This window comes from Equus quagga, chromosome 10 (assembly GCF_021613505.1).
Source record: "Equus quagga isolate Etosha38 chromosome 10, UCLA_HA_Equagga_1.0, whole genome shotgun sequence".
Taxonomy (NCBI): Eukaryota; Metazoa; Chordata; class Mammalia; order Perissodactyla; family Equidae; genus Equus; species Equus quagga.
The window spans coordinates 66,391,120-66,535,298 of NC_060276.1; the positions used below are offsets into that span (position 1 = coordinate 66,391,120).

At 38.2% G+C, this 144,179-nt stretch overlaps 1 protein-coding gene and 2 long non-coding RNA genes across 20 annotated transcripts in view; 1 reads left to right on the forward strand and 2 right to left on the reverse strand.

Annotated features, from left to right (window-relative positions):
- Nucleotides 1-21,266: 21,266 nt before the first annotated feature.
- On the reverse strand, nt 21,267-21,779 carry ZCCHC13 (zinc finger CCHC-type containing 13). The gene has a single exon (XM_046673512.1). It carries the CDS (start codon nt 21,777-21,779, stop codon nt 21,267-21,269), a length of 513 nt encoding a protein of 170 aa, XP_046529468.1.
- Nucleotides 21,780-29,844: 8,065 nt separating this feature from the next.
- On the forward strand, nt 29,845-106,017 carry LOC124245782 (uncharacterized). 18 transcript variants are annotated; one of them, XR_006890333.1, is made up of 12 exons: nt 29,845-30,014; nt 32,269-32,525; nt 39,991-40,131; nt 40,587-40,740; nt 41,165-41,267; nt 81,158-81,271; nt 83,702-83,775; nt 83,868-84,058; nt 95,196-95,327; nt 97,618-97,781; nt 99,430-102,362; nt 103,751-106,017. It is a non-coding gene; the product is annotated as an uncharacterized LOC124245782 (long non-coding RNA). The 18 variants fall into 18 exon arrangements; XR_006890339.1 differs by lacking the exon at nt 32,269-32,525 and having other exon boundaries at nt 103,751-104,058; nt 104,145-106,017; XR_006890341.1 differs by lacking the exon at nt 32,269-32,525 and having other exon boundaries at nt 103,751-104,001; nt 104,145-106,017.
- A 33,753-nt stretch (nt 106,018-139,770) lies between these two features.
- Nucleotides 139,771-144,179, reverse strand: part of LOC124245786 (uncharacterized) — a 101,025-nt gene continuing 96,616 nt past the window's right edge. Inside the window, exon 3 of the long non-coding RNA XR_006890346.1 lies at nt 139,771-144,126. This is a non-coding gene — a long non-coding RNA (uncharacterized LOC124245786). The remainder of the gene's footprint in view (nt 144,127-144,179) is intronic.

Below are 144,179 nucleotides of genomic sequence, written 5' to 3' on the forward strand. Positions count from 1 at the left end.
TTTTTTAATTTAATTTTATTTTTTTTGAGGAAGATTAGCCCTGAGCTAACATATGCTGCCAATCCTCCTCTTTGCTGAGGAAGACTGGCCCTGAGCTAACATCCGTGCCCATCTTCCTCTACTTTATATGTGGGATGCCTACCACAGCATGGCTTTTGCCAAGCGGTGTCATGTCCACACCTGGGATCTGAACCGGCGAAGCCCGGGCCGCCAATAAGCGGAAAGTGCAAACTTAACCTCTGCACCACCGGGCTGGCTCATATTTTTTGTTTCGATCTTTTTTCATTTTTCTAATTTCTGCAGCTTTGTTTTCTAGTTCTTTTTAAATCTTCCTGAATTATAATGTAACAAAACATTTGGCTACTAAATACTATTTTTGGCCAGAGTCCACAAGTTTTGTTTTCATCTTCTAAGCTCTTGGCAATTTTAATTATAATTATCTTTTTCAAACTACAGCTATTTAGTAAGCGATTTATAAATTTTAAAATAGTTTTAAAATGTTTACTTATTTATTTTTGGCTTCTGCTCTTGTTTAAGAAGCTACAATGTGCCCAGAGCTTTTATGATAGGAAGAATTATCTATCACAGTATGCTATACTGCATGTAATACTGCATTTTGTAGCATGATCACTTCATTTTGTAGTATGACCACTTCTTTATGTCAGTAGACATTCTGCTATACCATGATTTTTAGTGCCAGCAATGTATTTCATCTTATACATGAGTCATATTTTAAATTTCCTACCATCTGACAATAAATTTTTTTATTTATCACTGTAATAAATAATGCTGGGGTGATCATTATTTTAAACATACGTTTTGAGTATATATTCATGATCATTTTCGTAGGATAAATTTCTGGAAGTATAATTACTATTTCAAAGGATAAGCACTTTTTAAAGGTCTTTGATCTATAACACCAAATTACCTTCCAGAAATGTTATACCAATTTCTACTTCCAGTGGCAGTGTATGTGAGTTCTCATTTCTCTATACCCTGACCAATAAGATATAATTATATTGAACCTTTGTTAACATATAATGTTCATCTTTGTCTCTTGTAAACTTTTTTGATTTAAAGTCTATTTTGGCTGATGTTAGTATAGCTTTCCTGCTCTCTTTTGGTTATAATTTGCATGGACTATCTTTTTTCATCCTTTCACTTTCAATGTATTTGTGTCTTTTGATCTAAATTAAATCTCTTGTAGAGAGTATAAAGTTGAATCATGTGTTTTTAGCAATTCTTTCAATCTCTGTCTTTTGATTGGAGAGTTTAATACATTTACGTTTAAAATAATTACTGGTAAGGAGGGACCTTCTGTCCTTTTGCAATCTGTTTTCTATATGCGTTATACCTTTTTTGTCCCTCATTTCCTGCATTACTGTCTTCTTTTGTGTTGAGTTGATTTTTTGTAGTGAGATGTTTAAAGTCTTTCCCCATTTCTTTTTATGTATGCTCTCTAGCTATTTTCTCTGTGGTTACCATGGTGTACAGAGTTCATTGACCTCCCCGCCTTCCAAGGACACTGGGCCTGGGCCCTACACGAAGGAATGCGTCTGGGCTTGGGGGCAAAGATGGCCACTTCGGCCCCGACTCTAAGGCACAAGTTACAAAGAGTATGTCCTGCATCATGTTCCTCATCTGGGCTGGCCACGCTGATGGGCACCTGACTGGACTTTAGAAACATCCCATCTGTGGGAACAAAAAAGACAGAAGCACCCCATCCATGGGAACAAGAAGAAATAACTCAAAGTATCCAAATGTCTGAAAACCTGAGTGAGAACCCAGAGAAATCTTAGGATAAAAGGGAGTCTTGCTGAGGTAAGGATGCTTTGCCTCAGACCCGGACAATCGGCACTTCCACCCGCCATACAAACTTTTGGGACTTCCCTGGCTGATTGTGGTGTGGATGTTGTAAGTACCGATTTGTTGTTCCCCTTTATCCCTGCTCCTCACTCTTTTTCCCTTTATCAATAAACTTTGATTGCTTAAATAACCAAGCAATCAAGCAACCTGGTACCTGTCATTCCTTGCCCTTTGCGGCTGCGGGCAACACATGGGGATTACATTTAACATCCTAAAGTTATAACACTCTAATTTCGATTTATAGCAGTTTAACTTCAATTAAAAACTCTGCTCCTTTACAACTCTGTCTCCACCCCTTTCTGTTGTTGGTATCACAAAATTACATCTTTACACATTGTGTGTTCCAAAACGTAAACTAATAATTCTCTTAAATGCATGAGTCTCTTAAATTATGTAGAAAACAAAATTTGGGGTTACAACCAAAGTTACAATAATACTAGCTTTTAGACTAATAATTATTTTTTTAAAAAATCTATTAGTCTCTTGAATCATGTAGAAAACAAAGTAGAGTTACAAACAGTTATTACAATAATACAAACTTTTATAGATGCCTATTTACTTTTATTGAGATCTTTATTTCTCCATATGGCCTCAAGTTACTATCTAGTGTCTAGAGGACCCTTGAGCATCTCTTACAGGGCATCTAGTGGTGAGAACTCCCTCAGCTTTTGTTTTTCTGGGAATGTCTTAATTTCTCCCTCACTTTTGAAGGACAGTTTTGCTGGACACAGGATTATTGGTTCACGGGGGTTTTTTTAGCACTTTCAATATATCAGCCCACTGCCTTTGACCTCCAAAGTTTCTGATGAGAAATGTACTAACAATCTTATTGAGGATCCCTTGTATGTGATGAGCTGCTTCTCTCTTGCTGCTTTCAAGATTCCCTTTTCTTTGGCATTTGAAAGTTTGATTATTTGTCTCACTGTAAGTCCCTTTGAGTTCATCTTTTTTGGAGTTCATTGAGCTTCTTGCATCTTTATATTCATGTGTTTCATCAAATTTGGGACGTTTTCAGCCATTACTTCTTCAAATATTCTCTCTTCCCTTTTCCTCTATCTTCTACATCTGGGACTCCCACATTCTGTGTGTTTGTCCTCTTGATGGTGTCCCACAGGTCCCTTAGGCTTTGTTCACTTTTCGTCAATCATTTTTCTTTCTGTTCCTCAGACTCAGTAACTTCCATAGTCATAGCATAATGTTCACTGATTCTTTTTTTTGCCACACAACACATTTTATAGTTTATATGTTTTTTATTGCAGGAACATTGGTTTATAAAATTATATAAATTTCAGGTGTATATTATTATATTTTGATTTGTGTTTAGATTACATCATGCTCACCACCCAAAGACTAATTACAATATATCACTACACACGTGCATAATCACCCCTTTTGCCTTCTTCTGTCCACCCATCCCCTCTGGTAACCACCAATCCAATCTCTCCTTCTATGTGATTGTTTGTTGTTGTTTTTATCTTCTATTTATGAGCAAGATCATACAGTATTTGGCATTCTCACTCTGACTTATTCTGCTTAGCATAATACCCTCAAGGTCCATCCATGTTATCACAAATGGCCAGATTTTATCATTTCTTATGGCTGAGTAGTATTCCATTGTGTATATATACCACATCTTCTTTATCCATTAGTCCCTGGGTGGGTACCTAGGTTGCTTACAGATCTTGGCTATCATGAATAATGCCACAATGAACATGGGGGTGCATGTATCTTTATGCACTCATGTTTCCATGTTCTTTGGATAAATACCCAGCAGTGGAATAGCTGGATCATTTGGTAGTTCTATTCTTAATTTTTTGAGGAATTTCCATACTGTTTTCCATAGTGGCTGCACCAGTTTGCATTCCCACCAGTAGTGTATGAGAGTTCTTTTTTCTCCACATCCTCTCCAACATTTATTTCTTATCTTGTTAATTATAGCCATTCTGATGGGCGTGAGGTGATATCTCATCGTAGTTTTGATTTGCGTTTTCCTGATAATTAGTGATGTTGAACATCTCTTCATGTGCCTGTTGGACATATGTATATCTTCTTTGGAGAAATGTCCATTCAGATCTTTTGCCCATTTTTTAATTGGGTTGTTAGTTTTCTTGTTGTTGAGATGTATAAGTACTTTGTATATTTTGGATATTAACCCCTTATCAGATATATGGTTTGCAAATATCTTCTCCCAATTGTTAGGTTGTCTTTTCATTTTGTTGATGGTTTCCTTTGCTGTGCAGAATTTTTAGAGTGATGCAGTCCCATTTCTTTATTTTCTCTTTTGTTTCTCTTACCTTGTCACACATGGTGCTTGAAAATATGCTGCTAAGACTGATGTTGAGGAGCGTACTGCCTATGTTTTCATCTAGAAGTTTCACATTTTCAGGTCCTATACTCAAGTCTTTAATCCATTTTGAGTTAATTTTTGTGTATGATGTAAGATAATGGTCTACTTTCATTCTTGCATGTGGCTGCCCAATTTTCCCAACACTGGTTACTGAAGAAACTTTCCTTTCTCCATTGTATGTTCTTGGCTCACTTATTGAAGATTACCTGTCCAAAGATGGGTAGTTTTATTTCTGGGCTTTCAATTCTGTTCCATTGATCTGTGTGTCTGTTTTTGTGCCAATAGCATGCTGTTTCAATTACTATAACTTTGTAGTATATTTTGAAATCAGGGAGTGTAATACCTCCAGCTTTGTTCTTTTTTCTCAGGATTGCTTTGGCTATTCAGGGTCTTTTGTTCCATATAAATTTTAGGATTCTTTGTTCTATTTCTGTGAAAAATGTCATTGAAACTTTCATAGGTATTGCACTCAATCTGTAGATTGCTTTAGGAAGTATAGACATTTTAACAATGGTAATTCTTCCAGTCCAATAGCATGGAATATATTTCCATTTCTTTGTGTCTTCTTCAATTTCTTTAAACCATGTTTTATAGTTTTCAGTGTACAAGTCTTTTACTTCTTGGATTAAGTTTATTCCTAGGTATTTCATTCTTTTTTTGCAATTGAAAATGAGATTGTATTCTTTAATTTCTCTTTCTGCTCCTTTGTTGTTAGTGTATAGAAATGCAACTGGTTTTTCTATGTTGATTTTGTATCCTGCAATTTGACTGTACTCATTTGTTATTTATAAAAGTCATTTGGTGCATTCTTTATGGTTTTCTATATATAAAATCATGTCATCTATAAATAATGACAGTTTCACTTCTTCCTTTCCAGTTTGGATTCCTTTTATTTCTTTTTCTTGCCTGACTTCTCTTGCTAGAACTTCCACTACTATGTTAAATAAGAGTGGCGAAAGTGGACATCCTCGTCTGATTCCTGTTCTTAGCAGGATAGCTTTCAGTTTTTCTCCATTGAGTATGCTATTAGCTGTGGGTTTGTCATATATGGCATTTATTATGTTGAGGTACTTTCCTTCTATACTCATTTGATTCAGAGTTTTTGTCAAAAATGAATACTGTATCTTGTCCAATGCTTTCTCTGCATCTATAGAGATGATCATGTGATTATTATTCTTCATGTTGTTAATGTGGTGTATCACAGTGATTGAATTGCAGATGTTGAACCATTCCTGCATACCTGGAATAAATCCCACTTGATCATGATATATGAGCTTTTTAATGTATTGTTGTATTCGATTTGCTAGTATTTTGTTGAGGATTTTTGCATTGACGTTCATCAGAGATATTAGCCCGTAATTTTCTTTTTTTGTGTTGTCCTTGTCTGGTTTTGGTGTCAGGGTAATGTTGGCTTCCCAATGAGTTAGGAAGCTTCCCTTACTCTTCAATTTTTTGGAAGAGTTTGACAAGGATAGGTATTAGGTCTTTTTTGAATATTTGGTAGAATTCACCAGAGAAGCCATCTGGTCCTGGACTTTTATTTTGGGGGAGATTTTTGATTACTTTTTTGATCTCCTTGCTGGTGGTTTGTCTATTCAAATTCTCTATTTCTTCTTGATACAGTTTTGGAAGGTTTTATGATTCTAAGAATTTATCCATTTATTCTAGATTATCCAATTTGTTTGCATATAGCTTTTTGTAGTATTCTCCTATATTCTTTTGTATTTCTGAGCAGTCCTTTGTCATTTCTCCTCTTTCATTTCTTATTTTATTGATTTGAGCCTTCTCTCTTTTTTCTTGGTGAGTCTAGCTAAAGGTTTGTCTAATTTGTTCATGTTTTCAAAGAACCAGGTCTTAGTTTCAATTTTTTTTCTATTTTTGTTTTAGTCTCTATTTCACTTATTTCTGCTGTGATTTTTATTATTTCCTTCCTTCTACTGGTTTGGGGCTTTGTTTGTTCTCCTTTTTCCAGTTCCTTTAGGTGCACTGTTAGATTGTTTATTTGAGATTTTTCTTGTTTGTTGAGCTAGGCCTGCATTGCTATAAACTTCCCTCTTAGAACTGCTTTTGCTTATCCCATTAATTTTGTCATGTCATATTTTCATTTTCAATTGTCTCCAGGTATTTTTTGATATCTCCTTTGATTTTTTCATCGACTCAGTCATTGTTCAGGAGCATTTTTTGTAGTCTCCACATATTTGTGGCTTTTCCAATTTTCTTCCTGTAGTTGATTTCTAGTTTCATACCATGTGGTCAGAAAAGATGCTTGGTATTATTTCAATCTTCTTAAATTTATTGAGACTTGTTTTGTGGCCTAACATGTGATCTCTCCTGGAGAATGCTCCATATGCATTTGAAAAGAATGTGTATTCTGCAGTTTTTGAATGGAATTTCTCTATATATCTACTAAGTCACTCTGGCCTAATGTTTCGTTTAAGGCCAATGTTTCTTTATTGATCTTCTGTTTGGATGATCTATCCATTGATGTAATAGGAGGTTCAAAATCCCCTACTATTATTGTGTTACTATTTCTCCTTTTATGCTTGTTAATAATTGCTTTGTACATTTAGGTGTTCCTATGTTGGGTACATAGATATTTTCAAGTGTTATATACTCTTGTTGGATTGTACCCTTTATCATTATGTAGTGCACTTCTTTGTCTCTTGTTACAGTTTTTGTTTTAAAGTCTGTTTTGTCCAATATAGGTGTTGCTAACTCAGCTTTCTTTTCTTGGCCATTTGCATGGAGTATCCTTTTCTATCCCTTCACTTTCAGTTTGTGAGTGTCTTTAGGTCTGAAGTGTGTCTCTTGTATGCAGCATATATACGGGTCTTTTTTTTTTATCCAATTGGCCATCTTATGCCCTTTAATTGTAGCATTTAGCCTATTGACATTTAAAGTAGCTATTGATTAAAATTTACTTATTACCATTTTGTTACCTTTTCTAGGTGTTTTAGTACTTTTTCTCTGTTCCTTTCTTCTTCTCTTGCTCTCTTCCCTTGTGGTTTGATGGTTTTCATTAGTATTATGTTTGGGTTCCTTTCTCTTAATTATTTGTGTATTCATTATAGGTTTCTGGTTTGTGATTACCATGAGGTTCATAGATAATAACCTGCTTATATAGCAATCTATATTAAGTTGATGGTCTCTTAAGTTTGACCCCTTGCTAAAAGCTCTACTCTTTTACTCCTCTCCTCCCACATTTTATGTTTTTGATATCATATCTGACCTCTTTTTTTGTGTATGTGTATCCATTACCCTCTTCTCATGGAACTAGATCATTTTAGTACATTTGCCTTTTTTTTATTGGTGAGGAAGATTGGCTCTGAGCTAACATCTGTTGCCAATCTTCCTCTTTTGGCTTGAGGAAGATTGTCACTGAGCTAACATCTGCGGCAATCTTCCTCTATTTTGTATGTGGGATGCTGCCACAACATGGCTTGATGAGTGGTGTGTAGGTTCACACTCAGGATCCGAACCAGCAAACCCACAGGCCACTGAAGCAGGGCATGTGATCTTAAGCACTATTCCACCAGGCCAGCCCCAGTCCTTTTGTCTTTTGACCTTCATGTTAGCTTCATAGCTGGTTGATCTACTACCTTTACTGTATATTTGCCTTTACCAGTGATTTTATTGTTTGGGGGGTTTTTTGATAATTTTCTTATTCCTATTTGTAGTCTTCTCTTTTCCACTTAAATAAGTTTGTTTAGCATTTTTGTAAGACTGGTTTCTTGGTGATCAACTCCTTTAGTTTTTGCTTGTCTGGGAAACTCTTTATCTCTCCTTCCATTCTGAATAATAACCTTGCCTGGTAGAGTATTCTTGGCTGTAGGTTTTTTCCTTTCAGCAGTTTTAATATATTGTGCCACTCCCTTCTAGCCTGTAAGGTTTCTGCTGAGAAGTCAGGTAGCAGCCTTATGGAGTTTCCTTCGTATTTAACTTGTCGCCTTTCTCTTGCAACTTTTAGGATTCTCTCTTTCTCTTTAATTCTTGGCATTTTAATTATAACGTGTCTTGGTGTGAGCCTCTTTGGGTTTATCTTGTTTGGTACTCTCTGTGCTTCCTATACTTGGATGTCTGTTTCCTTCCTTGGGTTAGGAAAGTTTTCAGCTATTATTTCTTCAAATAGATTCTCTGCTGCTTTGTCTCCCTCTTCTCCTTCTGGGACACCTATAATACAAATGCTGGTGCACTTGATGTTGTCCCAGCTATCCCTTAGACTATTCTGGTTCTTTTTAGTTCTTTTTTCTTTTATCTGTTCAGCTTGGGTGATTTCCTCTAGTCTTTCGTCCAGCTTGCTGATCCCTTCTTCTGCATCAACTACTCTGCTGAGTCCCTCTAGTGAATTTTTCATTTCCAGTATTGTATTCTTCTTTTCTGCTTGGTTCTTTTTTATATTTTCCAATTCTTTACTGACATTCTCACTGACTTCATCCACTCTTCTCCCAAGATGAGTGAGCATCCTTATGACTGTTTTTTTAAAGATTGGCACCTGAGCTAACACCTGTTGCCAATCTTCTTTTTCTTCTTCTTCTTCTTCTCCCCAAAGCCCCCCAGTACATAGTTGCATATTCTAGTTGTGAGTGCCTCTGGTTGTGCTATGTGGGACACCACCTCAGCATGGCCTGATGAGTGGTGCCATGTCCATGCCTAGGATCCAAACCAGTGAAACCCTGGGTCGCCAAAGTGGAATGTGCAAACTTAATCACTCAGCCACAGGGCCAGCCCCCTTATGACTCTCAATTTGTACTCTTTGTCAGGTAACTGTTTATCTCTGTTTCATTTAGTTCTTTTTCTGGGATTTTGTCCTGTTCCCTTACTTGGAACATATTGCTTGTCTCCCCATTTTGCCTCTGTCTCTGTGCTTATATCTGTGTGTTATGTAAGTCAGCTATGTCTCCTGATCTTGAGAGGTGGCCTTATGTAAGAGATGCCTTACAACACCCCGCAGTGTGCTTCCTCTTGTCACCAGTTCCAAATGTTCCAGTAGTGTCCCTTGTTTGGGCTACATGTGTCCTTCTGTTGTGGGATGGTTGCTTTTGCTGTAGGTGCCTGGGGAGGCTAGACTGTCCACCTGGCTAGCTGGTTGTAACGTTCAGCTTCATGTGGTTGCCATGTCCCTTCAGTCACTTTATCAGGTTTGTGGAGCCCCAACACAGATGGCTGCAAGGTCTAATAGCACATTCTTGTTACAGTTTTTCTGTTGAGTAGGTCCCCAGCATGGCTGGTTGCTAGGCTCAGGGGTTTAAAATTGCTGTAGGCCTCTGGCCTGCAAGGCTGTCATCAGCTATGTCAGGATTATAGCTGAGTGGGACTGGCCCCAGGGATGGGAGCACCCCATTTTTTCAGTCTTTGGAAGATGGGGCTGATCTCCTATGTGACTGTTTGAGAGGCATACATCTGCTGCAGTTGACTAGCCCCACCACCTACATTGCCACACACCCCACCAACATAGTCCTGCCCAGTGTGCATTCCCCAACCCCCTGAAGCTGACTCAGTTGCCCCACTGCAGAAGCCCCACACACTACACCAATGCAGGCCCACCCCTCATGCAAGCCCTGCCCCATAGAGGTGGACCTTCTTGCCCAGCTGCAGAGGTTCCAGGTACCCCACCTATGCAGGCCCACAAGTTCCCCAAGGGCTTGCTGTTGGGTTGAGCCAGTCCCCAGGGCAGGCTGCTTGCTGTGGCTGAGTGGATTAAATTGGTGCTTTAGTGGGTGGGGCAGACCCCTGTGCTAACAGGCTAGGAGAAGAACTCTGATGGCGTCTGCCAGCATCTGTGTTAGCATGCCTGAACTAGGTCACAATAATGGCTGCTGCCAATGTCTCAGTCCCTGGGGAGGTGGTCTGCTGGGGGGTGTCTCACCTCTCACTGAGATGCACCCAGAGCCTATCAAGTGAGTCTCTTTTCACCAAAGGACTGTGCACCTGTCTTTATGGTGATTTTAGGTTCCTTTCCAAAATGGGTGAATTTGTGTGTGGGCCCTTTAAGAGCAGGCTTTTCTTTCCCTCATGTCTGATAGATTTTCTGAGGGTATTTCGCATTGTCATTAATAGCCAGCAAAGCCAAATATTATGACACTTGTCTCAGTTGTGCTGAGTCCAAAAGCTGCTTACAGTGGTAACACTACCCCAGTCAGATCCCCCACTCCTCCAGGGAAGACTGCATACCTTAGGATAGTTCCAGGCCAGCCGTGAAGCACCACAGCTACGAGGTGGCTTTTTTTCTCTTTTCTGCCTCTTCCACTTCAATCAGCACTGTCCCTTGTTGTGGGGGTTCTTTTTATCCAGTTTTCAGTTCTCTCTCAGGAGTAATTGTTCCAAGAGTAGTTGTAAATTTGTTGTGTCTGTGGGAGGAGGTGAGTTCAGAGTCCACCTACACTGCTATTTTGACACTGTCTCTCACTTATTCTTTCTTATGCCTGCTTAAATCTTCTTTTGAACCTTTCTAGTGAAGTTTTCATTTTAGTTATTTAATTTCAGCTCCAGAATTTCTTCTTGGATTCTTTTTAGATTTTCTATCTCTTTATTGATATTTCCATTTTGTCCATACATTGTTTTCTTGAATGTATCCACATATTCCTGTAGTTAATTGAACATCTTTAAAACAGTTGTTTAAATATTTGTCTAGTAGGTCTGCCATTAATTCTTTTTCAGGGACTGTATATATTGATTTATTTATTTTTCCTTTGAATAGGCCATAACTCCTGTTTCTTTGTGTACCTTGTGATTTTTTTTGAGAATTGGACATTTGAATCTAATAATCTGGTAACTCTGGACATCATATTTTCCTCCTTCCTCAGGGTTGGCTGTTTTTTGTTTTCTTGATTGCTGTAGGCTGTCTCTATGCTGAGAATCAGCCTTTGGTATATACTTAAGATCTTTTCAGGTCTTCTCTGAGACTTTCTCTGGGCATGTGTAGTCACTTTCTAATTTTCCCCATCTATGCAGTTGTTTTTGAATGTCCTAATCTCTAGTGTCTGGCTCTCAAAAGGGGAAAAAGAGGGAAATCTTGGTGGGGGGGGGGGGCGGTGAGGGAGATAAAGGGCATCAGCCCTTTAAATCCCCTGGAAGTCACTTTAGCTGAAGTGGGGGAAGTTTGCAACAATGTGAGGAGGTACAACAACAATGACCACTGCCTCTTTGCCTGCACCTCTTTGATCAAAAGCAGTAATCAGTGATCAGAAGACAAATCCCTGATACTTGGAGGATAGGATTCTTTTTGCCCTCTCTGGCTCCTGCAGCTGTATGTAAGCTGCTCCAGGAACACATGTACAGCTGCCTGCCACGTGGCTGGGGATGGGGGATGGGGGATGGGTAGTTGCTACTGTGCTAAGAGATGAAATTGACCAAAATTAACTACAATTTACCTTCCAAGCCTTCCCCTGAAAGTTTCAATCTTTAATACACTCCAGAGTTCCAAAATGCTTAAGACAGTTTCTGCCAGTGCAATTGTCTTAGGTGGGGAGACAGATTCCTGATGCCTCCTACTCCACCATCTTCCCAGAATCCTTTCACCCAATAGCCCTAATTTTTGTTACACTTTATTTCTTAGGACAGTTTTAGATTTACAGAAAAATTGATAAGATAGTATGGGGAGTTACCATATACTTGCACCCAGTTTCCCCTATTATTAACAGTTTACATCACTATGGTACATTTGTTAACTTAATGAACCAATATTGATACATAATTATTAACAAATGTCCATAGTTCCCTCAGATTTCCTAGGTTTAAACTAGTGTCTTTTTTCTGTTCTAGGATTTCATCCAGAATGGTATATTACATTTAGTTGTCATGTCTCCTTAGGCTCCTCTTGGTGGTGACAGTTTTGACACTTCCCTTATTTTTTATGACCTTGACAGTTTTGGGAGTACTGGTCAGGTATCTCGTAGGATTCTTCTCTCACAGAATTTGTCTAGTGTTTTTCTCATCATTAGACTAGGGTTACAGATTTGGGGGAGAATAATCAAAGGTAAAGTGTCATTTTAATCCCATTGTATCAAGAGTACATGCTATTGTTAGCGGATCAGAACTGGCCACTCCAAAATGTGTCTCTTTGTCTTGATTATTTTTAAGAACAAAAGACTCTGAAGGAAACTTTGACTTTCTCCATAACTGCCTAAAAGAATTTAAAATAGAAGGGCTTATTCCAAGAAGGAGTTAATACCACAACTGTAATGTAATATACAATGTGTCTCTCAGATCACATTGTCTATAGTTGGTCCACTTGCATTTCCATCTCCGTGTAAATTTCCTTCTTCCCCCTTGAAGTCCCAAACCACTACCCCCAACATCCTCCTTTGCCTTTAGCTGAAAATTGTATAATAGTGGTGGCCTTGGTCATTCTGCGAGTTACTCAACTTTCCTAGGTTTCTCCCATGTATACATGTTCTAGAGCTTTGTTTGATTTTCTCCTGTTATTCTGTCTCATGTCAATTTAATTCTTAGACTAGCCAGAAGGACCTAGAGGGTAGAGGAATTGTCTTCCTCCCCTACATTATCACATTATTTGTGACTATTGATGTTGACCTTGATCACCTGTCTTAGGCAATGTTTGTCAGGTTTCTCCACTGTAAAGCCCTATTTTTTAATGAAATTTTTTATTTTGAGACAATCATAGCTTTACATACAATTGTAAGAAGTAATACATAAATATCACATGTGCCAGTTTTCCCCAATGGTAACATCTTGTAATACAATAGTACAATACCACAACCAAGAAAGTGACATTGATATAGTCAAGACGCAGACATTTCCATCACCATTAGCATCCCTCATGTTAGTCTTCTATAGCCAGACTCACTTCCCTGTCACTCTCACTCACTCTTTCACCCCTGATGATCACTAATCTGTTCTCCATTTCTGTAATTTTATTATTTCAAGAATGTTGTATAAATGGCATCATACAGTATGTGACCTTTGGGGATTGGCATTTTTCACTCAACATAATTCTCTGGAGATTCACCTTCATTTTTGTATGAACTGATAATTCATTATTTTTTATTGTTGAGTAATATTCCATTGTATGGATATACCACAGTCAAACCATTCACCCATTAAAGGACGCCTGCATTGTTTCCAGTTTTTGGCAAATAAAGCTGCTATAAAAATTTGTTTAAAACCTTTTGTGTGAATATAAGTATTCATTATTCTGAGTACACACCCAAGAGTGCAATTTCTGGGTTGTATAGTGGTTGCGTGTTTACTTTTTAATGAAACTGCCAAACTGTTTTCAAGAGTGGCTGTACCATTTTATGTTCTTACCAGCCATGTGCAAATAATCCAATTTCTCTGCATTCTTACCAAGTTTGGTGTTATCATTATTTTTTATTTTAGCAATTCTGATGTGTGTCTGATATCTTACTGTATTTTAATTTGCATTTCCCTGGTGGGTAATGCTGTTGAACATCTTGCTTTTTGTTCATTTGACAGCTGTATATCTTCTTCAGTGAAATGTCTTTTTGTGTGTTTTGCCCATTTTCTCAGTGAGTTGTTTGAATTTGTAACCATTGAGTTTTGAAAGTTTTTTTAAAATATATTCTAGATACTAGCCCTCGCTGGATGTGTGGTTTATGCATATTTTCTCCCATTCTGCATCTTATCTCTTCATCCTATTATTTGGGTATTTCAGAGCAAAAGTTTTGAAATTTGATGAGGTCCAATTTATCAATTTTTCCTTTTGTGGATCATGTTTTTGTTGTCATATCTAAGAACTCACTACCTGCCCATGGATCCCAAAGGTTTTCTCCAATTTTTTTCCTAAAAGTTTTATAATTTACATCTTATAATTAAGTATGTGATTGATTTTGAGTTAATTTTTTTGTAAGATGTGAGACTTAGATTGAGGTTCATTTTTGTTTTGCTTATTGAAGTCCAATTGCTCCAGTATCATTTGTCAAAAAACCTTTCTTACCTCTATTGAATTGATTTCACATCTTTATCACAATTAAGTTGGGCATTTTCTCTGGGTTTACTTCTGTGTTCTCTATTCTTTACATTAATCTACATGTCTATATCTCTGCCTATACCACTCAGTCTTGATTACTATGGCTAATTAATGTCTTGAAATTGGATAGACTGATTCCTCCCACTTTATTCTTGTTTTTCAAAATTGCTTTAGCTATTCTACTTCCTTTGTCTTTGCCTATAGATTGTCGAATAATATATATATATACAAAAATATCTTGCTGAGATTTTGATGGGAATTGCGTTAAACTTACGTATCAATTTGGGAATAATTGACATCACTTCTATGTTCAGTATTCTAATCTATGTACATGATGTCTCTCCATGTATTTAGATCTTTGATTTCTTTCATCAGCATTTTGTACCTTTCAGCATACAATTGCTGTACCTGTTTCACTAAATTTATAGGTAGGTATTTCTTTTTTTTTGAGTGATTATAACTGGTATTGCATTTTTAACTTCAGTGTTAATGTATTCATTGCTAGAATATGGAAATACAATAGATTTCTGTGTGTTTCTCTTGTGTCCTGCAACCTTGTTGAAATCACTTCCTAGTTCTAGGAGGTTTTTTGGTGATTATTTGGGATTTTCAGACTTAAATCTTTCTTTCTTTATTTTTTCTCCCCAAAGCCCCAGTACATAGTTGTATATCCTAGTTGTAGGTCCTTCTAGTTCTTCTATGTGGGATGCCACCACAGCATGGCTTGATGAGCAGTGTGTAGGTCACACCTGGGATCCAAACTGGTGAACCCCAGGCCACTGAAGCAAGCACACGAAGTTAACTGCTATGCTACCAGGTGGGCCCCTACTTGGGATTTTCTATGTAGACAATCATGTCACCGGCAAATAGGAGCAGTTTTATTTCTTCCTCTCCAATCTATATGCCTTTCATTTCCATTTCCCATTTTACCTTATTGCACTAACTTGAATTTCCCTCACTATATGAACAAGAATGATGAGAGCTGACATCATTGCCTTTTTCTTGATCTTCAGAGAAAAGTATTCTGTCTTTCACTGTTAAATAGAATGTTAACTGTAGGTTTTTTGTAGATGTTCTTTACCATGTTGAGGAAGTTCCCCTTTTCTTCCTATTTTTCTGAGAGTTTTTATCATGAATATGTGCTGGATTTTGTCATACGCTTTTTCTGCATCAACTTACATGACCATATGATTTTTCTTTTTTAGTATGTTAATATATTAGCTTACACTTACTGGTTTTTGAATATCAAACCATCTTTGCATCCTTGAAAAAAATCTCATTTGGTTATGATGTTTAATTCTTTTATGTTGCTGAATTTTCCTTGCTAATAGTTTGCCAAGGATTTTTTCATCTATATTCATAAGGGATATTAGTCTGTAGTTTTCTTATGTACTGTCTTTGTCTAATTTTGCTATCGAGGTAATTCTAGCTTCATAAAATGTATTGAGAAATGGTCCTTCTCTTCTATTTTTTGGAAGAGAGTGCATAGAATTGGCATGAATTCTTCCTTAAAAGTTTGGTAGAATTTTCCAGGGAAACCATATGAACCTGGAGATTTTTTGAGGAGGAATATTTAATTACTAATTCAATTTCCTTAATATAGAGCTATTCACATTGTTCATTTTATATTGGGTAAGTTATGGTAGTTTGCTTTTTTCAAAGAATTGGTCCATTTCATTTAAGTTGTCCAATTTATGTGTGTAGAGTTCTTCATTGTAATCCTTTATTATTCCTTTGATGTCTGCAAGGTCTGTAGAGGTATCCTTTATTTTATTCCTGATATTGGTAATTTATCTCTCCTCTATTTTTTTGAGGAAGATTAGCCCTGAGCTAACGTCTGTGCCCATCTTCCGCTATTTTATATGTGGGATGCCCACTGCAGCATGGCTTGCTAAGTGGTGCACAGGTCTGCGCCCAAGATCTGAACCGGCAATCCCTGGGCGGCTGAAGTGGAGTGTGTGAACTTAACTGCTACACCAACTGGCTGGCCCCCCCCCTCCTCTTTTTTTCCCTTTGTTAGTCTTGCTGGAAATTTGTCGATTTTTAAAATCTTTTCAGGAAGCCACTTTGTTACTGCTGGGCCTTCTTTGGATAGTACTCCAACTGGGCTGCTGGAGCACCTTGTTGCAGCTTTATGAGAGTTTAAGTTCAGCTTCCTCACTAAGCATTTGCTGCTGGGGATGGGGCTATAGTTTTACTTGTGATGTTTGGCTGAAGTAGAGTGGCTACTGTCTAAAAGTTTTCTATGTTTCTAGGCTGCCTCTCTCCTGGCCCTTTGGCTAGTGAGAGCAGGCTTTTGTTAGGGCTTTTTATGTCTATGCCTATTGAAATTTCTGGGTTGCTGGCTTCTTCAGCTTCAAGTCTGGGATATTGTTACCGAAATCAAAGTGGGTTCCCTCCTGGTGAGTTAAATCGGACTCTCCGCCAGAAGTAGCTGTCTCACAAAGTATATTTCCAGCAAATAGGAGACCATGAGGAATCACTTCCAAAGTCATGGCATCCCCAAACAAAGGGAAGCAAGAACCTTTTATTTTGGATGGGGAATGAATATTCAAAAGGGAGAGATGGGTATTTGCTTGCACAGGCTCAGCTGGAAAACATGCTTCCACATACACTGTAGGTTATGGTAATAAGGCCTAAGAGCCTCCTGGAGAGATCTTAGCATTCAAAATAAAGCAAAGGTCATAGGTATAGCTTTTGTGGTGAGGCTTGGTCTGGTTCAGGGTGGTTGGCAATTGCATCTCCTTAACATAACAAAAGAAAAAATAATTTGGAACAACAGTTAAATGCTTCCAAACTCACCCTTGAGTTTCTTGGGGCAACTGGTGAGTGACAATATGACAAGGGATTTTTACACACTGAGGTATATGGGGTAACTGTTCACATTCAAAACTGATTTGGCTTAAAATAAAAAGTCTGACTTACAGCCTATCAAACATACATTGTACATCTGCTTTAACTATTAAAATAAAGAATGCACTTTCTTAAGATAAGAATGCATATTTCCCCTCTTATGCCCTACTGGTAACACCCTACTGGTAATGCCCCTATTAGTACTCCTAAAATAAGTTCCCTTTCCCAACATCAGGGTCATGTTGACCTGCTAATTTGAAACTAAACATCTCTTTGAAACTTTGATGAAAATATATCCTGGGTATGTTTAATGTATGTTCTTTGTAATAAAAAGATATGAGACTGTACTGAAAATCATGCTTCTCCAGAACACTTTCTTCCTTTCTGGAAAAGGCCTTCCTGGGTTATGATCCTCACTGTGGCTTAAGTAAAACTCATCTTACTTCTCTTATCTATAGAATAGTTATTAGTTACGTAACTGTGGGCCCTCCAGAACCCACGGTTGACCCAGTTGACCCAGTTCAACTGACCTCATCTTATCAACAGAGTAATTAAGAGTAGCTTTTCCAGGAACTGAGACCACTTGTCCGGTTCAGGCCGGCTGAGACCACCAACTCATCAACTGGGCCTGCACAAATGCTCGACAAGAGACTTTTTTGATGTCAAGGAACTAAAAACTCCACCCTCAGATAATGGTAATGCTGCCATTTTATGAACATGTATCCTATGAAAAGGTATGAAGCTTAACTATGCTTGTGCAGATTATCAATTATCTCACTTCTCCTGACCTCCAATCATCTATTCCCACACTTCAGACCACCCTGCCCCCTCCCCCTTAAATATCCCTGACTCCCCATTTTCAGGGAGGTAGATCTGAGATTGATTCTCCTGCCTCCTCACTTGGCTGCCTTGTGATTAAATCCTTTCTCTTTGAAAACTCATTGTCTTGGTGATTGGCATAATCATGTGGTGGGCAAAACGAACCTGGTTTGGCAACAGTTATTTTTTAGTCCACAGATATATGAGGCAAAAAGAAAACCCAAGGAACTCACTATCATGTAGTTCCTTTGATCCAGGAGCCCTTTGCCCATCTATCTTTTTCTGTCCACCTTTTGGAGTCTTTATATGCTTGTTTTATATATAATGTTTAGGGTTTTTAGTTGCACTGAATGGAAAGAATAGGTAAACACATATCTATGCCATCTTCTTGGAAGGAGAAGCCCCATTAGCTGGATTTTCAGTTATTTTCTAAGAGATGTTTTGTTATTTTGTTTTTAAATCAGGAAGAAGCTTGAATTTTATAAAATGCCTTTTTAGCCTCTCTTGATATAATGTGCTTTCCTGTTTGTATCTATTAATATGAGGATTATAGAATCAATTTTAACTAAAATTGTGTGGTGAATGTTATATAGTTATGTACCCCTGTCCCCAAGCATATAGCAGAGGTTATAGACTCAAGTAGCTAGAGGGGCCTGGTAGGTAAAGTAAGAGAAATTCTGGCTGGGACTTTTGCAAGACTATGAGGAATAGTGGGTGCTGGGGTCAAAGCGGGGACTTGTGACTTGTCTGTAGGGAGAAAGTACTACTCACCTCCAGCTGAAAGTATCCACATAGAAATGGGTGCCTAGTGCTTCCCTATCTTTGTTTTTGTTACAGAGAGACTGAAAATAAGAATTTCTATGGGAAATGTTCCAATGACATCTAATTGATGAATATTGTTAAACAATGTGTGGGTCAAACTAAATGTATTGTGGACCTGATTCAGTAAGAAGGCTACCATTGATACTGGCTCAACACAAGGTTGACATAAGGGAAGCCATATTGTAGAAAAAAACTGATATTGTAATTTTGAATGACCTCTGATTAACTAACCCAGCTAGATACGCACCCTCCAGGAGAAATATATGCTCTGTAGATTTTATGGCCTCTCCCAGCTGCAATAAGTTGATAATTTTGATAACTTTGTTCTTTTGAGTTCATTAGGAATGTGATGACCCCCAGGCAGAGAGTCTATGCTGATAGCCATCATCAATGACAACTGAAAGATCTGGGTACAGGGTGTTGCTCTTGTCTCTGATGTACATTCAGTAAAACAAAAGACTATCAGGAACTAAGACCAGATGTCTGGCCCCACCCAGAGATCAGATGGCTGCTTCTACTTGGAGACCAGATACCTCCCCCACCCAAAGACCAGCCCCCTATATAACTGGCCTGTAGGAGTAATCACCCACATGTGTATGGTGATGGAGTGTAATTAGTCTTTGGGTGGTGAACTTGATGTAATCTACACAGAAATCAAAATATAATGATGTACACCCAAAATTTATATAATGTTATAAACCAATGCTACTGCAATAATAATAATAAAAAAAAACTGGCCTGTAGTCTTTGTTCTGGAAGATGTTTCTTTCGGACATTAGTCAGCCATCTTCCCCCTTGCTGGCAAGCTGTAATAAAATTCTCTGCTACCAACTTGCCTCTCCACTATTGGCATGTCTTGCCGTGAGCAGACGACTCCCACCTTGGGCAGCAACACCATTTTGTAACTTCTGGCACAGGAATACTGATGAATCAAAATAAGACTTCGCTTTGTCTGAGACTAGAAAAGGTTGCCTAGAGGGAATGTAAGGAGAACTTAAATGCTAGGTGTCTCCTTAATACAGAGATGTAGCCTCATTTCCCCCTCCAATTCTGGGCCAAATTCTTGAGGGCATGGGAAACGAAACTCCAGATGGTTTGGGAGGATTCAAAAGCAGAGTCCTGTGTTTGTCCTTTCCTAAATAGAGTTCAGCACTCTGACAAGACTCGAGAATTTGTTTAGGGGCTGGGAGTGTCTTGTTGACACAGCACAGCAAGTAACCAAATCAATTTCTAGGAGCCCAAGAGGGTCACAGATGTTGAAACTCAGCTAAATTGAAAGGATCGTTCAGATGGGAATGAAGGATTACACGTCAATTCTTATGGAAGTTCATAAAAGAATGTGGCTTCAGTTATAAGATCAGTTACATTTCTTTGACCATTTGAGTTTATGGACCAAAAATTGTACCCTCTACACTATCCTTTCTGTTATAAATTCTATCACATCCTAGGTTTGATGTGTAGTATTGTCATTTTCTAAATCATTTTTCATTACAACTTCAAATTTTGCTTGCCACAATAGCTACCTCCCCATACCAAGTTTTAGAGTTTAAAAGTGCCTTTTCTATTTTATAGAACTTCACTTGTTTTCCAGATCTGATTTTTTAAAATGCCAGCATATAAAACTGAACATTTTTATATCTGTGAAAATACATTTTTCAGAAACTCCTAAATATAAATATGATTTTTGTATCTGTGAAAATGTGTATTATTGAAATTACCAAAGCCCCAATCTATGTTTAATCTTAGTGGTTATACCTGTTTTCTTAGATTGTTAAAAATATGTAAGTCCAAACTTTGTCGCTGATATCTTTATGTCCACAGTTTGCTCCTAAGGTTTTTTGTTTGGTCAATTTTTCCTCATTGCTCTCTCTCTCAAAGCTACTTCCACACATTATACATATTTTTCTGGTTTATTTTCATTAAACTATACACTTTATGTAGGGCCAGATAGTGATGTCTTTTGGTGTTATTTAAAAGCTGATGTGGTCAGATAATTCAAAGCAATCGACATATAATAAAATTAAAGTCACTTTGGCAAGGTCATAGACATTTCTAGAATCAGCTTTATTTGGGTGATGAGTCTCTGAGGAAATGCCGTCTCCTCAGGGTGCCTTTTGTATCTAAGACAGAACCATTTGTCCCCTCCGTACACACTCACTATGCTTTTCCCTGGTGTTCTTTTTCTCCATAGCAATTTATCTTCATCTGACACGCTGTTTTACTTGTTAATAGATTCTAGGCCTGTGTTCTCAAACTTGGTCTGATTTGTTCACTGACGTAGTCCCAAATCCTCCAATAGTGGCTGGAACACAGTAGCTGTTAAATGTTAAATCAAAAGACGTCCAAAGACCTAGAAGCTGCCTAATGTTCAGAATGACTGTTCAATAACCAGATTCTCCAGTGGCACAGAAACACATTAATTATAAGACATCTAAAAGTGAATAACTTTTTTTGAGATTTTTTTCCAGCTGTTTTCTCCTTTAACACGGTAATTAATGCTCACTAGCCTGGGAGTAGCCTCTATCTGTGAACCTCTGGTCAATGAAGAGCTTTCAGAGAAAATAATATAATTATCATTCAGCAAAAGGAGGGGAGGACAAAGGAAAAAAACTAAGCGGTAGCCTCAGTGGGGCATTCCCGGGCTAGATGTCCGGACTTGCCACAGCGGTAGCAATTGACCTTGTTTTTCTTGCTACAGTTGATGGCCACGTGGCCGGTCTCGCCACACCGGTAGCACTTGACTTGGGTACAGTCTTTCTGAAAGTGGCCTAATTCGCCGCAAGAGTAACACTTTTGCTGTTCCTGACGGTCACAATCGCGAGCCAGATGGCCTCGTCTGCCACAAGTGTAACAGCACTGCTCCCTCTCTCGCTTAGGCTCCGTACAGTCTTTGGCAATGTGGCCACTTCTCCCACAGTTGTAGCAGATGTTCTCAAGAAGGTGACAGTCCCTAGCATGATGACCAGACTCACCGCAGCGGTAACAGATGTCAGGTAGGGTGGTGGAAGTGCCCTGAGAACCTCTGCCACGGCCTCTAGCTCCGCGCCCTCGAGCTCCTCCTCTAGGGCATCCCCGGGCCCAGTGGCCAGAGCGTCCACCCTTGAAGCAGTCCTTACTGCTCATGGCTGCGGTGAGATCTTCAGGTGTGCGGGTCTACCGCTGCCCGGAGGCCCCGGCGCTACTCCCATAGGTGGCTGAGAGAGAAGTGGCCGTTTGTCTCTAGGGGCCTCAGCGACGTCACACAGGTTTGCACACGGCCTCATTCACGTGTCACAGGCGGTCCAGCTGCCTCTCTCGCCTGGTTTTCCTCTTATCCTTAAAGGTGAAAGCACGGCTGAGAGGTGGTGTTTTCCATTTGTTAAAAAATAAACACTTGGGTCGTTAAATCCAGTTCGAATCCCTCCCTGTTCAGATTACGGGCCCCGTAGGATTTCGTATAAAGACTTAGGCCTTCTTTGCAGTCTAGTAGATGACCAGTTTTTATATATCCGCTATGGAGTTAGGAAAAGTATGTGTGAGATGTATCTAATCCAGTAAATGAAAGAAACAAATTATAACAAATTAAAATAATTCATTATTTTTGTTTAAAAAAATACAAATGTCCGTAAAGATATGAGATACATAAGACAGAAAAAAAGTCTGTGAAATGCCACAGTGAGATTTACTTACAATTTAGCCTATTTTATTGTAGGAATCTGAGTTTTCAGCATAATCACTGCCATTTAAGTTGTAAAACATAACACGAGTGAAGCATTCAGTAAGAAGAAGATGATATAATTTGGAAAATAAATTGCAAAGCCATAATTTAAATATTGGACAGATTTCCTCTCTGTTGTTTTTCAGATTCTTTATATCTTATATAAACTTCATAAGGATTTATGGACATGTTCATTAATATAGATATAGAAACAAGTATGGAAAACTAGACACTGAAATATCAACAGTAGCCTTTTTGGGGTTATATGATTGAATATGACTTTTTTCTCCTTATTTTCCTTCTCTGTGCTTTAAAATTTTTGAAATGATTTTAGGTTATGTAATTTAAAAAATCCACAATAAAGACTTGTCTTTAAGTTACTAGTTAGCCATATGTTTTGTGTGTGAATTTTTTTCCGGCAGCCAGTACAAAAGTATTTGGTGAAACACAGACATAAGAATAGTGAATGTAGCAGTTGGTCTTTATTTTTTGTTTGTTTTTTGTTTTTTTTTTTTGGAGGAAGATTAGCCCTCAGCTAACTACTGCCAGTCCTCCTCTTTTTGCTGAGGAAGCCTGGCTCTGAGCTAACATCCGTGCCCATCTTCCTCTAGTTTATACGTGGGACGCCTACCACAGCATGGCTGCCAAGCAGTGCCATGTCGGCACCCGGGATCCGAACCAGCGAACCCCGGGCCGCCGAGAAGCGGAACGTGCGAACTTGACCGCTGCGCCACCGGGCCGGCCCCTTTTGGTCTTTATTTTTAACATGACTTGATTGGAATGTGCAACTGCTTCTTTAAATGCAACCACAAAGAAAAATGTCTTCAAAAACTAATAAAAGCTTAGAGCCAAAGAGCATGAGCAGTTGCCACATATAGAGTAATGAAATGAGTTTTGTTCCTAAACAATTAAATGGTGCTGCATAAATGGTTTCAAAATGCCAAAATTCTCTCTGTGGTCCAAAATTTGATGTATGTTTATTAAATTAACCTTATTAATTATCATGTTTAAATCCCTCTTTAGGTTTATGTTTTTATTAAAGTAATACATGCCCATAGTTTAAAGCATTGATTTTCAAACAACATTAAGACATGAGGAAGAAATACATATTAGATCACAATAGAGGATATACATATGCATATATGTGTCCTATAACTCAAATAAGTTTAAGAAGAAAAATTTACCCTTAAGTGTGCGATGTACTTTTGATGTTTTCTATTCATGTTGTAAAAAATGCTGGTGGTGACCCATTAAACTGAGATCTCAATTCACTAAATGATTGTAATTCACAGTTTGAAGCACACCGAGTTAAAGAGCCATAACTATGAATAATGCTTATATTATGATCTCCTGATATTTCAACTTTAGACATCTGTGATTTTTCATTTCAGAGAATGAACATTTAGCCCTCTTTTACCTACACCATCTTTTGGTCCACCTCATGCACTTGCACACTTTGAATTCTCCACTCCACCCACGCCCTCCTTTACCTTTCTCTAATATGGTTCGATCAATATCCAGGGATTACATAATTGTAACTATGTAAATACTACTTGTGGCTGAGCCATAAATCCTCTGATCACTTTTCATTACATGCCCAGCCTTTTGACTCCTGGAGTTAATTACTGTCATTCTTCATTTCCTTAGTTTCTCATATACTTATCTCAATTCTACTTCATAGATCTATATGGCTATCTCTATACCAGTGCCGTACAGTCTTCATTACTGTAGTTTTGTATTTTGTTTTGAAATTGGGAAGAGTGAGGCCTTCAACTTTGTTCTTCTTTTCTAAGATTGTTGTGACTATTCTGAGTCCCTTGCATTTCCATATGAATTTTAGTGTCAGCTTGGTAATTTCTGCAAAAAAGGCAACCAGGATTTTGATATGGATTGTAGAGTCTGCAGACTAACTTGGGAAGTATTATCTTAACAATATTAAATCATCTAACACATGAGCACAGAATACTGTCTCATTTATTTAGGTTTTTATTTTCATTCAACAATGTTTTGTAGTTTTCAGTGTATAAGTCTCACACATCTTTTGTTAAATTTTTTCTTAGTATTTCATTATTTTTGATGCTATTGTAAATTGAAATATTTTGCTAATTTCATTTTTGGGTTGTTCATTGCTGGTGTATAGAAATACAGTGATTTTTGTATGTTGACCTTTTACCCTGCAACCTTGCTGAACTGAATTGACTTAATAGTCCCAATAGTTTTTTAATAGCTTTCTTAAGATTTTCTATAGATAAGATTATGGAGATTATGTCATTGGCAAGTAGAGGATAGTTTGAATTCTTCCTTTTCAATTTGGGTGCCTTTTATTTCATTTTCTTGCTTAATTACCCTGGCTAGAACTTCCAGTACAATGTTGAATAGAAGTCGTGACAGTGGACTCCCTTGTCTTGTTCTTGATCTTAGGAGGAAAGATTTCAGTCTTTAAGACCATTAATTATGATGTTAGCTATGGTTTTTTATAGATACTCTGTATCAGATGATGAGGTTCTTTTCTATTCCTAGTTTGTTGAATGTTCTTATCATGAAAGGGTGTTGGATTTTGTCAAACGATTTTTCTTCCTCTCTTGTGTTTGCCTTGACTTTTTGCATTTGCTAGAACCACCAATATATTGTTGAACAGAAATTGTGAGAGTGGATATCCTTGTTTTGTTCCTGATCTTAAGGGGAAAGCTTTCAGTCTCACTATTAAGTATTATGTTAGCTTCGGGCTTTTGTTAGATGCCCTGTATCAGGTTGAGGAAATTCCCTCCTAGTCCTAGCTTATTAAGCATTTTTTATCATGAAAGTGCATTGGATTTTGTCAAATTCTTCTGTGGCTACTGAGATGACCATGTGGCTTTTTCGTTATTCTGTTAATGTGGTGCACAACATGGATTTTTACATGTTCATCTAACCACGTGTTCAAGGGATATAATCCTGTTTATATGCTGCTGGACTTGGTTTGCTAGTATTTTGTTGAGGATTTTTTGTGTGTGAGAGAGGAAGATTGGCCCTGAGCTAACATCTGTTGCCAATCTTCCTCTTTTTGTTTAAGGAAGATTGTGGCTAACACCTGTGCCAGTCTTCCTCTATTTTATATGGGACACCCCCACAGCGTGGCTTGATGAGCGGTGCTAGGTCTGTGCCCGGAATCTGAACCTGTGAACCCCCTGCCGCTGAAGCAGAGCATGCAAATTTAACCACTATGACACCAGGCTAGCCCCATTTTATTGAGGATTTTTGCATCCATATTGATAAGGAATATCAATCAATCTGTAGTTTTTTTTATTCTTGCGATATCTCTGTTTGGTTGTCATTTCAAGGTAATACTGACCTCAAAGAATGACTTTAGAGGTCTTCCCACCTTTTCTGTTTTGTTTGTTTGGAATAGTTTGTAAAGAATTGATACTATTTCTCCTTTAAATGTTTGGAAGATTTCAGTAGTGAAGCCATCTCGGCCTGGGCTTTTCTTGTGGGAAGTTTTTAAATTACTAATTTAGTCTCTTTACTTGTTATAGGTCTATTCAGATTTTCCATTTCTTCTTGAGGCAGTTTTGGTAGTTTGTGTCTTTCTAAGAATTTGTCAATTTCATCTAGGTTATCTAGTTTATTGGCATACAGCTGTTCATAGTATTCCCTATATTCCTTTTATTTCTGTAAAGTCAGTAGTGATGCACCCTCTTTCATTCCTAATTTTAGAAATTTGAGTCTTTTTTCTCTTTTTCTTGGTCAGTCCAGCTAAAGATTTTTCTCAATTTTGCTGATCTTTTCAAGGAACCAAGCTTTGGTTTTGTTGATTTTCTCTATTGTTTTTCTATTCTCTAGTTCACTTATTTTCATGCTAATCTTTATTACTTCCTTCTACTTGCTTTAAGCTAGTCTGCTTTTCTTTTTTCAGTTTCTTAAGGTGGTGGATTAGGTTATTGATTTGAGATCTTTATTTATAATATAGGTGTTTACAGCAATAAATTTACCTCTGAGGACCACCTTAGGCTGCATCCTATAAATTTTGGTATGCTGTGTTTTCTTTCTCATTTATCTCAAAGTATTTCCTAATTTTCTTTGTAATTAATTCTTTGACATATTGGTTATTCAGGAATGTAATGTTCAATTTCTACATATGTGTGAATTCCCTTCTGTTATTAATTTGTAATTTCATTCCATTGTGATTGGAGGACATACTTTATATAATTTCAATAATTTTACATTTATTGAGACTTATTTTATGGCCTAGCATATTGTCTGTCTTGGAGAATGTTCCATGAGTGCTTGAGAGGAATGTTTATTCTGCTGCTATTGGTTCGAACATTCTATAGACATCAATTAGATCAATTGGTTGATAGTGTTATTCCAGTTTTCCATATCATTGCTGATTTTCTGTCAATGTGTAGTATCCATTATTGAGAGTGGAGTATTCAAGTGTCCAACTATTATGGTTAGATTATCCATTTATCCATTCAATTTTGTCAGTTTGTTCCCATGTATTTTTGGGCTCTTTTGTTAGGTGCATAATATGTTTATAATTGTTATGGTGTCTTAATGAATCAAACCTTTTATCATTCTAAAATGCTTCAACCCTTTAAATATTTCTCAGACGTGTCATATTTCTTTCCATTCCACTAATACTCTAAAGCAGGCCTACATCAATTCTTGACCAAGTGATTTTTCTAAAATGCAAAGTCAACCACATCACTCCCTTGCTTAAAATCTTTCTCTCCAATAACTACTAGATAAACTCTGTTAGGCCCAAGAGAAGTAATCTTACCAAGATCAAATAAAGACAGTGACCAGAGCTAGGACTACATCCCAGGTTTGCCAACTCCTGTTTGAATACTCCCTTTACTGTAGGTACCACTGAGCTGGGTACTCTGGATTGGCCCATTCAATCTTCATTTAATTCTCCTTCTTGTTTGAGAAGTTGGAAAGTCAAAAAGTCCATTTTCTATACTCCCTTGCAGCCATAGTTCTGAAGGCAAAATAGGTCCATCAATTAGGATCAACTCCTCGAGATTTGGAAGGCAAATGTGATATCTTCAAGCCACATTTTTTCTCTTCTTGTTGGAAAATGGGTTGTGCAGACTTGCCACACAAATAAAATAACATTTTGGTGTTCATTCACCAGCTTTGTATGCCAATAATCAGCTATGGTGGTGACAGCTACAGCAGTGGTTTTTCACATATATATATGGATTTCTGGATTTATTTTAAGGAATTTGTTCACATGATTATGGAGGCTGGGAAGTGAAAAATCTGCAGGGTAGGCTAGAAGGCTGGAGATCCAAGGAAGAGCCAATGTTGCAGTTCAAGTCCAAAGGCTGTCAGGCTGAGGACCCAAGGAAAAACTCATGTTGCACTCCAAGTCCAAAGACTGACTGCTGGCAGAATTCTCTCTTGCTCAAGGGAGGTAAGTCTTTTGTCCTTTTCAGGCCTTCAACTGATGGATGAAGCCTACCCACACTATGGAGGGCTATCTGGTTTACTGAAAGTCCAACAATTTAAATGCTAATCTCATCCAAAAACATCCTCACAGAAACATCCGGAATGGTATTTGACCATATATCTGGGCACCATGGCCTAGCCAGTTGGCATATAAAATTAACTATCACATCCTCTAAAAGTGGGTCATTCTCCTACAAAATGTATAGGGTGGGGAAAAGAGAAATAGAGCCTCAGAATGTTAGCTTAAGATGAGTGGATACAGTAGACTTCCTCAAATTTCTCTTTGACCCCTCCTGAGGAACTGCTTGTGAACAGGGAAGTTCAGACAAATAGGTAGGCGCAGGGCGCCAAGCATTTTCTAAGGCTCAAGATTTACAAGCTGTGCCTCCTTCTTGAATTTCTCTTCAGATGGGACCATAGTAGATTAGGTAAGTTTTGTCAAAAGGAAGAGAAGTGGAAAGAGCAAGTAACTCCATCTGCAAGAATTACTCTGTGCTGACCTCAATTTTGCAATACTTTAAAAAAATGGTATGCTGTCTCTTTATTAAAAATAATAAAGATGATAATTAGGAACTTGGAAAAATAGTTAAAACAACACATTATCACATCTATAAAAATGCTGATGTTAAAACATTACATATTTAAACAAAAATTGAAAGAACACAAAGATATGCTAATGAGCATGAGATTTCTTTTTGGGGTGACGAAAAATTCTAAAATTGTGGTCATGGCTGTACAACTCTGTGAATATACTAAAATCCATTGCATTGTACACTTTAAGTTGGTAAATTGTAAGACACGGGAATTATATCTCAATAAAACACAACAAAAAAGAGAACACAAAGAAATAAAAAAGTTTGTTATAGTAATGTTGTAAAATTCTGGGGAAAATTTTCTTTTAACTTTTGTGCAATAACAAATGATTCTTTTAATCTAGGGGAGAGGTTCTTTGTACTACTATAACTTTAGTCATCCCTATTTCTTTTTTTCTTTCTGCATATTGCACATTGTTGCATAATCTTTTTGTGCATATTATGTAAAAAACACAAACTTCCATTGTTTCTCTGAATAATGTATGACATTCTTAATTAGAGAGGATGATGATGTACACATTTTATGGGTCTCAGGATTTATGGATTTGTGGGTCTCAGTTTTTGATATTTCCAAACTGGCTTTCTTAGAGAGCAAGAAGAACCAGCCACCAAAGTAAAATATTATAAAGAGAAACAAAATATTATTTTGTATTCTCTCCTCCTCACATCCAAAGAGGAATCTATTTCAGAGCCCATTGAATAAATGATGCCACGCTCTTAAAATTAATATGTGAATTTCTCTCAGAAGATAGGAACAAGCCTTGTATTTAGCAGTGAAGGACACTGAACAGTATTTTTAATGTCTGGGCAATACCAGGGTTGTGAAGAGAAAGAAAAAGGCATTGCATCCTGCTTCTTGCCTCCAAACTGATTGAACACTCCTGCCCTTTCTGCTCTGTGCAAGGGGTCTTTTGGTTCCCTGTCTCTGGGTCTTCTCAGCGGGTTCATCATCAATCAAGTGTTCTGTTTGCCCAACACGAGCTGGTTGAGCCCAGCTTGAGAACTGCTTTGGAGAAGATTGTGTGGATGTAATACCTTTTTTACATTTTTTTGCAGTATTTTTTACAATTTGCAACATCAGGCACACAAGGAGAGAAGTAAGAGGCCCAGTAGGGCTGCAGACTGGCAGGGAAGGCCAAGAATGGAAGGGTAGTCCACTAGGATAACAGCGAATAAAGGCAGACAACAGGAAGACGGTAATGAAATGTTGGGCTAAGATGAATGGGAGAGGGATTGACGAAGGAAGGATGGGATGAGGGAGGGATGGTGGTGGAAGCCGGTGTAACCAAGGGGAGGAAAGAAGGAAGAAGCAGGACAGGCAAGGGACCTGGTCACTGCGGAAGAGGCGAATAAGGCCGGCGGGCTAGCCTCGGAAAGGTGGTGGTGGGTGGCGGTGGAGAGAAGAGGGCGTGCTCAGCGCATGCGCTGGAAGCACACTGCGGCGATCCTGGAGAGGCAGTCCTTTACTGGCTTCAGCGGTGCAGTTGCAAGCGCGGCTGGTCATCTGTCCGTTGCCACCTTGGCCTGCTGCTGCCACCCTGGCGACGCGAACTCTGTGCCGCTGTGCCTCCACCCTGTCTTGGGACGGCCGGCGCTAAGAATTCTCGCTACGACAGTCGATTCAGCCAGGAGGTAAAGGAACGACGTAGGGGAAGAACATAGAGGGCGGCGGAGGGAACTCGTGCCAGGGAGATCCTTAATTTGTGTGTTCTCCCGGTTCACGAGAGGAAAAAATGGGGGACAGAAGGGGCCTCAGACCTTCCAGAGGATGTTGAGCATTTACTTCTCATTGTGAAAGGAATGAATACAGACTCCTTTCCTCTAACCAAGGTTGAGGCACCTGAGCGTCGGTCTTTCTCCAAACGTTCCCTGTTTTAACAATTTTGGAGTTCTTCGTATGTAGCAGAAGGTGTAAAGGGCGGGGCCATAGGACCAGGCTCATCCGATTATGAGAACGTTCTTTGCCTTTGTTCAGGGTGGAGGGTCTTATTACGGAGTCCGAGGGTACTCGCGGTGGATTCCATCTAGACTTGGCAGCGGCTCGGATCACCTGCAAAGCCGTCTTTCCCGTACTGCACTTCCCTAGTTTATCAAACCTACCCCCATTAGGGAAGGCTGGTAATGGCTCTCCTTGAGCATGGGGGCACAACTGTAGCGAGAAACACGTCCCGATGTCATCAGGCATGTGTATATAAAAAACGGAGGGGGAGGACAGGCGCAGTGCGCATGTGCATTTGAATGGCTGGGGAGGCGCGGCGCGGCGCGGCGCGGCGGCGCGCAGGTACATCTGAGGAGGCCTGACGTGAGGGGGAGGGGCCTCCAGTGGGGGAGAGCGGGAGGGACGCGCGCGCGCAAGGCTCGGGGAGGAGAGGGGGTCGAATGCGCATTCAAGAAAGCAAAGTTGCTAGTAAGTAGTTGGCGTCAGCGGTTGGGAGGGAGCGTGAAGGTGCGCATGCGTATTTGCGACAACATTGTGACGGTTGGCTTTAAACGGCAGGAGGGAAGAGGGGCGCATGCGTATTTCAGACGGAATGACGGAGAGGGGAGGCGCGCAGTGTACGTGTAATTAAGATTGCAAAATGGCGAGGGGGGAGGTAAGTTGTCCTTGCTTGGCCATTTTGGGCTAGGAGGGCCTGCAGAGAAGCAGATCTACCTTTCTCGCTGGGTGAAGGGATCAGCTCGAGTTGAAGTTGTCCTAGGCTGTGGCCAAGTTCTCCAAAAATTAACCCAGAATCTTAGTCTCTCACTAGCCTGTCGGTAATGTGGGCTTAAAAATGCGGAGGCGATGGTGACTCTATAAAAGGTTGCGGCAGCTGGCTGTGTGTAGGAAATGCGTAAAACTAGAGTACTTGGAGATAGGCCATATTCGGACAGTACACATTTGGAGGGCTCTCTGTCGGACTTGCAGATCTTGGGCCGCTCTACGTGGCTCTGGACACATTCTTTCATCCCATCAGAGGAGCAACACAGTGGTTGCTGTATTGTAAGAATCTGCTGTTATGTTGGTCAGAAGCCCTTGATTTTCTCCCCTTGAGAATATAGGGGTGAGGATTTGGCTGTTTCCGCATGCTTGTTACACTTGGCTTTAAACCTTGGATTTGGGCAAATGGCAGTGGTGGTATGAAGGTGACCTGGGCCCATACCCTTTCCTCTAAATTATTTTTTCTGTAAAACTTTGAGCACGGTTTCGTCTAGGGGGAAGATTTTTTTTGGATAGCCGTACTCTCATGGCTGTCAGTGAGGAGCTATTGTTAGTCGCTGAAACTAATAATTTAGCACTTAGATATGTAGAAAAGGCACTGGACCCAAAACTGGGGAGACAGGTCTTTTCCAATAATCTTAGCTGTTATCTCGTGCTGGTCTTTTTCATTCTCTGGGCCTATTTACCTATCTATAATAATAATTATACTTAAGCGGTCTATAGCGCTTAAACTACCTGCCAGATACTGGTCTACGTGCTTTTACACATGCCTTAACTCATTTAGTACTCTCGACAGTCTTATAGCAGTACCGTTGTTCATCCTTTTTACAAATGAGAAATTTGAGGGATACAGATCAAGTAATTTGTCCAAGGCCTTACATCCAGTTGAATGGCTAAGACTGGATTTTTATCCAAGTGGTATGGCTCCAGAATCCTGTGCTCTTAAACATTAGGCTTTATCCCCTAAAATGAGGGGGCAAATTTAAAGGACCCTTGTTTATGATTGCAAATTTTGTTTATAACTTACCTGTGTTGTTTAGGAAAGACCTGTTTGCTGTTTCTTATTTAGTGCATTGTACAGGGTTATGTATGTGGAGACAGAAAGTCAAGAATTAATATGGAGCCTAGTAGGGTGGCCATCCTTATCTACTCTTACTCTTGTCTTCTGTGCTTTTTGTTCTGCAGAGGGTTTAAAATGGCCGACTGCGGCACGCTGGACACACCCTTCTTGTTTTGCCTGATTTGAGACAACCGGTCATTTGCAGCAGTAGAGATTTTTTTCTTACCTATTATTAATATTTTGGTGTGTTAATAATACAGATGTCCAATGGTAAAGGAAAGGTTATTTCTTTTTTTCTTATGATAAAAGACTGAAAATGCATGGATTTTTAAAATTATTTGGTTAGGATAGATTCGTCGAAGTGGAATTACTACGTCAAAGGGTATGAATATGAACATTTTTAACACTATGTATTTTGCCAAATTTCTTCCCCAAAAGGTTGTACCCATTTTTACTCACACACTGAGTAGTGTTTGTTTAAAAAATTATTTTGTGGATAAAAACCAGTATTATTTTAATTTTGCGTTTCTTTGGTTATTGATGAGTTTGGATTCTTTTTTCCTCCATATGTTTCTTAGCAGTTTTATTTTCTTTCATGTGATGTTAGTTCATGTCATACTGATTTATCTGTTGGAATTTTAGTTTAACGTTTATTATTTATTTGAATGTGTTCTGTAAATGAAAGGTATTATTCAGATTTCTGTATTGTTATATACTCCAGGTTATTGTTTGCCTTTTAATTCTTGTTTTTAAATTTTTGATTAATAGAAGTTTGAAATTGTGGTCAAATCTGTCTTGTGTTTTGTGATTTTTCTTCCATTGTTTAAGTTTGGATAGTTCCATCAATCTAGAATTTTTGCAGGTATTCATTGTTGCTTTGTCTGAGGATAACCATCGGCTATGGGAAAAAAGATCCATAATTTCACCACCCAGAGATAACCAGTGTTAATAAATGTGTCACTTCTATTCATTCTCTCTGCATTTCTGTACAGTTGATCATATATATTTGTACCATTTTATATCGTGTTTTGTGGTTAATGTTATAACATGCATTGTTTCCGTGTTAAACATTCTTTGTAATTGTCATTTAATGGTTTCATGATATTTTGTTGTGGAAAGTATTTTATGGAAGTATTTTAAAATTTTCATGATTTTAAATTATGTAATGAATGTCTTTTCATTTAGTTTTTATTGTTTACCTATTTTGAGTTCTTTCTTTATAGAATAGAGTTCCAGAATTAGAATTATTCATCAGAAAGTTTGAACATTATAAAGACTTGCCATCATAGAGTTCTAAAAAATTGTCAGTTTTTGTACCCAGTCATTTAAATAGTTAAATTTTTTTGTTGTTGTTAAGTTTATATGTAAAAGAATGGCGTCTTTCTGAGACATTTCTCTGATTATTAGTGAGACTGGACTCTCAGATGTTAATTATTAGCTCTGATTTCCTTTTGTGAACTATTCAATTTGGGTCTGAATGTTATCTATCTGTGAGAACTCTGTATTTTGTGTTCTGTATAAGGATCTATTATCCCTTGTTATTTGTTGCAAATGACAAATGTCATTTGTTGCACATACGCTCCTGGCTAATGTTTGTTGCCGTTGAGTCTGAAGAAATGTTTGTGATTCCAAAGACAACTGCTACATAGAATACATGTCAGATTCTTGGTAGCCATTTTGAGATAACAGTTGTCTGTCCTTTAAATAGATAGCCATTTCTTTTTATCTTAAAAGCAAAGCACTCTTGAGTGCTGCACAGCAGTGGTGCTCCCTGGCTGTGGGTGTGGAGAAGACATGGCAACGTTTTGTCCCTAATAAGAAACCAACCTTCGCAAAACACAAAACAGTAGTCCCCTCTCCCTCATCCATTCAGGGGCTGATCTTGTTTTGAATATGAGTGACCTGGGGGAGGCTGTGGACAAAGTGTAATGTCCACATTTATAGATAACACTAAGCTCTTTGGGGATGTAAAATGCTAACGGGAACAAACTAATAACTGAGAAGACATTGTGAGTGTGGGCTGACAATTGGCGGAATAGAACAGTGTAGGTAACAGCATTGAAATGACTTTAGGGGAAAATAGTATGTTAAGCATATAAAAGAGTGACCTTAGAGACTTTGGGTCCTAAGACAGAGATCCTGGTGTAAATGGCAACAGTTTATTGATGTCATCAGCTCAATTTGCTGGTGGAGGGACAAAAGAGCCATTAAAAACCTAGGCCTTACTAAGAAGGGTATGGGGCATGCTATCTTTGTACAAAACCATTTGAACCAAATGTCTAGTTGACATTAGTAATCTCCTCAAGGAATCTCTTACTGTACCACTCACTGAATTTTGAAAAGGAGGTGGGAAGAGTGTGTTACCTCTCTGTTTCATTTTTCTTACTTATAATATATGGGTGATTTAGATTAGATGTTCTCAAAGATCTTGGGAGGGATGGGCCATCTCATTCTGGTTTCCTCAAACTGGATCTGTTATTTGTGATTCAGAGAATCTGTTTAATTATATTTATTAAGTAAACCTTTCTAAATTATTATTCCCACTCCGTGAGCTATATACTATCTCTTTTATATTTAACAACAGTCCAATTTTAATTTTTTCAGTGAAGGATGGGGATTATTGGCTTTAGAGGCAGCAAGCAAGCTGTTACTTACTGTTTTTTGCCATCCAGTAACACTGGGTTAATCCAGTTAGTTGTAAGCTCCCATTTTTCAGCATTTGCTAGTTAGTCGCAAATGTTCAACTAGGCTTATGTGTGTGGTGGGGAAGTTGACAGATGTATAATAAGCAAAACAAAATGAAGCCAAACAACAGCAAAGCTTGTGTTGTAGAGGAGGTGGTTGAGATGGCCCTTTACTGGAGGCCTGTGCTTATATCTTAAGTGTGACAGACCCATTTTACATAATGCCAATGTCGAGATCCCCAAACCGCCTATGATCAGGAGTTAGGGAGAGCCTGGATATTTGAAGTAGCCTAAAAGCATTTAACCTTGGATTTCTACAATTTCTTCCTCCCCTCTTTTGATGTTACAGCCGGCAGCAGCCTGGAGCAGCACCCCCTGGAAAGAAATTTTACATCGGCCATTATAATACAACCTGATAAGTGTTACAGCACTTATCAGGTTGTATTGTAATTGTCTGTGTATATGCGTGTCTCCCTTCCTATGTATTCAGTTAGACTGTGAGCTCCTTGAGGGCAGGGACAGTGTCTTCACCTCCAGAGCCCAGCCTGGCACATTAGTAGGCCTCAGTAAATGTTTATTGGATGAATAAATGAATGACTCATCAACAAACATTTATTGTGTGCCTGCTAACGTGATCTCCACAGGCTCTGGACTGTCAACTATTTCTTCAAAATGCACGTGGTCAGAAACTTGGTATTTGTTTCTAGTTTTGTATATACCTTCTTAAGTGTTTCTGCTGAGATAATGCTATTTTTGTGTTTGGATTTCAGTCCTTGGTGTTTACAGATGTTGCTACTGCTGACAGTTTCTTCCTTGGTGGGACCTGGGTGATAGCTGCCAGATCGGGAGCCTCATCCTCACTGCCCAGTGTTTGATAAATGGTTCCTACATGTAGGCTCATCCCCTTTTCACTCCTCCTCAGGTCATCCTCCAAATGGTATTCCTAGGTAGGGTTCACGTTCTAGATCAGGGGTGCACAAGTACAGCCCATGGACCGCCTGGATTTGCAATTAAAGTTCTTCTGGAACACAGCCATGCTCATTTGTTGTTGTTTTGTCTGTGGCCTTTTTGCAATGGCAGAGTTGAGTAGCTATAGCTACATCAGAGACATGGTGGCCCACAAAGCCTGGCCCTTTACAGAAAAAGATTGCCTACCCTGTTTTGGATCATCACTCAACAGTGATGGTTCTATTCCCCTCTCCACTCACCAGAGATACTTGTAGTATCTCAGAAACTCATTTATTTACCTCATTCTTTATTGATTATGACAAGTCTTTTTCTTATTTTACAGATGGGCAAGCTAGGACACACTTCAAACTAGGAGATTGATTATAAGACCTCCCCCAGGGTCCTGCAGTCAGTCAGTTACACTGTGTCCTTCAACATCAAGTTTCAAGCTTCAACTCTCGAAATTCCTTTTGTTATATCCTAACTTGAAGCACGTGGACATACCATGCCTTAGTGCCTTATTACTTGCCTCCCTCTTTCCTACACAGCTCTTTGCAGTGAAAATATGGAAAATAAGGAATTAATCTGAGATAAGGCAGAAAGGTAGGCTGAGGCAAATGTTTAGAAGGTCCGAAGAAGTGGTGTTTCTGAAATCTTGACTTACTCAGACTTCTACAGGTAGCAAGCATGGACTTCCAAGATTTTAGGGTCCTCCCCTCTACCATCCCTAATCTACCACATTGTCTTGGTAACCTGCCTGTGAGTATATTGTGGTTCATTTCACTTCATTAAAAAGTTGCAGAGCTCCAAGTCCAATGCAAGAAAGCTAGATCTGAGAAAACAAACTGGAGAGAATATTGGATATTCTCATTCTAGGAGTAAAATGAAGGGAAAGGCCTTACAGCGTTGTTGTTCAAGCTGCTTGGTGGATTTTTCCCAGCATTTTATTATGAAAATTTTCAAACATACATGCAGAAAAGTTGAAAGAATTGTACAGTGAAAACCCATATACCCACCACCTAGATGGTGCAATTAACATTTTGCTATATTTGCTTTACTGCACATTCATATGTCTTTGTTGGATGGGTTTTTAAAATATTCATGTTGTCATTCATTTTGATCTCATCTGTATCTGACCCATCATGGTGCCAAAAAATAGTTTCTTTTGATCCTTATCTGTATTTTCCAAGTTGGCATGGATGCCACTGCAGCCTAGCTGTGTATAAGCAGATCTGCCTGGGAATGAGAGTCCCAGGGAGAGAAGCCATTTTGTTTCTGGGAGAAAATGGCTTTAGCTCACTGTTGTTTACTGGAAGTAGTAGGAGAAGGAAAGAAGGAAGACCAAGTCCAGTGTGAATCCTTCTAATAATAGACTGTCCTCCACTTCATTCACTTAACCGGCTTGCGGTGCAGGTGATTTTCTGAGTGGCTTCCACTTGGTTCTTTCCTTTAAGACTTGAAGGAGAAATAGTAAAGTCACATTGAAATGCCACTGATGATATTCAGCATTAGCACAACTCCTTGGAATTTTAGCAAACGGATTTTTAATTTGGACTACTGTCTAATAATATTCTCTCAGATCTCTTTTTTTTTTTTTTTTTTTGAGGAAGATTAGCCCTGAGCTAACATCTGCTGCCAGTCCTCCTCTTTTTGCTGAGGAAGACTGGCCCTGAGCTAACATCCGTGCCCATCTTCCTCTACTTTATATGTGGGATGCCTACCATAGCATGGCTTGTCAAGCAGTGCCATGTCCACACCTGGGATCCAAACCGACGAACCCCGGGCCACCAAAGCAGAACGTGCAAACTTAACCGCTGCACCACCGGGCCAGCCCCAATTGGATCTTTTCTGTTAGCACTAGCCACAGAGTCAATTAGGAAGCACCACCAACTGAAATGTAATTCATCTTTATCATGAATATGATCATGGTAAATGTTACCTCTTTGTATCTATCTCCCTTCATTCAAGCTTGAGGACAGAGGCTGTATGTTGCTCATCTTTGTAATTCTCTTAGTAATAAATGCTTGTATTTATAAAAATGCATTATTGCATTTAATACCTATCACATGGGCCAAGATTAAAAAATGTCATACTAGTGTTAGTGGGATATGTCCACTTTGAGTGTGATCCTTTGTAGCATCAGTGTGGCAATATATTAGTTGGCAGAATAAATCTTGCATGTCCATTGACCTAGCAATTTCATATCTAGGGATATACCCCCAAATGTTCTAAATAAATTCTAAAATATTTTAAGGATTTTCTAAAAGGTTTAGGCATGGGAAGGATCAAAATGTTCATAGCAGTAAAAAATGGAAAAACTTACCTATCATAAATAGGAATTTGGATAAATTTTAGCCTATTCATGTACAACATAGGCATTAAAAATAAAAATAGTCTTGTAGATGAATATTTGATTTGGAAAGATGTACCCAGTATATTAGTTGAAAAAAAGGCTACAGAAGAGTAGTATAGTTTCATCCAATTGTTGTAAAATAAAAATTCATGTTCTTAAATATACATGAAAGTAGATGGAAGAACATACCCCGAGTGTTAAACTTTCTGGGATTCTGTGGTTTTTACTTTCTATCCTTAATGTATTTCTGGAATTTTTTTCAAGAGTGTACATGTGACTTTCAAAGTTAGGCAAACATTGAAATTATTTCCATTTTGAAATTTGTTGACCTGAACAGAAGTGGAATTTTAGTGGGGTGGTGAGGGGGCTGGAACCTGGAGCAGTTTAGTTTGGAAAAGAGCTGAGTGGGGTGGAAGAAGGGAGTGGTAGAAATAGATCTCCGTCTTCAGAGAAAGGCATTAACTACCAGCTACTCTATTCTTGGCTCTTTAGTGCAGACATTTCACACATTAGGGTTTATACTTACCATTTATTTTACCGTTTATAAATACCATTTATTTACTAGGGTTTATATTACCATTTCCCAGTTAGGCCCTGTACACATTCATTTCCCACCCTTGTCCCTCTAGGCTTTAATAAGCTAAATACTTGCTAATGGCAGCAGCTGCTTGTGGATGTGCAGATCTTGCTCTAATAATGGCTGCTTTACTTTATCCAATAAAGAGATGGCCCAAACCCATCAAGGCTCCTGCTTCCTCCCACATACACACTTGGCAGCATGAATATCGCCCACATATGGTGAGAGAGCTTTCTGCCTGGATCTCATATCACTAGTAGATTATAAGACATACTTTTTTGCTGGTGGTAGATGAAACAGTTACAAATGAGCCCTGAGAAACTGCTTCTTGGATCTTCCTAGGGTTTGAAGATTGCCTGCATCTCAGTGAATAACAGGAAACCTAGTTACACTAGCTTGTGCTGCCAGCATCTAATGATAATAATTAATAGCCCGGGCTTTGTGCCATCGCTGAATTGCCAGATTTCTGGGTTGCTTTTCATGCTAAGCAGCTAGGGATTGGGAAATTTAGAGGCAGTCTGATGCTTCCTTAAAAAGAAAGGACTTTTGGGGGTCTTTGGCTTGTCCTACGTGGGTCTCAGGTCTCAGCCCCATTTCTCCTAGTGGTTGAGTCTTGGAGGTAGGGGACTAGCCAAGGGCCTGCCTAGCTCCTGTGATCCTTTTGGTAACCCAGGCAGCTGGTAAGGGAAGAGATATGTTCACTTCCTTTTCACATTTGAGTAAGGTGATTCCTGGTAGAAGTTGAGATTGTAAATGATAGACCTTGGTCCAGAGCCCAGGGTTTTGTTACCTTTCCTCATCAGTGTGAACCAAATGCCATCTGATGACTAGATAGAGGTTTCATTCACTTTTAGGGGGCTCTTTTAGTCAGGAGTATGAAATGGAGGGTCATAACTGCCAGACATAGAAGGGCCCCTGAGAGATCAGGTTTACCGCCATTCAAAGATAGGGATGTTGAGATCTAAAGAGGGGAAGAAGGACTTGCAGGCAGCTGGGGAGATCAGCATCAGAGTTTATATCTGAGTTGTAACATTTTGGTATAATTGCTTAGGGTGTCTGTACCCAAGTTATCTCATTTAAAATGGGGACAAGAATCCTTAATTGTAGGCATTGCAACAGCCTTTACCAGATAAAGAACATAATTGTGATGCAAGAATGAAATCTGAGGTCCATGGTGTGGGCTGGATGACTTGACTAAGGTGGTAAAAGTAAAATTAAAGCTAGATCTCAAACCTTGACAGTTCTATCTTAAATTTGTTTCTTCGTCCTTCTCTCTATCCTACAGGTGACACCAAATGTGATCAGAAATCATGCCAGTGGTGAAGAGGTATATTGAGTGCTGCCTGGCCCAGTGAGGCTACTAGAGAATTGGGAGAGGCTCAAATCAGCATCCTACACATGGTTATCAAACCATTGTGAAGTCTCGGTAAGTGGTCAGAGGCTTTGGTGGTCAGTGGCCCAGTTAGTGGGAAGGAGCGGGGGAGATAGTCTTAATAGGCACTAGGCAATTATTGATATTTTTGCATTATATGAAAAAAGGTCTTAAAATATTCAGACTACACTACAGAGTAATGAGCCTAACCTCTGCTTTCTCCATTCTCCCATTTTTGCAGGTGGGGGGAATTGGATTTCTTGCCCAAGATTATAGCTAGTTGGTGTAGAAAATGAACTTGAATCCAAGCCAGTAATGTGTTTTCTACCACTGCATCCTCTAGATTCCATCTAAGCCCAAGGAGGCCATATGAGACAGAAATGTTTTTATTCCATACTGAACGATTTTTATAATAGCCTCTGAGATTGTGCTCCCCTGATGAAGGAAATTTCCATGGTGTAAAATTTTATTAAGCATAAAATCACCTGGGATGCTTGTTAAAAATGCAGATTCTTGGGCAGCCAGAAACCTTGTCGTTGGTCAAGAGCAACACTAAGACTACCTGTCACTTATATTGAGGCTTCCTGCCCAGTGGGTTCACCAGTGAGCCAGAATGAATCACTGTTGCCATGGATATCCTTGTGAGGCAGCCGGGAAGCCTTGGTAAGTTGGTGGTGGTTTGGGGGAGGGGAGTCCCCAGTTGGTGGTATGGAAGTGATGATCGGAATGCAGCACTTTCCCCCTTCCTTCAACAGATAGCTAAGTGCCAGAGACTATTTTAGATATTGAGAAAGTTCTGCCATCACGGAACTTTCATTCTTGTAAGAGTAGACAAAGGAATAAATTACCAGTAAATGCATAATGTATCGTAAATGTTACATCAAAAGTTTTTCCATTATGGTGTGAAAAATCGCATTAAAAATGGTTGGGTTAGACTAAGCAACACCTTCCGTTTTTCCCCCCACTTCCCATTCTCCCTTTTAATACCTGCCACTGTCTCTCAGTGCAGTGGAGGCTGACCAGGCTGAATATGGGAGGGTCATACATGATGAAAGCAATCTTTTTCCTTTTTGTAACCCCTCACTAGGATGAATTATGAAAGATATGTTTGAAAAGCATTTTAGAGAGTCCACCAGATCTGCCATGTGAGTGAATGTGCAACAGAAGAGGGGTGCCTCTCAGCGATTAAGGTAACACAGTGATTAAGGTAAGTAGGGTAGGAAAGGCTGGCTCTGCCCTGACTCCTGTCACGGAGGCTCTTAGAAATGTCACTTCCAGGGGCCAATACTTTTAAAGCCTGCAGTCTATTCTATAGTACATCTTTCTCAAAACGGTTGGGATGGATTATATGCTTACCAAGTCTATGATCACCCCTTGCAGAAGAACTGAAATGGTTCCTAGGTAAACTAGGTGGCGTAAACTGCGTGTCACAAATAACATCAGTGTGACAATAATTCACTCCTTTTAACGGGAGTGTCTGTTCTTTCAAACAAGACTTGTTGAGAGTTTTTTCTTAATCAGACTGTAGAGCTGTATACGTCCTGTCAAAAGCCAGCAAATAGCAGAGGCTCATTGTTTCGGTGGCAGCCAAGTGTATGGCATTTTGGATCAGTAATTTCAGAGGCAGCATGGTCTTCCAGATTGCACTGCTCTTAAACCAATTGGACTGGCATTCATTTTTGGCTCCTCAGGGGTCAGTCCCCTAATAGGCTTTAGGAAGCCACGAAATGGTTCATATTAAACTAGGCAACATCTATACTATGGCTCTTCTTGGGAGATCTCTGCAGAGGCCTTCCCTATCTTAGGCTAATAGTACCTCCATCCAGAGTTAATACCTGAGGGCCAGATCAGTCCTTGGTATCTGTCATTTTTCATGGAAGTAATAAAGGTCACCTTTTCCCATGAGGATACTCTTGAGATGGTGTCTTCATAGCATAATGTTCCTGGTATAGGCTCTGGAGTGTTTGGGTAGTTTCTATTGGCAGAATTAGGTAGATTAGCCTGCACAGGGAACCTGAGTGATAGAAAAGTTGGCTTTTCGCTGAGGAGAAGCCTGGAATAATCACTGATACAAAGGGAATTCCTGCATTCTGTGTCCGCCACCACAACTTATTTCAAAATGATATTGTTCACATGTAAGGATATGAATGTTAACATGCTGTTAAAAAAAGTCTCCCTATCTCTTTCTCTGTATCGGCCAAAATAGGTTGTATAAATCCGGCTTTTGCTGTCTGAACCACAGTTCTTTCCCTAAGACTTTCCTATCCCCATTATCCATCCTCTTTTCCTTTTTTGACAGCAGGTCTGCTGTTTTTTCTTTTTCTTTCTCTTTAGGCTAGTCATCTAGCACCCACACATAACTTTTGAAAATTTCCTTTCTAAAGTAATGTATATTAATAGTAGCACTTATCAGTTATAATTGCCTTTTATGTTTTAGGCAAGTGCTTTCCACATATTATCTCATTTTAGCTTAACAGTAACTCTGAGAAGTAGGATTTGTTCCTATTTTACAGATAATAAAACTGAGGATCAGAGAGGTGATGTCACCAGTGTAACACAGGGAGCCAGTAGTGGAACTGTGTGTGTCACACTCCAAAGATCTTAACCACCTCACTATACCTGAAGCGCTAGAATGTGGCAAGCGCATTCTTAGTCATTGGGACTTCTTGCCTTGTGGGGTCCTCGTTACTGTCTTCTGCCCAGACACAGGAGCACATGTGAGGGGTTCATTCTCAAAGGAAGATTCAGATGCCCAAGAATGATGGTGCGAAGGATGTGTAGGTCCCTCTAACTTTTAGAGATGACTACTCTGGATAGGTTGGCATTTATTTCTCTCCCACACAGCCTCTTACCATTTGTTTATCTTTTTCTTCATGCCTTTTATTATTATGCCCACCCTCCTGCATGATGTCTATGTTGGACAATTTCTGTGAGGTTATCCTTTATTCTGCACCAAACCGAAAGGAATCGCAAGAGTCAGAGTCACAACTGAAAATCCCATCACTGGCAGGATGTTAATTCAGGTGCCAGGTGCATCAGGGGCTGGAACAGCCTGCTGTACAGATCAGCATCTCCCGCTGGAATTCCGTTAGCAGACAATACTGATAACGTTACTTTCTGTTCGTATCAAGTGGAAAACAACAAGAATACCTGTCAATAAATACTTTCACAAATTTTGTTGCTGGTAATGTAATAATGTCCAGACAGTTACCATACTCTAGGGGTTGGCAAAGTATGGCCCACATGCCAGCTGCCTGTTGTTGTAAATAAAGTTTTGTTGGAACACACTCCTGCTCATTCAGTATTGTTCATGGCTGCCTTTGACACTATAATAGAGTTGAGTAGTTGCGACAGGGACCATATGGTCCACAGAGCCTGAAGCATTACCATCTGGCCCTTTGCAGAAAGTTTGCCAACTTCTGACGTAGATTAAATGTATTATGTCTACAAATCCTCAGTGCCCCCCCCCCCGCCCCCGCCAATCCATTTTGTTTTCTGTGGGACTTGGATTTATAGCTGATCTTAGAAAGTATGGAATCTCACAGTAGTCAGTTTGAATTTCTTCCCAGTAAAATGAAGCTCGCAAAGAAAGCACATTCACAAATTGGGTCATATATACAGAAAGAACTATGCTTTATGTGCCTCGTTGCAGTTCTGCGTTTATCCTATGTGGTTCCCTCAGTTTCTTCCCTTCTCAGGGATAAATTTTAAAATGTATTTTAAATGTAGCCGTTCTCAAGTATCCAAAAAATTGCAACTTATGTTTCCTAATTATGACTTTATCCTAATTTTAATACATCTCCCCCCTCTGTAGCATGAAAGCAGCCGTAGACAATATGGAAACAAATGGGCAGGACCGTCTTCCAATAAAACTTCATTTATAAAAACAGATAGCAGCCCAGTTCAGCCCATGGGCTGTAGCATGCCATCCCCATTCTACGGTATACATACGTGAAGACTAGAATAGAAAGACTTGCGGTGATACTTAAAGCAAGCATTCAGAGTGATTTTTACTCACAATGTGTGTAATACAATAACACAGCTATACTTGAATCAGCACCGGAAAGTGTCTTGTGGTCTGTGCATCATGTGCATGACTTAATAGTCATCTAGATGTTGGCTTGGGTGCTTGATAGAGTGATAGAATCTTCACGGGCCATGTTATTACCATCCCTTAGAAGAATCCTCTTCTTTGCCATAGGTCTTTCTTTGCATGACTTAGTAGTGACTTTGTCTTTATATTTATGTTGTTTTTATCCTTACAGTGTCAGTTCTAGTGTTTACTTTCTACACCAGCATATGTCTCCTACACCACCCATGCCTATAAGTGAATCTAATACGGAAGTTACTTTGGATATAATCACTACCTTAAGTCAAGGTAGGGGGCTGGTTTTGGTAATTTGCTATGTCAAATCTTAAATTTGGCTTTCAGGATTAGGAGGAATTAATTGTTCCGTTGATACCTCAAAATGGGATCTGGACAAAGGAACAGGTATTTCATCAAGTGAGTGATTGTTGAACGTGGAAGTATTTTTCTTTGGCCATTTTGTTGTATTTGTTTATATTTAATAGCTTCCCTTATAATGAACCTACCTTGCATTTCTAGAAGAAAATTTCTTACTTTGCAATGATTTTGAATTAGGTTTGCTAAATTTCCTATTTTAAACTTTATTTTCTATTTTATTTGATTTTTTTTCCTGTTTTGTTTCTGTGGTCAAGAGTGAGTTTTTGGTTGAGATAGCAGTCTTTGTCAGTTGTTGACGTTGGGGTCATTAATGAAATCTTTTTGCCTGATTCTTTTAAATTAAGCAGATCTCAAGTGTGTCCCATGCCCTTAAATATACTTTAATAACATCTCTTTTAAATTGGCACATAACATACCACTGCATGAATGTAAAAATTTGATTTGTATCTGATGTTTAGGCTGTAGGGGAGGAGGACATTTCCTCTCCCCAAATGTGGGTTCGTCTGGCCAGAGAATGAATTAAATTCACATGAGACAGAATAGCAAGAGAAAATTAAACAAAGCTTTATGAGGAACCATGGCCCGGGGCCTTTCTTCCCAAAGGAAGAAAGGGCACCGAAGAAGTGGGGTGCACATAGTGGTTATATACCCCTAAACGGGGTGTTTCACATGTGACTGAAACGTCCCTCCCACAATAGTCACAAGATTGCCCTGTCCGCACAGCGCTTGATGGACACAGCAGGTAATGGTCTGCTATCTCGGTGGGCCTAGCAGGAGGCAAGTCTATTGTCTGGAGCTGGGCGGTCACAGGTGAGCGCAGCAGCAATAGGTTCCTAGCCTAAGGAAAGATGCTTAATCCTTAAGGAATGCCAACATTGGGAGGAAGAGGGAAGTCAGTTACAGGAGGTTACCAGACTAGCACAATAAAATGCAGATTTAAGTCCTTGCCTTTGGTATTGATTAAGAGTTTTTGGAGAGAAGGTCATCTCCTTTCTTCTTCCTGGTACAGAGAGGGAGGCACCTTTTACAGATAGAGATTTACCTTACAAATGTAAATGTGTGCTAACAAAGGGCAAGTTCCATTCCTCAGAGCCTCCTTCCCTGTCCCAGTTTATCAAAAGCAATCAGCCTCAAATAATCCTGATGCCAAAGAGACATATCTTGGGGTGGCCAATTCCAGGTCCCCACAAGGCCCTTGTTCAATTACTGTCGTTTTAATTTTGTGTAAATAATACTAACGTGGACATCCCTGTAGATAAATCTTTGCACGTCTCCATGTTTGTTTCCTAAGGTTGAATTAAATGTACAATCCCTTTAGTAGTGTATGAGAATGCCCGTTTTTTCATATCCTCACCAGTACACTATATTATGATTTTTTTTTTAAAGATTTTATGTTTTTCCTTTTTCTCCCCAAAGCCCCCCGGTACATAGTTGTATATTCTTCGTTGTGGGTCCTTCTAGTTGTGGCATGTGGGACGCTGCCTCAGCATGGCTTGATGAGCAGTGCCATGTCCGTGCCCAGGATTCGAACCAATGAAACACTGGGCCGCCTGCAGCAGAGCACGTGAACTTAACCACTTGGCCACAGGGCCAGCCCCTATATTATGATTTTTAAAAAATCTGGCAATTGCAAGGGTGAAAAATGGTCTCCCTTGATGTTTTAGTTTTATTTCTTTGATTCCTAATGGGATAAGACAGTTAAGGGGCTGGCCCCGTGGCCGAGTGGTTAAGTTCGCGCACTCCGCTGCAGGCGGCCCAGTGTTTCGTTGGTTCGAATCCTGGGCACGGACATGGCACTGCTCATCAAGCCATGCTGAGGCAGCATCCCGCATGCCACAACTGGAAGGACCCACAACGAAGAATATACAACTATGTACTGGGGGGCTTTGGGAAGGAAAAGGAAAAAAATAAAATCTTTAAAAAAAAAGTTAAAAATCTTGCTTGGGTCTTAGTTTTGAGTTTCTTTTTTACACTGATTTTTAATCTACCATATGTTGCAGATATTTTTCTCAATTTGGCATAGAAATTGTTAATTTTTATGTAGTTCAGATATCTTTTTTTTCTGGTTTATTCTTCACTTGCATTTCATAGTGAAGATAAATATATTTTCTTACAGTTCATAAGTTATTTATTTACTTTTAAATACAAATCTTTTCCAGCGGGGATCTCTTCAGAATGTTATATGTAACTAATTTTTCTAAATGTCCAGTGCATTCAGGGTTTAGGGGGTTATAGTAAGGGTACTCGTGAGGATCGCAGCAGAGTTTCAGAGTCTTTTCTCCAGTGTCCTAATTTTTTTTTTTTTTTGAGGAAGATTAGCCCTGAGCTAACATCTGCCAATCCTCCTCTTTCTGCTGAGGAAGACCAGTCCTGAGCTAACATCCGTGCCCATCTTTCTCCGCTTTATATGTAGGACACCTGCCACAGCATGGCTTGCCAAGTGGTGCCATGTCCGCACCTGGGATCCGAACCGGCGAACCCCGGGCCGCCGAAGTGGAATGTGCACCCTTAACCGCTGCGCCACGGGGCAGGCCCCTTCAGTGCCCTGTTTTTAATGAGACCTAAATATTCTCTCTGCCTCTGTTTCTCTGTGTGTCTTAGTTTTGCTACCACTGGCCTATGCTGTCCTCTATAACAGGGGTTAGCAAGCCTTCTCTGTAAAGGGCCTGATAATAAATATTTTATGCTTTGTAGGCCATATATTGTTTCTGCCATTGTAGCATGAAGGCAGCCATAGTCAATCCATAAATGAATGAGCATGTCTGTCTTCCAACAAAACTGTATTTATAAAAAAAAAAGATGGTGGCTGGATTTGGCCCATAGACTGTAGTTCGTCAACACTTACAACTTCTGTTTTCATAGTTTCTGCTTAGTCATGGTGAGCTTCCTCATGTTAATGCCTCTCATCTCCCCTCATAACCTCTTTGAGCACTCTTTCACTTCATGTCTCTACTACTAATTACCTGTTTCTGTTCATATTTCACAATTTTAAGTTTCCGTGAGCACAGGTGGTACCCAGACTGGATGCCTTACATGTCATTAGTATGTCCTGGGACACGAAAGTGATTTGCCTGGCTGTCTACCTTGTTGCTTCAATATAACCAATTCCAAATAGTTACATTCCTTTTTTTTTTTTTAAAGATTTTATTTTTTCCTTTTTCTCCCCAAAGCCCCCCGGTACATAGTTGTATATTTTTTGTTGTGGGTCCTTCTAGTTGTGGCATGTGGGACGCCTCCCCAGCGTGGTTTGATGAGCAGTGTCATGTCCGCGTCCAGGATTCGAACCAATGAAACACTGGGCCGCCTGCGGCGGAGCGCGTGAACTTAACCACTCGGCCCCGGGGCCAACCCCCAAATAGTTACATTCCTTTTGACAGTCTGTTCCTTGAAATCTAAATTTAATTGTAAGAAGTGGGCTCATTTGGATCAGTTTAAGAAATTTGCGGAACTCAGCTCTGTTGTACTATTGTTAATGAGATTCAGCGTATTTCTCTGGTTTTCTGCATGTCATCTTGCTTCTACTACCAACTGGTTTCTTCATACTCTGTCTTCCTCTGCCTCCTAGCTACTGAATACTTATGTATTTTTCCTTTTCATAACTGAGCTTTGTAACCTCTATAGGCATGGTCTTCATTCTATCTCATCTTTCTCTCTGCAGACTGTCTGCTTCAGCTCTTGTCCTCCATGCTGCCCAGTTGTCATTCATTTGAGAACCTGATTGCCTGTGGGTTAAGTTTCCTGAGACTGTAGAGGTTAGCACTTGCTGTTTGGCTGGTCTAGGACATTTTCTCCTATTGATTGCTGTGTGCAAATGTTTTCCTTTCTTTTTATATAATCCCAAAATGCTTTAGACTCATAGAACTCAGCTATCACAAGTATATCCAGAATCATTTAATTGCTCTAAACTAGAAGTCAACCCAGTCATGGGACATCCAGAAATATACCTGACCATCATTGAAAGTGACAGTCTCACAAATAACTACACATCCCTACTTTCCTTACATCTTTGGGTCTCTTTCTGCTGCTAACTGGCTTCTTCATCCTTTGTTCTTTATCCTATTGCTGATGGATAGTTTCTGCTTATTTTTAGCTTCTGATTCCTGTGCTTACTCATTGATTTTACTTACTTTGAGTACTTACTTTTACTTACGTTGATTTTACTGAAATCCTTCATGATTCTTGCATAGGCTGTGGTATGTTCTTTCATTGTGTATCTATTCATTTCAGCTGCTGAGTTTCTGTTCCTCTGTGTTTCCCCCAATTGTAAATTGAATCTAGTTTTCTCACCTCCTCCTTGTTTGGGGACAGCTTTCATGTTACCATAAGTCATAGGCTGTTGACCAGCTTGTGGATGTCTGTCTATCCTCGGAGTCTGATCCTTACTTACCCTTGATCTGACCAGCCGTGGATTCGGAGGAGGGATGGTTGGTCACAAGAATGCTTTCTCAGCCAGGCTTGCTTGCAGTATAGTTCCCTTTAGAAAGATTCTGGGCGTGGGTAACTCCAGGACATGTCTACTTTATTCTCTCTGGGTTAGCTCTCTAATGCTGCGATCAAGCAGCATCTACCAAGTCTCTCAAAGTCTCACCTTCTAGTGAGTATAAAATCTAAATTCCATGATATCGCAAGCTGGTTTGCACATAACGTCTTTAAAACAAAGGGGATTCTCCACAGATTGTAGCCAATTCCCTGAATTGCATTCCTCCTGGGGGGCTGTTCTGCTTCTTACTATTGGTTAGGCACTTCTGATTGCTAGAAACAAATTCTCTGGTAAGCTGATGACATATTATTGGCTGGCCGCTAGTGTGGAGATAATGGTGACCGGGATCACATGAAATTCCAAATAGATGGGTACCTTAATATGGTGTATGCCCCTTAGGGATGAGGCCTGGTTCTAGGAAGGTCCAGGAAACTCAGCAGCAGGAGTTTGTGGATCTTCATGTTCGGATTGTGCCATTTATGTAACTGAACTACTCTGTCTTTCTGCGGATCTTTTGTGTCTCATTTCTCCCAATATCTATTGGCTTACCTATCCACTTTATCTTTTCTTCTCCACCTCATATTGTTAGCTTATTCATAGGTTCTGCTTACTTAGGGCTTCACCATTGTCATAAGTTTTGCTTGCTTGTGGCCTTCATGGCCTCCTCTCATTGTGTTGGCTTGCTGTGTATTCTTCCAGTGTGAGGTCCTTTTGCTAACTGTGATTACTTTTGATAGTTCAATTCTAATTCCTAAGAACACAAATTTACTAGGCCTGACTTATCCCAGTTTAATTAGGTATTTATATACCAATAGCAGCAGTTTGTGGGTCTTCACAATCATGTTCTGCAATTAATATGATTATTACACTTCTTTTATTCTGCTTCCTCTCTTCTAGCTTCTAATGCATCTGTTAACAAGTGGCTTCTCCATCCTTTATGTCAGGGATCGCAATTGCAAATGTCTACAGGGTCCAGATGGTTCTGATTTTTTCTTTCTTTTACTTGAAACACTACTTTGGTGGTTTGTGTGTGTGTATCTACTTTGGATAGAGTCATTGGAAAAGAGAGATTTCTCTAAAAATAAAAATGCATGCAAACGTGATGGTAAAGAGCGGCTGCTGCTTCTAAGAGGCTATAATAGGGAGTGTTTGGGATTGTGGTCTACTGGAACATGCATCTTTCATCCAAAAGAGAAGGCTGTTACCCCTTGGCTCTTGCTGATTGTTGCCCAGTGGAAATGTGGCCCAGTATCAACAGGATTTCCAGCTCTCTACAAGGTGCCTGATTTTGAGCTCTTAGCTTAAATGTTTTTTTTAAATGCCGCAGGCCAACACAGTGTGCTTATACATGCTTTTATAACCTCATAGCTTCTGCTTCTTCATAATTTTGCTTATTTGTAGTTACCGTTTTCCCATGTGGTACGAAACATAGGTGTACAGCACTACCCATTCAGCTCAGCCCGGAGGTTGGCAGTTTCCCTTGGGTAGTGTTTAAAACTAGGTCACAGTTTTGAATGGAATTGTATAGATTAGAATAGAATAGATTAGGAAAGAACAGATTAAGATAGGATATAAATAAAATTGAAAAATACTAGCCTCCATCTGGCAAAGGGTAAGTACTTTGTGAAGGTTTTGTTCTAGCTATTTGTAAGTATGCCTTCGGTCCAAGGTAATTGTAATTCTTACTGTGGGTTAAACAACTTGCCAAGACACTGAATGAAATATTGTGAGCAAACTGGCATCCTTTGGACTAGATCCCTTCTGTAGACAGGTCTTCTTTGGCCCACGCAGTGTTTCTTAAAAATCTGGTGGTTGCCAGGGGCTGGGAGGAGGGGGAAAATGGGGAGTTGTTTAATGGGTATAGAGTTTCGGTTTTGCAAGATGAAAAAGTTCTGGAGATTGGTTGCTCAACAATGTGAATATACTTAACACTACTGAACTGTGCTTAAAAATGGTTAAGATGGTTAAAAAAAATAGAACAAGAGTAGTCTGTTAAACAGAAAAGTTAACACAGCTATCAGAATATCCCTGGTTATATTAAATATAACATCTTCAAATTAAAAAACAGTTGCATGACCATCTTTGATGCAACCTTCTATTTCCATATATCAAAAATCAAAAAACTGTGGCCCATGGGCCAAATGTGGCTCACCGCTTGTTTTTTTTTTACAGCCTATGGGTGAAGAATGGTGTTTACATTTTTTAATGGTTAAAAAAGTCAAAGGGAAAATAATATTTCATGATGTGAAAATTATACAAAATTCAGGTTTCAGTTTTATTGGAACACAGCCACACGTTCATTTCTGTATTGGCTGTAGCTGCTTTTATGCTGCACTAGCAAAGTAGAGTAGTTGTGACAGAGACCACATGGCCTGCAAAGTCTAAAATATTCACTACCTGGCCATTAACAGAAAAACTTTGAAGTCGCTCTATTGTAACAGTTGCCAGATCCTTCACAGCATCATCTTTGATGGCTTTAAATGCCTAATTAGCAGCTTTGTCCTGTACTACTAGTGGTTATTGTCATTCTATTCTAATATGCAGCAGGATCCTCACTTCCTTATTCCCTACTGTGACACCCTAACGAGTTTCAGAAAACTCACATTCTTGGTGAGCTTCAGTTGTGGCTGAAATCCTGTTAGCAATTTCTGGTATTGTAGGCCTTTATTTTCAAGAAACAGACTTCTCTTGGGCCAACCAGGCAATTTGGACCACCCACGGCTATGCATAGCCAGCCTCTAAGGTAAGTAAGGATCTTGGAAGGGTCTAAATAAAGAAAATTCTATATTTGAATAATGACAAAAAAAATAAAGAAAATAAAGTTCTGTTTCCTCTCTGAGGAAAATGGTTTGAGGATTGGAAATGATTCCAAGACTGATCTGGGAATGTTGGCAACAGGGGTTTGTATCATTCATCCGGTATGCCACCTTTAACATTTTTTTAAATAAAAATTGTATATATTTAAGGTATACAACATGATTTGATATATATAGTGGAGTAATTACTATAGTCAGATGTCAAACTAATGAACTTCTTTACTAGTTATTTCTTTTGTATGTGATGAGAGCACCAGAAATCTACTCTCTTAGCAAATTTTTATTATTCAATACAGTATTATTAACTTATAGACATCACGTAGTCTATCACGTGTTTTCATTCCTCCTTGTCTCTGCTTTTTTGCTTTCCTCATTGTCTTCTCAAGCTTTAGTTTACCTCCTAGCTTTGTTTGTATTGTTTCCTCATACATTTTTTATTACTCATCACTAAACCTTGCTTATTGCTCCAATGTTCTTGGCTGTATCTCATGTTTCCCAGTTCTGTCCTTGAAGGTTCAACTCCCTCTGCTGTGGGCCTCATTCCTTTTGCATTTCACAAACTTTATTCCTCAGTGCAAGAATTTCAGTGGCTTAACTCACCTCTGCTTGGGTGTTGACTTTCTGAGTCATGTAATGACACAGCACTTCAGTGGTGTGTCCCACACCAGGTACCTTCTGCTTTGGACGACGGGACAGGTCATATTCTAAAATTCATTGCTATCTAGAACTGCCTCTTCTCCAGAACTATGGGTGAGACAATTTACCTCAGATGGTACTGTGGCCAGCACTTGATTCAGCTATGTTCATATTGCATTTCTACATCTTGACCACTAAGCACATATGCCCCTCATCTCATATATTCATTTCTAAAGATGCTTTTGTCTGCATGTTTCCAGTTCTTACTTAAGCAGAAATGTTGGAGAGTAACCAAGTCACAGCCAGATGCTATAGTCTGAAGTAATGCCATGGGGCCATTTTAGAAATTTATCTGCCAATTTCAGAAGCACCCATCTATCTTTGGTCTTCCTTGGCCACTTGAATTTTTTCCGTTGTTGTTGATTGTGCCAAAACATACCTTCGTTGAGGGGCTGGCCCTGTGGCCAAGTGGTTAAGCTTGCACAGTCCGTTTCAGAGACCCAGGGTTTTGCCAGTTCGCATCCTGGGAGCGGACATGGCACTGCTCATCAAGCCATGCTGGGGCAGCATCCCACATGTCACAACTAGAAGGACCCACAACTAAAAATACACAACTATGTACCAGGGGGCTTTGGGAGAAAAAGGAAAAACAAAATCTTAAAAGAAAACAAAAAAAAAGCAAACAAAACTTACCTTCGTTGGATGGGTGGTCCTGCAACAATAACTTTGCCACGATTCCTGTAAGCTCTTAACATTCCAGCCTGGCTTGTGGTAGGATGCATCTGCTCTCTACTCCACCACCAAGTAATAACCAGGTCTGGGTTTCACATTCCTGCTGAAGTTCTGTTCATGTAGCCTAACCTTATACTATTTTCTAAATTATAAAGGATGTCTAGTTTCAAGAGAGAAGACAGAGGCTTAGCTCAAGAAATTGATATTTATCATATAGGTGCACATAGTGAAATACAGTAAGGAAGATAGGGATTTCATAAGAATCAGAAGAACCGTGGCGTGGAACTGCATCTGTGGCGGCTCTAGGGACTTAAGTGCGTGGAGTTGGTGGACCTTTTCCACTGTCCTGTTGACTTGATTTAGCTCTTTATTCTGCCTTATCATCTGTGTTTTTTCTCGCTTTTCTTCCTCATGACTGGCTTTGCCATTACCCTGTCTTTAGTGAGGCTTTCAGCTTCAGCTTTCACTGCTGATTACCTAATTCTCATTGTTTCTACTCAGATGCCAAACAGAATCTAATTGGCCTAGTTTATCTTTGTTAGTACAGCACTTTTTCATGCTTAGACATGTCATAGGTTGCTGACAATGTATGGATTGGTCCCATTAATTGTTCTCATTGGAGAGGATGTAATACTGGATAATATGAAGCAAAACCTGGTCATCAAAGGCTGTGCCACAGTTGTGACAGTAGACAGGGTAGTGGTCTTTAGAAGAAGGAAGTGGGTATATGTTTGGTAGGAGCCTGAACTGATGTGTTTAGTCCACTGGTTCTCAAACTTTGGAACCTACGGTCTTATCCATGTTATTCCATGCCTGTTGGAATGGTAACTGAGGACCATGTCTAGTTATAGCAGAGACAAAATCATGTTTTCCAGGGCTAGCGCCTCACAGTTATATCAGAATTCCCACATCATTGTCAGAAGAGAAACAACCGTCAAACCCTGCTTTGCTTATTTCTTTGAAGTTGCTGTAACTACTACCAGTTGCTTCAAAGCTTCACCCTAAATGGATGCATGTATGAGTCACAAAGGCAATTGTATAATTAGTGACTACACCACAACATAACTTCTAAAAACTGTTTCATCCTGGCATGTGGAGGGGATTGTGTGTAATTTTCACTCTACAGTCACACCCTAACAATTCCACATGTTTTCTATTTCTGCTGAGGGTCTGTTTCATGCAATTACATATCTGATACAGATTTCTGTACTTGCCTCTTTTGGTCTCAAGAAATGAATCACTCAGCCTACCTTGTTAGTAGGGTTTCATTATACGTAAACGTGAAGCAATGTGGCAGATGGGGATTTAATGGGAATCTAAATATAAGAACAATATTGAGTATGGGAACTGGATTCCAGCAGCTCTGGGCACCTTAATGGCAGGTATTTTTGGATCATTACTCGTACTACATCATTGACATCACTCAGCCACTCTGCATTTGTGTTCCTGCTAGTTCAGTGGTTCTCTGTCAGAGCTGTACGTTAGAATCAACTGGGAAGCCTTAAAAATAAGCCAGAGCTGGATATTGTGATTTAATTGGTCTGGAGTGGCCCCAGGCATCAGTATTTTTAAAGCTCCTGACCACTATTGATGCTTCTTTTGTTATTAACTGGCTTGCCCGACCTTTATTTCTCTACCTTCTAGCTTCTGCTTACTTGTACTCATGGATTATAGTACCTTGTAAATTTGCCTTCTCTTGGCCTTAATGAATTCCCTTAGAGAAGACACTGTGGGCATGACAGCATAATTGAAGTGTCTATTGCAAAGGTTGGTAAACATTTTCTGTGAAAGTCTGCATGGTAAATACTTTAGGCTTGTGGGCCACATAGCTCTGTTGCAACTATTCACTCTGAGAATCAACCATAGATAATGAATGCATAATGTCTGCAGGCAGATTTGACCCATTGACTGTAGTTTGCTGACCCCTGGTCTATTCCCTCTTTGTTAATAATAAAACTTCTTGTTAATTCTTTCTCAATACTTTCTTAGCTACTGTTCTCCAATTCATCATTAACTTCAATTTAAGAATTGTTTTGTAAAATTCTGCTTCATCTAAAAAAATTCACGTGGGGATGTTGTAATAGCATTTGATTTATAAATTAATTTGGCTAGAATTAACATGTTTGCAACATTTCTTCTCCCCTTCTAGAGACATTTATTCAAGTCTTTTTATGTCCTAATCATAATTTTCATCATGTGGATCCCCAGTATTTCTTATGTTATTCCTTAGGTGTTTTATGCCATATGGAGCCACAATTAATTAGATTTTTTTTCTGTTAATTTTAGTAACTGGTTATTTTTCCTAGCTTATTTCAAAATTGAAGTGCTGTTTTTCCTGGTTATAAAGTAAAAAGGTGCTTGTTATTGTAGGGGACGAAGACATTTCCTCTTCCCAAATGTGGGTTCGTCTGGCCAGAGAACGAATTAAATTCACATGAGACAGAATAGCAAGAGAAAATTAAACAAAGCTTTATGAGGACCATGGCTCGGGGCCTTTCTTCCCGAAGGAAGAAAGGGCACCGAAGAAGTGGGGTACACAGAGTAGTTGTATACCCCCAAACAGGGTGTTTCACATATGATTGAAATGTCCTTGCCACAGCGCTTGATGGACACAGCAGGTAGTGGTCTGCTATCTCAGTGGGCGTAGCAGGAGGCAAGTCTATTTTCTTGAGCTGGGTGGTCACAGGTGAGTGCAGCAGTCAGTTCCCAGCTTAAGGAAAGATGCTTAATCCTTAAAGAAATGCCAACATTGGGAGGGGGAGGGAAGTCAGTTACAGGTTACCAGACTAGCACAATAAAATGCAGATTTAAGTCCTTGCCTTTGGTATTGATTAAGAGTTTCTAGAGAGAAGGTCATCTCCTTTCTTCTTCCTGGTACAGAGAGGAAGGCACCTTTTACAGATAGAGATTTACCTTACAAATGTAAATGTGTGCTAACAAAGGGCAAGTTCCATTCCTCAGAGCCTCCTTCCCTGTCCCAGTTTATCAAAAGCAATCAGCCTCAAATCATCCTGGTGCCAAAGAGACATATCTGGGGGTGGCCATTTCCAGGTCCCCTACAGTCCCGCCTTTGAAACTTTAAGAAGTTTCACAGTCCAGAAGCTGAGTGGTAGATTGTTTCATCTCACTGAACACATTTCTTAGTTCTGGTAATAGGTCAGTCCAGTTAAAGTCATTTTAGAAGGCAATGATGCAGGTGGGCTCCCAAAGTTAGGCCTATAATTTGGAAACAAGCAATCAGGTATTTAACAAGTATTTCTATGGAAATAAAAAGAAAAACGAGGTTAATGGTTGGAGCAAATTATAAACTAGTTCCTGAGTCCAGGAGGCAGCCAGTCAAGAAGACTTCTAGATGTTAGAGTCAAAGCATCTTTTGTAGCTTGAAACATCTCTGATGATGTCATCAGGCATTCAGGTATCTTTCGGAGTGGCTTACAGCTTACACAGCAACGGACAGGAATCTCTCAAGTTTCTATCCAGTTGTTCAGCTTTAGTTAGCAAGGCTTCAGGAAAAAGAGCATGTTCAATTCTCAATGATTCCAAATGAAAATGAGGTAAAAAAAATTGAAAACATTAGTTTGGAGATTTGTAACCAGGTATTTCAGTAGAAGAATTCAGGATCCAGTCCAGTTCACAGGTAGAAAAAAAAACCTCAAAGACAATTAACAGAACTAGGATCCAACATCCACAAATAGTTTTTCACTGAAACATAATTCTTCTCTCTAAAATCACCCTCATTTTTGCCAAAGATAGCCAAATGAAGACTAATTGGTTTGCAAAATAAGTTTAGTTTCAAGAAACTTGGCCCAATTATTTACATAAGTGCAGCAAGAATAGCAATTGATCATATAGGCTCTTAAATCTGCTTTGCTGGAATTTTTTATGAGGAATCTCAGATTGAACCTTAAAGACTTCTCAAGGCCAGGAAAGCCACGCCAAGAATTTGTGCCATCAGGCCTTGCCTGCAGTACCTACAGGTTTGGGTGGATTTCTCTCCTTTCTTGAGATTCCCCAAAATATTTTGAGGTTCCTTGCACCTGCCAGATAAGCAAGCTTCCTTACTTACCAGGTAAGATTGCTGGAATCTCTGTAAACAAGGTACCAGGCCGGTATTTCCAAGTGGCTTATTTCCACAAAGTCAACCTTATTCCTCAAAGACAGTATTGTCATATCCAAGTCTGTGTGTTTCTCTCAAATATGACATTCCAGTCAAAGCTTTGGCAAGATAACCAATGTTTCCAATTGTATCCTGTTATAAGGAGAACAGATTCTTACTGAACTTATGCAAATAACTATATTGCCACAGAATAACCATACTCACAAAGAGTTTCCAAATTCTCGAGGGATCAGGTAGGGAGAAAAAGATAAATGTTTCAGTTTTGCTCACAAAGGTATAATTTCACTCAATTTCACTAAATTGCTATAAGTCATAGTTAGCATAAGAGAAAAAGATTTTCTTGAATCTGAGAAAACAAAGCAAAACATCAAAAAATCAACAATAAAAGTCAGAAAAATTATAATCATCCTCAGTTCATTCAGTCCTGTATAACCAGTTCTTGATCTTAATCTTCTGTTAGTAGTTTTATGGGGTCATCAGTTTCTCCATTAGATTTCTGTAATTTCTTACCCAGTTCAGTTCTGTGATCTGAAAGTTTATCAGAAACCTGTATTGCAGAGTGTCAGAGTCCTTTCCATGAATCCCTCTGAAGATGAGACATATTTGCAAAAGCAAAAAGCATCAGAGTAAAACAACTAACTGTAAATAACAAAAGTCTTAAAAATGACAATTGAGAGAAACTTGGCTATTTCTGTGATACACAACACCTTAAAATAATATTTAGAATTATGGCTGATAGCCAGGACAGATCAGAATTTTAGGAATGTTATATAATTTCAGAACATTTATATCAGTAACATTTATCCACATAATACCAACTAAGAAAGATTATCATCACTTTATCTGACAATACTTCCAATGTAATTTAACAGACCAAATAAGCCTAATTAGTTTAGAATCTTCCACCTGGAAGAGAGCGCAAATTTCTCTATGAAGTCCCAGGGGCCCTCTGAAAATCCCTAGAGAAATCCTCCTCCTTCATCCAGGTCAAAAGAAAGCTTTTATTCAGGATTTGAAGGTTGTTTTTTTTAGGGAGAAGCTTGTCAAAAATATCAAAAGGTTTTAAAACACTTACTTAAAGTAAACAAGATCAAGAGATTGGTGATCTTGTCATTGTAAAGCAAGGGTCAATGAAATAATGCTTCATAATAGTTAACCAAAGTGACAACAGCAAAAAAAACCTTAATAGAGAGGCCTTTTTTTTTTTTTCTGAACATAAATTATTTTAACAAAACAGATTCTGTCTTTTAGGTAGACTTAGAGCCAGCCAAAAAGTTCAGGATAATCATCCTTTGAGAGAAAACCAAATTCTAATTTTTGTACCAGTTTACTTTTTCATATTAAAACCCATTTACTTAATTAGTTAGATTCATTTCAATCTTAACCAACTTGACCAGGTACAAAACTCTTCAAAATTTCTCTTACACAAACCTTCTACAACTTTCTTGTTACATTCAGAATTTGTCCCATGCTTGCTTTCTTACTTTCTAGTATATTAGGACAAATTTATCTTTCTTAACCAATCAAACAAAATATTTCCATTCTTTATACCCTCTTTACTGAAAACATACATTTTACTCTGCTTGAATACAGAGCCGTTTTCCCTATGAATTTCCAGTGGCTTTAATTACATGTTAACTAGAACTTTTAACCCTTACAGACCCTAGTAAAAAACTAAAACCTAAGCAATTATGAACTGTCTTTTATATGAACATTCTAAACACTTTTCCTAATTTCTAGAAACATGCCACTTTACAGTAAAACAAGGCACACTTTCTAATAGACCCAAATGCTTTTAGCCTCTTTGCAATAAGAAGCCAAAAGTAGATAACCTTACATTTAATAATTAATGTCTAATATCTTATTTGGAAATGATCTAGTTACTCAACGAATTTTATCATTTAAATTAACCTAGCAAAACTTCAAAATTTCAAGTTACCAAAAAGATTTTGGAAGTTATTTTAAATACACATACTATAAACTATAATTATTGCTAAAAAATGTTACCTATAAACTCTTATTTCATTTCTATCTAAATCATTTGTTCCCAATAATGATGTTTAGGTTACCCACAAAAACTTTGAGACATTAGACAAACAGCTAGCATTTAAAGCTATTATGCTGAGAAATTTCTAACAGACAACATGAACTTCTTTGACTGATAAACCCAGGCTGCATGTTTGCATCTCCACTGCTAATTCTGGAGGACATATCCAAACATTTTAATCAAACCAACAAACTTAAATTTTCATTAACCAAAGATTAATCCATATCATCTTAACTTAAAGGACATTGGGTTAATTTCTATTGCATTTAGAATTTATGTAAGTGCTTACTTTAATCCAGTTAAACAGAGCTCTTAGTTTTGGCCATACCATCTGGAAGTAAAGTCACACATATATAACTATACACATATAGACACACAGACAGAGTTTCCACAGCTATTGTTTAAAAAGTCACTGCCATGAATCAGGTATAATACAAAGCTCCCCAGTTATGAATCCAAATTTTGTTCTGAGCCTTTTTACTAATATTTGTGGAGAAGACACTCGAGATGCTAGATTTTTTTCTCGGCAAGGGCATGCTTATGACCTTTCCCCTCTTTTTTTTTTTCTTCAGTCTTAGGAATTAGTGATGGGCTAGATAGTAGTTCCTGGAGAGGGGAGATGATAATCCTTTTTGAGATAAAGGAACTGGGTGGAATCTGAACTGCCTCTAGAGCTGTATTTCCAGTCTTGCAAGGTTTTTCCAAGGACAGTTGGAAGTTACTGGGTTGTAAATGACATTCTAGATTGACCTACCTGTCTAACTACATCACAAGGGCACAGAGAAACCCCTCAAGTTTTCTCCAAGCTGGAGTTTCTGGGGCATAACCTATCCAACTGAAAGCGTTTCCAACTAGTTAAAATGCACCCAGGGGTGAGTCTCTGGGGATGGTTGAGGCATTCCCCATGGCGGTAAAGCTGGTGTCTGACTGACAGCAGCCAGAGAAAGGGTGCAAAGGCGCCTGAGTGCAGGCATCAACATAGTTATAAGATCTTGTCAAATCCCACTTAGCCCGGGCACTTAGTCCCTGAGCCAGCACAAGGCGAGGCAGGGAGGCAGGAGGCAAAGGCCTGGAGCTGATTGGGGGCTGTGGCTCCCTGTGTCTGGGGCTGAGAGTTAAGTACAGAAGGTCCAGGTTCTACTCAGGTCCAGCCTGAACTTAACCTCAACTTGGTGATGAGAGGAGGTGACAAACAGAAAGGAAAAGAGATCAGGCCTCACCCTCATGGCCTTTCCCCCAAGGGTTATTGAGATAGAGGTCACACAGCAGTTCCCGTGCCGGGGCACACAACACCATCAGGACAGTTCACAGAATAAATCACAGGTCTCCTATCCTCATAACCAATTCGGTAGGCCACCTAAAATGCTTAACGAGTTGATCGCCAAGAGAGGGCTCCCCACGTGGTTTCCGGGGTGATCAGGCCCGGAAACCAGAGTGAGGGCTCCCGGGGGTGGAGCCTTTGACACTTTAAAGATTTCCTTGTTTCTCTATTGCAAAGCTCAAAAGGAGCCCAAAATAGTCACTGTAACTTTAAGAGAGAGGAAAGAAAGGGGTCCATTACCTTGAAAATCTCCCCTGAACCTAGGTTCTGCCTGTGGGGTTCCTATAGCAAGGGGCGATGGGGCCGTCCCTGTGCATTGCATCCCTTGTACACCTTCCCTATTATGCCTGGCAGTCATAAGTGCCAGGTGAATTGTCCCAAAGATAAAAGAGCAGACAAAAACAGTGAAGAATTTTCTGCCGGTCTGGGGGACATTCTACCCAATTGCGTCCTGGAGCCATTCTCCCAAGAAGGGGTTCCCATACTCAACCAAAGGTTAGAGTTTGAGACTTTCCCGCAGTTCGGAGAGTGGTCAGGTGCCAGAGGGAGGGATAGCAATCCAGCCTTAGGAAAAGAAACCTGTCACGGGAGTCTTGGAGATTGGTGACCATCCTAATGACTTAAGTGGTCGACCTGCGCCCATGTGAAATTTGTCTATTAGAGTCAGGAAGGAATGGATTAATTCATTCTCCATCACCGTCAGGCTTAAGGTACTGATTCTCTTCAGGCTGAATGTCACGATTTGCCCCATAGAGTAGCCATGGGCAGCAAACATGGATTCATACAGCTGTCCGAGAAGGTTCCCGATGGAGCAGTGAATTTAGGTCCATCCTTGAAAAAGAGAAAGGCACAAGGAAGACTAGAACTTTAGCTCATAAGGTGAAGCAAGCGGGCTCAGCAAGCCAAGGCGTCAAAAGGAAGACTTCCTGGACTCAAGGCCTGGAAGTAGCGCTGCTCTATTCAAATAGCGTGGGGACAGGGCCCATGGGCAGTGAAGAGCTGCAGCATGGCGACAGGACCCATGGCCAGGACCCAACAGGTCTTAGTCTTCTATTGTTGGATAGGGAAGTATTCCCAGCCAGACATTTTAAAACATACTCAGGCAAAGTTGATGTAACCTCTTCATAAAGAAAATCAGCTCAAGCATTCCAACCTTTATAATCTTATCTACACTTAGACCTTTATATTTCACCAATTCAATTATAAGCTGAGTCAGGGTTTAAACCTAGTCATCATTTTCTGTGTTTCCTTTCTAATTTGGCTTTTTTTCGTAAATACCAATAAAAATTATGAGAGCTCTCACAATTTTTTCCCCAATTTAGAAGTTTTCCGAATTTAAATGATCCATCGTCTGGCCGAATTGACGAGTAGGATCGTTTTTTTTTTTTTTTTTAGAGATTTTATTTTTTCCTTTTTCTCCCCAAAGCCCCCCAGTACATAGTTGTGTATTCTTCATTGTGGGTCCTTCTGGTTGTGGCATGTGGAACACTGCGTCAGCGTGGTTTGATGAGCAGTGCCATGTCCGTGCCCAGGATTCGAACCAACGAAACACTGGGCTGCCTGTAGCGGAGTGTGCGAACTTAACCACTCGGCCACGGGGCCAGCCCCAACGAGTAGGACCTTAACAGCGACTCGACCAAAGCTTAACCAAGGACTTAAAGAGGCGTCCCCAAAAGAGATCCAGAAAATTCACTCCCAAAAATAGCCCAAGAAAGTAAAGGCCTTCATTGCACAGCAAGCAACAAAGGTTGAGATGACAAAGGCCCCTTATGAAAGCAGTTGGGACCTCTTATGACAAACTTCTCTGAGAGCTTATACAACCAGACAAAGAGTGTGTCCCAGAAGCCCAGTCTACTCGACTGGCTGCCAAGATGCATGCCAGTACATGCATCCTCCGATGGCGGAGACCAGAAAGGTCACAAAACTAAGCTCTCAAGACGTAGAAGAAGACAAAAGGCCCAGACAACAGGCTTCTAGAGACGCCTGTATCTTATGACAAACAGAAAGACAGAGACAAGGAAAAGTCTATCTCTGGGAGGAAAAGGATCTACAACCAGTGAGTACTCAAATCCTGGAGTCTCTGAATACAAAAAGCTAGCCTCACCAACATTTTCTCCTGCTAATCTAAATTTAAAAGAGCAAAAAGAACTCACCACTCTTGCTTCCATTGGACTCTGCTGGCAGAGATCCGGGAGACTGACGTGGTAAGAACTGTCACCTCTTGCTGGCTCTCATCAGGGGTCCAGGATCTCTTGGCCGCAGCAGTCCAGGAGCAAGCAGTGTCCAGCCAGTGAAATTTTATCCTGCCGACTGCACCAAACTGTAGGGGAGGAAGACATTTCCTCTTCCCAAATGTGGGTTCGTTTGGCCAGAGAACGAATTAAATTCACATGAGACAGAATAGCAAGAGAAAATTAAACAAAGCTTTATGAGGAACCATGGCCCAGGGCCTTTCTTCCCAAAGGAAGAAAGGGCACCGAAGAAGTGAGGTGCACAGAGTGGTTATATACCCCCAAACAGGGTGTTTCACATGTGATTGAAATGTCCCTTTTACAATAGTCACGAGATTGCCCTCTCTGCACAGAGCTTGATGGACACAGCAGGTAGTGGTCTGCTATCTCGGAGGGAGTAGCAGGAGGCAAGTCTATTGTCTTGAGCTGGGTGGTCACAGGTGAGCGCAGCAGTCAGTTCCCAGCTTAAGGAAAGATGCTTAATCCTTAAAGAAATGCCAACATTGGGACGGGGAGGGAAGTCAGTTACAGGAGGTTACCAGACAAGCACAATAAAATGCAGATTTAAGTCCTTGCCTTTGGTATTGATTAAGAGTTTCTAGAGAGAAGGTCATCTCCTTTCTTCCTGGTACAGAGAGGGAGGCACCTTTTACAGATAGAGATTTACCTTACAAATATTTTGTAAATGTGTGCTAACAAAGGGCAAGTTCCATTCCTCAGAGCCTCCTTCCCTGTCCCAGTTTATCAAAAGCAATCAGCCTCAAATCATCCTGGTGCCAAAGAGACATATCTGGGGGTGGCCATTTCCAGGTCCCCTACATTATGAATAATTCAGGTAGCACAAGAATACAGTCAAGATAAGCTGTAATCCCATCATTCAACTAAAACCACTGTTAAACTTGGTGTATAGACTTCTTGAATGTTGGGCTGTCTTTGTCTGTTGTTATTGAGTATTTATTTTATCTAATTAGACCACTTGTTCAGATTCTGTGCTGATTAAGCAATTTTATGATTATAATTTGGCAATAGGAAAAGAATATGCTCTTCATGTGGAAACAAGTATTCTGGTTACATTGATGGGTATGTTTCTTGTAGTAAATTAAGAAATTGGCACGTTATAGATTATTTATCTCTCATTATATGTCAGGTATTACCAAACCTGAAGTGAGTTTGCTCACCCGTTGCGCAGCAAGCCAATCTCTGACAATGGGTGTGGTGGAAGAAAGTACGAATTTTATTTTTGCACAGCGCTGAGGAAGGAGAGAGGGCAGCTAATGCTCAAATCCCAAACTCCCCGAAAAGCTAAAAGGAAGGGTTTTTATTTGGGGTTTTAGGTAGGGGAGGGGGAGCATATGGCCTTACTGGTCAGAGCTTTCCCACCAGCCTGTCTTCGGCCTTGAGACTACTTGCGGAGAGGAGGAAGCCTGTGACCTTGCTGGTCAGCAGCTTTCCCACCAGCCCTATCTCTTTGCGGGAGGAGGTAGTCCAGGTGCTTGTCCTTGACGGTGTCTATCTCTATGGAGGATAGCGGATTCTGGAGCCAGGAAGCCAGAGAGTAAGCAAGGAATGAGTGTTTTGGTTTTAACCCCATATATGCTGTGTTTAATGTGGGGAAACTGATATCAGGGTCGGTATCAGTATGATGAATGCCCTTGTAATTTATCTTTGCACAGTTGACTCATCATTTCCTTACCAACCATATGTTTTAGTTACAGAAGCTGCAGTGAATTCTGTCAGGGCCCTGAAGCATGGTTTGTTCCCATGAAAAAGAGCTTATTGAAGATTGATGTCCACATGTTCCTGGCAGCAGGCTTGAGCCCTAAGTATGCATTTGGAAGTATTAGAGAAGAGAATATAAAAGAGATAATAAAATCAATAGTTGTAGCTTGTTAGGAGAAACTCCCTCATTTTCTAATTGTACCTAGAGAATTACTTTAGTCAGTTTAGAGATAGCAGCGTGTATGTGCTTTGTCTTGCTCCCGAGTCATGGTTGCTGGAAATTAGCTACAGTGGGCCACCAAAGGATTTTTACAGTCCTTGAAGTCATTCAAGTAGAGAGAACTGCATGAAGTATTTGTAATTGAAAAGTATGACTACCTGCTTTTAGTAGCCCAGAACTTGGTAATAATGTCATTAACTGAAAGCAAGGATATGATATATTTTAACTGAGCAAAACAGCTTAATATCTAAAAAGAATTTCTGTATCACTAAAGAAGAAAAATACCTTGCTAGGACCAAGTTTAGGAAACAAATACTCTTTTTTTTTTTTTTTTTTTTTTGGAGAAAGATACCCTCTCCAGAAAAAAAATGACTTGTCTAGCTAGGGAAATGCATTGTTTTGCTTAGAAACCAGCTTGACATTTTGTTTGAAGTCGGAAGTAGTTACTAAGCTGTGAGTTTATGTTCTGTAGATGTAACCTCATTTATTGACAGTTCTAATCCAGTGATTAAAAAAAAATGTGACGGTGAGGAGAATTAGAACCAAAATCATCTAATTGTTATAATGTCAATATGTGTTATATTTCATTGTGGTTGTAGAAATGCATTTTGAAACTTGGAGGAAAATAAAGATTGCCTATATGATCTGACATCATAATATCAAAAAATAGATGATGTGTTGGGAGTTCTTAGAATATAGGACTCAGCGTATAATTGGACTCACAGCTGAGATTTATCATAGCAATGTAGTAAAGGTACACTGCCTTTCTAAAATTAGCATAAGGGGAAAAGATACAGGTGGAATCTGGAAAAATCCCTTTGCAGGCTTCCTTATGCTCTCTCCCTCCCATGAGCGGTCACACTGAGTGCATCCTCCAGCAATAAAAATGCCGCAACATGTGTGCAATGTTTCTGCCAGGGAAGCCTGTTAGAGACTCAACAGCCAAGGTTTTTATTGTGGGCTGGTCACGTAAGCACCTTCTGCTTAGCACGTACCAAAATTCCAGACTTCCAGAAGGAAAGTAGGTGTTCAGCATGGTCCACGTTGTTTATACAACCAAGCCAGGCACAGTGAGCCACTCTTATCAGTTAGGGAAAGTTTTCTATCAGTGTAGGGAACTCTTTATGAATAAAGTTCCCAGATGCCAGCCATAGGCCAACCTTGCAAGCAGACCTTTGTGAGGATAGTCTCAGGCCTGCCATGTTAACTCTTTTCTGTGCATGTGGGTTGAATGTATAATAATAGATCAAAATTAGAGCATTCTATAATTGATCACATTCAGACTCTGCCTAAGGGAGGAAGTGGGCTACTTTGATAAGAGTAACCTTAAATATATGATTTCTTTTGGGGGCATGTAAAAAACTTTGGGGAGCCTTTTAGGTTATGTCAAAGAGTGACAGCTTATTTCTAAGGTATTTTTTAAAATCTTGGATATATTAACTAATTTTTTCTTTTGCTTCCTTTTTTCTCCTCATAGTGTTGCAAATAGTTAACTGAGAGAAGTGTGTTAATATTAAAATTTGGGTGGCATTCCTTCCCTACACATTAACTTAGAAATTGACATTAAACCATTCTTTAAGAAAGAAGTCCAAGCGAATGTTAAATTTTTATTTTTTTGAGGAAGACTGGCTCTGAGCTAACATGCGTGCCCGTCTTTCTCTACTTTATATATGGGACACCTAACTCAGCATGGCTTGCCAAGCGGTGCCATGTCTGCACCTGGGATCTGAACTGGCGGACCCTGGGCCGCCGTAGCAGGACGTGCACACTTAACTGCTGTGCCACTGGGCCAGCCCCCGAATATTAAATTTTTGTTCTATGGTTTTGCTTGAATTTAACTAGAAAACTGAAAGTTAGTTTAAAATAACAGACCTCTCCGTTTGATAAGATTTAAAGATTTTATTTTTTTTCCTTTTTCTCCCCAAAGCCCCCCGGTACATAGTTGTATATCCTTAGTTGTGGGTCCTTCTAGTTGTGGCATGTGGGATGCTGCCTCAGCATGGCCTAGATGAGCGGTGCCCTGTCGGCGCCCAGGATTTGAACCAGCGAAACCCTGGCCCGCCGCAGCGGAGCGCGCGAACTTAACCACTCTGCCACGGTGCTGGCCCCTCCATTTGACAAGATTTAAAAACGGATTGATTGTGCTATCTGGGCATAATTTGATTCAGGTGATACTTTTTTTTCCCCCCTTATGTGAAATTGAAGGAATTGCTGTACCTCTTTGATGCATTTGCCTGGTAAAGTTAAAAATATCGAAGTCTGTACACCAAAGTGTTCACATTGAGTATCTTTTGAGAAAGGTTTTCATAAGTAATTGTTATTTCTTCTGGGATGTTTTGGTTTCTTTTATTATTTTTTTTCATAATGAAAATACACTATGTTGGAGAAAAGCTAATAATTTAGTTAGTTGGTAGGTTAACAATGAGAGATTGATACTTTTCTGACACCAGTTCTCTGATGTCACCTGGCTGTCCTGCAATTCTGTTGAGTTCTGATGCTGATCACCTCGAGTTAATGCTAGATCCCACAAGTTACGGGCAAAGTCTTCCTGAAAACTGCCTTCCCTTCAGCAAGTCTTAGGACCACCCATACTTCTGACTGACTGGCTAAATTCAGGGATTCCCATGACTATCTCAGGTTTGTTAATTTGCTAGAACTAGTTCCAGAACTTCCCAAAAGCGCTGTATTGACAATTACAGTTTTATTGTAAAGGGTACAACTCAGGAACAGCCAACTGAAGGAGATGCATAGGACAAGCTCTGGGAGGATCCTGAAAAAGGAGCTTCCATGCTGTCTCCCCTTAGACTCAGGACACATTACTCTACTGGCACATCAAAGTGTTCACCACCCAGGAAGCTCCTCAGGCTCTGGATGTCCAGAGTTTTATTGGGGTCTTATTATGTCACTGGCCACTTGTTTAAGTTCAGTCTACAGCCCCTCTCCTCTCCCTGGAGGTCTAGGGGCTGGGAATGAAAGTTCCAACCTTCTAATCATATGCTTGGTCTTTCTGGTATGGCCATCCCCTGTTTCTGGTAAGTACCTGAGAGCCCACCTTGAGTCATCTTGTTAGCATAAAGTCAGGTGTGGTCAAAAGGGGCTTCTTATGAATAACAAAAGAACACTCCCTTCACTCAGGCTTCTTGGAGCTCTGTGCTCCAACAGGGGATAAAGACCAGGTTTATTATATTATACATTTTAATATTTTGCCTCTGGTTTTGTAAGGTTCTTGTTATGAGGAGCGCAAATGATAGATCCAATGAGGAGGTGGTAATTTGCAAGGCTACAAGAGATGAGGAGCAGTAAGGGACATAGGGATTTTATTGGAAACCCACCAAAGGAACTGGTGAGTGGGGTTCTAGGTACTTCCGCTGTAACCATCTTTGCTGCAGACATCTTTGCCACGAGCATTTTCACCATATAACTAATTGGCTGTGAGGCAATTTTGCCGTAGAAGATGAAATAACTGGTTGACAGTTTGGTTTCAACTAGAAAATATGGTGATAAAACTTACTGGAGGTGTGAAATAAGAGAGTGTAAGGCCAGATTGCATACTCTACGGGAAAATGATAACATACCAGTTTGCAGATCTTTCAGTGAGCACTGTCATCCCCACCTATCAAAACCAAACGGCAAATATGGAAGAGGTGGCTTGTCATTCACAGCAGTCTTCAAAAGCATTAATTATCAATTCTTTAGCTTAAAATTTAGATACAACGGCTTGTTCTCTAATACTGTCTTTACCAAATTGATCACGTAATATTAGAAGTTGGAGGCAAAAGAATCAAGCTCCTCCTCCTATCCCCCTCCCGCCAAAAATGATTACATGATTCTTGATGAGTATTTTTCTTGAAAATGGTAAAAAGTTTTTGCTATTTGATAGTGGAGAACATTGATGCAGGGTCAGTGAGCCGAGGAGTGAAAAGAAAGATTTCTTGGACTCAAGATCTGGCGGTAGTGCTCTTATTTAGAGAATAGTGTGGAATAGCATGGGGGCAGGACCCATGGGCAGTCAGAGCTGCTGATGCAAAAATGAGCTGAGGGTAGGGCTAATTTTAAGGCATAGGTATGTGAGTTATCTCTTTACAAGACAAAGGAAAGAATATGAAAAAAAAGTTAAAATGTGCAGGTGGGGTCTGGCTATTGGGTGATCCCATAACTTTTAGATAAGAATCAAATCGGATTAAGTAAAGGCCAGAAGCCACCACTCTAAATCAGTTACATGAGGTTGCCAGACAGTAACCAACTTAAGTTCTTGCCTTCTCCATTAAGAGTTTCCAGAGATAAGGCCATCCTGCCTTCCTTTACAAATGCAAATGTCTCTCATCAAAGGGCAAGCAAATTCCAGTCCTGGCAGTCTGCTTCTCATCTGCACTTTTAAAATTAACCAGCCTAAAATAATCCTCATCAAACATGATGTGGACAGAATTCTGGTATTTGGCACAAAATCTGGCTTAGATGATTTAGTGAAATATAAGGAGTGGGCATGTGATGGAACATTTAAATGTAGTCCAGATATGTACTACATGCTTCATTGTGTCCTTTTTAATGTCTTTCTTTTATTTTCTGTTATTTTTCTTTTTAAGGCAAAATTGCCTTACGTCCAATTAGTTATGCAGTGAGAATGTTTGCAGCAAAGATGTCTGCAGCAAAGATGCTTAATGAGAAAATACTGGACGTGGATGAGTGACTATGCCTCTGGGATGGGAACTAGAAAGCCATCAGGAATTGGAGACATCTGGAGAAACACTGTTTCTTTTATTGGCCTTGTTTGCTCTGCATTTCTGCTCTATCATCACTTTGCCTCTGATTGTTTTCCTCTTTCCTCCTTTTGACTTTCTGTGTCCTTCTCTACCCTAGAGCTTCTGCTTCCTCATAGTTTCTGCTTCCTCATGAATTCTTAGAGATCCAGTTGTAGTTCTTACTTGGTTATGCATATTTAAAACTTCAGTGCTTATGAAGTGTCAGCCTGTCATCCTTACTGGCTCTTTCTTAGGCTAGTCAGGTGGCAGTTGGAAATTGAGAGTAGTAGTCTTAGGCTCAGAAGCCTAAAGGGAAGACAGGCTTATTACAATGGAAAGCGCTTCTAGAACAAGATTAAAATATTTCTGAGTGCTTAAAATGTTAAGGATATCAGTCCTTTTCCTAATACCAAAAGCAAAATTCTTAATATAAAAGATTGATAAATGTCATGACATAAAATTTGAGTTTAATGTATTTAAATAAATGTTTAACTTTGGATTTACTTTTAGAAAGAAATTCTAAATCCTGAGATCAAATCAAAATATTTGCTTATGTATTTTTTCTCATTCTTCCAGTCTTTTAATCCGTAATGTTTTTTTAAGTGAAAAGGATTTACTTTTTTCTCTCAATTGTTTAATTATTCCATTTCTTAATTAATCAATCATTTGCCCACTGATTTGTAAATGCACCTTTATCTGTGTCTTCAAATATAGAAGCCATAAAATAAGATTCATAAATGCAGTTTCATAAATAAAATATTTCATGTCAAAAAGCACTGTAAATCCAAAGAAAAAGAAGTCAAAACAAAAATGAGAAATTTGGAAAAAATATTTGCAACACATATTAGTAAGTGCTAATCTCCATTAATATATAAAAAGCTTCTAAATGAAATCAAGATTGTAGTTTAAAATGAGCAATGGGCATGAACAGACACTTCACAGAAAAACAAATGACACTTAAACCTATGAAAGAATTTATGAGTTCAAGCTCATTTATAAGAGAAATGAAAAATAAAACTATAGGAAGTTAATAGTTGGCAACTTTGTTGGAAAGACTATGCAAAAACTGGCATTTACAGAATGTTTGTTAGAGTGGAAAATAGTATACTTATGGAGGACACTTTGGAGATATTTATCAGAATTATAGTTGCCTTTATTCTTTGATCTAGTGATCCCTCTTCTAGAAATATGTGAAACAAATTGCATATGTCACGTTGCAGAGTGTTTTATAATAGCAAAAGATTGGAAACAATCCAGGAGCCCATTAGTGTGGGACTGGACAAACTGGTACATTCACATAAGGGGATACTAGGTTGCTGTAAAAATGAACGAGGAAGCAGTCTCTGCGATGATACATTGTTAAGTGAAAAAGTGAAATATACATGTTCACATATGGTAAAAAAAGTAACACTGAGATTTATATAAAAATGATTATCTGTAGGTGCTAGGGGAATGGGGCAGGTGCATCCAGGGATGAGAGCAAGAATTTTCTATGTATAATTTCCTTTTGGAGGGGTAGCAGAATTGATATGTTTGGAAGGTTCCAGTGACAAGATACACCTTTAATTTTTTTTTTTAAGATTGGCAACTGAGCTAACAACTGTTGCCCATCTTTTTTTTTTTTTTCATCGCTTTTTCTCCCCAAATCCCCCCAGTACATAGTTGTATCTCCTAGTTGTGAGTGCCTCTGGTTGTGCTATGTGGGATGCTGCCTCAACATGGCCTGATGAGCGGTGCCATGTCGGCGCCTGGAATCTGAACCAGCAAAACCCTGGGCCACCGAAGCAGAGCGTGCGAACTTAACCACGGGGCCGGTCCCTCATTTTTACTGTAATGTTTTGTATATTTCTAAGGTATATTGTGTTCACTTATCTGTTGATTTCTTTTACACACTGGTCTTTAAACTCTGTTGTAATATAAGTTTTTTTTTTTAAATAATCATAGCCATGCTCACTCATTTATTCCTTTTGATTAGGTTTTTATTCAACTTATATAATTTAAATGCCTCCTGTGCCATGGACGCTGGACATATAGTTATGCATGCAGTAGTTTCTAGATTTTCTCAGGGAGATCAATAAGCTAGGAGAAGTATAATAGAGTTAAGTACAGGGTACATAGGATGGTTACCTAACAGTATAGGTGATATGAAGCCAAGATAGGAAGGGAGAAGAGGACTTTGCAACATTGGACCTCAAGGGAATTTTATCACCTGAGTTGTACACTAAGGCAGAACCCCACTTTGAGGCCAGGTACCTGGGCTTACATTGGGAGATCTTGTTTTCTGAACGACTGTTGGTATTGTGACAGTGCACTTACCACTATATATATATTACCACCAAATAATATAAATTCCAATTATTAGAGGTTCCAAGGGACCTAATTTTGTCCATTAGGTGTTCCTGCTAAAATTACTGTACTTTTAGGTCGCTAATCATGTCAGTCATAAATGCAGCCTTTTTCATGATGTCCCTAGATAAAATTTTGTCCATTTTTATTTTGGGTTGATCATCATCCATTCCTTTCTCTTGGAATCATGATAGGCAGCCTGGAGTAATTTCCAGATTATTTTCATTTTGTAGAAACTTAAAAATCTGTTGAAGTAATATAAAGTGTCTGACTTAAATTCTGCTTGGGGGTTCGTTTTTCTCAGAATGGTCCCTCTGACATTAAACCAAATATAGTGAAGTCAAGGGGTCAGTATATCTTGTAGTAATTTTAGTGACTGATCTATAATTGGTAATTTGATACTTTTGGATCGATTATTTTCTAGTTCAGACTACACAATATGTCTGTTAGTCCCTGGGATCATACAATCAGTGTATCATATTATATAAGCATTGCACCCTGGGTCTGAAATTACATTGCTGTAATGTAATGTAAGATATAGACATAGCCACTTTGAACAGATTATGTGTACCTCTTAAAACCAATGAATTTCTACCAGACTCGTGGAGGTTTAGAATTTGTAGGAGTCCACTAAGCATTAAGACTTTTGGGACTCAGCTTATGTTGGAATAATGTAAAGTGGCCTGCCGTCTTGCGTTAGTATATTTTCCTATAACCCTGATTGATTGGCAGCCTAGTGGCAATTTGGTTGCTGATGATGATATGTAAGCTCCTTGCTGGTATGTACAAGGATTTGTGTCTTTGTAGACAAAGGATTTTTGTCCTTTTAGAATGTTGTGCTTCCAAATCTTAGAACTGCCTGGCACATAGTAGATGCTCATTAAACGTTGAATAAACATTGGTATGAATGTAATACCAATATGTATATGATACATATGTATCATCCCCTAAATGCAAACAGTGTATTTCACATTCGTTTATATATTTTTTTATTGAGGTTATGATAGTTTACAACATTGTGAAATTTCAGTTGTACATATTATTTGCCAGTCACCTTATAGGTGTGCCCTTTCACCCTTTGTGCCCACCCCCCACTCCCCTTCCCCCTGGTAACCACTAAATAGTTCTCTTTGTCCATGTGTTTGTTTATATTCCACATATGACTGAAATCATATCTGGCTTTCTCTATCTGGCTTATTTCAGTTAACATCATACCCTCAAGGTCCATCCATGTTGTTGTGAATGGGACGGTTTTGTCATTTTTTATGGCTGAGTAGTATTCCATGGTATCACACCGTATCTTCTTTATCCAGTCAGTTGATGAGCACTTAGGTTGCTTCCATGTCTTGACTATTGTGAATAATGCTGCACTGAACATAGGGATGCATAAGTCTCTTTGAATTGCTGATTTCAAGTTCTTTGGGTAGATAGCCAGTAGTGGGATGGCTGGGTCATATGGTATTTCTATTTTTAGTTTTTTGAGAAATCTCTATACTGTTTTCCACAGTGGCTGAACCAGTTTGGATTCCCACCAGCAGTGTATGAGGGTTCCCTTTTCTCCACAACCTCTCCAACATTTGTTATTTTTTGTCTTGGTGATTATAGCCATTCGAATGGGTGTAAGGTGATATCTTAGTGTAGTTTTGATTTGCACTTCCCTGATGATCAGTGATGTTGAGCAACATTCGTTTATATTTTTATGTATCTTGCACAGTTGTTTTTGGGTACTTGCACTAGTAATTCTTTATGATTTATGAGTAAAGAGTTTGTACATTTAATAATTTGATTCATTAGGTTGCTAGATTGCCCTTTGAAAATGTTCCAGTTCTACTGTCGTTCACAGATTATAATAGTTTTCTCAAAAACAATAATATATGCAAATGGTAAATAGTACAAAATTCAATTTGTACTAAAGTTGATCTAGGTGAAGTTTTCTTCCCACCCCTAATTTCTTAGTCCTCAGGCTTCCTTCTTCCCAGATACAAGTACTATTACTAATTTCATGTGTAACCTTTCAGAGATAGTCTCTGCATGTATAAGTCAATAGTCTTGTTATAAAGTCGGCATATTGTAGAAACAATAGACTAACTGAAAAATAAATTTGTAGACCAATCTCTGATAGTGATATATAAGCAAATAGCCTGAATATAAACTTGGTGAGAAGAATCTAGGAGCAAATTCATGATTAGTAGACAAGCAAGAGGTGTTCATGCCAACCTTGCAAGGATGGTTCAGTTTTAGGGAATCTGTGAATATAATTCACCACATTTTAGGCCAAAAAAAAAACCACATCGCATCCTCATGAGCGACTCTACAAGTCATACTTCTTTATAGCACCTTTATAATTCAATTAAAATCATTGATCTATTTGGATCTTATTTTGATGTCATAGTCATATAATGATCTCACATTTGATTTTAAAGGGCTAGCCAGTTGTCTAGTACTATTTCTTGAAAATCCATCTTTTGCTCCCTCATTTAAAATTACATCTGTCAAATATTAAATTCTCATAATTTATTTGAGTCTGCTTCTGGACTCACTGGTTTGTGTCATTAACTGTCTTTTCCTGTGACAGTATGGAATTATTTTGATTGTGTGAATATTATAAATGTTACTGTTTGCTATGCCCACTTGCTGCCTGTCCACATTTAGATTCATTTATGTGATGCCATTTTGTATACTCTACGTTTCTTGGTTCTGCATAATATTTACATCAGTGACTATTCATTATGGCTCTTGACTAGTCTGCTTTAACAATTTACTAGAGTAGTCTCCATATTGAATTTTTTCATTATTGTATTTTATGTCAATTTTACCCATAGTTTTGATTTTGCCAGCTGCTGTTATATTTTTTTTCTGCCAAGTGTCCCATAATGATGTCACATGATATATACATATATGGTCTTTATAACAGAAAAATATACATCTTAAAATTAATAATGCAGTGTGATTTTAAACAGAGTGCATGTAACATAGAAGAGCTATATCAGGAACAGTACTAGGTAATGTTTCATGATCTATGCTTTTTTGCATGCCTGTTGCTGCACATTACCTGTGTTCTTGGTTGAGCAATAAGTAACTTATATGGGATATTTCATGACAGTCATATTCATAGAGAATCCTCTGCCTTTGCCATATGTCTTTGCATGGCTCAAATAGTAGGGCCCTTTGTCATATATAAGTCATTCAATTTTATGTTCTAAAAATCATCAGTTTTAGCGTTGAACACATGACTCTGGACTATATTCATCAGAATACTTGGCACTTAGTTTGAAATAAAAATTCATGGATACTATAATTTATTTCACAGTTTACTTATTAATAAGGCTTTTGGTTGTCCCTTTCAAAAATAATGGTGCAGTGAAAACTTGATCCATGTGTTGTTGTATGAGTATTTCTATATGGTATCCTTGCAAAGTTGGTAAAAAATATGAAGTTTTTATTTATTAGCATTCTTCCCAAATTCCCATCCAAAAATGTTTTAATGTATACCACAGTGTTATTATTTAACCATTTTATGGTTGCTTAAGTACTTTTCTTCGAAATATACAAGATTCTGGACTGTTTAACCTGTATTTTAGCCCTATATCACAAAACACGTTTTCCAAAATTTTCCTTGCATACCAGGCATTTCACAAGGATATTATAAGCTTGATTCAATTTGCTTTATTGAATTTGTAATAAATCTAATTTTCAGCACATAGAAACATCTAAATGCGTGGTAACCTATTTTTAGAGTAAAGTTTTTTGGGGGTGTATGCCATTCTGTTCATTAATTTTTTTAAGTAAACTTTTTGTTTTTAGTACAGTTTTAGATTTACATAAAATTTACAGAGTTCTCATATACCCCACACTCAGGTTCCCCTATTAACATCTTATATTACTACATTTGTAGTAATACATTGTACTTATATAATTATAAGTAATATATTGTACTTATATAATTATAAAAATATAATTGTACTTAGATTAGTACATTTGTCACATTCTCCCTCTCCCCAGGCCCTGGTAACGTCTAATCTACTTTCAGTCTCTTCTCTGTGAATTTGCCTATTCTAGGTACCTCATGTAATTGGAGCAATACACTATTTGTCCTTTTGTGTATGGCTTGTTGTGCTTAGCATTATCTTCAAGGTTCATCAGTGTTGTTGCATGTGCCAGAACTGCATTTTTTTTTTTTTTTTGGTGACCAAATGATGTTCCATTGTATGTATATGCCACATTTTGTTTATATACCACATATATTTGTTTATATACCACATTTTGTTTATCCGCTATCTAATAGACAGCACTGATCTAGAACATGCATGTAATGTTTTTGGTTAATTGTTTCCTCTTTTATTAAGCTAATTGAGTTGGTCAGAGTAAACTGTACTATAGAGAATTATTTACCTCTTGCAATAAAAATCTTTAAATTGGCTCTGGAGTATTAAGATAAAATTTTGGTCACTGGAATTATGAGGCATCCATATTAATAGCATAAAGCTACCCAAAAATTAACAAAAATGTTTTCTTATTCTAAATGCAACACCTTTCGCATCACTGTCTATTCTCCTAGGTTAAAATTAAACAATAACACTAATTGGGTATATAGTTCTCTGTGATTTAAAAAATACTCTTTTAGCTATTGTTTTTAATGTAGGTCATAGGATGTTGTGTAGAATTATTATCGGCTTCCTGAACATCTGTTCTTTTTCATTTTTTCCTTCCTATTCCCTTCGTATTTTCTGAGGGCCTTTAGTCAGTTTCTTTAGGGAGGAATAAGTTCAAATTGATACCTATCACTCAAAGAATTGTTTTCTTCCCCCATTATACAATGTATAAAAACATTATAAAAGGCATAGGTATTCATTGTAAAAAATTTGAAATAAAGTATAGCACAGTTAAAAAAAAGAACAAACCACTCAGATTTTGGGTACATTTCTTTCTAGTATGTGTATGTATATTGGTAATATTTTTAGATGGCTCTTAAGTTAACAGGAACATTTTCCTATCATTAAATATGAATGCATACAAATCTCTCATTTGGACCATGATTATTTTGTATAACATTTACCTCTTTTTTAAACATTGGGATTATTTTAAGTTTTAAAAAATAAAATTAGAACATAAAATTAGATATACTTATGGAAATATCTTTGTATGTATATCTCCCTGATGATTTATTATAAACTTGTTAGAGACCAATTATTGTTTTTTGTCTGTTTTGCATCTCTTGATTAATTGATGATCAAAGTCAAGTGTAAAGTAATTAGACCCACATTTAAGATGCAGGTATTGTTTATATATCCCTATACCTCTTCACACTTAGTTCATTCTCACGTCTGACAAACATGATCTTCCTGTGCCCAGCTGTTACTCACCATTCTTAGCCTTCCTCTTCCAGCCCTATGTTATGAAATGGCTCTGTTACTTTTTCTGTCACCAAATGATATACTTTCAACGGTTGCAAGATTATTTTACCCGTTTAATCTGTTTTCCCAGCACTTTTCTACCAAATACAACTATTCCTCCTCATTTAAATACCTCTTAATCATCCCTTACCTGTTTGTTCTATTGCAGACAGCAGTCTGTTTTATACAATATTCCTTTTTTTATAACTTTTGATAACAATAGTTCACATTAACTGAGCATATAGTAAGTGTTACACACTGTTCTGCGTGAGCATTAACTCAGTTTTAGTGCTCAGGAAGTAAATTCTAATATTATCCCCTATTTTTTTTAGATGGGGTATTTGAGGTCAGTTACACTCAGTACCATTGCCCCCAAATGTCACAGAGTGAGTCAAGCAATTCAGCCCCAGGGTCTCTGCTCTGTAGGCTCTAATTATCTTTATAAATGATGCTGTAGTTGGAGGTATAAATGAGGTCCTTTTCAATGTCCAGTGGTGACTGTGTTCCTAGGAAGATCAGGAACTTTTTAAGAATTGCTTTTTTTAAAAAAAATTTGAATGCTGGACCAGCAAAGTAGAAATAGTCAGAACACTTTATAGGATAGGTGTGTCAGGATGAATGGGGATGCCTTTCCAGTAGAACACCTGGATGGGACCCTCGTCTTCATGGTTTTCAAACATGGCAGACACAACGAGCTGTACAGAAATGACTTTTAATAAAGGCCATTTCCTCCCAAGGTTGTTTCGTTTTAGAGATCGCTAAACGTAGAATTGTTTTAATCGCTTATACTTGATATAATAATCTCACCAACTCTGATGTTAGTATTGTTTTTATTTTGTTTCAAAGACAGGTTATCAAACCAATAGAAGTTCAGAACTCACCCAAGAATGGCCAGCCAATAAATTGTAGACTTCCTTATTGAACCCATCTGTTATGATGCACGAGCCTAAGCTCTTAATTGCCTCAGGATACTATAGTGTCATCTTTGGACTTTCCTAATTACCCTTCACCTCACTGGTATTTCCTCTTGTGATGTCTCCATCCTAACAACCTTGTTATACACATGTTTTTGCAACTTAACCACACTCCGTGGAAGAAGCCCTTTAGAATGAGACTTGTTCCAAAGTACTGCATTGGCTTCCCAAGTAGAGAACTGCCTTTTGGTACATTTCTTTGGCTACCGGGGCAGAGAGATTCCTGGGAGCCAACCTGCCACCAAGTCAACTCTTGCCACAGATGTTTCTTTCCAGATTCAGCTTTGGAAATTAAGGCCCTGCTACCTTCAGGTCTTCAGCCTCTGTTTGACTTCCAATCTCATCCACTGATGATTGTAGAGTTAAGTCAGGTGGGGAATCATTCCATCACATAGGCCGTAATGTTGCTGGGAAGAGGGCTGTCTCTGTAAGAGGGGAAAAATTGTATTCATATAAACTATAGAATAAGTTCTAAACTGTAATGCATTGTCCAATTGGTTGATTTTAAAGAAAACTCATTAATAACATAGCTTTACTGTGCCAAGACTAACTGTCTTATGTCTGTGTTCCTATTAATTATTATCTACCATGAGCCTTACAGATATTCTCTTCCCTGCATCCTCTAATGAGTTAATTATAATTGGTGTTAATGTCATCTACATTGTGCAGATAATCAAAGTGTGAATTGGGAAGAAAATAATTTTAACAAAATCAGAATGCTTTTAAGTTGCAGTTTAAATTGGAAGGCTCAATTCATGGCATTTTACATTCCAAGGAAAGCTTTGCATTGTTTAGGATTCACTTAACTCATACATGTCAAAGGAAGAAAAGCATGGCTGACCTTCACACATACGAAAATTTTCCAATACTTGCCTGGCAGCAGATGACCCGTAATCACTTATATATTTCTCTGGGGCATATGTGTGGTTCCTCAGCAGTTAAGCATTCGATTCAACTGAAGTGCAGTTAGCCTCCCCTAACAGGACAGTTTTTTTCTAAATATATGTATTTTTTTAATAGGAAAGAAAATGGCTGTGCACAGAGGGAGAACTGAGCAGCATCTGTTCTTCAGAGCTACTCCTGCAGCAGTGGTTGGGGCTGTTAGCGCTCGCTGCCCTGACAGAGACCTGCTTTGACAGGGTCGGAGGGAGTGGGCTTTGGGTGTCACACCTGCATCTCCAGTGTTGACTGCAGCCTTTTTGAAAATCAGGCTTTGCTCCTTTTCTAGGGACTCCTTTGGAATTGGGAAGCTTTTTTTGCTGTTTATTGGCTCTCCGCCTTGACTTGGTCTTGAAGTTTCTGAATTTCTAGCTCCTTAAGTTTTTTCAGGTTTAAGTTAAATGCACTTAATTCATGTATGCACGAGTCACTTCAGTTGTAGTGTGCATAAGTCCTTATACCTGGCACAATACTGAATCCAGTTTCTTACCTGGCAACGTGGCCTTATGAGAATAGCATCCCTCTATCAGGGCTGAAACAACAAAGCACAGTGACCAATAGGCCCAGATTGCTGGACCTCAGATTCAGAAGCAGCTGACATTTATTCGAGAGTTACTGTGTGTCACGCCCTGTTCATGTGTTAAAGCAGTTAGTGCTGACAGTAACCCTTTCCTTTAGGTGCTGTGAGTATTACTGTCCACATTTTACAGATGGGAAGATTGAAGCAGCTTAGACAGTCTCCGTGACTTGTCAAAAGTCACACAGCAAGTCATTTGCAGAGCAGGGATTTGTACCCAGGTGATCGTACTGCAGGGTCCACACTCTTAGCCCCTTCCTTACATGTAAGGCCCCTTATATATTCCTGTTTTATTCTCCTTTGCCTGACACATGCAGTTATTATCCCATCTTGCCCCCTTTCATCTATCTACTTTGAGTCTAATACTCTTTTTGTTTTTATTGTTTTTAAATAATCTTCCTTCTCACCTCCTCCTTCTCGAATCCTTCATATTTAGAGTTTAACCACCTGCCTAGAAAAGCTGGTAGACTTATACAATAAAGAAATCCTCATAAAATTCTCAGCAAATTGATGGGAGTGAGTGTGTGGGGTCATTTATCTTTGGAATGAATATAAGTGTGTTGGGAGTGGGGACCATGGTTTCCTGGGATCTTGGGAGTGTCAGTGACTGAGCTATAGTTTGTAGATGGTACAAGGTGCTTCTTGTGCTGGCTTTTTGGGGTCCATGTCTGGAATTAGACAACTGAGGAGTTTTATGGAGTCTTTTAAGAATGACTTATATGTCCCTTGGTGTCTATGTCCATCCTTTCACCTGTCTCATTTGAAGACTTCTTTTATCTCTTAACTGGTGGTTGAGTGTGGTGGGCTTACTTGTTGAAGGCTTCTGTTTTTAGACGCTGGCTTGTGTTCTGTGCCTTGCCTCCCTGCTTCTGCCTGTGAGACTTTACCCCCAAGTGACTCAGCTGTAGTTTAATAGCAGCTTGGCTGTTAAGTAAGTGAATTGTTTACAACAGCAGGAATTTTTGAGCTGACCTACTGAGAAGATGAGTAGAGTGATTTAGGGAGCCCTTTGTAGGTTTCCTCCATTTGTCTTTAGCCTCGCACCACATCTCCAGTAATCTGTCATTTCACAGTGCCTATGAATTAGGTTAATCTGTCCAGAAAGTCACCTTGTCTCACCCTGGCCCTGAGGAATGCCAAGTACCAGGAACTATAATCACTTACATTTACCCAGCCACTGGATGCCCAATGTCCCCTCACACCAAACCGGTTGTAAGTTAGCTTTTGGCGGAATCTGGGAGGTGCCTTACAGCTCCAAGGAGCAGGGTGGTAGGACAAGGGCTCATTTGGCATAATTAGACTTTCCCATATTCGATATCCTGCTGCAGCTTCAGAAGAACTGGTGCATCTCAGAAGATGGTTGAAATTGATCCAAGTCCTTTGAGGCCACTGCTACCACCAGAGCTGTTCTGGGTTAGACAGTACCCCTCCCTAGCCTGAAGGTAAGGAGTGTGTGGTTTGAGAGAAGGAATACAAGTCCATATTCTATAGAGTATTAGAATTGGATAGATAATTGCCTTAGGCCCCATCAGTTTTTACGTGTGAACACTGAGATCTGCAGTTGGATGTGGGGCAACTTGTCCAGCTTTCCTCGGGCTAGATTGAAATCCCAAGCAAACCACATGAGCCCTTCCAGTACTTTTGCTTTTGATAATTTAGGGGTTTTAGAGTCTTGGCTTCTCATGTATTAAAAAAACAAGAGGGAAATAGGGGGTAGGTGTGGGATTTTGGATAGCTGCTCAACATTTCCTGTCATACAGGTTGATGCTATTAGGAATTCTGTTTGAGAGTTACTGAGTAGGGAATGTGGGCCTGAGGGCTTGGGACAAGAGGGAAAGGGATGGAGGATCCATTTGGAATCTGTTTCAAGGAAGAAAAGACTGCATAGTATTTCGAAGAAATCAAGCCTCAGTCCAAGAAGAAATGTTGTCTCAGCAGCCTTCTTCACATCACCCCATCTCCTGGGCAAGGCGCAGCCCCACCTGTGTCCCCTTAATGCTGCCTCTGGTTCTGTGTATTTTGAGGGTCGGCGATTGTGTGTGCTCTGGATGAGTTCAAGCACTGGGAGAGGGACCACTCCTGGCTGTCATTTAGGCCACCAAAGCAGTGGGGAAGGGCGGTTTCTTGTGGTATGGGGATGTGGTGTCAGACTGATGGAGAGCAACAGAGAAGGTGTTTGGGGCCTCGTGGAGGGAAGGGTGCTTATCCTGTAGGAATCAGGGGACACAGATTTTTGTCATCTAACAAGTACCCCCAAATTCGGGGCTGGCTGCAGCTCTATTACCCAGCCCTGTCAGCAGGCACTGTAGTTATTAGCAATGACTTTGAAAAATAGTCCTTTGCCATTTCTCTGTTTCACTCCCAGACTACTCAGTATGTTGAAAATTGAGTTCATGGACCATCATATTTATATAGAAGTCCTAACTTGAGATGCCTCCATTATTATATCTAAGTGACCTCTCCACCCTTTCCCTGGCTTCTCATACCTTATGGGATTGATGGACCAGCCTGTGTCTTACCAGTGTTTCCTGAGTACCTACCGCTGTGTTCAATTTGAGGGTTGATGGGGGAGGGACTGCAGTGGGGATTTGGGTGTGTTAAGGTCTTAAAAGATTTTTTGTGGATTTCACATGCCTCAAAGAATCTTACTGTCTGGTAAGTACAGGACATTTAAGTAATAAATATAACTACAAACATTAGATTGTAGTCCATCTGCTTCAGTAACTTGACTTTAAGTGCTTCTTAGTTTCCATGTTTTACACTTGAGGATAAGGTTAAGAGAAGTTAATTTATTGAGAAATTTTAGTTAATATTGGAACTATGTTCACCTAATACAGGAAGCCAGATTTCTTTGAAGATGAGAATGCCTCTGTAAGACGATAGGAACCAACACCGAACATTTGTTCCCCACGGAATAGTATGCCATATAGGCAAGATCCTGGGTCCCCTGAAGGGTCTCCTATCATATGTGTTGGTGAAATACCAGCTGTCCTTTGGGATGGGATGTCTCTGGCTGAGCTGTACTTTTCACTGGCTTCTGCTTATCAGGACCAGAAAGCTGTCCAGACAGATTCTGCTGTGCTGAACTCTTGGTGTTCATCTTGGGGACTCACTGCCCTGTTGCCTTTTAACTAAGTGCAGCAGTGCGGCATGTGCTCTAGAGTTAGGAGGTCTTGGATGAGACTCCAAAATAAAAGACTGAAGAAATCCCATGCCTTATGTTAGGACTAGAGCTTCTGGTAAAGGGTGTAGTGAGATGGTTTGTAGCCAGAAGGATGATTGTAGACATTGACCTCAAGGGTAACCCAGGACAGGTTTGCCATGAAGAAAAGAAAGACTACCCCTTGCTTTCATCGGGAGGAGGAATGAGCCTGATGCCTTTTGTTTGTGGTACACTTAGCCCAAAGAGCTGTGTGATACCCACAAACATTGATAAAGGTAATCTTTGATCACTGCCAGCCAGAAAGGCCACTGTACCTTGTATTCAGTACCCTATATTGAGTTATCTGTCCTTTGGATGAGGTGCTTAGTTTTTAAAAGGGCCCTGAAGACTTCCTTTGCCCTTTCTGGTTCACATCTCACCATCAATCACATGTTAAAAGTGGCCAAGAAAGGAAAGATTTGGTTTATTTTAAGCTGTAAAAGTGACATACTGGCAGAGGTGGGAATAAAACCATCTTCTGAATTGTCAGTTTCAGACTCCAGCACAAAAAAATGACATTTTTAAGTGAAAAGCATCTGGTTTTATGTGGGGAACTACAAACTGGCAAACTTTCCACAAGAGGGGAGGAATAAATACTTTTTACCATGTCCTTGGAGTATGGGTGGGATTCATGAATTTCATGAATACACTTCCTGCGTGGCTGTTACAGTGATTCGAAGGAGCCTCATGCTACAGTACAGAAGATTTCTTGGCACAGAAGATTTCTCATCCTTGGAAGTTAAGGTTAGTTCACTTTCCTTGCTCCCCCCCTCCCCCCACCTTGCACTAGAGCTCGTGAACTAGAGACACATATGTCTCCCTATGGTCTGTCCTAGACACCATCCATACAAAGGCCCTTTCGAGGACCTCTCAGCACATTGTGGAGTACCTTCCATCAAGCAGCCCAATACTAAGAAGTCGATTGCCTAATGACAACATTGATAAAGTGTACCCTAAAGTGAACTAGGAGGCAAAATTCAGATGGGAGCTTGCCATCACTATCAACAAATACGCCACAATCTTTTAGGTAGTGAAATTCTTTAATGCCTAATTAGTATTAGTGCCTGTCGTCAATGTATTTGCTATTTGAAAATGTTCTGATATAGTTTTGTCACGTGTGGTGCCCCTGCTCTTTGGGAACCATATATTTACAATATAATCTCCACCCGTTGGTTTTAAGGATAGTTTCCCTGCAAGTGGACAAGAACCTGTGTTAGTATAGCGCTAGCACTTGTTTGTCTTACCCAGCTCGGGTTCTTCTAAATGCTGTGGTTCTCAACTATCCCTTGATGGGCTGGGTTGTATTTTCCTGGTTCATGTCTATTACTATTAGTAGCTGTTACTATTCCTTTCAAGCATTCTGCTGCCTAGGACATATTGCTTAAATTTTCATAGAGTTAATGTTACAGACAATACCATACATTAGTGCAGCTAAGCCTTCTTAGCAGTTTTTCAATAAATGCCTTTGGAGTATTTGGTTTCTTTAAAGTGTGTTGATGCCTTCTGATTGTCCATCTGCCCCTCTTAAGTATGCTCCTGTAGACACTGCTTTGTTGTTGTGTTGCTGACAGGCACTGCTGGAGACCTGCTGTCCTGAAATGGGGAGGATAAACATCTTAGACATGGCTCTACTCTGTTTTTCTAGCTTAGTTCGTTCTTCAGATAAGATTTGACACTCAAATGGCAGCTAAACTCAGCAAATGGATGATTTTTCCATGCGTATGGTTGTAATGAATTTCCAGTTTTGGTTTCTCTATGGACAAATGAGAAGCAAGGAAATCTTTCGTATGTAATTGCATGGCTTTGTCTTTTGGAAATCTCTGGTGCAGAGCTCTCTGTTCCAAAGTTTGGACCTATTAAAGTTTTACTAACAACAAAAAAAATACATCTTAAGGGCCTTTGAAGGAACTATCTATTCATGCTCACATATACACATACGCAGTGATAACACTAGTTGCACTATGTTTTTAGATGCAATGTTTAATTTCACGTAGAAATCCAGCTATTTCCTAGTTATTTCCATTCTGTACAAATAGGCAGTACAATCAGCTACCCAATAAAATTACAGATTTGGCACCCATTTTTGAAATCCTGAGCCACTGACAAATCTGTAGTGTGGTAAAGTAGCCATTTGCTATCAAATACCAATTTTCTGTGGGAAATTTGATCTGGCAATAGAACACATACTGCAAACCTCGATAGCTGTACTAGTCCGTATTTATGTCTTCACATTGTCTTGTTAGTAATGTCATGCTTAGAATTTTGGTCACCTACCTTTTATTGATGCTGCCTAGTGGCTTACAAATAACTACGGATTTATGGAATTTTCCAATTGTCTACTCTGCGTTGCCCCTTTAGAGGTGACGTTACATGCCAACTTCTTGATATTTTCCAATTGCATTTTCATTATGATCCCTTGATTCTTGATTCTTTTTTTAAGGTTTTAAAAATAAAATTCGGTGTAATTTATTTGCAAATCCTTAGGGACTGGAGTTTTTTGGGGGAGTCATTTGCATGTGCACTTTTGGCAACGTTCAGTAGGATCCCACTGCCCATCATATCTTTCACGTGTCTTAACCAACTTTGGTGCTGTGTTGGAGAAAAAGATCCATTACCACGGATCTTGTGTAGTATTTCATTTGTTCCCATGGCGTCATCCTTTATTAGATGAATTAGTAGAAAAGTCCTAATAATGCACTACTTGAAGCATTGGAAACCAGCAATTTAGTAGTAAAGGCATTTGATGGAGTAACAATTTTACATTAAATTTAGGGATATATATGCTTTTATCCTGAATGTTTCATGAACGTATTTATCACCACTGCCATTTGCAAGTAGTTTTACAACACTTCCCTCCCCTGTATTGGTAGTGTTTATCCTGGCATATTTCTAAATTTTAGATTTGGCGCTGTTTCAGGTAATTATTTGGTAATTTTGTTCTAAGTTTGTCCACATGGCATCGCTGTTCACCAAGTGCAGAGTTTGCAATCTAAGTTTGGTTTTGAAGGACCTTTGACGGGCCAAAGTATATAGGTAAGTTTAGTCATAAATGTATGCCTGATTCTCCTGGCTCCAATATTGTCTTATGACCATTGTTTCATCTTTAGTGCCACTGCTTATTAGCTATATGTATAATAGTCTGGAGTTTTCATAGGTTGGAATGTATTGAGCCTTCTCAGATTTGTTACTGAACTGCAGACAAATTGGAGCTGATCCAAAATCGTATGTTACCAAATCGGTACATGCATCATCGCCCTTTGGGAATTTATTGATTTGCAGTTCACATGAATTAGGAAATTAGTGCCATCTGTAGTGCAATTTTCTTTTTTCTTGGTGAGGAAGATTGGCTCTGAGCTAACTGTTGCCAATCTTCCTGTTTATTTATTTTTTTTTCTTGAGGAAGATTGTCCCTAAGCTAACATCTGTGCCAGTCTTCCTCTATTTTGTATGTGGGATGCCGCCACAGCATGGCTTGATGAGCAGTGTGTAGGTCTGCACCCAGGATCCGAACCTGTGAACCCCTGGCCCCTGAAGCAGAGTGCACGGACTTAACCACTGCACTACTGGGCCGGCTCCTGCAGTGCATTTTAACTCTTCTGGTACATAAACAGAAATACTGAGATTGGTAGGAATTTGACACTGAGTTGTGAACACAAGATAACCATCACAATAGCTTTTATGTAGTACCTCATTTGTCCACATGGCAGCACCCTTTCAAAATAAGTACATAGAAATTGCTCCCCAATTTTCCAGTAGCATTACCGTCTGATCCCTCCATTCTGAGTCACTAATATATTGTAGGACTTTTGATCGTCTTTTGTTACTAGACATTTAAATAATTTTAATGGTACTCTGGTAGGATTTTCAAGCCCAATAGTTTGTGTTTTTCAGTTGTTAAAGGTATTAATAAGGCTATTTACTGGTATGTGTAGTGTCTTATCCATTCACAGTGTACCTCTAAGTTTTGTGCATTCCTGTGGACAATAAGCAGTGATTGTGGAAATTCACTAGTACTTAATTTTCAGTTAGTGGTGTGGGTTGCATATTTCCCTTTAGGGATTATTACTCCCAATTTGATGCTCCAGTGGTAGGAAGACAACAATAATATAAGGTTCTTCAAGGCATTGTGATTCTCAGCTGTTGTAGGTTTAGGTATAGGTGGTTGGTAGTATGCTTTCCTTGTTTATACCTCACTTTGCTTATGTGATATGTAAACTAGTCTTGCCAGTTACTGTAGGTCCTCAGTAGCGTTAAGAGTGGGGTTTTCACTCTTAAAAACTCCAAGAAAAGTTCCTCCAGATTGCAGTTCAGTGGACAAAAAGCAAACAGTGGACACCTTGCATTACTCAGTTTACTCTAAATATGATGCCTTTTCTCTCTGTTACCACTCTTACCAGAAATTTGGTCAGAGGAAACAGCAAGGTTACAATCTGATCTTACTAAAGAACCAAAAATGTTTGTTTTGATAAAAGCTGATTATTTGCTTCTAACGTTAATTTTATCTCCACATTCACTGAGGTGACTGGCATTTTTAAAGGAGGTCAGTTTAGTTATTACGTATATTATAGTGGCTACTGTCCTGTAATTTTAGGCTTCTGACCCCAAATTTCTGGAGATTTTTTTTGTCTTTCATTGTGAGGAAGTATTTTAAGGTTTGTTGCCGCCTTGTGGACACAAAGAATAATCTTCCTGATATTCTGTAGTACCGCATTAGTCCACAACGCATTGCCCCTTTGGAATGATGTTGCATTGCTTGCATCACAAATTTGGTTCTGATAGAATATTATTGCAGTAACCTGATGACTGCTAGTGAGCCAAAAATACATTTGAAAAATTTCAAGGGTGCTTGTTTAATGTTTTGATATTGTCCTGTTACGGGTTCTGGCTCATAAACTGATGTTTTCGTGTAGTGTAGTGCCAATGTACAATTTGATATCCCTGCCTATTAGCTTCATCATTCTGGTTTATCACTAGCAATTTAAAAATTTCACTACCAAATTAAAACTGTACAGGTGACTTATTTACATCAAGTACCAAAGATCGTGTTTCTCCTAAAAACAGTCAATCTCACAGGAGTGTGTTACTTCATATATGAAAAATGTCTGAGGGAGTATATTGTTAAAGGCTTAACGTACCATTCCAAAATTTCTAAGTATTGTTATTTTATATACTTTTGTTGCAATAACTTCAGCTGATTTTTGTTAAATGTAGTATTGCTCCAGTAAGCGCGTGCCCTAAGATAAGCTGACCTGGGTACTATAAAGCGTAGAATGTGTTAATATACTATTGCTATAGTTGTGCCCTATTTTCTAATTTTCTTAAATTATCTACTGTCCATACTTACAATGCGGTGACAAGTGGTGTTTTAATTTTGCTGATCTTCTCAAGCAACCATATTGCTTGCTTAACAGTACTTTGAGCTGCATCTCACTTTTGGTTTTAATTTTTTCTTTTCATGGCAAAACTTTTTTAGGTGGTCCACTTGAGTGTTGTCACCTGGGTTGCTCAGCACATTATATTGCTTTACGTGCGTAACTGTTCATTGTTTACTTTTAGTTCAATGTTGCTGTTTAGATTGATTATATTCTAATGGTATTAACCATTTAAACCTTCTATCGCCCCTCTAGTTGACTCCGTGGAATTTCATCTATTAGCAGAACATTAGGTATTAGGATCTGCCAACCATGGGTTGAGTGGTTCTGAAGGTACTGTTGCTTGCCATATTATGAAACCATAGGTCCATGATTTGTTATACTGCCCATGTTGACTTAATCACTTGATCAAAAAGTGTATCTCAGGGGTTGGCCGGCCCAGTGGTGTAGTGGTTGAGTTTGTGTGCTCCACTTTGGTGGCCTGGGGTTCGTGGGTTTTGATCCCGGGCACAGACCTACACACCATTCATCAGGCGATGCCCTGGTGGTGTCCCACGTGCAAAATAGAGGAAGATTGGCACAGGTGTTAGCTCAGAGCCAATCTTCCTCACCAAAAAAAAAGTGTATCCCATAATTTTATCATGGTGAGTTGTCATTGCTTCTCTCTTGCTGTTGTTGAATAGTATTAGTCTACACCATAGTTACCAAGGTGATTCAAATGTATTTTGTAGATCTTAGACTTTTTCTACCATTACGAAAATTTTGGCTTTTCACTGCCTTGTATTGGTAATGAGTTGTCATATTTTCCTATCTGTTAATAAAATTATATTTTGTCTAGTTGTTGGCTAGGCAGTCCCTCTGTAGTGTAGATGTGGTTCTAAGATTTTTCACTACCTGTGGTCAAATGTACCTACTTTCTGTTTTTGAGGCTCTTTCATGGCTGTTCATTGCAGAGTCTTACCTCTTCTGCTTCTCTGCTAGATCCTTATTTAGCCCAACTGTATTATAGGATCATCTTTGGACTTAATGATGTCACTGGAAAACTTCCATCTCCTAGTAGATGAACATACGCCAGTGGTAGGGCTAATCTCCTTGTGGTATTCCTTTATCTCTTACCTTTGTTTACATGTTTATGTGTTACACCTACACTTAATGGGTAGTTTGCTGGTACAAATATTTTACCTTCACTCATGGCCAAGATGCTGGTAACCATTATGTGGGGGCAACCTATCAATGGATTTATAGCTAACAAGTGTTATCTCAATTCTATAATAAGATTAAATGTTTTATAGCAAGAACACCTATCTTAGCAACCCTGCTAATCAGTGTGACTCTAAATAAGGTAAGTTAGTTCTCTTTTAAAAAATAACAACTGTTATTTAACAATTGTGATTTAATTCATATACTATCAAGTTCACTTTTAAAGTTCAGTGGTTTTTAGTATAATTCATAGAGTTGTACAACTGTAATTACTGTCTTACTGTAAAACATTTTCATCACCCCAGAAAGAAGTCCCACACACACTAGCAATCAATCCTCATTTCCCCCTTACGCCAACCGTGGAAACCACTAATCTAACGGTCAGTGTGAATTTGTCTATTCTGGACATTCTTATGAATGGGATAGTACAATATGTGACCTTTGTGTCTGGCTTCTTTCCCTTAGCATGTTTGGGTGGTATATCCATACTATAATATATAGTACTTCATTCCTTTTATGGCTGAATAATATTCTACTTTATGGATTAATCTCATTTTGTTTATCCATTCATCAGTTGAAGGATATTTAGGTTTCCACCTTTTGTCCATTATGAAGAGTGGTGCTATAAACATTCGTGTACAAGTTTTCATGTGGACATATTTTCATTTCCTTGGGTGTACGCTTCTCATTGGAAATGCTTTGTAATATGACAACTCTTTAATGTTTTGAGTAATTGACAAACTTTACGAAAGTGGCTGCACCATTTTATGTCCTCACCAACAACGTATGAAGATTTCAATTTAACCCCATTCTCACTTGTTATTTTTTGTCTTTTATATTAGCCATTTTAGTAGATGTGAAGTATCTCATTGTGGTTTTGACTAGTATTTCTGTCAAGCAACTTTTCATATGCTTACTGGCCATTTGTATTTCTTTGGAGAAATATCTATTCAAATCCTTTGTTCATTAGAATTGGGCTTATATGTCTTTTTGTCATTTTGTTGTGAGAGTTTTTTATATAACTGGATAATAGACCTTTATTGGATATGTGATTTGCAAATACTTTCTTCCATTCTGTGTGCTTTTTCACTTTTTTGATGGCATTGTTTACAGCACAGACATTTTTAATATTGCTGAAATCCAGTTTATCTGTTTTTTTCCTTTTGTCACTTTTGATTTTGGTGTAATAAAGAAACCATTATCTAACCTAAGTTGTTGCTTTTACATTGAGGTCTGATCCGTTTGGCATTTCTTTTTGTATGTGGTGTGAGATAAAAGGATCAACTTTATCCTTTTCAGGTAGATTTTCAGTTGTCCCAACACCATTTGTTGAAAAGATTACTTCCTATTGAATTATCTTGACACTCGTATTGAATATTCATTGATTGTAAATGCAGGAGTTTTATTTTTAGACTTTAAATTCTATTTCATTTATCTCTATACCTTATGTTTGGACTGTGTGGTAGTATTGTAGTAAATTTTGTGTGTAAGTTGTGTAGTAATAAGTGTGTGTGTATTGTAGTAAATTTTGAAATCTAGAATCCTCCAACTTGGTTATTTTTCATCATTGTTTTGGCTATTCTGAGACCCTTAAATTTCCATATGAATTTTAGGATCATTTTGTTAATTGCCATGAAAAAGATCGGGAATTTTGGTAGGGATCACATTTAATCTGTAGATCATTTTGTGGAGTATTGACACTTAACTATTAATTTTCCCAGTCCATTAACATGGACTGTCTTCCCATTCAGTCTTCTTTAATTTCCTTCAACATTGTTTTGTAATTTTCAGTGTAAAAAGTCTTGTACTTCTTCTAAAAAATTTATTTCAAGTATTTTACTGTTTCTCATGATATTGAAAATAGAATTGTTCTCAATTTCATTTTTGATTCATTGCTAGTGTATAGGAATAAAATTATTTTTCTGTTGATCTTGTATCTTCCAACCTTTCACAACTCATTAGATTGCTTCTTTTTGTTCTAATAGTTTTAATATTTGGGTGTTTTTTTGGTGGAGTACTTAGGATTTTTATGTATAAGATTATATCCCCTATTATTACAGATCATTGTATATCTTTCTTTCCAAACTCATTGATTTTTATTTCTTTTTCCTGCCTAAGTAGCCTGGCTAAAATCTCCTTTACAGTATTGGCAAGAGCAGTTTTCTTTGTCTTGTTTCTGGTCTTCAGGAAAATACATTTAGTTTTTGACCGTTAATTACAATGTTGGCTGTACAATTTTTATAGGTGCTGTATTTCAAGTGTGGAAAGTTCCCCTCTGTTCCTAATTTGTTGAGGGCTTTTTGTTTTTCTATCATGAATGGTTGGCATGAAATTAGTCAAATGATTTTTCTACATTTGTTGATATGATCATGAGGTTTAATCTTTATTCTGTAAATATGGTGTATTAAATTCATTGATTTTCAGATATTAAACCAACTTTGCTGAGATAAATCCCATTTGGTTATGTTGTATGTTTCTGGATTTGGTTTATATTGTTTTATTGGAGATTTTTGCATCTATATTCATAATGTAGCTTGCTCTGTTGTTTTCTTGTTTCAATCTTTGGTTTTGGTATCAGGCTAATACTGTCCTCATAGAATGAGTTGGAAAGCATTTCCTCCTCTAATATTTTTTGGAACATTATGTGAAGGACTGGTGTTAATTCTTCTTTAAACATTTCACAGAATCACCATTGAAATCATCTGTTCATGGGCTTTTTCTTGGTGGGAATTTTGTAGATTAATTATTAAATTTGTTTTTATATGTCTATTCAGATTTTTCTTCTTGAGTCAGATTTGATTGTTTGTGTCTTTCTAGTAAAGTATCCATTTCATCCAAGATATCTAAGTGGCATACATTTTTTGATAGTATTCCCTTGTAATTCCTTTTGTTCCTGTAGGGTTAATAATAGTGTCCCCTCTCTTATTCCTGGTCATATTTCTTTGAGTTTTCTCTTTTTTTCTTGGGTCAGTCTAGCTACAGGTTTGTCTATTCTTTTTTGATTGTTTCAAAACAACTAGTTTCGTTTCCTTGATTTTCTCTATTTTTTTCTATTCTTTCTTTCACTCATTTCCATTCTAGCTTGTATTATTTCCTTCTTCCTGATTCATTTGGGTTTAGTTTGCTCTTTTTCAAATTTCTTAGGGTAGATATTTTGCTTATTGATTTGAGATCTTCATTTTTAATGTAGACAGTTGCAGCTACAATTCTCCTTCTAAGCACCATTTTTGTTGCATCCCCTAAATTTTATATGTTCTGTTTACATTTTCATTCAAAGTATTTTCTAATTCTCTTTGTGATTTCTTTTTTGACCTGTTGGTTATTTAGGAGTTTGTTGTTTAATTTCCACATATTTGCGAATTTCCCAGATTTCATCATTACTGATTTCTAATTTCATTTCATTATAGGAGAACATACTTTATGATTTCAATTCTTTATTGAAACTTGTTTTGTGTCTTAGCATATGATCTATCCTGGAAAATGTTCCATGTGCATTTGAGAATATGTATTCTATAGTTGTTTTTCTGCAGTTGCTATAGATGTTTAATAGGTCAAGTGGTTTTATAGAGTTGTTCATCTTCTATTTCCTTATTGATCTTGTGCCTAGTTGTTCTGTTATTGAAAGTGTAGCATAATGTCTCCAACTATAGTCATGCACCACATAATGAGGTTTTGGTCTATGGTGGACCACATATACAATGGTGGTCCCAATAGATTAGTTCTGTATAGCTTAGGTTTGTAGGAGACTATGTCATCTGGTTTTGTGTAAGTACACTCTGATGTTTGTACATCGATGAAATCACCTAACAACGCATTTCTCAGAACATAGCCCCATCGCTAAGTGGTGCATCACTGTGTTATTGCTGAATTATCTATTTTTTTCTCTTTCTGCCATTTTTTCTTATTTTTGGTGGACTTGTTGGGTGCATATATATTTACAGCTCTTAATATTTTCTTGATGGATTGATCCTTTGATTATAATAAAATATCCTTATTTATCTCTAGTAACAATCTTTTCTTAATTCTATTTCTTATTTGTATAGCTACCCCAGTTGCCTTTTGTTTACTGTTTGCTTGGTATGTCTTTTTCCATCCTTTACTTACAAACTTTTTGTGTCTTTGAATCTAGAATATATGTCTTGTAGATAGCATATAGGTAGATTGTATTTTTTAAATCTGTTTTGCCAAACTCTGCCTTTTGATGGATTATTTGTTATTTATGTTTAATGTAATTACTGGTAAGGTAGGACTGATGTCTGTTGTTTTGCCATTTGTTTTCCATGTGTCTTATGTCTTTTTATTCCTTTCTTCCTCTATTACTACCTTTTTTTGTGTTAAACATTTTCTAGTACCATTTTAATTTCCTTGTTTCTTTTACTATATTGTTTTGAGTTATTCTTTTCATGGTGGTTCTGGTATTTCAATTAAAGCCTTACCTTAAAATAATTGATTTCAAATTAATATGAACTTAATATCAATTGTGTACAAAATTTGCTCCAGTATATCTTTGTTTCCTTCCCACTGTTTTTCTTGTATAAATTACATCTGTGTACAGTGTAAGCACATCAACACAATTCTCTAGTTATTCTTTTATGCTACTGTTTTAAAGTAAGAAATGAGAAGAAAAGTGTTACAAATAAAAACAGATTTTTTCTGTCCTTTATATTTATTTATGCAGTTACTTTTACTGGTGCTCTTTATTTTTCATGTATACAAGTTATCGTCTAGTGTCTTTTTATTTCCGCCAAAAGGGCTCCATTTTGTATCTTTTGCGTGTCTGCTAGCACTGAGTTCTTTTAATTTTTGTTTATCTGAGAATGTCGTTTCTCCATTTATCAAGGATAGTTTTGCTGGATACAGAATTCTCAGTTGATGTTCTTTTTCCTTTAGTAGTTTGAATATACCATCTCACTGTTTTCTGGTCTTTATGGTTTATGATGAGAAGTCAGCTTTGACTTATTGATGATCCATTGTACATGATGAGTTGTTTTTCTCTTGCTGCATTCAAGATTCTGATGTCAATTTGACAGTTTGATTATCATGAGTCTAGATTTGAATGTCTTTGATTTTATCCTTTTTGGCATACATTGATCTTCTTGCATGTATAGATTAATATTTTTTCATCGAATTTGGCAAGTTTTGGGCCATTATTTATTCACATATTCTTTCTGTCTCCTTCTCTTCTCTGTTTGACACTCATTATGTTTGTTATGTTTATTGAGAGTTATTCTTTATCATTGTCTTATAAGAGAACTTAAGGCTATATATTGTATTGGCTGAATCTCATAAGTAGTGTTGTTGTCTTGTTGTTTGCTAAATATGGTTGATTATAATTTACATTTGTTTTTTTGAACCAGTAGTTATTTATTGTGATGCTTCATATTGAGGTTTTTGGTTTGAACTACATATATATATATATATATATATATATATATATATATATATATATGTGATTTTGCATTGTAATTAGACAGTGTGGGTGCTGTCCTTTCCTACATGCCTAGTTTTTAATAACAACTTTGGTCAGATAAATCTGTCATTCTTTTTTTTTTTCTTTTAAACTTCTTTATTTTCATGTACTTATTCTTCCAGGAGACCTTTAGAAACTACTTGTCAAGTTCTCACCACAAATACCATTGGAATTGCAATTGGAATGGCATTGAATGTATAGATTAATTTTTGGAGAGCTGTCATCTTTATAATCTTCTCATACATATGAATGTGGTATGTTTCTCCTTTTATTCAGGTCTTCAGTATTTGTGTATGTGTGTGTGTGTTTGTATCCTACTTATTTTCTTCAATATTTTTTTCATAGTTTCTGAAAGAAATAGGCAAATGTTTTAGGAACTGAGATTCTGGTGGGGAAAGTACAGAAGATGTCATCTGCATGGACTAGACTTCAGTATAGAAGGTTATATAGAATCCAGTTTTTGGATATGATATTACCATTTCTTCCAGATGGCCCTAGGAGCCTGCATTATTTATAATGTTCCATATCCCTGTTTAGTGTGAGTACAGAGGTGATTGCTAATATTAGAGAAATTACGTAGTAAGCCATTTATTTTTAGTGCTGTCAGCATCCCTTTGATCCTCCCCTTTCCCATTTAGAAGTGCTTCCTCCATCCTGCAAGCTTCTGGGGACTCACTGCTCGTTGTTCACAGGATATGTACCCATTGAAGACCTTCAACCCCTCTAATACAGAGCTAGCTTTTTGTTCTTACTACAAAAGCTTAGAATCAGAGAGGTAAGAATCCTGTTCCACTTGGTGATTTTTCAATTTTAAGAGCAACTCTCTGAGATAGAGCTAGAAGAGAACGTTCAGGATACAGAGAGGGATTTGAACTTAGATCCTATGAGAAGCATCATAGGAATTAGAGCTGTTTAGATTGTGGGAGACAACTCCTCCAAAATGGAAGGTTTGATGTTCTGTTTTCAGATCTCTTATGAAGTCGGAGATAGTTGTTTTTTGCTGCTTTTGAAGGCAGTTCTAGTTAATAAAGAAGCAGATTTAAGAACTATCCGAAGATGAAAATACTCAGAAGTGATACCTGGTGGCTTGTATGACCACTTTGGCATGGAATTTGAGGATCTCCCTGCATGGAACGAGAGGTTGGATTACATGTACTTGAAGGTCACATTTTTTTTTTTTAAAGATTGGCACCTGGGCTAACAACTGTTGCCAATCTTTTTTTTTTTTTTTTTTTTTCTGCTTTATCTCCCCAACCCCCCCTGTACACAGTTGTATATCTTAGTTGCAGGTCCTTCTAGTTGTGGGATGGGGGACGCCGCCTCAACGTGGCCTGACGAGCGGTGCCATGTCCACGCCCAGGATCCGAACCCTGGGCTGCCACAGAGGAGCGCGCGAACTTAACCACCCGGCCACGGAGCCGGCCCCTAAAGGTCACATTTATTCTTGAGATTCTGTCTCAATCAGGTCAAATAAAACTGCTTTTTGTTGTGTGCGTATTTCACATGTTCCCATTTAATCGTCACCACAACCCTCTGAGACATCCTAGAGAGGTAGAATAAGTTTGCTAAAGTAACTCATCTAATTAATGGCAGAGCATACTTAGTTTATCTCTCTCCTCCCATGTACTTTAATTTGCAATAGTAATTCCTTAAATTTGTGTAGCACTGTATCATTTAGAAGCCTTTCAGAAACATGGTTTTATTTCTTATCCTTATGAAAATCTGGTGAAATTGAAAGAACAGATTCTGTGTGTCTATTTTATAGGTAAAATTTAAGGCTTCAGGTAGCAGGCTGTGGAAGATAGTGGGTAAGGAGGTCCTTGGAGTCTTTGAAAGCATTTAAAGTATTTCCTGCTCCAGGCTCAGGCCTGGGAAGCAGGCCTCTGGAGAATGGGTTATATTATAAGTTTGTTATCAGTCTAGTATGGATGGCAATGGGACCTCAGCTCTTGCCCACAACTCTGGGAGCCACCATTTGCTCATGAGTGTGACAGGCTCAGAGTGATGGCTATCTTGATTATAGCACATTATAGCATAGGTTGTAGATTTAGAACCTCAAAGATGGAAAGACCTTAAAAGTCTCATATTGGGGCTGGCCCAGTGGTGTAGTGGTTAAGTTCACGCTCTGTTTCCTTGACCCAGGGTTCTCAGGTTCAGATCCCAGGGTGGACCTATCACTGCTTATCAAGCCATGCTGAGGTGGCCTCCCACGTACAAAATAGAGGAAGATTGGCACAGATGTTAGCTAAGCGACAGTCTTCCTCACCAGAAAAGTAAAAAACAGTCTCATATCCAAAACAGCTTATTTTAAGTTGACCCTAATTCAAGTCCTTTTATAATATATCCAACAAATGGTCTTTTAGCCTCTGAGTAGCTGCATTTAGTGATGGGAAACTCCTTCCAGCGTCAGCTTGTTTCTTCTTTCAAGACCTCTGCAATATTGAGCTGAAATATGTTTTTCTACAGCTTCAACTCATTCAGCATATCTTTGTTGTTCCCCAACTCAAAAATATTGCTTTATTGTTCTCTCTCCTGCACCTTCAGCTTCTTCTCTGTGCTGCCTTTTGAGCTGCCAGGCACTGTGCTGGGTGATGGGAATATGGAGACGAATTAGACACAGTTCCTGCCCTCAAGGAGTTCTCAGTCTAGTGAGAGAGTTCGACATGTACACAGATAATTACAACAGTATGGTATGCGCTACAATGGAGGTATGTACCAGGCACTATGGGGTTCAGAAGTAAAATCATTTGATTGAGTCTGGAGATGCCAGAGGTTGGAGGAAATTACTTATGTTGATTTTAAAGTTTGACTAGGCAGAAAACAAAGGGAAAGACTTTCTAAGCAAAAGCATGGACATTGGAGACAGAATGTTGAATTGGAGCTACAAGTAGTTCATGAAATTAGCTTGGAAATGTAGACTGGGAATAGATCCTTATATACTATGCCGTGAAGTTTGGATCTCATTTTGAGTGTTTTAAGAAGGGGATGCTTTTGATGGTCTCTCGCAGTAGTGTGGAATCTGTTCTGGAAGATTCTCAAATCTAGACAGGGAGATCAGTTAGAAGGATACCGTAGTAGTTAAGATGATCAATGATCAAAGGCCAGAAGGAGTGGGAGTAGAGGAGATAACCTCTTAAATAAGAGGTTATAAAAACAGAAATAATAGAACGTGAAAATTAAGGTAGTGGAGAGGGAAAAATCAAGGCTTTCAGACTTCGGCAAATGTACCTCCCCGTACCCCACCCTGGCCTTGATGAAAGATCCTCTTTTGTTCTTTAAATGGGTGTTGCTGTTGGTTCCTTCTTGGCCAGGGCTTGGCTGCACAGATTTTGCAAGTTTATTTTTGGGTGGCAGCTGTTTAAGAAATGTTGATTCTCAGGAAGACGTCTGAATAGCTGCAGACCTCTTATAGTACTACTAAATTCCTGGTCTTCATCAGTAGCAGGCCTGCTCTCACTGTCATGTCTCCCAACGTATTTTTTCCAAGTGTGGAGGCTTTTATACCTGAAACCCACTCAGGGAAGAAATGGCCTTAGTTGTTATTGTCTCAACTGCTTTATTTTACTTAGGGGTTTAAAAATGTCTATGATTACGGCTCCAAGTAAAAAATATATTCAATAATTAAAAATCTAAACATATCCATTGTTTATTTTCTCTTTTCTCAAAGCAACATAAACACAATGTTCTTTGGGAAATTCTTCACTTAAGATTCAGAGTAGTGACCCTGGGAATTCAGAAAATGGCTTTCTTTGACTAGACTGATTAATGGGAGATTATTTCTAAGTTGACCTTATGTATTTTCTGTGAACCTTATGTAACTAGCCATCCTGGAGGGCAGTAGGGAGAAAGATTGGGAGAGTTTGGGCCTTGGGACTAGATACCCTGAGCTCAGATCTGCTCTCCCATTTGCCAGTGTGGTCTTGAGCATGGTTTTTCACCTCTCTGGGACTTTGTTTCCTCTTATGTAAAATAGGAATAGTATCTTTTTGCAATGATTGGCAGGGGCAGTGGGGGGCGTGGCGTGTAAGGATTTAATGGGATTACATAAATTGCTTAGAACAGGTCTGGACTATGCTAAATGCTGTATCACCTGTAGTTGCTACTGATAATGATATTGACCATGACAAGGATTAAAAGGAGATAGTAAACTAGAAGTGCTTTTACATCATCAATGAGGATGTTGGAGCTTGAGAAAGAAAGAAAAACTAACTGATCTCAGGATTTTCAGTGGTATGCTAGTGTGAATTCACTTCTCTGCCTTTCTTTTTTTTCTTTGCCAAATAGGTTGGGAAACCAGATGAATTTTGTCCATGCCCTGGTCACTAATCTGTTGCCTTTGCTCTTATTTCCAAATAGAAAGCTGTGAAAAGTTGTGTCACACCTGAATAAAGGTTATCCTAAAAACGTAGAAAAATGCTTTTGAGTTGGTCAAAACTGGATTTGAAACCTGACTCAACTGCTTAAGCTGTGTGATCTAAGGCATGTTACTTAACCTCATTGAACCTCACTTTCCTCATCTAATATGATAATTAATTTTCAGAATTTCCATGAGGATGTTTGTAAAGTGTATGTTAGAAGCACTCTAAATTACAGCTATCATTGTTAGTTCTTGGGACACTCACCGCATGACAGAAACAACAGCAGGCCCTGGTGGCTGGGAGGACATCATGGATCCAACAGCAACCTGGAGTTGTGCTCTTCTGAAGAAATGCTACTCGGATGGATATAATACAACCTGCTAAGTGTCCTAGCACTTATCAGGTTGTATTATCATTGTCCGTGTCTATGGCTCTCGTCTACCAGACTCTAAATTCCTTACGGGCAAGGATGGTGCCTTATTCATCTTTGTATTCACAGTACCTAATCCAGTGCACATTGTAGGCCTCATTAAATGTTTGTTGAATGAAAAAATGAATCATCAACAGACATTAATTGGGCGCCTGCTCTGTGATCTCCATGAGCTCAGCTTGTCCCCGCCAGTTGCCTACAACGAACAAGCTGTCTTCAGTATGCTCCCTCCTGAAGCTTACTCCTATCTTCTAATTCTTTTGCTGAGGACTTTTCTGTGTAGTGCAAGGATAGCAAATATATTTCATCTCAAACACCATCTCCAATTGATTAATAGTGCCTGCCTTGATTATGTCTTATAAAAAGGATTCTGAAGCTAGGTCTCAGCTTAGTGTGAAAGAGGGTTATAACTAATTAGTGATGTTTGCTGAGGGTGGGAGAAGGGGGAGTAGCAGCACAAGTGCCACGTATATGTCATTTAATGTTGTGTTTTCCATGAAATACTCTGTCTCTACGCCTGCAGTTTAGTCTTGGCTACTTGTAGATGTTGCATGGCTGCTGCTGCTGCTACAATTGCTGCCAGTTGCTCCTTGGGTAGGACCAGAGTGATCATTGGTCAGAAACTTCATCCTCACTGTCTCGGGTTTGCTGCTGTGGCTGGTATTCACAGTTTTCCCCTTTCAACTTTACTTCAGCTATATTCCCTTACTACAATGACAGGTAGGCCTCCACTTTCTGTTTACCACTCAAAAGGCTCATATTTCCTTTTTCTTATTTAGTGTGATTAATCATTATTGCTCCATGAGAAAGCTTCTTTCCATCAGAAGATGTGACAACTAAAATACAAGTTAACCATTCCATCAGGGCCCTACAATGAATCAGATAAGTTCCCTTTTAATATGAGAGAAAATTGAGTATACTTGCAGGCTGTGGGGCAGGAAGAACTGAGAATGGAGTCATTATAGATGTGGGAGAGAGAGATGATAGATGAAATGAGATCCTGGAAGATGATGCAGGTAGAGGTGGGAAGGCGAAACCTGTGGCTCTAGAACGTGAGTGGAGGATTAGCCTTAGATGAAAGGAATTACCTCTTCATTGGAGCATAGAGATAGGGATAGGAGTTAAGAGAGAGTACTTGATAAGAGTGTTGAAGATTTGTAATTGTAGAGGTAGATGATGGAGAGGAAGCTGACCAGGGACAGGATTATGAAGACAAACCAGAGTCTCTCAGGAATATCCAGGCCAAAAGGCTGGAGTGGGGCCATTAACAGGAGAGCTTATAATGAGAATCTAGTTTGAAACTTGATTAGAAACTCAGGAAAATATGAAGTGATCTTGGGCCATTGTCACAAGTAACATTTGGTCGCCTGTAACTTAGCTTGATTGAGGAGTGGGCAGCTAACAAGAGAGGAATTACACAGAAATGGATTTGAGAATCCAGATTATATGGAAGAAAGTTGGAAGTGAGCCCAGAGTCTGTGAATAAAAAGAGGCCTTAGTGCGATCAAGATGGGTGTTGAGTAGTTGGAAAACAGGATGAGACCTGTAATCAGAGAGTGAATTTGGGAATGTTAAGATTTCAAAACTGGAATGGTCAAGATGCCTGGGAACCTGGGATGTCAGATGGTCATTTACATGGATATTGAGGTGACCCAGGATTACAGCAAATGCTGGGCTGGTAATGAACACTGGGCCAGGTACGATAGGCTTCAGTGAGGAATGATCTGGAGGTTGGTCATGGCAGCTGTGCAGATGCAAGAGAAGAGGATGTAGTGGGATAGTATGAGCCTCAGAGTAGTGGTGGGGATTATTAGGAGATACAAAAACTATAGTTTGTACATTGCACTGAGGTGTTGGCTGGCAGAAAGCCCAGCTGAAATGATTCCCTCCTTTATTGAGTGTTTGCTCTAGCCTGGCACCTTGCCATTTATCCCTTTTGGGTCTGTCACATTTCAGGTGTGAGAGAATGAGCAGCAATGCCAGGCAAGGACAGCTAGGGGAGCTGCTGGCCCTTAGCACTGATGGAATCCTGTGGCCATCTCCAAGTCTTTGAAAGAGCACCAGACTGGTCAGCCATTCTAGGTTCAGGATACATCCAATTTACTGGCCATATTGTAGATGCTTCCTGTGCTGTTGGGAAGGAGGGCTGGAAATTGATGTGGAGAGATGGCCCTTGGACTCGGAAGGTAAAATTTAGAAGAGAGTCTCTGTGAGCCCTCTGACATTGCATATAGTCATTTTTCTTCTGTTATGTCTTCAAATGAGTCAATATTCCAGTAAAGGTTTAGAGCCACCGTGTTAAGTGATCAGGCCCTCAGACATCCCAACCCCTCCTGTGGGGGCTGCTTTATATTTATTCCTCAGGAGGAGCTGGTAGAAGACTTCATGTGAGGGAGAAGAAAAGGAAAGAAGCAGAGGATGACTGCAGCCTCTTTTCATCTCAGCATCACAAAGCATGACTCAACAGAGGGATCACTTTCTTGAGACTCTCCAGACCACAGGTTGCTCTTTTCAATCTCATGCTTAGCCCTCTCAGCTCCTTTCTTTTTTCAGAAGTTGTACTGTATGTATGTATACGAACTATTACTTCCCATAAAGTGTTCCATGTTCACAGCAAAAAAAAAAAATCCCTAAAATATGGCATAATTCTTGCCCTGTTAGGTGTCCAACAGTCGAAAATTGCTGGGTCTCCAATGCTGGAATACAGGCTACCAGAGATGAGTTTAGGTTTCAGCAACAAAGAAACCCAGCTTCATGGAAGGAAGGCAGTGAATTGACTTGAAAGTAACCCCCTGTGCTCATATTCTTTCTTTTTCCTTCAGCCGCATGAATATCACTGATGGAAGCAAACAAAAGCCATGACTTTCTCCTTCCACTGGTACTTTTCTGGCCCATGTATATGTCATTGGAAGTCACTCTCTTTTATTAGAACCTCCTTCTTCCCATCTCTTAAGACCCAGAGAGCCATGAATGCTAAGGTTGAATTTGTCGTAGTTACCTCTGCAATTGGGCAATACTCATGTTAATTAGCCTGATACCTACTCTTACCTGATCTAATGGCAGCCACTGGAGAAGCTGTAGCCAAGGCCAGCAACCCTATGGACTCTAGCCCCAGGATTTATCCCTGATGTCTCAACTGATTATGAAATAACCAGTAAGAGTGCTGCCCCAACCCAACCCCCCTTCTGACTTAGTCATCAGAGGTTAGGACTTGTCTTAGGATTTATGATATATAAGACAGAAATCTTTTTTTTTTTTATTGAGTTAATGATAGGTTACAATCTTGTGAAATTTCAGTTGTACATTAATGTTTGTCATTCGTGTTGTAGGTGCACCGCTTCACCCTCTGTGCCCACCCCCCACCCCACCTTTCCCCTGGTATCCACTAAACTGTTCTTAGTCCATAATTTTAAATTCCTCATATGAGTGGAGTCATACACAGATTATCCTTCTCTATCTGGCTTATTTCACTTAACATAATTCCCTCAAGGTCCATCCATGTTATTGCAAATGGAATGATTTTGTTCTGTTTTGCAGCTGAGTAGTAGTCCATTGTATATCTATACCACATCTTCTTTATCCATTCGTCTTAAGGACAGAAATCTTATGGGTTAATAGTAACAGTATCAGGAGTCTTGGTTACTTTTTGTCTCTCTTGAGGATGGGCAGAATAGGGCATGGGGGAAGTGGAAAGTCTTGTGCCTTTCAAATACATTCCTAAGGTGATTCCTCATGACACCCTTCGTCACACCTTCTGGTGCCTTATCCTGAGCTTTGTCTCCTTTCTTCAGAGTCCTTCTAGTGCACTCCTTACTCTCACTAACCAGTTTTCATTTCCTGCCCCACCCTGATAGGTTTCATCAGGTGTTTTTTCCTTTCCTTACCCCAGGCCATGTCTGTGACAGCCCACATCTGGGAGGAACCTTATTGTGAATGAATGAATGAAGCCTCAGTGAGTGTTGCAAGTGACACCTATCTTTCTCTCTCCATATAAGGAGAGAGAAGGAGTGGAGGGCAGAGAGGAAAGAGAGGAAGGCTATGAAATCTCATAATGGAATAACAAATGCTTGACATTTTAGTGGATATTGGACCTAGAAGCCTACCTGAATGAAGGAAGCAAACCTGAGATCCCTGGTGTTTGTGAGTGAAACTGGGAGTGAACTCCTTACTGCCCTTAGGAATGGACGAGGGAGAAAAGTGAGGGGGGGGGGGGGGGTCATAAAATCCTTTACTTCAGTGGAGGAGTCAGTGAGACTCGCTTCATAAACCTATAATTTTTTAAGGTGGATGGAAGATAAGTTGTTGCACTGCACTGCTTGTGTTGCTACTTGTAAGAGTCACTGCCAACCACTCTTCTCAGGTAGGGCTGCATTTGTGGAGATTTTTGTTGACCCTTCTTGAAAAGCATCCCAGTACAAGGTTTGCAACTTAGAACAACTCTGGTTCAGTGACAGGGTGTTAAAGGGGGTGAGGACAGAGGAGGTAGGACAAGTAGTATCAAACAGCTCAGTTTTTTGTTTTTAATAGGCTGGCTGGGCCAGAGGCAGTAAGCAGAATGGCTACAGGCAACCCCAAACACCAGATATGGCATAAGGAAACAGTACAATGAAAGGTCAATGATTCTAGCTGTTATTTGTCATTCCTCAGAGCATGATGGAATATCTACAAGAAAAGGAAGAGCTGCTTTGGAGAAGGATAATAAAGGATTCTTTCATAGAAGAGATTTAGAAGAGGGGAAATGTTCAACTTTGTAACATGGGTATTATAGTTTTCAAAGACATCTGTTCTCTACATGGGTCATGGAGATTGGTACCAGTATCAGCCTGTGGCTGACTAGGCCAGTTTAACTTAGAGGTTTTGTGCTCTTGGAGAGATGCTCCCAATCTCTCTCACTTTGACAGGTGTTCATCTGCAATGAGTCCAGTACCTGAAGGAGCAAGAGGACAACAAGCATCCATGGGACAACAGTAGCCTTCTGAGTGAAGATAGCAACTGAAAAGATCATGGGCTTGGCTGGATTGGGCTGGGCTTGTTTGTTTTTTCAAAATAAAGAACAGGTTTTTTTCCTTGATGATAAAAGTAATTGCTGATTGTTAAAAAAAAAAATAGTGAAAGGTATAGATTAAAAAGTAAAGAATACCTATAATCTTATAACCCAGGAAATAGTAACTCATAAAATTAGAGTGTTTCCTTTTTCACTTTTAGAAAAAATGCATATAACACAATATAAAAACAAAATTGGCATCATATCATGTTGTTCTTCAACTTTGTTCATTTGAAAATAAATAAGCATATTTCCATGTCATTGGCATTCTTTGAAAACACAGTATTAGCTCTCACATAGTATTTCATATGGATCTAACAATTTATTTAGATGATCCCATGCTGTTGGACATTTTGGATATTACCAGTTTTGCCTATAAAATTGAAGTAATGAACATCAATGTACGTTAATCTTTATGTGCATCTCTAATGATTTCTTTAGAGTAAATTTCTAGAATTAGAATTACTGAGTTTGAATGATGAGAGCATTATTAGGGTACCTGGAAGGTTGTTGAATTGTCTTCAATATAGTTGTATAAATTACATTCCCATCAGTGGTGTATACATGTGCGTATTTCTCCACACATTCATCAAAACATGACCTTTTAAAAATCTCTGCTCATTCGAGAGAAATATACGTTTGTTGGTTTAGAGATTTTTATTTCTAATTTACATACAGTAAAATTCACTCTTATGGTGTATAGTTCTATGGGTTTTGACAAATATAGAGTCATGTATTCTGCCACTCCAGTACCATACAGAACAGTTTTATCACTAATTATTCCTCTCGTTTGCTCTTTTTGTTGTAAGCCCCTTTCCCCATTCCCAACCCCTGGAAACCACTGATATGTTCTTTATCCCTATGGTTTTGCCTTTTCTGGAACATATTAATGGAATCATGCAATATGTAGACCTTTTGGTCTGGCTTCTTCCACTTAGTAATATGCATTTAAGATTCATCCATGTCATTTGTTATGTCAGTCAATAGTTCATTCCTTTTTATTGTACTTCATTGTATGGATGTAGCACAATTTTTTATCCATTCACTAATTGATGAACATGTGACATGTTTCCAGTTTTGGTGATTATGAATAAAGTTGCTATAAACTTTCAGATACTGGTTTTGAGTTAACCTAAATGTTCATTTCTAGAAGGTCAGTGCCTAGGAGTGGGAATGAGTGCCAAACTTTTCCAAAGTTTCTCTATCACTTTGCATTCCCATCACAAATAAATGAGTTCCAGTTGCTCCACATCTTCATCAGCACTTGGTGTTACCATAATTTTGTTTAAATGTTAGCCATTCAACTAGGCGTGTAGTGATATTTCATTCTGGTTTTAGTTTGCAATTCTCTAATGGTAGATGAGTTTGAGCATCTTTTCTTATGCTTATTTGCCATCTGAATATCTTCTTTGTTGAGTAATCTATTCAAATCTTTTGCCCTCTTTTTTATTGGGTTCTTCCTTTTCTTATTGTTGAGTGTTTAGATTTCCTTACATATTCTTGATACAAGTCCTTTGTCAGATTTTTTTGAAATGGGTTCTCTCAGTCTGTGGCTTGTCATTCTATTAACAGTGCCTTTTAATTTGATGAAGTCCGCTTTTTCAAATATATAACAATATAAGTTGGGATGGGTATAAATGGAGTTGAAATATTCTTAGCTACTTATATTGTCCCAGAGATATTTAATAATAACAAATATTTATTATGACTCTAGGGGTAGATCTAAAAGAAAGATCCATTGTGATCCTTACACTGTGTAATCTTCTCCCCTTAAATGTAGGCAGGATTTGTGTCTTGCTTCTAACCAATAGGATAATGGCAAAGGTGTTGGGATATCATTTCCATGAAAATGGTACATAATATTACATATACACTTAAAAATAGCCTCAAAGCTGATAAAACATTAATTGATAGAAGTCTATGGAGAAGTTGAAAAATCCACCAAGTGAGTGAGAGAATTCAACAGTTCTTTTCAGTTATTGAGAAATCACATATACAAATCAACAGCATACAGAAGATTTAAACAACACAACATATAAGCCTCACGAAATAGAAATTGAAATATATATGCTTCTGCTTCAAAAAATTACCGAAAGCATAACTCATTTGAAGCACACTTGGAACAGTTACAAGAATTGATTCTGCATTAGACCATAACAAATTATTTACTAATTTAAATTATTGGTATCATAGGATCATGTTGTCTTACCACACTGCAATTAAGTTATATATTAATAAAAAAGGTAAATAAAACATCTACATATATTTCCTAATTTAAAACACATTTCTAAATATCTTGTGGATCAAAGAAGAAATGAGAGGCATCTTAAAATACTTAAAATTTAATAATAATGAAAATACTACATATAAAAAACCTGTGAAACATGGTGAAATTATGCTTTGAGGAAAGTTTATATCCTTAAATAGTTATCTTAGAAAAGAAGAGGGGATGAAAATTAATGAGCTAAGTCTCCAAGCTAAGAGTATAGTAGGAACAACAGGAAAAGTCAAAAGACAGTAGAAGGAAGGAAGTGTTAAAGGTAAAAGCATCAGTTTATGAAATAGAAAACAAAGACACAAGAAAGATAATAAAATCCCACGTTTGTTTCTTTTACAAAACTAATAAACATTTGACAGTTTCTTCAAGATAAAAAGAAAAGATACGTTGAAGTAATATGAAAGAAGGGGGGAACAAAAACCCTAGAGATTAGGGAATATTATTAATTTATGCCAAAAGGATTGAAAATTTAAGAGGAAATAGACAAATTCCTCGAAAAGTGTAACTTAAAACTAACTCAAGAAAAAAATAGAAAGCTTGAATAGTCACATAAAATATTATGCTAATTTAAGTCATTCAAATCTTCTTCAAGACCCAACTATATATGCTTTCTACCAGGAACTGACTTTAAATAAAAATACATAGATGTTATATTATGCAAACACTAATCAAAAGAAAGGTGGAATGGCTATATTAATATCAAAAAGTAGCTTTCAGAAGAAGCAATATTCTCAGGTTAAAGATGGCAATTTACCAAGAAGATATAACAAAACTTGAAGCAAAAATAACTAGAACTACAAGGAGAAACAGACAAGTCCGGTATTATATTTGGAGATTTCAATACTTTTAAGAATTAATAGAATGATTAGCTAGAACGTTAATAATAAATCTAAACAACACTACATTCAACTTGTTAACATATTTGTAGAATACTATACACAGCAGCAGTAGAATTAATACTCCTTGCGATTGCACATGGAATGTTTGCCAAGATAAACTGTATCCTAATTCATAAAGTAAACAGACTGGCTTCTCTCACTTAGCAATGTGAAATTTCATCCATGTCTCTCATAGCTTGATAACTCATTTCTTTTTATCCCGGAATAATGTTCCATTTTATGGTTGAACCGCAATTTATCCACTCACCTATTAAAGGACATCTTTATAAAGGGTGTCTAATAAAAAATGATTGCCTTCAATTATGGGCCATTATTAATAAAACTGCTATAAACATTCATGTGTAGGTTTTTCTGTGATCATAAGCTTTCACTCATTTGGATAAATACCTAGAAATGAAATTGCTGAATGATACTGTAAATATGTTTAGTTTTCTAAGAAACTGCCAAACTGTTTTCCAAAGTGTACCATTGTGCATTCACACCAGCAATGAATGAGAGTTTCTCCTGCTCCATCTTCTTGATGGCATCTGATGTTGTCAGTATTTAAATTTTTAGCCACACTAACAGATGTGCAGTGGTACCTCGTTGTTGTTTTAACTTGCAATTCCCTAATGACATATGATATTGAGCATCTTTTCATATGCTTATTTTCCATATGTATATCTTCTATGGTGAGATGTCTATTCAGATTTTTGCCCATTTTAAAATCAGATTGTTCATTTTTTTATTGAGTTTTAAGAGTTCTTGTATATTTTGGATAAAAGTCCTTTATTGGTATAGCTCTTGCAAATATTTTCTCCCAGTCTGTGGCTCTTCTCATTCTCTTGACAGCATCTTTTGCAGAGCAGAAATTTTTAATTTTAATGAAGTCCCATTTGTCTCTTCTTTCTTTCATGGATCATGCTTTTGGTGTTGCATCTAAAGAGCCATTGTCAAACCCAAGGTCTTTTAGATTTTCTTCTATGTTATGTTCAAGAAGTTTTATAGTTTTGCACTTTACATTTAGGTGTATGATCTATTTTAAATAAATTTTTTAAAGCATATAAGGTCTGTGTATAGTTTCCAATCAAGGCTTATCACATCTCACCTGGAATGGCAGTCTGCTGGTATTTCTTGTCCTTGCCAATTTCAAGTTGAAAAGACTAAATTCCTGGTTAGTGCAGCCTAGAGTCCAAGGGCTCCTTTCCTTCACCCAGTCCCTATTGATAGGATGGAGATTCTACTCCAGATGTGCCAGACTTAGACTACTGGGACCCTGACTTCTCCTTTCCCCAGCGTTCTCATAGGACAAAGTTTCCACACATGGAGAGAAAAAAACCTAGAAGTCAAGAGACTGTCACTCCACCCAGTATCCATAGGTTTTCTGAGAGTTTTTCCCAGAGACAGAGGCCGTTCATTAAAAAAGTGAGCTCCAAAGCTCTACCCAAAGCAAATGACTATTTGAAACAGTGTGGCAAGTTCAAGTCTAAGGGGACTCTTGAAACCATTAGTTCCTCTCAGTTAAGAGAAAGAGGCTATACCATAGGCCAGCTAGTTCACCAGAGAGAACCAGGGAAAGATACGGCTAAAAAGCCCTCCTGGAAGTCGAACAAACTACAAAGACTGGCTTCAAAAACCATCCCTTCATGAATTTAATTGGACCAGACTGCTGAGCAATTTATGCCCCAGAGCATTGTTGAAAACATAGCAGTCAGCTGGTAATTAGTGGAGCCTAATAGGTGAAATATAGTAATATGTGAAACAGACAGCTTAAAAGAGTGGTCAGAGAAAGAGATAGTCAAAGAGAGCATTGCTAAAACCTCTGTGATCCCAAGGTGACTATGCACATGCTCAAGGCTTTGCCCTCTGAAGGACAATAGCAAAAGCTTCCCATTATAAGGAAACAGACTTCAGTAAAACAGCCTAGCCACAAAACAAACAATAACAACAGCAAAGACCAATGAAAACGAGTCTTGGAGAGGACTGGGGTTAGAATCAAGTGTTCAACATATTACTTAAAATATCTAGTTTTCAACAAAAAATTATGAGATATCCATATTGGTTTATTGTTGTTATTGTTTGTTCTGATAAATAATCAACAAAAATAAGTTGCATTTCTATACTCTAACAATGAAGTAGCAGAAAGAGAAATCAAGAATACACTCCCATTTACAATTGCAACAAAAAGAATAGAATACCTAGGAATAAACTTAACCAAAGAGGTGAAAGATCTGTACACTGAAACCTATAAGACATTGAAAGAAATTGAATAAAACACAAAGAAATGGAAAGATAGTTCATGCTCTTGGATGGGAAAAATTAACAGTTAAAATGTCCATACTTCCTAAGGCTATCTACAGATTCAGTGGAATCCCTATCAAAGCTCCAACAACATTTTTCAAAGAAGTAGAAGAAAGAATCCTAAAATTTATGTGGAACAACAAAAGACCCCTGAATAGCCAAAGGAATCCTGAGAAAAAAGAACAAAGCTGGAGGTATCACACTCACTGATTTCAAAATATACTACAAAGCCATAGTAACCAAAACAGCATGATACTGGCATAAAAATAGACACACAGATCACTGGAACAGAATCAAGAGCCCAGAAATAAACCCACACATCAATGGACAGCTAATTTTTGACAAGGATGCCAAGAACATACAGTGGAGAAAGGAAAGTCTCTTCAATAAATGGTGTTGGGAAAACTGGACAGCCACATGTAAAAGAAGGAAAGTAGACCATTATCTTACACCATACACAAAAATTAACTCAAAATGCATTAAAGACTTGAATGTAAGACCTGAAACCATGAAACTTCCAGAAGAAAACATAAGCAGTATGCTATTCAACATTGGTCTTAGCAGCATATTTTCAAGTATCATGTCTGACCAGGCAAGGGAAACAATAGAAAAAATAAACAAATGGGACTACATCAAACTGAAAAGCTTCTGCACAGCAAAGGAAACTATCAACAAAGTGAAAGACAACCTAACAATTGGGAGAAGACATTTGCAAACCGTATGTCTGATAAGGAGTTAATACCCAAAATATGCAAAGAACTCATACATCTCAAAACAAAAAACTTAACAAGCCAGTTAAAAAATGGGCAAAAGATCTGAACAGACATTTCACCAAGGAAGACATGCAGATGGCCAACAGGCACATGAAAGGATGTTCAACATCATTAACTATCAGGGAAATGCAAATAAAAACTACAATGAGGTATCCCCTCACTCCTATCAGAATGGCTATAATTAACAAGACAGGAAGCAAATGTTGGAGAGGATGTGGAAAAAAGGGAACCCTCGTACACTGCTGGTGGGAGCACAAACTGGTGCAGCCACTATGGAAAACAGTATGGAGATTTCTCAAAATAAAATAGAAATACGATATGACTCAGCTTTCCTACTACTGGGTATTTATCCAAAGAACTTGAAATCAGCAATTCAAAGAGACTTATGCACCCCTATGTTCCTTGCAGCATTAGTCACAATAGCCAAGACTTGAAAGCAACCTAGATGCCCATCAAGGGATGAATGGGTAAAGAAGATGTGGTATATATACACAATGGAATACTACTCAGCCATAAGGAATGATGATATCTGGCCATTTGTGACAACATGGATCGACCTTGAGTGTATTATGCTAAGTGAAATAAGTCAGAGGGAGAATGTCAAATACTGTATGATCTCACTCATAAGTAGAAGATAACGACAACAAACAAACACATAGAGACAAGATTGGTTACCAATCTGGTGGTTACCAGAGGGGAAGGTGCAAGGAAGAAGGGTGAAAGGGGTGACACAGCATGTGTGTGGTGATGATGGTAATTAGTCCTTGGATGGTGAACATGATGTAATCTACACAGAAATTGAAATATAATGATGTACACCTAAGATTTATATAATATAAACCAATGTTACCACAATAAAAATAAGTAAATAAATAAATAAAAAGAAATAAGTTCCATGGTCCTTTCTTCTGATTTTCATTCTAAGAAGATGAACTTATTGCCTCTGTGATAAACCACCCCACCTCTCGTTGTAGCCACCCAGTTCCTCTGGATTTATTCATTGATAAAATCTGCTGAAATAAAAAATTGAGAAATCCAAATAAACAAGAACATGTGACCCATAAACAGGAAACAAAGTACATAACAAAACTGCCTGTGAGAGGGACCAGATGTCATATTTAACAATGACTTCAAAGTAACCAGTAGTTCAAAGAAATTTAAGAAACTACAGGAAACTATGCTTAAAGAAATAAAGGAAGGTATAAAGACAATGTCTCATCAAATAGAGACTATCAATAGAGATTTCAAGTGGCAGAACAAAGAGTCAGCAAACTCAAAGATAGATCAATAAAATTTATACAATCTAAATGACGAAGAGAAAATAGAATTTAAAAAATCAAGAGAGCCTCAGAGAAATGTGGCAAAACTTTAATCACACCAACACACATTAACAGAAATACCAGAAGGAGACAAAAAATAGAAAAGAGCAGAAAAACATTTGAAGACATAGATGAAATGTCACAAATTTGATGAAAAAAATAATGTTCATGTGCAAGAATCTCAACAAACTCCAAATAAGATAGGGATCTATACACAGATACATCATAGTAAATGTGCTGAAAACCAAGACAAAGATAAAATATTGAAAGCAACAAGAGCAAATGACTCATCACCTACAAGGAAATTCAAATAAGATTAACAACTGACTTCTCATCAGAAACAATGAAGGCCAGAAGGCACTGGGACATCATATTCAAAGTGCAGAAAGAATAAAACTGTCAACCAAAACTCTTGTATCCAACAAAATTGTCTTTCAAAAATGAAGACAAAATAAAGACTTTTGTAGATAAATAAATGTTGAGAGAATTTGAGTGACATCATCAAGATGGCAGAGTAGGAGATTCCCCAGGTTCCATTCTCCCCACAAAGATCAACAGACAGCTCTCCATGAACAAACACAGCCCTGGGAGTGTTCTGGAGTCCACTTAAGAAACCAGCAAGACAGCAGAACAAAAAACTAGAGAATAACTCCAAAAAAGGAAAACAAACGTCAGCTTCATTTTGCCTGCATCATCCCCCAAGCTGGCATTGCTTAGTGCCAAGAGGGAATTCCCCAGCTAGAAAGAGTTCCTCTCACAGGGAAAGGAAGAGTGATGTGAACAACCACCTTTCCCAGCCTTTTGGGGAAACGCAAAAGCCTGCTTCAGTTTCACCCCACCCAGAACCCAGCAAATCTGAGATGTATAGAGATAGCTAGAATTCATGAAGAAAAGTAGGGGCTACCAATAGCAGCCGTGTAGTGGGAGTGATTGAGGTTCCCAGTGACCTGCTCTGCAGACAAACCCAGCAGCTCTTGCCATTGAAGAAACTATGACAAGCACAGCCACCACAGACTCCCTGCAGATTTCACCAGCTTTCACCCACAAGTATTTGCATTCACTGACACCAACCACCTGAATCCCTCCCAGCCCACTAGCTTAGGGATAGCTTCTCTAGCTGAGATCATGTCATTTTTTCTTTTGTGTGTGTGGTGACAACACTTAAGTTCTATTCTCTTAGAAAATTTCAAGTATACATAGCTACTTTGAATTGGTTTTCAGATTATCCCAACATCTATGTAATCTCAGCTTTAGCATCACTTGATTGTCTTTTCCCATATAAGTTGAGATCTTCCAAGTTCTTCATAGTCTGAGTAATTTTGTAGTGTATTATGGATATTTTACATAGTAACTTATAGGACACTAGCTCTTTTTTTTAATTCCATGTGAAATGTATACACTTTTGTTTAAGCAGATAGTCCAAAATAGTTAAATTCAGGCTTCAAGTTACAATCTAACTTCTCTGGGCAATATCAGTTCAGTTAGCAGAGACTTTGCTGTGCTGTTTACATATGTCATTCGTGTGTGCTATATGGTGGCTTGTCTAGGACCTGGACACTATTCTATTTCATAGATAGGCTATCAAAGTCTATGGTATTTAGGTGAAATCCACATATGGGTACCTCAGGGGTGAACCCAAGAATTCATGGTGAACTTTTGGGGATCACTTTTCTGACCTGCTTCCTCTTTGCAATCTTCCTAATACTTTCTGGTTTCTTGTGTCTCTTTTTTTTTTTCAGTCCTATGGTCAAAAAATGGGGCCTTATTTACCCCAACATGTCCTACACATCCTTTGACTGTACCCATGAATGGAACCAAGCAACAGGTTGACAGAGAGAAAAAACAATGGGTGCTTACCTCACTGTGGTAAGCAGAATTTCTAACATGTTCTCCCAAACATGTCTCACCCTAATTTCCTTTGTCTGTAAATATGATATCACTCTCATGATTATGTTGTTATATTGCACAGTTGACCTTAAGATAGTAAGATTATCCTGAGTTATCCAGGTGAGGCCATTGTAATTAGATTATTCTTTAAAAGCATAGATTGTTCTCCAATTGGTGGCAGAAAAGGAATTCAGAGAAATGCAGCAGAATAGGAAATTAGATGTTATGCATGAGACCTTGATGCACCATTGCTGGCTTTGAAGATTCAGAAGTCTACATGAAAAGGAATACCAGTGGCCCTAAGGAGCTGAGAGTGACCCCCAGCTAACATCTAGCAAGGAAACAGAGACTTCAGTCCTACAGCTATAAGAACTGAATTCTGCCAACAACCTGTATGACCCTAGAAGAAGATTCTTTCCCAGAACTTCCAAACAAGAGCCCAGCCCAGCCAACATTTTAATTTCAACCTTGTGATACCCTGAGCAGAGAAATAAATTTAGTCTGCCTGGACTTCTGACCTACCCAACTATGAAATAATAAATGGGTATTGTTTTAAGCTGATAAGTTTATAGTAATTTGTTACATAGCAATAGAGATCTAATATACCAACCATCTTGGGACCACAGCTCCACAGATTTCTCTCTCTCAGAGTTTTTTTATTTATTTTATTTTATTTTTTTTGAGGAAGATTAGCCCTGAGCTAACATCTACTGCAAATCCTCCTCTTTTTTGCTGAGGAAGACTGGCCTTGAGCTAACATCCATACCTATCTTCCTCTACTTTATATGTGGGATGCCTGCCACAGCATGGCTTGCCAAGTGGTGCTGTGTCTGCACCCGGGATGCAAACCAGCAAATCCTGGGCAGCCAAAGCAGAACATGCGCACTTAAGTGCTGTGCCACTGGGCTGGCCTCTCTCTCAGAGTTTAAGGCTTCTATAGAGCCCCCATTGCCACAGCTGTTGCTGCCACTTGCTCTGCCATCAGGGCATTGCTTGGGTCCTGGGACATGACAGAGAAAAAAAATAAACAGGGAATTTCCTCTCACTCTCTCTAAGAATTAGAAGATTCCCTTTTCTTCACATGCCAGAATTAGAGGGCTTCTCTTGGAGTTCTCTCTATCTATTCTGTTGCTCATTTCCGGGTTTCAGGCAGCACTGAATCCAGGCAGGAGATACCTGAGTGGTAACTGGTAAACTCATAACTAGGTTCATGCTACTTCAAATTCTGTTCTTCTTTCCAAATTCAACTGCTATTTACCTTTTTAAGGCCTCAAAAAGCTTTTCAATGCATTCTATCTAAGTTTTATCACTGCATTCACTGGAATAGACATTGTGGAGTATATTTACTTCATTTTGCCCACAACTTGAACCAACCCCCATATTTCAATTACACTTTATCTACATAGTGGCATATATCCATTACATACAATTCTCTCTGCCTTTCTGGCCTCCTTTAGTCATAGTGCTACAGGTATGTTGATCACCACAGTCATTATGTCAATGTCTCTCTAGTCATTTTATTTTTCTGAAGTTCATTCTCTAGTCAATTCCTCAGGAGTGGTTCAAGGGAAAAACATTCCCTGATTTCTTGCAAGTTCATAACAGTTTCAATGTATCCTTTATGCTTGAAATTAAGTTTTGCCTGATATAAAGTCCTAAGCTTGACTTCTGGTTTTCAGTATAGTATGTAAGGAGCTTGCAAGTCATGACTCTTATCCTAACAACAACAAAAAAACTGAATTAAAAATCAACAATTCTTCTTAGATCCAGCAGAGAACTGAGGTCACAGAGTAAATCACTGCCCCTGAAATGAGAAAGACAGGCAGATACAAAGAAACACAATTATCAGATTAGAAGACCAAGAGCAAAACCCACAGGAATCAGTGTTGGGGTAAAAAGAGAAACTGTAATTGGAGAAGGGTTGAGGCTCAATGTGGACTAGCTTGAGAGTGAAAATCACTAGGGGATGTAGTCTTAGGGAAACACCCACACTTTTGTGAGTTTACCTCCAGGATTCTTACAGTGAAGATCAGAGAAAAGTCCCCTCCTGCTTCCAGTCGGTAGAGGGGGACAGTAGCTATTTTTAAATAATCCAGGGGCATTCTGTTCTTAACAAGGCTGATCTTCAAAAGAAAATTTTACCAGAGCATAACTGACTAGGGTTTTACAAAAGCCTAAGTGGTCCAGGGGAAGAGAAATACCCAACTCCAGCCTGCTCTAGCCTTCCATGTGGTGTAAGGGAAATAACAAACTCCAGACCCCCATAGCATTTCTGTCCCACCAAAGGAGGGAAAACCTGACAGGCACTTGTGAAGGTCACAGACCAGGGGCAGAGGCTCACTAAAAGCCTGAGAATTAATCACAGGATTATAGGACATTTCATTACCCCCACCCTCCACCACACACCTTACCACCATACCAAAATGCTCTTGTACAACAGGGGGAGCAAAACCAACTACACTAGAGAAATTTTAGCCTCTGACAGCTACAGCTATAGCAAACAGTACACAGCCTAACCCCAGCCAGATAAACATAAAAGCTCACACTAAAGGCCTGGTTACTTCAGTTACTTTTACAGAGTACATCATTTCTGGCTTTTGACAAAAAATTATGTGGTATATTAAAAGACAACATAATTTGAAGAAACAGAGCAAGCATCAGAACCAGACACAGATATGGCAGGAATGTTGGAATTATCAGGTAGGGAATTTAAAACAACCAGAATTAATATGCTAAGGGCTCTAATAGAAAAAGTGGACAACATGTAATAACAGATGGATAATGTAAGCAAAGAGATTAAAACCATAAATCAGAATCAAAAGGAAATACTAATCAAAAACACTGTGACAGAAATGAAGAATGCCTTTGACAGGTTCATCAATACAATGTACATGGCCAAAGAATCAGTGAACTTGAAGAAATGTCAATAGAAACTCCCAAAACATAAATGCAAAGAAAAAGACAAACACAATATCCAAGAACTGTGGGACAATTACAAAATATCAGAAGAAGAAAGAGAAAAAAGAACAGAAGAAATATTTGAAACAATAATGACTAAGAATGTCCCCAAATTAGTGACAGACACAAAACCACAGATTCAGGAACCTCGGAGAACACTAAGCAGGATAAATAACAAAAAAAACTACACTTAAACACATCATATTCAAACTGCATAAAGTCAAAGACAAAAAGAAAATCTTAAAGAACCCAGAGAGAAAAATCCACCTTACCTGTAGAAGATCAAGGATAAGAATTATATTGGGCTTCTCTTCAGAAACCACAAAAGCAAGAAGAGAGTGAGACGAAATATTTAAAGTATTGAAAGAAAAAAACTCCATCAGTTTAGAATTCTTAATCCAATGAAATTATGCTTCAAAGTACAGGAGAAATAATTCCACAGACAGGCAAAAAATTGAGGGAATTTGTCACTAGTAGACCAGCCTTGCAAGAAATTTTAAAAGAAGTTCTTCTCATGGAGACAATCCAAGTGCCCATTGACTGATGACTGGATAAAGAAGATGTGGCATATATATACAATGGAATACTACTCAGCCATAAAATAAGACAAATTCACCCCATTTGCAATAACATGGAAGGACCTGGAGGAAATTATGCTTAGCTAAATAAGCCAGTCTAAGAAAGACAGACACCAGATGATTTCACTCACATGTGGACTATAAACAGATACACGGACCAAAAAAAATAAAAAACAGTTCAGTGGTTACCAGGGAAGGGGGGTGAGGGGTGGGCACGGGGGTGAAAGGGAGCACTTATGTGGTGACAATCAAGAAATAATGTACAACTGAAATCTCACATTGATGTAAACTATTATGAACTCAATAAAAAGAAAGTTCTTCAGATAGAAGAAAAAGGATAGAGGTCAGAAACTCAGGTCTGTATGAAGAAAGGAAGAGCTTTACAAAAGGAATAAAAGAAGCCAAAATAAAAATTTTAAATTTTCTTATTCTTAATAAATCAAATCTAACAGATAACAGTTTGTTTAAAATAATTATAATAGAACAAAGTATTTGGTGATTATAGCTCATGAATAAGTGAAATGACAGAAATATTGTAACGGACAGGAGGGAAGAATTGGTAACAATCCTTTATAAGGTACACTACCCAACAAGTAGTATAGTGTTATTTAAAAGAGAACTAGTTGTAAATGTATATTGAAAGCTCAAAGGCAATCACTGAAAAAAGTAAAAAAGTATAATTGATATAGTGAAAAAGGAGAAAAAATAGCATTGTATAAAATACTCAGTTAAAACTAGAGAAGGCAGAAAGAGAGTGGAAGCCAAAAAAAACAAGGGCAATGAATATAAAACAGTAAAAAATATGGTAGATATTAATCCAACTACAGGCATACCTTGTTTATTATGCTTTATTGCACTTCACAGATAATGCATTTTTTATAAGACCCTCCACCAGCAAAAAGATTATGACTCTCTGAAGGCTCAGAAGATGGTTATCGTTTTTTATCCATAAAGTATTTTTTAATTAAGGTATACACATTGTTTTTTTAGACACAATGCACCCTTAATAGATTACGACATAGTGTAAACATAACTTTTATATGCATTGCGAAGCCAAAAAATTTGTGTGACTCACTTTATTGTAATATTTGCTTCATTGTGGTTGTCTGGAACTGAACCCACAATATCTCCAAGGTATGCTTGTATATCAATAATCACTTTAAATTTCAATGGTTTAAATGCAAAAATTAAAATATGGAAACTGCCAGAGTAAATAAAAAATGAGACTCAACAATATGCTGTCTATAAGAAACCCAATTTAACTATAAAGACACAAATATATTAGAAGTAAAGGGATGGAGAAAGACATATCATGATAACAGTAATTAAAAGAAAATTAGGGTAGCTATAACTTCAGACAAAGCAGATTTCAGAGCAAAAAAAAATTATCAGGGATAAAGAAGAGCATTACATAAAGACAAATGGATCAATTCTCCAGGAAGACATAACAATCCTTAAGGTGTATGTGCCTAACAATAGAGCATCAAACTACGTGAAGTAAAAAGCTGATGGAATTGCATTGAGAAAAACTTGAGCACACTATTATAGTTGGAGATTTCAACACCCCACTATCAGTAACTGGCAGGTCCAGCAGGTAGAAAATCAGTAAGGACATAGTTGAACTGAAGAGCACCATCAATCATCTGGATCTAATTCTTCTGTAAAGATATCTGTAGACTACTTTATCAAACAACAGCAGAATATACATTCTTCTGAAGCTCACATGGAGCATTCACCAAGATAGAGCATTTTCTAGTCCATAGAAGACACCAAAAATTTTTAAAAGAATAGAAATCATACAAAGTATGCCTTCAGACTACAATGGAATTAAGATAGAAATCAATAACAAAAAGATAGCTAGAAACCCCTAAAATACTTGGAGATTAAGCAAAACAGTTCTAAATCATATGTTGGTCAAAGAAGTTTCAAGAGAAATGTAAAAATATTTCAAACAATGAAAATACATCAAAATTTGTGAGATACAGTAAAAGCAGTGCTCAGAGGGTAATGTATAGCATTGAATGTATATAATAGAAAAGAAGAAAGATCTAAAATCAATATTCTAAGCTTCCATCTTGGAAAATAAAAAAAGAAAATCAAATTAAACCCAAAGGAAGCAGAAGAAAAGAAATAATAAAAATTAGAACAGAAATCAATGTAAGTGAACACAAGAAATCAATAGAGAAAATCAATGAAACCAAAAACTGGTTCTTTGGAAAAAATCAATGCAATTGATAAACCTCTATCAAGGTTAACCAAGAAAAAATAAGAGAGAAAAGACTCAAATTACTAATATCAGAAAGGAAATATGGGCCATCACTACTGATCCCATGCACATTAAAAAGATAATAAAAGAGTATTATGAACAACTTATTGCACGCAAATTTGATGATCTAGATGAAATAGACCGAGTCCTTGAGGAACACAATCTACCAAAACTCACACAATGAGAAATAGGCAACATGAATATGCATCTATATATTAAATAAATTGAATCTATAATTAATAACCTTCCAAAACAGAAAGCACAAGGCCCAGATTGATTAAGTGGTGAATTCTACCAAACATTTAAGGAAGAAATGATACCAATTCTTTACGATACTTTCCAAAACAAAGAAGCAGAAAGAATACTTCCTAACTCATTTACTGTGGCCAGCATTACTCTAATACCAAAACCAGATAGACATTATGAGAAGGAAACTACAGACAGATATCTCTCATGACCATTCATGCAAAAATACTCAACAAAATATTAGTAAATTGAATGTGACAATGTATGAAAAATTATACATCATCACCAAAAGAAATTTATTTCAAATATGCAAGGTTGGTTCAACATTCAAAAATTAATGTAATCCATCATATCAACAGACTACAGAAGAAAACTCATATGGTCAAATCAATAGATGCAGAACTTTACCCAACTTTGACTTACTATAAAGCTACAATAAACAAGACGGCATGGAATTGGCAGAATAGACAAACAGATCAATGAAACAGAATAGAGAGCCCAGAAATAGGCCCACACAAATATAATCAACTGATCTTGATAAAGGATCAAAGTCAATTTAATAGAGAAAGGCTAGTCTTTTCAACAAATGGTGTTGGACAATGGGATATCTACATGCAAAAAAATGAATCTAGACACAAATCTTACACTTTTCACAAAAATTAACTCAAAATAGATCACAGACCTAAATGAACAATGCAAAGCAATAAAACTCCCAGAAGATAACATAAAATAAAATCTAAGTGACCTTGGGTTTGTGATGACCTTTTAGATACAATACAAAAAGTATGATGCGTGAAAGAAAAAGTTGATAATTTGAACTTCATTAAAATTAAAAACTTCTTGCAAAAAATACTATTAAGAGATTTAAAAGACTGTAGGAAATTATTTTCAAAGCACATATCTTATAAAGGGCTTCTATCCAAAATACAGAAAGAATATTTGATACTCAATAATAAGAAAACAAATAACTCAATTTTAAAAAGGGCAAAAGATCTGAACACACACCTTACCCAAAGAAGATAAACAGATGGCAAATAAGCATATGAAAAGATGCTCAACATCATGTGGCATTAGGATATTGAAAATTGAAACAACAATGAGATACCACTACATACCTATTAGAATGGCTAAAATCCAAAAGACTGACAGTACCATATGCTGACAAGGATATGAAGCAAGAGGAACTCTTATTCATTGCTGGTAGGAATGCAAAATGGTACATGCATTTTGGAAGATAATTTGGCAGAAACTTACAAAACTAAACATACTCATGCCGATATGATACAGCAATCCTGCTCCTTGGTATTTACCCAAATGAGTTGAAACCTTATGTTCACACAAAAACCTGCACATGAAAGTTTATAGCAGATTTACTAATAATTGCCAAAATGTGGAAGCAACCAAGATATCCTTCAGTAGGTGGATGGATAAACACATTGTGGTACATCCATACAACAGAGTATTATTCAGCAATTAAAAAAAATAAGCTGCCAAGCCTCAAAAAGACACGGAGGAAACTGAAATGCATATTGCTAAATGAAAGAAGCTAATTTTAAAAGCTATACACTATATAGTTCCAACTATATGACATTCTGGAAAAAGTGAAACTATGGAGACGGTAAAAATATGAGTGGTTCCCAGGAGTTCATGGGGGAGGGAGGAAGAGATGAAAATGTGGAGCACAGGGGATTTTGAGGGCAGTGAAACTATTCTGTATGACAATGAAATGATGGATATATAACATTATACATTTGCCAAAATCTATAGAATGTAAAACAAAAATCTATAGGATGACCTTTAATGTAAATTATGGATTTTAGTTAATAATCATGTATTGCTCACACTAATGCGAAACGTTAACAGTAGTGGAAACCAGGGGTGTGAGTGAGGCATATATGAGAACTCTCTGTACTTCCCTCTCAATTTTTCTGTAAACCTAAAACTGCTCAAAAAAAAAAAAAGTCTATCAGTATAAAAACAAATGCTAGGCTCATATTTTCTTTCTTTGTGTATCTTAAATATATAATTCCATTTTGGTCTTGGACTTGTCTGAATTCCTACACTCAGCATGATGATTCTGAGATTTATCCATGTTATATCATTCTAAAATTTCTGATAACTTATCTTCCTTATATGTCACTTGTTCATTTTGCCTAAATACTTAAAGGACTTTTTTTTCTCTCTAAAGTTCCATAGTTTTATTTGAATATATAATGATTTTTGACAGTCTAACTCATATTTTCAGATACATTGGTGTACTCTTGCAATATTTAATTTCAAATTTTCTTTATATTAAGGGTTTTTCGAATTATAGTTTTAGTATATTCACTTTTCTGTTGCTTTGGTTTGTTTTTCAGGGACTTCTATTATTTATGTTGGATCACCTTTGCTTATCATCAATACTTCCCACTTTCTTTTGAATACTTTTTACGTTTTTCATCATTTATTTATCAAGTTTATTAAGGTATAATTTAGGTAAAATAAATTACACAATTTAAAGTGTACAATTTGATGGCTTTTGACATATGTATATACCTGTGAGACCACAACAAAATCAAGATATATAACATTTCTATTACCCCCCCAAATTCCTATGCTCCTTTACATTCTATTCACATCCTCAGATAAATGCTGATCTACTTTAAATCACTAGACATGTTTTCATTTTCTAGAATTTTATATGAGTGGAATTATACAGTATGTCTTTTTTTACTGGCTTATTTCACTCAGCATAATAATTTAAGATTCATCTATATTGTTACATTATCAATAGTTCATTCTTTTTTATTGGTGAGTAGTATTCCATTGTATGGATATAACACACATTATTTATACATTCATATGTTTATAGCCATTAGAGTTGATTGCAGGATTTTACTATTGTGAATAAATCTATGTTGTATACAAGTCTTTTTGTGGACATATGTTTCCATTTCTCTTGGGTAAATATCAAGGAGTGAAATGACTGGGTTTTATGATAGGTGCATTTTAACTTTATTTTAAAAATTACCAGAGGTTGGTGTCAAGATGGCAGCATAGGTGGACTCTGAACTCACCTCCTCCCATGAACACAACTAAGCTACAACTATTTTTGGAAGAATTACCCCTGAGAGAGATGTGAAAACTGGGTAAAAAGATTCCCCACAACAAGGGACAGTCCTGACTGAGGCAGAAGAGGCAGAAGTTCCTTCTGGAGAGAAAAAAGCTGCCTTCAAAAGATGCAGTGCTCCACAGCCAGTGAGGAGGAACCCGAAGGTACTCGGACTTCCCTGGGGGAGTGAGGTAACTGTACAAGGGAGTGTTACCACTACAGGCATCCTTCAGACTCAGCACAAGTGAGATGAGTCTCATAATATCTAGCTTTGCTGTCTATTAACTACAATGGGGAATTCTCCTAGAAAAGCTATTGGACATGTGCCTAAAAGAGACAGCTCTTAAAGGGCCCATGCAGAAATTCACCCATGTCAGAAAGCAACCTAAAATGACCAGAAAGAAAGGTGAAAAGAGACTCACTTGGTAGGCTCTGGGTGCATCTCAGGGAGAGGTGAGACCTCTCCAGGGACTGAAACATTGGCAGCAGCCATTATTGTGACCTAGTACAGGCATGTGGACATAGACGATGGCAGACACCATTGGAGTTCTTCCCCTGGCCTGTTAGCACAGAGGTCTCCCCCACCCACTAGAGCTCCAATTTAATTGAGATTAGCCAGAGCAGGAAGCCCACTCTGGGGACTGACCCCACCCAACAGCAAGCACTTGGGCAACTTTTTGAACTGCATAGACTGGGTTCCTGGATCTGCTGCAGGCAGGCAAGTGGCTCCACCTCTGTGGGGGTGGGGCTTGCCTGAGGAGTGGTGGAGTGGGTGGGGCATTGGTGGAGTGTGTGGGGGCCTCTGCAGTGGGGCAATGTATGCTCCAGGGGGCTGGGATGTGAGCACAGGCCAGGACTGTGTTGATGGTGTCTGTGGACCTGTGGGCTGTGGGGCTTATCAGCAAGAGAAGACTTGTGCTTCACAAACAGCCACATAGGGGATTGGCCCTGCCTTCAAAAGCCTGAAACAATTCGGTGCTCCCATGCCTGGGGCTGGCCCCACTCAGCTGCAATCCTGAGAGAGCTGACAACAGCCTTGCAGGCCAGAGGCCTATAGCAATTGTAAGTCCCTGAGCCTAGCAACCAGTCACACTGGGGGCCTACTCACTTAACAGAAAAGCTGCAATAGGAATGTGCTATTAGACCTTACAGCCAAGTGTGCTGGGGCTCCCCAAACCAGACAAAGTGACAGAAGGGTCTGTAACAGCCACATGTAGCTGAGAATTACAACCAGCCAGCCAGGGGGACAGCCTAGACTCCCTGGGCACCTGCAGCAAGAGCAACCCTGCCACAGCAGAAGAACACATGTAGCCCACACAGGGGTCACCCCTGGAATATTTGGAACTGGTGACAAGAGGGAAGCACCACACTGCTTGGCCTCAAAAGGCATCTCTTCCATAAAGCCACTTTTCCAAGATCAGGAGGCATAGCTGACCCACCTAATACATAGATATAAACACAGAGAAAGAGGCAAAATGAGGAGAGAGAGGAATACATTTCAAGTGAGGGAACAGGACAAAAACCCAGAAAAATAACTAAATGAAACAGAGATAAACAATTACTTGACAAAGAGTACAAATTAAGAGTCATAAGAATGCTCACTGATCTTGAGAGAAGATTGGATGAACACTGTGAGAACATCAACAAAAAATTGGAAAATATAAAAAAGAACCAATCAGAAATGAAGAATGCAATACTGGAAATGAAAAAATCAGTAGAGGGAGTCAATAACAGAGTAGATGATACAGAAGAATGGATCAGTGAGCTGGACGAAAGACTAGAGGAAATCACCCAAGCTAAACGGGTAAAAGAAAAAAGAACTAAAAAGAATGAGAACAGTCTAAGAGAACTCTGGGACAACAACTAGTGCACTAACATTCATATTATAGGTGTTCCAGAAAGAGAAGAGAAAGACAAAGGGGCAGAGAATCTATTTGAAGAAATAATAGCAGAAAACTTTCCTAACCTAAGGAAGGAAACAGACATCCAAGTACAGGAAGCACAGAGAGCACCAAACAAGACAAACCCAAAGAAGCCCACACCAAGACACATTGTAATTAAAATGTCCAAAATTAAAGATAAAGAGAGAATTCTAAAAGCTTCAAGAGAAAGGCAACAAGTGGCATACAAAGGAAGCCCCATAAGTCTATCAGCTGACTTCTCAGCTTAAACATTGCAGGCTAGAAGGGAGTGGCATGATATATTTAAAGTGCTGAAAGGAAAAAACCTACAGCCAGGAATACCCTACCTGGCAAGGTTGTCACTCAGAATGGAAGGGGAGATAAAGAGTTTGCCAGAGAAGCAAATATTAAAGGAGTTTATCATCAAGAAATCAGTTTTACAGGAAATGCTAAAGGGACTTATTTAAGTGGAAAATTGAAGGCCACAAATAGGAATAAGAAAAGTATTTTTTTAAAAGGCAATAAAATCACTGGTAAAGGCAAAAATACATTAAATGTAGCAGATACAACACCTATGAAGATAATATGGAGGTCAAAAGACAAAAGTATTAAAACTACCAATTTCAATGATAAGAACGTAATGGATACAAACATGCAAAATAAGAGGTTAGATATGATACTAAAAACATAAAATGTGGGAGGAGGGGAGCAAGAGTAGGACTTTTAGAAAGAGGTCAAACTAAAGAGACCATGACCTCAATATAGGTTGCTATATATGTAGATTATTATATACGAACCTCATGGTAATCACAAAGCAGAAACCTATACTAAATACAGAAGTAATTAAGAGAAAGGAACTTAATCACAATTCTTAAGAAAGCCATCAAACTATAAGGGAAGATAGCAAGAGAAGAACAAAGGAACAGAGAAGAACTACTAAAACACACAGAAAAAAATAACAAAATGGCAAAAAGTACATATTTATCAATAGCTACATTAAATCTCAATGGACTTAATGCTCCAATCATATAGCATAGGGTGGCTGGTTGGATAAAAAAACAAGACCCATATATATGCTGCATACAAGAGACACACAGCAGACCTTAAGATGCTCACAAACTGAAAGTGAAGGGATGGAAAAAGATACTCCATACAAATGGCAAAGAAAATAAACCTTGGGTAGCAATACTTATGTCAGAAAAAATAGACTTTAAAACAAAAACTGTAGGAAGAGACAAAGAAGGGCACTACATAATGATAAAGGGAACACTACAACAAGAGGATATAACACTTGTAAATATCTATGCACCCAACATAGGAGCACCTAGATATATAAAGCAATTATTGACAGACATAAAAGGAGAAATAGTAACACAATAATAGTAGGGGCTTTAACACTCCACTTACACCAATAGATAGATCATCCAAACAGAAAGTCAATAAAGAAAGGTTGGCCTTAAATGACACATTAGACCAGAGGGACTTAGTAGATATATAGAGAACATTCCATTCAAAAACCACAGAATACACATTCTTTTCAAATGCACATGGAACATTCTCCAGAACTAATCACGTATTAGGCCACAGAACAAGTCTGAATAAATTTAAGAAGATTAAAATGATATTGAGCATCTTTTCTGACCACAAAGGTATGAAACTAGAAATCAACTACAGGAAGAAAATCAGAAAAACCACAAATAAGTGGAGATTAAACAAAATGCTACTGAACACTGATTGGGTCAATGAGGAAATCAAAGGAGAAATAAAAAATTACCGGGAGACAAATGAAAATGAAAATATGACATGCCAAAATCTATGGGATACAGCAAAAGCCATTCTAAGAGGGAAGTTTATAGCAATTCAAACCTACCTCAATAAACAGGAAAAATCCAAAATAATCTAACAGTGCACCTAAAGGAAATGGACAAAGAACAAACAAAGGCCAAAATCAGCAGAAGGAATGAAATAATAAAAATTAGACCAGAAGTAAATGAAATGGAGACTGAAAAAACAATAGAAAAAATTGATGAAACCAAGAGCTGGTTCTTTGAAAAGATAAACCAAATTGACAAACCTTTAGATAGACTCAAAGGAAAAAAGAGAGAAGGCTCAAATAAATAAAATCAGAAATGAAAGAGAAGAAATTACAACAGACCCCACAGAAATACGAAAGATTATAAGAAAACACCTGAAAAGCTATATGCCAACAAATTGGATACTTTAGAAGAAATGGATAAATTTTTAGAAACATAGAACCTTCGAAAACTGAATCAAGAAGGAATAGAGAATTTGAATAAGCCAATCACTAGTAAGGAGATAAAAACAGTAATCAAATCCTCCGAAAAATAAAAGTCCAGGACCAGACTGCTTACCTGGTGAATTCTACCAAATATTCAAAGAAGACTTAATACCTATCTTTCTCAAACTCTTCCAAAAATTGAAGAGGAGAGAAGCCTCCTAACTCATTCTATGAAGCCAACATTACCCTGATACCAAAACCAGACAAGGACATCATAAAAAAAGAAAATTTCAGGCCAATATCACTAAGGAACATCGATGCGAAAATCCTCAACAAAATACTAGCAAGTCAAATACAACAATTCATTAAAAAGATCATACACCATGATCAAGTGGGATTTGTTCCAGGGATGCTGGAATGGTTCAACATCTGCAAATCAATCAACGTGATACACCACATCAACAAAATGAAGAATAAAAATCACATGATCATCTCAATAGATGCAGAGAGAGCATTGGGCATCCATTTATGATAAAAACTCTGAATAAAATGGGTATAGATGGAAAGTACCACAACATAATGAAGGCCATATATGACAAACCTACAGCCAATATCATTCTCAATGGAGAAAAACTGAAAGCTATCCCTCTAAGAACAGGAAGCAGACAAGGATGCCCTCCTACACCACTCTTATTTAACATAGTATTGGAAATCTTAGCCAGGGCAGTCAGGGAAGAAAAAGGAATAAAAACAATCCAAATTGGAAAGGAAGAATTGAAACTGCCACTATTTGCAGATGACATGATTTTATATATAGAAAATCCTAAAGAGTCCAGTAAAAAAACTTTTAGAAATGATAAATCAATACAGTCAATTTGCAGGATGCAAAATCAACATACAAGAATCAATTGATTTTATGCACTAACAACAAAGTAGCAGAAAGAGAAATTAAGAATACAATCCCATTTAAAATTGCACAAAAAGAATAAAATACTTAGGAATAAACTTAACCAAAGAGGTGAAACATCTGTACACTGAAAACTGTGAAACATTGTTGAAAGAAATTGAAGAAGACACAGAAAAATGGAAAGATAGTCCATGCTCTTGGATGGGAAGAATTAACAGTTAAAATGTCCATACTTCCTAAAGCAATCTACAGATTCAATGCAATTCCTATCAATGCTCCAATAACATTTTTCAGAGAAGTAGAACAAAGAATTCTAAAATTATATGGGACAACCAAAGACCCCGAATAGCCAAAGGAATCCTGAGAAAAGAGACCAGAGCTGAAGGTATCACACTCCCTGATTTCAAAATATACTACAAAACTATAGTAACCAAAATGGCATGCTACTGGCACAAAAATAGACACACAGATCAATGGAATAGAATCGAAAGCCCAGAAATAAACCCACACATCTATGGACAGCTAATTTTTGACAAGAGCCAAGAACATCCAATGGAGAAAGGAAAGTTTCTTCAATAAATGGTGTTGGGAAAACTGGACAGCCACACGCAAAAGAATAAAAGTAGACCATTATCTTACACCATACACAAAAATTAATTCAAATTGGATTAAAGACTTGAATGTAAGACTTGAAACCATTAAGCTTCTAGGAGAAAAGACAGGCAGTACAGTCTTCGACATTGATTTTAGCAGCATATTTTCAAGTACCATGTACGACCAGGCAAGGGAAACAATAGAAAAAATAAATAAATGCGACTAAATCAAACCAAAAATCTTCTGTACAGCAAAGGAAACCATCAACAAGATGAAAAGACAACCTAACAATTGGGAGAAGATACTTGCAAACCATATATCAGATAACGGGTTAATATCCAAAATGTACAAAGTACTCATACATCTCAACAACAAGAAAACTAACAACCCATTTAAAAAACGGGGAAAAGATTTGAACAGAGATTTCTGCAAAGAAGATATACAGATGGCCAACAGGCACATGAAAACATGTTCAACATCATTAGCTGTCAGTGAAATGCAAATCAAAACTACAATGAGGTATCACCTCACTCCCATCAAAATGGTTATAATTAACAAGACAGGAAACAATAAGTGTTGGAGAGGATGCAGAGAGACGGGAACCCTCGTACACTGCTGGTGGGAGTGCAAGCTGGTGCAGCGACTATGGAAAACAGTATGGAGTTTCCTCAGAAAATTAAGAATAGATCTACCATATGATCCAGCTATCCCACTGCTGGGTATTTATCCAAAGAACATGAAAACACAAATGCATAAAGATACATGCACCCCTATGTTCATTGCAGCACTATTCACAATAGCCAAGATTTGGAAGCAACCTAGGTGCCCATCAAGGGATGAATGGATAAAGAAGATGTGGTATTTATACACAATGGAATACTACTCAACCATAGGAAATGAGGAAATTGGCCATTTGTGACAACATGGATGGACATTGAGTGTATTATAAGTGAAATAAGTCAGAGGGAGAAAGCCAAATACCATATGATCTCACTCATAAGTAGAAGACAAAAACAAAAAACACATAGCAACAAAGATTGGATTGGTGGGTACCAGAGGGGAAGAGGGGAAGGAGGAGGGCAAAAGGGGTGCTTAGGCACATGTGTGTGGCAACGGATTGTAATTAGTCTTTGGGTGGTGAACATGATGTAATCTACACAGAAATTGAAACATATAATGATGTACACCTGAAATTTATATAATGTTATAGACCAATGTTATCTCAATAAAAAAATTTTAATAAAATAAAATAAATTACTAGTTTCCCATGTCACTGTAGCATGTTGCTTTCCCAACAGCTGTGTATGAGAGTTCCAGTCACTCCACATCCTCATGAAATGTTGATATTGTCAGTCTTTAAAAATTTTCAGTCCACTTAGATTGAAATAAATTATACAAAATTGGTTTTCCTCATCAATATCAACACCAATATTTTCTGTATTATGCCTATAAAAAAACACAAAACATTTCATCTTTGCAAGTTTTTTAGATTTTGCTTATAAATCAAAATAAGGGAATAGACATAGTCATTGAAAAAGCCAGAAGAAAGTATACGAATCATTTGTCAGTATCTTAGGCCTTTGTTGGACCTAAGATGTAGGTAGGCTCAATAAAAGAAAGTAAATAGTAACAACTGGATGTGAAATAACAATGGCAGGCTGTTCCATTCAAATTTAACTGTAGCTTGTTCCTTTACATTTGTTAAATAAAGACAAAATATACAGTGAAACTCTTGTCGGGTGATCTGGGTTTCTCTTACTGTTAATCTCCTTAACTGTCCATTACAAATTTTTAACAAAACTTAAAATATCTACTTGTCAATTGTCAATTTTTTTGTCAGTGTAATAGGTGTGTAGTATTACCTCATTGTGGTCTCAATTAGCATTTCCCTAAAGGCTAATAATGTTGAGCATCTCTTTATATGCTTATTTGTCATCTGTGTATGTTCTTTGGCGAAGTGTCTTTTCAAATATTTTGCTAATTGTTGGAGATTGCTTGTTTTCTTACTGTTGATTTTTGAGACTTCTTTATATATTCTGCTTATAAGTTTGTTGTCAGGTACATGCTGTTTAAATAATTTTCCCATTTTTGGATTATTTTTCCATAGTGTTGGGAAAGTGGACATCCTTGCCTTGTTCTTAATCTTCTAGGGAAAGGATTCAGTCTTGCACATGTAAATATTGTGCTTACTGTAGGATTTGTGCAGATGCTTTATATAATATTGGGAGAATTCCATTCTATTCTTAGTTTGGTGAGTAATTTTATAGTAAATTCTGTCAAAGGCTATTTCTGTATCAATAGATATGATAATGTGAATTTTTTCCTGCAGTCTGTTAATATGATGGATTACATTAATTGATTTTTTATTGAGTTAATGATAGGTTACAATCTTGTGAAATTTCAGTTGTACATTGTTGTCTGTCAGTCGTGTTGTAGGTGCAACCCTTCACCCTTTGTGCCCACCCCCACCCCGCCTTTCCCCTGGTAGCCACTAATCTGTTCTCTTTGTTGACATGTTTAAATTCCTCATATGAGTGGATTCATACAGAGATTGTCCTTCTCTATCTGGCTTATTTCACTTAACAAAATTCCCTCAAGGTCCATCCATGTTGTTGCAAATGGGAAGATTTTGTTCTTTTTTATGGCTGAGTGGTATTCCATTGTATATATATACCACATCTTCTTTATCCAATCATCTGTTTATGGGCACTTAGGTTGCTTCCACTTCTTGGCTATTGTAAATAACGCTGCAATGAACATTGGGGTGCATGGGATTTTTGGAATTGCTGACTTCAAGCTCTTTGGATAGATACCCAGTAGTGGGACAGCTGGATCGTATGGTAGTTCTATTTTTAACTTTTTGAGGAATCTCCATACTGTTTTCCATAGTGGCTGTACCAGTTTGCATTCCCACGAGCAGTGTATGAGGGTTTGTTTTTCTCCACAACCTCTCCAACATTTGTTACTATTTGTTTTGGTTATTTTTGTCATTCTAATGGGTGTAAGGTGATATCTTAGTGTAGTTTTGATTTGCATTTCCCTGATGATTAGTGATGATGAGCGTCTTTTCATGTGCCTATTGGCCATCCGTATATCTTCTTTGGAGAAATGTCTGTTCATGTCTCCTGCTCATTTTTTGATCGGGTGTTTAATTTTTTGTTGTTGAGTTGTGTGAGTTCTTTATATATTATGGATATTAAGCCGTTGTCAGATGTATGACTTGAAAATATTTTTTCCCAGTTAGTGGGTTGTTTTTTCGTTTCAATCCTGTTTTCCCTTGCCTTGAAAAAGCTCTTTAGTCTGATGAAGTCCCATTTGTTTATTCTTTCTATTGTTTCCCTTGTCTGAGAAGACATGGTGTCTGAAAAGATCCTTTTAATACCGATGTCAAAGAGTGTACTGCCTACATTTTCTTCTAGAAGCCTTATGGTTTCAGGTCTCAGCTTTAGGTCTTTGATCAATTTTGAGTTTATTTTGGTGAACGGTGAGAAAGAATGGTCAATTTTCATTCTTTTACATGTGGCTTTCCAGTTTTCCCAGCACCATTTGTTGAAAAGACTTTCTTTTTTCCATTGTATGCCTTCAGCTCCTTTGTCGAAGATTAGCTGTCCATAGATGTGTGGTTTTATTTCTGGGATTTCCATTCTGTTCCATTGATCTGTGCACCTGTTTTTGTACCAGTACCATGCTGTTTTGGTTACTATAGCTTTGTAGTATGTTTTGGAGTCAGGGATTGTGATGCCTCCAGCTGTGTTTTTTTTTCATCAGGATTGCTTTAGCAATTCGGGGTCTTTTGTTGCCCCATATGAATTTTAGCATTCTTTGTTCTATTTCTGTAAAGAATGTCATTGGGATTCTGATTGGGATGGCATTGAATCTGTAGATTGCTTTAGGTGGAACGGACATATTAACTATGTTAATTCTTCCAATCCATGTGCATGGAATGTCTTTCCATCTCTTTATGTCGTCACCCATTTCTTTCAGAAAAGCCTTGTAATTTTCATTGTATAGGTCTTTCATTTCCTTAGTTAAATTCACCCCGAGGTATTTTATTCTTTTTGTTGCAATTGTGAATGGTATTGTGTTCTTGAGTTCTTTGTCTGTTAGTTTGTTATTAGAGTATAGAAATGCTACTGATTTATGGAAATTGATTTTATACCCTGCAACTCTGCTATAGTTGTTGATTATTTCTAAAAGTTTTCCAATGGATTCTTTGGGTTTTTCTATATATAAGATCATATCATCTGCAAACAGCGATAGTTTCACTTCTTCCCTCCCTATTTGGATTCCTTTTATTCCTTTTTCTTGCCTAATTGCTCTGGCAAAAACCTCCAGTACTATGTTAAATAAGAGTGGTGATAGAGGGCATCCTTGTCTCGTTCCTGTTTTCAGGGGGGTGGCACTCGGTTTTTGCCCATTGAGTATGATGTTGGCTGTGGGCTTGTTATATAAGGCCTTTATTATGTTGAGGTAGTTCCCTTCTATGCCCATTTTGTTCAGAGTTTTTATCATAAATGGCTGTTGGATCTTGTCAAATGCTTTCTCTGCATCTATTGAGATGATCATGTGGTTTTTATTCCTCAGTTTGTTGATGTGGTGTATCACGTTGAATGATTTGCAGATGTTGAACCATCCCTGTGTCCCTGGTATGAATCCCACTTGATCATGATATATGATCCTTTTGATGTATTGACGAATTCGAGTTGCCAAAATTTTGTTGAGAATTGTTGCATCTATGTTGTTCAGCGATATTGGCCTGTAGTTCTCCTTTTTCGTGCTGTCTTTGTCAGGCTTTGGTATCAGTGTGATGTTGGCCTCGTAGAATGTGTTAGGAAGTGTTCCATCTTCCCTAATTTTTTGGAATAGCTTGAAAAGGATAGGTATTAAATCCTCTCTGAATGTTTGGTGGAATTCCCCAGGAAAGCCATCTGGTCCTGGGGTTTTATTCTTTGGGATGATTCTGATTGCTGTTTCAATCTCTTTCCTTGTGATTGGTGTGTTCAAATTGTCTGCTTCTTCTTGAGTGAGCTTTGGGAGATTGTAGGAGTCCAAGAATTTATCCATTTCCTCTAGCATATGCATTTTGCTGGCATATAGTTTTTTGTAGTATTGTCTTATAATCTGTTGTATGCCTGCGGAGTCTGTTGTTATTTCTCCTCTTTCATTTCTGATTTTATTTGAGCTTTCTCCCTTTTTTTCTTTGTAAGTCTGGCTAGTCTGGTTTGTCAATTTTATTTATCTTCTCAAAGAACCAGCTCTTTGTTTCATTGATCCTTTCTACTGCCTTTTTTGTTTCAATGACATTTATTTCTGCTCTGATTTTCAATATTTCTCTCCTTCTGCTGACTTTGGGCTTTGTTCTTCTTTCTCTAATTCAGTTAGGTGTAATTTGAGGTTTCTTATTTGGGATTTTTCTTATTTGTTAACGTGTGCTTGTATTGCAATGAATTTCCCTCTTAATACAGCTTTTGCTGTATCCCATATGAGTTGGTATGGCATGTTATCATTTTCATTTGTCTCCAGATATTTTTTGACTTCTTCTTTAATTTCTTCCATCAACACTGCTTGTTCAATAGCATATTGTTTAGTCTCCACATCTTTTTCCCTTTCTCAGCTTTTTTCTTGTAGTTAATTTCTAGCTTTATAACACTATGATCAGAGAAGATGCTTTTTATTATTTCAATTTTTTTAAATTTATAGAGGCTTGCCTTGTTTCTCAACATATGGTCTATCCTTGAGAATGTTCCGTGTGCACTTGAGAAGAATGTGTATTCTGCTGTTTTTGGATGGGGTGTTCTATATATGTCTATTAAGTCCAACTGTTTTAGATTTTCATTTAATTCCACCATTTCCTTGTTGATTTTCTGTCTGGATGATCTGTCCAATGATGTGAGTGGGGTGTTGAGGTCCCCTACATTATTGTGTTATTTTTGATATCTTCTTTTAGGTTTGTTAATAGTTTCTTTATGAACTTTGGTGCTCCTGTGTTGGGTGCATAGATATTTATAAGCGTTATTTCTTCTTGATGTAGTGTCCCTTTGATCATTATATACTGACCCTCTATGTCTCTCTTTACCTGCCTTATCTTGAAATCTACTTTGTCTGATATAAGTATTGTGACACCTGCTGTCTTTTGCTTGCCATTAGCTTGGAGTATCGTCTTCCACCCCTTCACTCTAAGCCTGTATTTGTCATTGGAGCTGAGGTGTGTTTCCTGGAGACAACAGATTGTTGGATCTTGTTCTTTAATCCATCTTGCCACTCTGTGTCTTTTTATTGGAGAGTTCAATCCGTTTGCATTGAGGGTGATTATTGATGCATGAGGGCTTAATTCTGTCATTCTGTCACTTGTTTTCCGGTTTTCCTACATTTCCTTTGTTTCTCATCCTGTGTGTTTCGGCTTACACATTGACTTCTGCAGTTTCTTATTTCCTTACTTATCTTTTGTGTCTCTGTTCTGTTTTTAAGTTTAGTGGCTACTCTGAAATTTGTATTCAGAATCTTGTGTATAACATAGTCCATTTTCTGGTGGCCTCTTATTTCCTTAGCCTAAACTGATTCAGTCCCTTTCCTCCTTCCCTCCTAAGTTATTATTGTCATCTCTTATTCCAACTTGTGCTGTGAGTTTGTGGTTAAAGTGATAAGATTGTCTTTGTTTTTGGTGTTTTCCTTCCCTTTATCCTAATGCTATAGTTGTATATTTGCTATCCTATTCTAATTCTATTTGTCTCCTTACTCTGTGTTTTGTGACCCCTTTCTCCCTTTTTTCTTTTTTCAGGTATGAGGGCCTGCTTGGGGGGGGGCGGGGGGGGTGGTCTCCTGGCTACGAAGTCCCTTAGCTTTTGTTTGTCTGGGAAAGATTTAATTTCTCCCTCATATCTGAAGGATATTTTTGCTGGATAGAGTATTCTTGGCTGAAGATTTTTATCTTTTAAAGTTTTGAATGTCATTCCAATCTCTCCTAACTTGTTAGGTTTCTGCAGAGAAATCCACTGAAAGTCTCATAGGGGTTCCTTTGTAGGTTATTTTCTTCTGTCTTGCTGCCCTGAGTATTCTTTCTTTGTCATTCGCTTTTGCCAGTTTTACTACTATATGCCTTGCAGTAGGTCTTTTTACATTGACATATCTAGGAGACCTGAAAGCTTCCTCCACACACATTTCTCTCTTTCTCTAGATTTGGGCAGTTCTCTGCTATTATTTCTTTGAGCATGCTTTCTGGTCCATTCTCCTTTTCATCATTCTCGGGGATACCAATAATTCTTATATTGCATTTCCTCATTGAGTTGGCTATTTCTCAAGGATTTTCTTCATTCCTTTTTAGTCTTAGTTCTCTCTCTTCCTCTGTCTGGAGCCATTCAACCTGTCTATCTTTGATTATGCTGATTTGCTCCTCTATGGCTTCTACATGGGCATTCATGGAATCTGTATAATGTTTTATTTCTTCCATTGTATTTTTCAGCTCTAGTATTTCTGATTGATTCTTCTTTACAGTTTCAATCTCTTTTATGAAGTAACTCCAGAACTTGTTGACTTGTTTCTCTATATTTTACTTTACCTCATTGAGTTTTTTGACAATAGCTATTCTGAACTCATTGTCATTTAGTTTACTTATTTCCGAGTCCTCAGGACATAAGTCTGGGTGCTTGTCTTCCCTCTGGTCTGGAGCTTTTATGAACTGCCTGATGCTGGAACTACAGGTCTTGCCCATTGCAATACTGTTCGGTTGTAGTTACAGCCTGTCACCACTAGATGGGGCTCAAGAGCCACATATTCTGAGCCCTGCACCTTCAGCCAAGATGGCCAGCACAGCGTGGGTTGGGAAAAGAGGGGCACTTTCTCTTCTGGGCAGACCCAGTTTCTGATCAGCTCTCGCTATCTAGTCTCCTGGGGTCTTGGCTTGATGACGTCACCCCATGCAAAAGCTTTCACTCCGTTAAAGGGCTTCCGTCTGGGCTGCAAGGGCACTAGGGAGTCCTGGGTGATTCTGCTGACTCACAGCCCCTCCCCCAGTCCTTCCCTCACGGAGCCTCCTGTGGCAGTGATCCCAGTCTTTAGGAGAGGGAGCGAAGTTCTCTCTTACCCAGTTCCAGCTCCTCTGAGGGGGGCTCCAGCCTCTCTGCCCTCTGTCGTTTGGCTGCTGTAGGTCTCCAAGGATTCCTGTGCTATTAGGATATTTTTTGTTGGAATATTGTTGCTCCTTTTTGTTGTATGTTGGAGGGGAGAGAGTCTCAGGCAAGCTCACTCCACCATTATGCTGACTTCACTCCTCCAGCTCACCTTCATTTTTGAAGGATAGTCTTGTCATAATTTTTGGTTGATAGTTTTTTTCTGTCAGGTCTTTCAATATGTCATCCCACTGCCTTCTATCCTCCATTGTTTCTGATGAGAAATCAATTATTAATCTCGTTGAGGTTTCCTTGTAAATGATGCATCATTTTTCCCTTGCTGCTTTCGATGTTTTGAATATAGTGTGTCTAGTTGGGGATCTCTTTAAGTTTATCCAAGCTGGAGTTCTTTGAGCTTCTTGGATGTATAGATTTGTGTCTTTCATCAAATTTGGTAAGTTTTTGGCCATTGTTTCTGTAAATATTCTTTCTGCCCCTTTCTGTCCTCTCCTTCAGGGACTTTAATTAGGCATGTGTTGGTATGCTTAATGTCTTACATTAGCATTAGAGCCACATGTCTCCAGGGCTGCTTACTTTTCTTCATTCTTTTTTCTTTCTTTTCCTTAGGCTGGATAATCTCAATGTACCTGTCTTTGCTGATTCTTTCTTCTGCATACTCAAATCTGCTATGGAGCCTCTGTAGTGAATATTTCACTTGTTACTGTACCTTCCAAGTCCAAAATTTCTATTTATTCACTCTTTATAATTTCCATCTCTTTATTGATATGCTCAATTTGGTGAGACATTGTTCTCATTCTTTTCTTTAGTTTGTTAGATAATAGTTTCCTTTAGCTCTTTAAACATATTTAAAATATCTGACTTAAAGTCTCTGTCTAGAAATACTTCATTTGTGCTTCCTCAAGCATGGATTGTATTGATTTTTTTTCCTGTTTATGGGCCATATTTTTGCATATCTTATAGATTTTTCTTGAAAACTGGACAATTTTGAATATTATAATATGGCAACTATAGAAATCAGATTTTCTCCTGTCCCCAGGATTTGTTATTGTTGCTGCTTATTGTAGTAGTTGTTGATCATTTAGTGACTTTTTTATTGCTATAAGAAAAAGATCCTCAAATTTAGTTTTAATGGTAGCCTTTTTACATAAGCATTCTTAATAATGTTGGTTTTATTTTCTCACCAAATCACATGCAAGTGAATTTTTATTTTTTTAGATCATGGTCCTTAAGCATTTTTTTGGCCTTATTATTGCGTTTTCCCTAGTTCCCCTCCACAGTATTTTGAATCTATTTGTGGTTCTTTTCTTTTGTAGATATTAATATTCCTTTTTTTTTTTTTTTTGCTGAGGAAGATTCACCCTGAGCTAACATCTGTGCCAGTCTTCCTCTATTTTGTATGTGGGTTGCCGCCACAGCATGGCTGCTGGCAAGTGACATAGGTCCACGCCTGGGAACCAAACCCAGGTTGCCAAAGTGGTGCATGCCAAACTTAATGACTAGGTCAGGGGGCCAGCCCCTGCATTATTCTTTACTGTGGAATTCTGCACTTGCATTTCAATCTACTTGTATTTTTTTCAACCTTCTATGACATTTGGATGAATTTGTTAATATTCAATTTCCTTTTTATAGCATTAATAAAGATGCTACAGAAACTGAACCAAGCATGAAATCAGGTCCACAGTGCTCAACAGTGCAGGTGGCAGTCCAAAATGAAGAGGCTTGCTGGAATGTGGTTAAACTCTTCTTTGGGAACAACACAAAGCTGAGATGCGTAGAGAAAGAAAAAGAGATAAACAACACTCTGTATAGCAACATGAGTATGTTACTTCAGCTTCCACAATCTTGTCAGTAAGTTTACAAACCACAGTACATATATATATGGTAAGCTGTTACTTATAACAAGTCTGCTATTAATATCCAGAATTTGGAGTTGGAATGGAAAAACTATTAGAATTACCAACTTACTCAATTACCTAACTAAGCTATAATCTGCATACCACATTTAAATAAATGGAAATTTTCTGAAACGCCTTTTTAATTTACACCAAGCATGTTCTTTTTTCACACAAATTAAGTCTATTAGCCTACAGTTTGTTGACTTTTAAATAATAATATAAAGAACTACCAACAATATACTAGCAAATCTTTATAAGGGCATGAATGTGTGTGTGTGTGAGAGAGAGAAAGAGACAGAAAGTAGTTATATGCATAATTTCATAATTATTTAAATATTGCTTTGATTTTACAAAGTACTTTTCATAGAGTTCTCATTAAACAAATATTTCAAATGACTATTTTATCCTCAAAGGGATAATTTTTTTCCAGTTTTATTGAGATATAATTGACATACAGTACCGTATAAGTTTAAGGTGTACAGCATAATTCTTTGACTTACAAATATTGTGAAATAATTACCACAATGTTTAGTTAGCATCCATCATCTCATACAGATACTAAAAAAAGAAGCAAAAGTTTTTTCTTGTGATGAGAACTCTTAGGATCTAGTCTCTTAACAACTTTCAAATATACCATATAGCAGTGTTAACTATAGTCATCATGTTGTACATTACATTCCCAGTACTTATTTATCTTATAACTGGAGGTTTGTACCTTTTGACCACCTTCATCCAATTTCTCTCTGTAAACCCCTTGTTTAGTGACTTTCAGAAATTACTTCTGTGATCCTTGTTGCTTGTGGCCTTTAAAGTCTCTGTCAGGTAATAAGCGGGCAGAGATTTCCTTGAATATCTGAAGACAAAAAATATTCATCTTTGACAATGGGCTCTGTCTGTGTTGGGGCACATCTCCAACACTGAGCCAGGCAGTTTACAATTCTGCCTTTGTCTTCATTTTCTACCTCCATAGAGCCTCAAGGTCAGCAAGAGGAGAGAGACCTAGGGTCTACTCAGGTTTTTTTCTGAGTATGCACACAGTCCTGAGTAGGCATGTGGCTTTTTAGATTACCAAGTATTTGACAGAGCTTTTCAAAGCCTTTTTAGATATGTCATTCCCCAGCCTTTCCTCTCAAGCTGTTTTGTTAGTGTATTATATGCCCCAACTGTTATCTATTGCTTCAGGCAGCAGCAACCTAAGACATTATCTTATACATGTTTTCAACAAATGCCTCCTGGGAAACATCTTTATTACTAGCTCAGTTCTGAATTAGATGAAATAAAGATAAAAACTTTAATTAGTCTCCCAGGTAGCCACCAGACAGGTAAGAACAAATAATTAATTACATTTACTTATAAATGAAGTCTGTTCTGCCCCTCCAGTCCCAAGAATGTGGGCTCTTGTTTTCACTGCTAACGTTTAGCCAAGGATTGGAGAATGGGACTGAGGTAAATTAAATGGTACAAACGTTGCTGTTCTTATCAAGAATCAGCTATACTTTCTAGAATAAGCATTGCCTAGGTTGATTCAAGCCTTTGGTCAATTTCCAGAGTTCCAAAAAATGTTAATTTTGTCCATTTGTTCATTGATTTTATGGAGGGGCAAGATTTTGAATCCTTTTCTTTGTCATTGCTGATATCACTCCTATAATGGTTAAAAAATACATCTACAAATTCTCTAATATTCCATCCTTTAAGTGGTGGAGTCAAACTATCATCCCATGAATGTGGGTTGTATTTAGTGACTCAATTGTAATGAATAGAAGAAAGTGGAAGTGATGGTACATGACTCAGAAGGACTATGTCACAAAAATCATTGAGTGCTTCTTCCTTGCTCTCTCTCTTGAATTATTCACTCTGGGGAAAGCCAACTGTTACACACTGAGGCCCAATAAAAGGAATGGAATATTCCTACCAAAAGCAACATGATTGAGTAATCTTATAAGTGAATCCTATAACCCAGTCAAACTTTCAGATGATTGCAGTCCCAGCGGACTCCATGCTTCCAATGTCCTAAGAGCTGCTGTGCCAGAACTATTAGCTAAGCTCCACCCAAATTCCTAACCCCTACCAACTGTCAGATAATTAATGTTTGTTGTTTTAAACCATTATATTTTGGGGCAATTTGTTACATAACAGTAGGTAGCTCATAAACCTGCTTATAAAGAAAACAAAAATATTAAGATGTTAAGAGCAATCCTGAAGAATATACTAATCTTTTTGAATGCTAATCAAAAAAGATATTAGTAGAACAGGTCAAGGCCTATTCAAACGGCTTCTGATATAGTTCCTGACAGCTTATCTGTTACACCTCTGAAATGGTTTCTACAGAAAAGGAGATAACATTTATAAGCAGAGGGTCAATTTCTGTAGCGAGTTTGGGGATTTCTGAGCTGATTTAGAAAAAAATGTGACCACAAGGTGGCAGTAGCACACAAGAAACTTTATTTGGGTGGTACTCGAATAGATTTGTATAAAGGATGGGGTATGGGGGAGTTCTCACAGCATGAGACCTTCCAGAGGTCTACCACTCAGAAGGGGAGGAGAGCATGGAAACTCCCAGGCAAGAAGGGAATAGAAGAGGGGCCTTATGTCTAGGTGATATCACTTGGCAGCAAGATGGGGACTCTGAGTCAGAGAGCTCTAAAGGGCAGCAGAGGCTTGGGGTCATTTATAGCACCAGGGTCTACCTTATCTATGGCCAGCAGATTTACAAGTTCAGTTTACAAGTATAAAAGTCAGGCAAACCCTAAAAAGCTAAAAATATTTTATAAAGGCTACATTTAAAGCAATTGCGCAAAATGTGTAAATTTGTAAACATTTTCAAAACGTGTAAAAATTTGAGTTTGGCACTGGTGAGCTTTTAAGCTAATTGTTATGGCCTGCTGTAAAGAAGGAAAAGAATGTAGGGCCAATATACAGGGGCCATCTTTGGCTCATTCATATAACAACTTCCCGTGCCACTTATTATGAAGACAATCTTCAATGATATAGGGGTCTTTGCAGGTGTGTTTAATATACAGAAAACATCATTCAAGACAAAATAGCCTCTTCCCATTTTATGTCATGGAAATTCTTCACTGGGGTCTCTATAGGGTGAATCAGGATTAAATTCTTACCTTGCAAAAAGAAGTTTTTGAAAGATAGGTTATTTGCAGAGAACCAACTAAGATTCACACTAAACCTCCTATTTGTTTTTTATTCCTGCTTAGAAATTACCATGAACTTAGTTTTAAACAGCACATATTTATTATATCATGTTTTCCGTAGGCCAAGGATCTGGGACAGCTTAATTGCATGCTCTGCTTAGGGTCTCACGAGACTGTAATGGAAATGTTGGCTGGGCTGCATTTTCGTCGGAGGAATAACTGAGGAAGAATATACTTCCAAGTTCTTTCAGGTTGTTGGCAGAATTCATGCTCTTGTGGCTATATAACCAAAGTTCCAGGCTTTTTGCTGGCTGCCAGCAGGAGACTGTCCTCAGGTCCTAAATGATTCAGGAATAGTTCCTGTTCCCACGTGCTTCTCCAACATAACTGCTTACATTGTCAAACCAGCAATGACAGTCCTCCAGTCTGATAAGACAGATTCTTACTTATGTAATCATAGAAGCTATTTTTGCCATATAACATAACCTAAGTAAGGGAGTGACATTCTATCACTTTTGCCATTGTTTAGAATTTGCTTTTGGTTAGAAGTCACGGGTATTGCGTGCATAGAAGGGCAAAGGAATAAGCAAAGGTGTGACTGCTGGTAAATAACAAATCATTATGGGTTAACTGATGGTTTGTCTGCTACAAACCTATTTTAAAAAATGACAGGACCAAAGAGGTGTTGTTACTTAGAAGTGATGTTTCCCAGACTTAATAAAAAGATACCCAACTACTATGAATTCTATATGTATATAAAATAGTTTATTTTTATTTGCTTTCCAATGTTTTTATTAATGCCTGCAATTTACTTTTCAATAATTAGCATATTTAATATTATTGCAGTAAAAAACACTACAAAACATTAACTTTAGTTCTATTAGTCTACAAAAAATCTTGATGATAGATACTTGTGAATACATTGGAAAATACATTATTTTATTTTTGGAACAAATTATCACGAATATAGCCCAATTTAGGAACCAATGATAAATGGTTATAATGATTCTCAAATAAATTTACTAGAGCAAGGTATAATTGCTCCACTGGTAGATTTTTCTCATTATAATTGCTCTAATCTTTTAAGGTTAACATTTGAAGATATTATGAAATAAAAATGAAAATTTTAAATCTAATGCTTGAAAGTCAGTCTTCCAAAATTAACTTGAGCATTCTAAGTTCTGAGATTTAAATTTGAAAGTGTTGTTTCTTACTACTTCACTTTACACATTCACATAAAGTAGTTGTATTAGTCAGGGATTTCCAGAGAAACAGAACCAATAGGATATATCTACAAATATATGAGATTTATTATAGGAATTGGCTCATGTCATAATGGAGGCTGAGAAGTCCCATGATCTGCTGTCTCCAAGCTGGAGAACCAGGAAAGCTGGTGGTATAACTCAGTCCGAGTATGAAGTCCTGGGAACCAGGGAGCCAGTGGTGTATCTCCTGGTCCCAGGTAGAAAGCCTAGGGGAGGGGAGAGGTGCTGGTCCAAGTCTTCGAGTCTGACGGCCTTCAGAACCAGGAGCTCTGATGTCTGAGGGCAGGAGAGAGAATTCAACCTTCCTCTGTCATTTTGTTCTATTCAGGCACTCAATGGATTGGAGGATGCCCATCCATATTGGTGAAGGTGGATAGTCTTTACTCAGTCTACTGATTCAAATACTAATCTCTTCTGGATACACACTCACAGACACATCCAGAAATGATGTTTCACCAGTTATCTGGTCATCACTTAGTGCAGCCAAGTTGACACATGTTGTGACTTTTTAGATTAACATTTGTTAAGTAGAGCCTCATGATGTCAGATGGTGAGCCACGGTTCAACAAAAGACTGCAAGGGAAAGTGAAATAGAAAAGTTTATTACTCACAGATCCTGGAGGAAG

Coding starts and splice junctions, on each gene's coding strand:
- ZCCHC13 (XM_046673512.1), bottom strand. CDS start 21,779: ATGAGCAGTAAGGACTGCTTCAAGGGTGGACGCTCTGGCCACTGGGCC.